At 40.2% G+C, this 134,312-nt stretch overlaps 1 protein-coding gene, 8 non-coding genes and 1 pseudogene across 9 annotated transcripts; 6 read left to right on the top strand and 4 right to left on the bottom strand.

The window, feature by feature from the left end:
• The first annotated feature begins 19,130 nt into the window (after positions 1-19,130).
• LOC120262415 (GDSL esterase/lipase At3g26430) lies at positions 19,131-23,561 on the top strand. The gene is made up of 5 exons (XM_039270518.1): positions 19,131-19,443; positions 22,248-22,457; positions 22,549-22,718; positions 22,799-23,069; positions 23,155-23,561. The coding sequence occupies exons 1-5, from the start codon at positions 19,170-19,172 to the stop codon at positions 23,418-23,420; spliced, it is 1,191 nt and encodes a 396-aa protein (XP_039126452.1). The 5' UTR covers positions 19,131-19,169; the 3' UTR covers positions 23,421-23,561.
• Positions 23,562-41,916: 18,355 nt separating this feature from the next.
• Positions 41,917-42,022, top strand: LOC120262549. The gene has a single exon (XR_005536818.1). It is a non-coding gene; the product is annotated as a small nucleolar RNA R71 (small nucleolar RNA).
• Positions 42,023-46,459: 4,437 nt separating this feature from the next.
• On the bottom strand, positions 46,460-46,566 carry LOC120262708. Its single transcript, XR_005536964.1, has one exon. It is a non-coding gene; the product is annotated as a small nucleolar RNA R71 (small nucleolar RNA).
• Positions 46,567-62,531: 15,965 nt separating this feature from the next.
• On the bottom strand, positions 62,532-65,542 carry LOC120260020 (annotated as a pseudogene).
• Positions 65,543-73,518: 7,976 nt separating this feature from the next.
• On the bottom strand, positions 73,519-73,624 carry LOC120262607. Its single transcript, XR_005536871.1, has one exon. It is a non-coding gene; the product is annotated as a small nucleolar RNA R71 (small nucleolar RNA).
• Positions 73,625-92,837: 19,213 nt separating this feature from the next.
• LOC120262543 lies at positions 92,838-92,944 on the top strand. The gene has a single exon (XR_005536812.1). It is a non-coding gene; the product is annotated as a small nucleolar RNA R71 (small nucleolar RNA).
• Positions 92,945-111,654: 18,710 nt separating this feature from the next.
• LOC120262614 lies at positions 111,655-111,761 on the top strand. Its single transcript, XR_005536878.1, has one exon. It is a non-coding gene; the product is annotated as a small nucleolar RNA R71 (small nucleolar RNA).
• An 11,440-nt stretch (positions 111,762-123,201) lies between these two features.
• LOC120262617 lies at positions 123,202-123,307 on the top strand. Its single transcript, XR_005536881.1, has one exon. It is a non-coding gene; the product is annotated as a small nucleolar RNA R71 (small nucleolar RNA).
• A 2,106-nt stretch (positions 123,308-125,413) lies between these two features.
• Positions 125,414-125,520, bottom strand: LOC120262564. Its single transcript, XR_005536831.1, has one exon. It is a non-coding gene; the product is annotated as a small nucleolar RNA R71 (small nucleolar RNA).
• A 4,568-nt stretch (positions 125,521-130,088) lies between these two features.
• On the top strand, positions 130,089-130,195 carry LOC120262738. The gene has a single exon (XR_005536991.1). It is a non-coding gene; the product is annotated as a small nucleolar RNA R71 (small nucleolar RNA).
• The last annotated feature ends 4,117 nt before the right edge of the window (positions 130,196-134,312 follow it).

Below are 134,312 nucleotides of genomic sequence, written 5' to 3'. Positions count from 1 at the left end.
CCATGGTCGGGCTCTACATGGTGTGTGGCTAGTCCACACAGCCGTGTGGGCTGAATAGAACCCTCTAGCACACCCACACAGCCGTGTGGCTAGCCCACATGGCTGTGTGTCTCTCTGAAATTGCCTTGTTCATGTTGAATTGATTTTTCTTTGTTATCTTCATGCAGGAATGGAACCAAGGACCAAAACGATGGCCCAGAAATATTCTTGCCAGGCTCGGAAACCATCCCCACCATCGGAATTAGAGTTCACTGTTCCCGAACATCAGCATAGACTCAATCATCTACAAAGGCTAAAATTTGGATAGACTCGCATCATTGACTAGAGGGCACACGAGGAGATTGACCTGGCTGACGAAGTTCGAGAGCTTATTGTTGTGGGAGGATGGAATTTCCACACGCCCGTGTAGATTTTCTGGGAGATTTTCCAGTCCACATGGGTGTGAGGGAGCCTGTGTGAAGTCCCAATTTCTGATTATAAAAGGCTGCTTTGCCCAATTTTAGGTTAACTTTTTAACTGCTTTGAAGAGGCAAGGTGGCTGGGGTTTGAAAGAGAGGTCTTTGCGACTTTGGGGACATTTCTTCACCAACATTGATCGATTCCTTCATTGTCATGGCATCAAGGAAGCCATTGGTGACCTTAGCTTCAGAGAGGATTCCATCAGGATGTATTCATTCATTACTTGTTGTGTAACTTGCTCCATGGAGAACTAAATCCTAGAGGGTATTTGGGTATGAGACCCTAGGTTTCTATTTTGTATTGATTTACATTGTGTTTTCTTTTAATCCGAGTTTAGTTGAGTTTTAATCTTGATTTCTTAAAGCTTGATTGCCTTATTAATTTTATGGTTGATTGGTTTGCTTGATTTGTTCACCTTAGTGAGAGTGGGGACTACATTAGGGTTTGAATCTCCAAAGTTGAAGAGGGTTGAGAGGGTGAGCCTTATGATAGTGGAGTGTTCTCTTTCCCCTCTGATTGATGTATCACATCTCCATTTTCCTAAGCTCTAAGCAACAATATCTGGTGAGGTATTGAGAGAAGTCTCCACCGGGACCTTATTGGGGGTTAGGGACTTTTTACCTAGAGGTAGGGTTAGGTCTACTCTTAGAAATTGGATACATCGTTTGAAATCCCTAGAGTGCTATGTAGTCATATGTGGTGTGAGGTGTTGAGAGAATTCTCTACCGGGACGTCGTAGGGGACTAGAATCGGTAACCTGAAAGCAGGGAGTGATTTACCTTTGGATTACCAAGACTTAATTAACTCGGTTTAGGAACACTTTGTAAATCTTGCACTTATTGTTTGAATCTTAGGGAGAGCATTGACTTAATACCTCATTTCCATGGTCATGTGATATTGTTACATGGTCATGTGAGCTTCACAACCCGATGAACACATACACCCATGAGTTAGGCTTCACCAAACGAAGAATGAGGAGTTCAGGGGAGTCCTATTTTAATTGCATTCCCACACACATTATGCTTCCATTGTTATTATTTTTATTGTGCTTGCATGCATACATTGAGGACAATGTACATCTTAAGTGTGGGGGAGGGTTCACCTTATACATGACTTTTTACTTGTGTTTTTCATGAGCATGCTCTTGTTGCCAATGAAGGTTCACCTTAGAGTTAAGAGTTTAATTCTTAGTTTTTTTGGAGGTTAGAAACATGGATTTTTATCATGCTATAGTTTTCATCCAATTTTTATTGAATATTTTTTTCTCCGATTGCTCTTTGTGCACTTTTTCTCGCTCATTAGACCTATGAAGACTCTAGTTCATTATGTTTGGGACTTTAGTGTGCTAGTTTTTATTTAAAAAAAAATTCCAAAAAATTTAAAAAAAAAAAAAGAATTGGAAATTGTTTGTACATAGGGGGTGGAAAGAGCTACCACCCATGAAGTATGTAGCTACTCTCATAAGTCGGATACTTGTTATGCCCTAATGAGAGAAAGAGCTATCTCATGGGATGTGTGGAAGCTACCATCCTTGGTAGAAAGAGCTACCACCTCGAAAGTGTAAAAGCCACTCGGGAGGCATCTTGGGAAAGGGCTACCTTAGAGGTTGTGTGGAGCTACTACCTATTCTTTCTGTTTATAAATAAGTCTCATGTTAATAAGAATTTGGTAGTGGACATAGTGTTGAAATGAGTTGAGTTTTTTTCACACACACACGCATTCGGATTTTTATCACATTCATTTTTTTGATTGGATTGTTTGCTAGAGCATTGATTGTTTTTGTCTAGTGTTTGATTCTCTCCATGACTGTAGAATTTTTATTCTTGTACTCATTTGGTGAACCTAAGGCCAAGCACTTCTCTTTTCTTTCCATAGGTATAATGTTTAATTTTGCTTGAGGACAAACAAAGACTTAAGTGTGGGGGAGTTTGATAAGTGCTTGAGTAGATATATTTTTATATATGTTTTACATGCATTGAGCATCATTTTTACTGTGGTTTATGTCTCATATTGTGTATTTGGTGTTCTTTTATGCATATAGGTTGTGAATGCCTTGAAGAGTAAAAAGGAAGCAAAGATGGGCTATAAAGACATAATGTTGGGAGTTCTTGTTCAATTCAAGGACCAAGACACGAGAGGAGTTTATAAACGTGGAGATGTGTGCCATCTTCCAAGAAGATTCAAGTCAATTCACTAGTTGGAAGGGCGCAAAGGCAGCTACATCTTCATGTTTCTTCTCTTTGTAAAGATTGCAAGACCTCTCAAAGATACATCGATGAAGAAAAGTTTTATAGCCTACCACATGGACGTGTGCCCGGACATGTGGCCTCAAGAGAAGAGTGATTGGACCGCGTTTTGTAAAAAGTATTGTAGCAAAATTACTGTAGCAGTACTGTATCAAAATTATTGTTCACGCGCCTGCGTGAAAATTTCTGTAGCCCACTCGGCCGCGTGGAAAATCCACACGGGCGCGTGAGGGCACGTGACAGGCGCGATCTAAGGCCTATAAATAGCCGTTTTGCCCTATTCTTTCTCATCTTTTGTGCGGCTCTTGAGGGTTGAGACGGCTAGGGTTTGGAGAGGAGGTCTTTGCGGCTTTGGAGGCGCTTCGTCACCAACTTCGATCGATTCCCCCTCCGTCATAGCATCAAGGAAGCCACCGGTGAACCTAGCTTCGGAGTGGGTCTTTCAAGACGTCGAAGCTCTCCATCAAGGCCATCAGTTCATATATAAGGGGGTTTATTTCTATGGTTTTAATGTACTTTCATTCATTGATGGTGTGTTTTGTATGTTGCTCCATGGAGAGCTAAAACTCTAGAGGGTATTTGGGCTTGTGAACCCTAGGATTCTCATCTTTTGTGGATTTGCTTAGTGTTTCTATTTAATTCGAGTTTGATTAAGTTTTAATCTTGTATTCTCATTGCTTGCTTGTTTAATTAATCCTTGTGGTTGATTGGATTTGCATGATTTGTTACTTTGATGTGAGAGAGATCTCCATTAGAGTTAGAACTTCAAGGTTAAAGAGGGTTGAGAGGGTGAGTCATGAGATAGTGGAGTGTCCCATCTCCCTTCCGATTGAGTGTATTCTATCTCCGTTCCTTAAGCTCTATGCAACCATATTTGGTGTGAGGTGTGAGATTGAGAGATTTCTCCGCCCGGGACCTTGTAGGTGGTTAGGATCCTTCGCGGGAATTAGGGGTTGGATCAATCTTTAGGAATCGAGATACAACCCTTGGAATCCCTAGAGTGCTTTGCGATCATATGTGGTGTGAGGTGTTGAGATTGAGCGATTTCTCCACGGGGCCTCGTGGGGGACTAGTATCGGTGATCGGGAGGCCGGTTCCGATTATATTTGGATTTCAGCGACTTAACTTACTCATCATAGAAACACTTTGCTTATTCGAGTACCTAATACCGAATCCTAGGGGAGCATTGCCCGAATACCCCACTTTTACTGATTGAGATCTCCATCCATTTTACCCTTGCATATTTGTCTCCGGTATTCATTTCTTCGCACATTAGATCACCACACCTTTCCATTTATCATTAGGTTAGAAAGCAGAGAAGAAGTTAGTACTAGTAGCCCTGTTTCCTGTGGATTCTACTACCCACTCACCGGGGTAATTATTACTTCGACACCCATGCACTTGCGGTTTACACGAATATTCGGACACGTGTCAGATACCTATAGTTGTGATTGCAAAACTTGACATGCATGATACCCATAGTTGTTGACACACCCCTTGCGCCTATGTAGAGCAAGTGCATGGGTTGTTAAAGTAATAAAATACCTTGGTGAGTGGGTAGTCGAATCCACAAGGAATAAATGCTCAGAAACATGAAGTGTTGCTATTTAGCTATAGTGAAAACCAATTTGTAATTTTTGATTCAAAAGATTAATGCAAATAAAGATAGAGGAGAAATGAGAAAGCAAGACAAATAAAGAGAGGTAATCGATGGTAAAATGGGGTACTTAGACAATGCTTACCCTAGGACTATTGTTTCAAGTGCAAAACTAATCTTATGCCTCTTAGTTGAAATTTAATGAGTCATAGAGATCCAAAGATGAACGGTCCCAAACCTAAGGTTAACCGTGACTATCCTTCTACACTATGCCCCGACGAAAAGGGATACTCTCAACACCTCACACTGTATGGACTGCTTGAGTTTTTAGGGACTCCAAGTGATAAACCCTATTCCCTAATTAAGATCTAACCCTTTGGTCCAGGCAACAAATCCATAATCACAATTAAGCCCCAGCACTAAGGATAACTCAACACTTCACTCTGTTACTTATGCAACTAAGCCCCAGTGGAGAAGGTCTCTTAGCACTACACTCTATCATGATCGCAAAGAACTCTTGGAACATGAAGGTAGAATAAGACAAGGTCCCCTTGCGTATATCCCGCAAGTGCACGGGTTTGTCGAAGTAATAATCCCGGGTGAGCGGGGTCGAATCCACAGGGAGTAGGGAGTAAAGACACTTAATTCGATTCTTAGCTATGTGGAGTATCAACAATGATAAGTGTGATAATGATTTAATTCTCAACAATTAAAAGCAACAAGTAAGAGAGCAAAAGTAAGGAGGAGGCAAGGCAATCGATAAAGATGGAGTACTCGGATGATGCTTCACCTAGGAAAAATCGTTTCAAGTTCAAGAACTCTCTATTATGCTTCCTAATCAATGCAATGGTGAGTCGTGGAGATCCTTACATACATAGTCCCAAATCTAAGGTCAACTATGCCTAACTCTATTCATGTCCCGGAGGAGAGATTAAATAACCTCTCAACCTCGCACTCGAATAAAGTTGCAATGTGCTCTAAGGATTCCAAGTGATAAATCGATTCCTAATTATAGACCTAACCCTTTGGTCCTGGTGGAAGGTCCCTAGCCACAATTAAGCCCTAGATACTAAGATCCCCTCAACGCTTCACTCCATTGCACGCGCAACTAGGCCCCAGCGGAGGTTCATCCCTTAGACCATTCACTCTATTATGGCCGCAAAGAACTCAAGGAACGGAGGTAGAATCTATCACGTCGGAGGGGAAAGGGGACGCTCCTGTACCTCTCGACTCACCCTCTCAATCCTCTCCAACCTAGCTTTGTCTAACGCTCGTGGTGTGTCACTCACTCACAAGGTTACCAACAAGAACTCTCAACCCTAGTGTCACTCAAAATTTAGTGCAAGCAATACAAGAGATAACCCCCTTATGAACCGTGTCGATGGTCTTCAAGAGCCATATCGTCTTCTCCAAAGACTCCTCTATCAAGCCTAGGGCACACCCTGCCGAACCAAAGCCGTCAGAAGCTCCCCCAATAACTCTCCTACAAAGGAAATCGATGTTGAATACAGTAGAAACGCTCCAAAATCTCAGTAAAAACCTCTCTAAACCCTAGCCGCGCTCTCCCCAAAAGATACGGCAAAGATAGCAAGAAGATCCCCAAATTAAACTCTTGAAGCAGTCTTTAAAGGGCTGAAATCAGGCATCCACACGCCCTTGTGGAAATTCCATATAGGCGTGTGAATTTCCATGCTTCTCATTTCCTATACACTGTAAACAGTAATTTTACTTCAGTGATTTGCTACAGCAACTACTACAGTACTTTTCGACTTCATTTTCTTTATCGAAGCCGCATGATTGAGCACACATCCATGAGGTAGATCATGTCACATCTTGCTTTCAAACACATTGATGAAGCTCTTGACAATATTACACAAGTCAGAGCATATGAGCATAACTGCTTTTATGCCCCTCCAATTCATATATTCACTTGCACATTTGGAGGTTGGCACACACCCACATGCCGGTGAACACAACTTGTGTCTTGATCTTTGTTCGGTACAAGTGATTTCTCAAAAATTGCATCCATGATATATTTTTACTTCTTTTTTTTTCCAAACTTGTCTCCACAACCCTAAATGCACAAAAGAACACAAATACACATGAATGAGCCACAAAATCTGATTAAAGTAATGCTCAATGTAAGAAAAGTGTACTCAGTAATACTTATACACAAGCACTTATAAGTTGTGATTGCAAACCTTGAAGTATTTGAATGCTGTAGATGTAACATTGATTCTAGAGCACACATAGGAGCTATAGGATGTACCTGATAGTCATTATAGAGGAGCCAATAAATGTTTCTCTGGGGGATTAGTCTGGGGCGCTGCTCTATCTTTGTGTTTCTCACCTAGTTTATTTCCAGCCCTATTTTGTCATCCTTTCCCCTATTAGGTTCCTTGTTATCTTTTTTACTCAAATCTTTCATCATGCTAGATATTAGAAGAGAAATTAGTACTGAGAGTCCCAGTCCCTATGGATCAATAACCCTACTCTTCGAGGTACCACTTTATTACTTCATATGACCAGTGCACTTGCGAAGCGTATATCAACCCTACAAATCAAGTTATCGGTGGCTCCCCAAAAACTATCCTTGGATGGAATCTATGAAGGTTGATGGAGAAACACCCTCTCGATGTACAAAGAACTCCTTTCCAAACCCTAGCCACTCTCTCCTCTAAAACTTGTGCAAAAATATATCTAAAAATAATTTGAGCGCCTTTTAACAACTAAAAATTGGGGCTTCATAAGGCCTCCCACAACATCCATCCCTTGCGGTTTTAGAAAGAAATCTCACTTTTTAACCTGTATATACGAGGGCCATATCCAACTAAAAATCTCTTTTAAATCACCCTGTATAGCTTTAGCGCTATTCACATAAGTAACACTAGGTTATAAAGTTACATCTATGACTTTGAAAATCCATGAGATTAACATTGAATTACACATAGCCCATAGTATTGCTTCAAACTGATCATCATTTGGTTTACTGATGGTGCCATCTATGAACCCCAATCTAATTTTAGCCTTCAAGGAATTTCTCATTGCCTTTTGTGATGTTTCATAGTTGTTTTCTTTCAGAATACAACAACTAATGACAACACCTAGATTATTTAATAGATGATGGTAATATGGAGAAGTCACATCAACCAAATTCTTAGGATTATTTTAGCCACCTCTGTCACTCATCGTTCTCTTGATATTCGATTTCTAGTTTTAGGAAGTTATAGGCTTCACAGCTTTAGTACCATGATAAGAATAAAATAAGGGAAAAGATAATTGTTTTTCCTTATTTTTTATAGAACTTACAACCTCACATATATAGGAGGGTATGCTCTTCTAATTTAATACAATTTTGCCTAAATGTATTCAACTACTAAATATATACAGATGCAATATATATTGATCATTTACCAAAAATATACACAACTACCAAATATAGATTGATATAGAAAAGATATGCTAATATTATGCCAATAAGGTTGGTGCTACTATGTAGCAATTTGGCACCTCTACCTAGCAATAGGCGAAATGGCACCACTACACCTAACTATTGGATAGTTCTTACTTAGCGATTCGGTATAATGGCACCACTAGGCTGAACTGCTCGGTAGGAATACCCAGCAGTTCATCGTAATAGCACCAATAAGTAGTGATGCTAACCCTCTTGATAATGACATTGATACGTTGTGTTTTTCTCATTCATGATCATGATCATCTTCATCATCATCTTCTTCTTCTTATCCTCCCCCCTCATCCTCCTTAGTCACATCTCTTTATTCTATTATCATTTACCACCATGACCACCACTTTTATCCATCACAGTTACCGTCACTACCACTCTTATCCACCACCGCTGCCACCACTATCACCACCACCATTACCACTATGATCCATCACTGCTACCACCACCACCACCACCAATCTCATACATTAGCATTGTTACTTGTAATGCCACCACAACTACCATCACAGTATGATCCATCATCATCATTACTTGTAATGGCAACACCACCACTTTCTTCTTATTCTTCTCCTTACATTATAGGAGCCTAAAGTGTTATAGTTCAACATTTAATGCATCTCATTATCCCACCACCACCACTATCTTCTCTTGTTCTTCTACTCGCATTAGAGGAACACAAAGTGTTATATTTCAATATTTAATGCATCTCATTATCCCATTATTCAAATAATAAAAAGGACATAGGTAACAATGTAATTTTCTCCATGCATGTACTACTTATCATCCTTTTTGAAAAACAATTTAAAAAGTAAGTCTTCAAGGCCATTTGTGAATTTAGATGGACTTTAAGATCAACTGCAAACTTGGGAGAGCTTTGTAGGTCTTTTTCTCTATTTTAGTTACTTTTAGTTGTCCTTATCATTATTATTTATATCCAAAGGTTGTCAGATCCAGACCAGTCCAGTCGGTTCAACCAGAAAAATCGGGACCGGCCATGTGACCACTCCAGGCATGCCCTTTTAAATCGGGTGTAAAGAAACCAGGTATTAACTCAATGACCCGGGCGGTTTGACCGTGAACCTGCCGGTTTACAAGGAAATCCGTTGACCTGGCCTAACCAGTTAAAAAATAAATAATAAAAAAACGAAGGCAGTGAACCGCAGTGAGAAAAAATGAGGGCGGTGATGAAAAAAAATGGCGGAGAAGCAAGAGGAAGTCACATTGGGTGGAAGGGAGGGCGGCTGTTAGAGGAGATGCAAGAGCAATGGCGAGAGGGAGATGCAAGGGAGACAGAAAGATGGGGAGAGAGAAAGAGAGAGCATTTTTGAATTTTGTTTTTTATTTTTGTGAATATGGAGGTTAAGGTTGGAGTCTTGGGACTTAGATTAGGTTTTTTTTTAAAAAAAATATTTTATTTTTTAAAAACTCAATATATATAAAACTAAAATTTTAAACATATAAATTGATTATATTTGAGATATTTTAAAAATAACAAGAAGGATATAAAATTAAAATATTTAACTCATTATGTTTTATAATTATTAAAATATAATTTATATTATTTTTATCGTTATTAATTATTATAATATTTTTTTAATATTTTTATTATTGGTCCCGGTTCAACCCTAGTTCTATCCGGTCGAACCCATTGACTATTAACCCCTGGGCTTAGGTCAATGCTTAGGCCGGGTTTAAAATCCTTGTTTATATCTAGTAGTTATGAAATAATATCAAAGTTTTGTTATTGTTTTACAATGGTTTATTGTTTTTTATTTTTATTTTTATTTTTATCTTTTTTAACAAGTTCATCAACATTTAACTTTTGAAACTTTTTAAATACATGGCTCATAAAAAAAATTCTTTATAGAACATAATAAAATTACACGTGTCATGTAATAATTAATAGACCTTTACGTATCCACATGACCAAAATAAAATTTAATTTATTTTTAAAATATAATTTTATTTTATCCTATCTGTGTCATAAAAGGAAAAAAAGTGAATATATATTCACTTTTTTTGTAGTGTATTGTGAGAAAGTTTGAGTTATTTCTGAAGCAGGCACACACAAATCCAAGGTTTCGAAGACATATGCATGAAAATACTTGTGTACAAATATAAGCATTTTTCCACAATTTGTTTTTTCAAAAATATATCTTGATATTTAATATTTAAATTTTTAAAAATTCTTAAGTATATAAATGGCGTTTTCAATAAATTGGGTCTGAGCAATAATGTCTTCAAATTTCTTCCAAACAATTCTCTTTGTAAGCAACATAAAATGACATATATTATGCATTGTGGCATCGCAACTTTCTACGAAATGACATATATTACGCATTGTGACATGGCAACTTTCTATGTTTCAAATCCATGATAAAGTAAAAGGCAACCTGGTGTCATATATATGTTTAATGGTTGTCATCCGTAAGTGTGGCAGACGGGGCACATATATCTGTTTAGTTACCTTAGGCAGTCATTGATGTTAGGTTTTATCAAACTTAATTACGACATCTATGTCATATATTATATGCGGAAGTAGGATCATTTACCTCCAGCCATAGCAATTTGTTGAAGACGACGAGAGCCTTGAGTCCACGCTTGAACTAACAAGAGACTCTTCCAATCTATCCCGTCCTCTCCCACTGATGGAGCTAGGTATTTTCAAGAACGATAGATTGGGGACCCCTGGTGCTGTCTATATATAATCCTTTCCATCAAAGGATTAACTCAACTCAAAGGTTTGAGTTAGATCACAATTCAAAGTGCCAATTAGAGTTAAATTAAGATTCCACCAGATAAGTTATGGACCACTTTATTTAGTCTGAATATTAATTTGAATCAATATCATCACGAAGTTGAATTTAAAATAGAACTCAAACTAACATTCTCCCACTTGGTCCAACTTTATCAAGGTGTCTTAATATCCATTCACATTAACCTATATATCAGTATGTTCTACATCTAAGAAATAAATCACACGAATCATGGCGGTAAGTCATCATTATAACCAAGTATTACCTTCCATGCATTACGATGCAATCTCTCTCTTTAATGCAAAACCTATATATGGCATTTTATCATAATGAATAAGCCAGATGCTTATTCGGGTCCAACACACGCAAAATAATAATGCATAAACTTAATAATTGTCATTCTCAAACTTAATGTATACGCTTAAAGAGAAGACAAGTAAATAAATAAATAAATGTTTAAGAGTTCAATACTAAAGTGATACTAATTGTTCATAGAGAAGAACCAAGTCCCATATGTTCAACATGATCTCTAAACAACTTCGGCGCGATTCCTTTTGTCAAAGGATCCGCAATCATCAACTCTGTGCTAATGTGTTGAATGGTTACTTCACCGGCATTCACGCGTTCCTTTAGTGCCAAATACTTGATGTCGATGTGTTTACTTCGACTACCACTCTTATTATTCTTAGAGAAAAACACAGCAGGAGAATTATCACAATACATCCTTAATGGCTTAGATATAGAATCAATGATTCTAAGCCCTGATATAAAACTCCTCAACCAAATACCCTGGGAACTCGCCTCGAAACATGAACAAACTCGGCTTCCATAGTGGAAGTAGCAACCAAAGTCTGTTTTGCATTCCTCCATGAGATAGCACCACTGGCCAACATGAAAATGTAACCGGATGTTGATCTCCGATTGTCAAGACAGCCAGCATAATCTGAATCTGAGTATCCAATGACCTCCAAGTTATCTGATCTTCTGTATGTAAGCTTGTACTCTTTTGTACCCTGAAGGTACCTCATTACTTTCTTTGCAGCTTTCCAGTGGTAAATCCCTGGATTACTTTGATATCTTCCCAACATCCCCACAGCATATGTAATGTCTGGTCTCGTACAGACCTGAGCATACATAAGACTTTCTAACGGCTGAAGCATACGGGATGTTTTCCATCTGTTCCTTTTCCAAGTTATTTTTAGGACACTAGTCCAAATTAAACTTGTCACCTCTCACAATAGGTGCAACACTAGGTGAACAATTTTCCATCCGGAATCTCTCAAGAATTTTATTAACATAGGCTTCCTGAGACAAACCCAAAACACCATGGGATCTGTCTCTATGTATCTTAATGCCAATGACATAAGATGCCTCACCCATATCTTTCATATCAAAATTCTTAGAGAGAAATCGTTTCACTTCATGCAACATACCCTTATCATTGGTTGCAAGCAAAATATCATCAACATATAGGACTAAATAGCAAAACTTACTCCCACTGTCTTTATAGTATATGCATTGATCCTTAATGTTCTCAACAAAACCGAATGATGAGACAACATCATGGAACTTCAAATACCACTGTCGAGATGCTTGTTTAAGTCCGTATATGGATTTCTTAAGCTTGCAAACCAAGCTTTCACCTTTACTAGAGAAGAATCCTTCAGGTTGTTTCATAAACACCTCTTCATCTAGATCTCCATTAAGGAAAGCCATTTTCACATCCATCTGATGTAATTTCAAGTCAAAATGAACAACTAATACCATTATAATACGAAACAAGTCCTTTTTCGAAACTGGAGAAAAAGTCTCATTATAGTCGATGCCCTCTTTCTGAGTAAATCCTTTAGCAACCAATCTAGCCTTGTAACGCTCAATGTTGCCTAGCGAGTCTTTCTTTGTCTTGTAGACCCACTTACACCCAATGGCTTTCGCCTCTTTAGGCAACTTGACTAGATCCCAAAACCATTATGTGCCATGGATTCCATCTCATCCTTCATAGTATCATACCACAACTTAGAATTACTACAACTAATAGCTTGTGAAAACGTTTTAGGGTCATCAGCGGCTCCATAATCATAGTCAGATTCTTGTAAATACACAACATAATCACTAGATATTGTCGATTTCTTAATTCTAGTCGACCTTCTTAATGCCACATCATTATCTTCTTGATGAAGTTGTTGCTCAATAACTTCAAATTGATGTTGTGGGACTTGATCAACTGGATCAGCAGGATGTGGTTCTTCCATGATTGTCATTTCAATGTCTCCTAAATCTTGATGGTTGTCATGTGAAACAATCAATCTTTGATTAGTGTCCGGAGTTTCTTCATGATCTTCTTGAAGACCAAAGTCTAGAAGTTGATCACTCCCACTAATCAAATCATTCTCAAGAAACTTGGCATTTCTTGATTCCACAATTCGAGTGTTATATGATGGACAATAAAACTTATAACCCTTGGACTTTTTGGCACAACCAATGAAATAACCGCTAACAGTCCTTGGGTCCAACTTTCTCTCATGTGGATTAAACACTCTTATTTCAGCTAGACAACCCCAAACACGCATATGTTGCAAACTCAGTTTCCAACCTTTGAATAATTCAAATGGAGTTTTAGAAACTGGCTTGGTTGGAACACGGTTTAATATATACGTTGTTGTTTTAAGAGCCTCAATCCACATAGATCGAGGAAGTTTGGAGTTGCTAAGCATACTCCTAACCATATCCATTAAAGTGTGGTTTCTTCTTTCAGCTACACCATTTTGATCTGGTGAGCCAGGCATAGTATATTGGGCCACAATACCATGCTCTTCTAGAAACCTCACAAATGGACCTGGTGCTTGTCCATCCTCTGTGTACCTACCATAATATTCTCCACCTCTATCTGATCTCACGATCTTTATTTGCTTACCGCATTGTTTCTCCACTTCAGCTTTAAAGATCTTGAAAGCATCTAATGTTTCACTCTTATTATCAAGCAAGTAGAGATACATAAAGCGTGAATAATCATCTATGAAAGAGAGGAAGTATCTCTGACCATACGAGTCCATCTCTAGACTACAAATGTCTGTATGCATGATCTCTAATAAGCATGAACTCTTCCTAGCACCTTTCTTAGATTTGTTGGTTTGCTTGCCCTTTATGCAATCCACACAAGTTTGAACGTCGGTAAAATCAAGAGAGTCAAGGATTATATCATTCACCAACTTCTCAATTCTCTTTATGGAGATATGTCCTAATCTCCGGTGCCATAACATAGAAGATTTATCATTCAAAACACTACGTTTAATACCAACATTTACTTGATCATGCAACACATTATAAGAAACATTACTTTGTAAATAAATTCGAAAAAGACCATCACACAATGCACCATTCCCAACAAGTGAAGAATTATAAAACAAACGAAAATATGTTTCATAAAACTTAAAGGAATATCTTAATGGTACAAGTTGTGAAACTGAAATTAAATTTCTAGAAAAACTAGGAATATAAAAGGTCTTTTCCAAATTTAGAACAAAGCACTGAATCTAAAACTAATCTGCATGTCCCGACTGCCTCCACATGTGAACGAATCTTATTCCCTGAATAAATAAACTGTTCACTCTTTGTCGGTGTCCTTCGGCTTAAGAAGCCCTGCAAGGCATTAGAAATATGGATTGTAGTACCAGAATCAATCCACCAAGTGTTATGACAAACATCAACCATATTAGATTCATAACAAACAAAAGAAATTTTAGTACCTTTCTTCTCAAGAAGAATCTTGAGTTTCGGATAATCCTTCTTCATGTGCCCTTTCTTCTTACAAAAGAAGAACTTGGACACCTTCTCGATCTGAACAGGTGATTTGTCTTTATCCTTTTTCAGGTTGGTTCGTCCTCTCTTCTTACCTCGAGAAGCCATATGTGCACTTTCACTCTTTTCGAATAACAACCTTTCCTCCTCTTGAACACACATGGTCAAAAGCTCATTAATAGACCATTTATCTTTATGTGTGTTATACGAGATTTTGAAAGCGTTATACTGATGTGGAAGAGAGTGCAAGATAAAGTGCACAAGGTAAGCGTCTGAAAAATCAATTTGCTCTAAAGCCTTAAGTTGAGCCGCTAAATCTCTTATTCTCATGATATGCTCTCGCACACCTTTAACACTTGTGAGCTTCATGGATAATAATTAGGTCATGAGAGTGCTAGCAAGAGGCTTATCTGAAGATTCAAATTGATCATCAATTGCCTTCAGCAAATCTCTTACATTTGCACAATCTGGGATTGAACCACGGATACTAGCAGATATACGTGTCTTAATGTACATCATGCTCAAGCGATTAGATCGCTCCCACCGTTCATACAAGGCAATTGCACCAGGAGTGCTATTGTCTGTCGGCACAGATGTTCATCCTTCATTATAGCATAGTCAAAATCCATGCATCCCAACTGGAGGAGAATTAACTCCTTCCAATCTTTATAATTATCACCCCTTAACATGGGAACATGACACTTTTCATCAAAAGTATATGATTGCATAGCTACAATAAATAAATAACATACATATCAATCATAATATTGAAGGTAATAAAACAAGTTGGTATGCTTACTAATGCAAGCCATACCGAAAAGAGAAAAAAAATATGAACCAATTTGTTATCACAATCTGCCTGTGGGCAAGAATATAAAAACAAAATAGATTCATAACCATTTATAAAACTAATGGATAATTAAAATTCCTTAATACCTGTGGGCCACTTAAGAAATAAAAATTAACCATTCTTTCATCCTGATTAATTACATAAATATAATAAAATCCCTGTGGGGCAAAATCATTACATTAAACATAATTAATCACAACTTGCCACCTGATAAAACTAATAAATAATTAAAATTACTTAATACCTGTGGGCGTCTTAAGTAATAAAAATTATTCATTATTTTATCCTAATTAATTATAGTAAATATAATAAAAACTCTGTGGGGCAAAATTATTATACCAATCATAATTAATTACAATTTATGCCAATTAACCTAGATGTGTCCATCACACTCATAATGTGTAAATTACATTTTTTTAAAAATAAAATCATGAACATTGTGGCTATTCCATAATTTAATAAAATTCATTCGATCACATGACATATCAACCATATACATGAACAAATTTAATGTTTAATAATTAATTATACAAATTATAATTAATGGTATGAATTATTCATACAAAGAAAACATGAAATTTAAATAAATAACTAAACAGGGTTCTACATGCAAAAATACATTAAAGTAAAACGATTTTTGCAAAAACACCCATTAATCTATTTTATTCAAATTATCATTCAAATTAATGAATCAATGAAATAAAATAATTAAATCTAATGTTAGGGGAAAAACAAAAATAAAACTAGAAACCCTAACTTTTCCCCATGGGTAGCCGTCACCGGCCGGACTGCCGCCGGCCAGCCGGCTGACACTGGGCAGCCAGACCGCCTGGCCACACCCGCCGCCAGGCCTGCTTGCGCAGCCTGTGCCCCTACGCGCGCGGGCGCGACCTGCGCTCATGCACGTGCGAGTAGGTCACGCGCTCGCCCTGCGCGCGACCTGAGCCTGCGCCTGCGGGCAGGTTGCCCGTGCATCCTAGAACCTACGCGCGCCCAGGGAAAGCGCGCACAGCCCAGCCCAGTGCTCGCGCATGCCTGGCCCATGCGCGGTCCAAAAACCTTGTTTACACATCTTATTTAAATTAGGTTCAGTTTTGGGCCTAATACCCTTTGTTTTTTAAACCTTAAATTATCATAATATGTTTTATTATAAAACATGCGTAAATATCATGGGATTTAAATTCATGCAAACCCTAATTCATGCATGTTATTTCTAAAAATATATACATGCTTTGAATTTATCATGCTAGGCGGAGGTCTAAAACCTGGCTCTGATGCCAACTGTTAGGTTTTATCAAACTTAATTACGACATCTATGTCATATATTATATGCGGAAGCAGGATCACTTACCTCCCGCCATAGCAATTTGTTGAAGACGACGAGAGCCTTGAGTCCACGCTTGAACTAACCAGAGACTCTTCCAATCTATCCCGTCCTCTCCCACTGATGGAGCTAGGTATTTTCAAGAACGATAGATTGGGGACCCCTGGTTCTATCTATATATAATCCTTTCCATCAAAGGATTAACTCAACTCAAAGGTTTGAGTTAGATCACAATTCAAAGTGCCAATTAGAGTTAAATTATGATTCCACCAGATAAGTTATGGACCACTTTATTTATTCTGAATATTAATTTGAATCAATATCATCACGAAGTTGAATTCAGAATAGAACTCAAACTAACAATTGATATATATGGAAAATGGGTAGAGGGTGTAATTATTTATAGTTACACTGGTAAAACAGATGAGTTTCTCTTGTAAAACAAGTTGGTACGTGGGTTATTACAATATAATATAAATATATATGATAAATTATTATATATAAAACTTAAAGATACCTCCATGAGAATGAATAATTTGTAAAAACTACAAATTATATAAGCTCTTAAGTAAATGCTTTGTCATCAGCATATAAATAACAAGCTTGTCAGACCCGGCCCGGGCAATGACTCGGCTAAGCCCAGGGGTCAGGGGTTAATGGGTTCAACCGGGTCGAACCGGGGTTGAACCGGGGTCAATAATTAAATATAAAAAAAATATTATAATAATTAATAATAAGCAAATATAATATTAAATCCATAATTATATTATAAAAACCTACTCAAATTTGATATTTAAATTGATAAATGACCTTATATACAATAGAGTTTTTTAATTTGGTCATTTATTTTTACATTTTTTAAATATTTACAAATTTAATATATTAATATATAATTATCAAACTTCTCTCGGTGTTATTTATTTATTTATTTGTTTATTGGTTAATTTTGTTAAAATAAATAAGAAATTTAATTCACTAATTCTTACATCTCAATTGAGTTTTTATTTTGTTTTAAATTTTCTTATATTTTTTATTTAATTAGAATACTTTAATTTTATATTTTTATAATAAAATTACACTCATTTATTGTTTTATTTTATTAATAAATTAAATTTTTAGAAAGTATTTACATAATACATTAATATATTTTATTTTTAAATGTTAATTTTTGTTGGTATATATATATTGTAATTATATTTATTGATTATAAATTATAAATTAATATTAATAAATATACACGATTTTGTGGTTTTTAATGAGAAAATAATAATAAATTATTAAATATTGTAAAAAAAATTAAACATTGTGACCCGATTGACCCGGCCGGGTCAACCGGTTCCCGGTTGAACCGCCCGGGTCACCAGGTTAATACCGGGTTTTTTAATACCCGGGTCAATGGGGTATACCCGGGCCGGTCACATGGCCGGTTCCCGGTTTTTCCGGTTGAACCGGCCGGGCCGGTCCGGGTCTGACAACATTGATAAATAAGCACTGAAGTACATATTTAATTTTAAAAAAGCCATTTTCAATGGCAACTTTATAGAAATTTACTTAATTAAAGGTGAGTTGATAACTATTTATTTATACATTTTCATTTTTTAAGATAATTTTCAAATAAACATATCCTATAAAAATGAACTTATAAAGAAAAAAATTGCACACAAACATATATACCTATATGTGGTAGATTAGTGCTTGCTTACCCAAAAAAGTATTGATACAAGAAATTTATATACTAATACTTGTAAGAATACCAATAAATCCTACTATAGGTAGCCCACATGATGCTAGAACAATCATCAAATAGGTTTTGACTTTTTTTTTTAACACTAGGCGGTAAGCACTGTCATTTAAGGTTAATAGTCATAGACGTATACTAATGTGGAGTACATCCGCATACTCAATAATATCGTGCCCTCACCTTTTGTAGATTTTAATCCCAGGTTTTTCTCAAACGAGATCTTTACACAAAAAACTCGGTACCAATAGGCTAAGAGGCCGTTGGTGCTTCGACTTTCCTAACTAGTGTATTGGGCTTGATTATATTTTTTTCATGTAATTAATATTTTCAAAAATGCATGTCGGTCACTTGCAATTAATCATGCCAATTTTGGACATCAAATTTTAACCTTATGAAGAACCTATCCATATATATTTGAGTTCCATAATAATGTTTTGCGCTGCATAGTCAGAACAATTTTGTGCAATTTTTATTTTGTTATAATATTTATTTCTAAAATGGATAAAGGGAAAATTATAGGTATTCAAAGAGAAAGGTAAATATTTTTTTATCCATTGAAGCATAAATAATTTTAATCATAGCATACACAATCAGTAGGCGTGAGTCCATGACTCCTAGTCATAAAAGCACCAATATAACCCGTATTTTTTTTTCATTGGCAGATTCTAATTCATAGCTGTGCTGCGTGCAATTTAATTATAGATCTTGTCCGGATGTTGAAGTGTATATAAAATACAAGATATAAAGGCTGAATAATCAAATAATTGAAGGCCAAACATGCAAGTCCCACAAGTCACGTGAAGTTAAGATTGCAAACCCCAATGCATGGCCCACAAAAGCTGCTGACTGACGCATGCGTACCCGTTTTCTTACAAAACTCCATTCCATTCACTCAAACCCTCATCTCCGTTCATTGCCCTACACTTATTTCAATGGCTTTCTATTGTTTGTCAATGGCTTCCCATTGTTTGTCTAAGCTCACAGGCTCAGTGTTATTTCTAGTAGTGTTACTCTTCTTTGAGGTCCCCGTCTCATTCTCCGGGCCTCCGTGTGACTTCCCGGCCATCTTCAACTTTGGTGACTCCAACTCTGACACCGGCGGGTTGTCAGCCGCCTTTGGGCCTGCTCCACCTCCCAACGGGGAGACTTTCTTTGGCGCTCCTGCCGGGAGATACTCAGATGGTCGCCTCATCATCGACTTCATCGGTATGCTCTTTTACTACAACGAAAAATCTAGATTAAAAAAATAATAATAATTCTGTTTCTAAATTAAGTTCATTTTAGAATCAAATTTGACATAAAATTTTTCTGTTTTAATATAACTTGTGCTTTTCCATTCATTTTTCATTTTGGATTAGTTTTGTGATCGATAATGAATGAAATATGAGAAATGATAAACAAGCAGGAGAGTTAAATTAAGAATGGTAAATGTTCAAACACAATTATTAAACTGAACACTTATTTATTTATTTATTTATTTTATATGGCTTATCTAGAACATTGGCATTGAGGGGTTTTAATGCACTCTTGTTCACTGTGTTTTTGAGGTGGTAGATTTTTTGTTTTATTATTTTCATAGTATTCATTATAATTTTGTACTTGTCATTATGTGATTTTCATCAAAATGTGATATATATGGGGATAATAGGCAAATTACATCTTGCAAATATCTCATAAATTATTTTAATTTTTTTTTTAGTTTAAAGAATAATTTGTGAGATATGAACTTGATAAAATATTCTATCATATCATCCTATTTTCAGTTTTAAATTCTATATCAATTATACACGAATAAATTAATTTGTTTCAGTTCGTATATTTTATATATTTAATATTTTAAAAATATAAACACAGCTAAAATAAAACAATAAACTAAAAATATATTCATATAGAAAGTCTGCTCTTTATGTCTTTTGTGATGATAGGATGCTAACTTTATTTGAATGAGGTTTTGGAGCACAAGAAAGAATAATGTTTCTATTGGTCAGGGGACGTTTATAGAATAACTCTGCTTAGACGAAATGATTTGGGATAATAAAATCTAGGAAAATTATGAAAAACATCCAATTGGTAGCCTATGTATGTAGAGTGGGTCACATTAGAATGTGATCAACAATTAAGTGAAATGTGCCATTTCGAGATAATAAAAGCAAGGAACATTATGAAAAGCATCCAATTGGTACCCTATGTAGAGGAGTGGTGATCCCACGGACTCGGTTCCGTGGGACGTGGGATCACCACAGCCCCACGATTTGTAAAAGTAATGATGTTATTTATATTTTAAAATATGTTCAAGGGCAATTAAGTAAATAAAACAAAAACAAACCTTATCACCAATCTTCTCATCATACTTCAAAATCAAATAAACAGAAACAAAAGGCGGACGAAAACCTCCGTTCACCTCCGTTTCTCGGCTGCTTCAACTGATGGCCGGCCTTCCATTTCTTGGCTGCTTCAACTGAAGAGAGATGTTCGGATGAAGAAAAAGGGTAAACAATAGACTGATGAGAAGATGATGACGAAAGTGATGGGGAAAAGAAATTGTGAGCAATTTACTTAATTGCCCTTGAACATATTTTAAAATATAAATAACTGATCATTACTTTTACAAATCGTGGGGCTGTGGTGATCCCACGTCTCGGTTCCACCGAGAATCCCACGGAACTGAGTCCGTGGGATCACCACTCCTATGTAGAGTGGGGCACATTAGAATGTGATTAACAACTATGTGAAATATGCCATTAAAATTTCACTAGCAAATGCCAAACTGGAGCCTTCAATCCACATCATATCATTAAAGTATTGCCCCACTAAAATATTGAGGGGTATTTAGTTGCAAGGAATGAAATGGAGAGAAACAAAAGATGAATGAAAACGAGGGAAAATAAAAAAAGTATGAGAATGAAAACTCTGTTTGGTTAGAAAAATTGGAAAAGTAGTTCATTGGGAATGAATAAAAGTGAATAAAAAAATAATATAACAAATGACTATTATGGCTTTTTATACAAATGAATATTATATATAATCAGTTGTTTTAAATGTAATTATTTTTTAAAATATTAAATATTTAAATTAATTAATTATCAAAAATTAATATTTTATTTTAATATCTCACACGCAATACTACTGGGTGATCACTAAATTTTTGTTAATATTATTAATTAGCTATTAATTAGTTATAATAAATAACTAATTTTATTTTTTTAAAAAAAAAATTGGAATAAATAAAGATATTAGTTTAGTAAACTCCTTTCTAATTTAAATAAAATATTAATAAAATATTAAATATAGATAATAATATAAAACATGTGATGGTTGGTGAGAAAAAAATATAAAGTAAAGGGTAAAATAGTGATTTTATATGTTAGGAATCAGCAATCTTTTGGTATTTTGGAGTGTGAATTCTCCATATGTACAAATTGATTCATCCCCCATGCCTTTCCCATGCCTCCTCTAATACCATTGATGTACACCAAACAAAGGTATATATAAATTTTAGAATGACACTGATTCCATTGCTGGCAAACAAACACCCCCTAGATACCTACGACATCTTAGCTAGCGAAATGGCAAACCAACTCCTATCTTACAAGTGTTGTTCTTACAACGTAACTTTAAATAAAAGATCTTAACTTCAGGTAAACCTATGTATAATTTAAAAATTGTAACTTGAGTTTTATAATAAATTTATATTGACATATATACTAACGAGAAAAATACATAATTGTATTATTAATAAACTGTCATGAAAGTAAATTTCTCTTCTATATATATTTGAGAACACATTTATATATATATATATATATACATGCATTTATTGTGTTTTAAAAACAAAAAAATAATTTACCCTCATTCTTATTTAATTGTGGTAGCTAGTTAGATAATGGGAGATGAGGCTAAAACTATTTTTGTCAGCAAATATGTATATTAGTTGATATATTTTGAAGATAAGGGAATGTGTAAATGATTTTTATAGAAGTTTTCCTTTTTCTTATGTGGCATTTCTTCAGCTCAGAGTCTTGGATTGCCTTATCTCAATGCATACCTTGACTCTGTTGGCACTAATTTCTCACATGGAACCAATTTTGCCACTGCCGGATCAACAATCAGGAGACAGAATACAACATTGTTTCAAGGTGGTTTTAGCCCCTTTTCATTAGATGTACAATCTTGGCAGTTCTCTCAGTTTAAAGCTCGTTCCCGTAAGGCATATGATAAAGGCATGTGCTATCTTTTCTCTTTCAACATAATTGTATCTTGAAATTAAGCTTCGATGCAACTTCATTATGTGCTAACTTTCAAATGTTTTAGGTGGAGTGTATAAGGATTTGCTACCCCTAGAGGACTACTTCTCTCGAGCTTTGTACACCTTTGATATTGGGCAGAATGATCTCACTGCAGGCTACTTCCAAGGCATGACAACTCAAGAAGTTAAAACCTACATACCCGATGTTCTTGATAAGTTTACAATAGTTATCAAGGTATGCATGCATGACAAACTGAAATGGTACATACATTGTCAATTGAATATAGTGATATTTATGAAATGTTGTCAATGCAGAGTGTCTATGGAGAAGGTGGGAGGTTCTTCTGGATCCACAACACAGGTCCATTCGGTTGCCTTCCATATGTACTAGATCGTATCCCTCTTACTGCTGCTCAAATTGATCGGGCTGGTTGTGGTGTACCTTTCAATGAGGTTGCTCAGCTTTTCAATGCAAAGCTCAAAGAAACAGTTGCTTGGCTAAGGAAGGAGCTTCCCCTTGCAACATTTACCTATGTTGATGTCTACTCAGTCAAGTACTCGGTCATAAGTCAACCCACCAAGCATGGTAAGGTTCAATTTCTCATCGTGCCGGTATAAATTTTTTGGTTCGTAAAGAGTTGATTAGTGATTATTATCAAAATAATACTTAGGTTTTGAGCACCCTCTAGTGGCTTGCTGTGGACATGGTGGGAAGTATAACTATAACATGCATGTTGGCTGTGGCGGAAAGATTAAAGTGAATGGTACAGAGGTTTTGCTTGGAAAGTCATGTGAGAAACCTTTGTCACGGATCAATTGGGATGGAGTGCATTACACCGAGGCCGGAAACAAATATGTATTTGATCAGATTTCAAATGGAAAATTCTCTGATCCACCGATCCCATTAAGAATGGCATGCCATAAGCTAGTGAGGTGAACTTCAAGCTATATGTGGTTCTTATCTTCACTTTGTGAGTAAGGCCAGCAGCATGATAATTGCCATAATAAGTGCGTTTTTATGTGCTTGAATAAAAAAACGCATATAACATTTATTAATCTAAATTTTTACTTTTGGTCAGATAACCATTTCTTGTCATGCACCGGTTGTGGATGTATATTGCTATGCATCATCATAATAGTCCTTCTCCTGCTTGTTGCATAAAACAAACTTGGCTGTTCTTCCTCATGCTTGCTCATTCTGAAGAGTTTAGTAGAATTTTTTTATTTTTTTTTTATTTTTAAAAAATTCATGAGGTAAGCAACAATAAAAAAACAAAAAAAATCATAAACGCAATCCTGCTTTCATGATCGAATCTTTGAGGGATTAAATTTTTGATAGGTTACTAAGTTTTGGACTTGTTTCTTTAAGGTTACCAAGTTTCAATTTGGATCAAAATGGTTACTAAAATTTGATTTCATTTCTCCGGCCGGTGACCCGCGAGTAACCACATTCATCAAGCTGACGTGTCTACCGAAAAAACACAGTCAGCCTGATGAGGCCACATCACCAGGATGCCACATCAGCCATTTGGCCACGTCACCAAGATAACCCTAACCCTAACCCTAACTCATTGAATCCCCCCAAATGCGAGAGGCCGCCGCCTTCTCTTCTCCCATCGTTTCATCTTCGAAACCCTTAGATTCTCAAATCTCTTCTTCCATCTTGTGTTCTCCCATCATTTCATCTTTGAAACGTTCTCATATCTCTTTTTCTCCCTTCTACAACCCTTAGATTCTTCTCCCATCTTGTGTTCTTCTCTCATACTAGGGCAACCTCGTGAACTCGGGCAACATCGTGAGCTAGGCCTACCACCACCCTCTTCGGGAAAATTTTCCTGTGAGTTTTACTCCACCGCTCTTATCCCATCTCTTCTTCTTCCATACTTGCAACTGCTGACATCCTATTCTCTTAACCTGCGCAGCTACATGAGCAACAAGTGTAGGGTTTGTTTATATTTTCTTTGGCAGGTAAGGAAGTGCAACGACGACTTGTAAGGGATGTCGATTGATTGGGAGGTTCGGCTTCCTCGAGGAGAAGCACCCGAATATTGTAAGAGTGTTTTTATTTACTGATTTATTTTTAGTATGGAAACCGTATACTTTCAAGGTTTCTACCATCTTGAGTTTGATGATTTAAACTTTGTTATTTTACATTTGTGTTTGATTTGAATTTAGGAGTGTTTTATTTCTAAATAATAATAAATTCCAAAACTTGTTTGTTTCTGTAAAAAATGATATTTATTATTAATAATAATAATATTAAATATGCAAGTATATTCTTAGAGCAAGAAGTTGAAATTTTTGGTTTCCATGAGTGATGGTTTCTTTTGGTGTTACTGCATTGCATGTTTCCTTTTTGTTGCCAATTATTCTTTGTTTGGCTTTTTGTTGTTTTATTTTATTTATTTATTTATTATTGTTATATTTCATTGTTTATACGGTTGACCTGTGTTAGTTGACAAGAACTTGTGTGTCCTAGGCTGAAGAAATTATTAGAATTCATTTGACTGGAAGAAAGAGTGTGTAGGAATATGATGTGGCTTTTAAGGGTTGTGACTTGGGAATTTAGGATGGTTGTACTTAAAGGCACTTAGATGGATATGTACAAGAGTTGATGTCCTTGTGAAGTGGTTACTAACTTATTATATCCATTTAAGTTAAACTGTACAATTTTATAGTCAAATGATAATTGTTTCAGCAAACTAAATTATTGTTCCTGCTTCTTAGAATGGACTAAAAATGAGACTCCAGCTGGCATGCCTTATCTATTATCATGGATTAGTTATTATCAGAATGTGCATTTAGTACTCAATTCTAATTCATTTTAAGCACATCATCAGCACATCATCATATTTCTAGGTTGTAAAGATGCCATAACAAATATCCATAATCTAACCTTTATCTTGTGCATAATGATATGATAGAAATGCTTTTATAATGAGTTTTTTGTTCTTATTGGAGAACATGGAATGTGGATTTTATTTAATTGTGTATGTGATCTTGTATTTTAATTTTGGTATGTTATGTGGATTTATCTTGTATACAATTGTGTTATTGAATTTTATGTTTTGTTAATTTTGGTATGTTATGTGGTTCTATTCATTTATCAGATTTTAATTTTATAATGAGTATTCTGTTCTTGTAGAAGAATATGGATTGCGAATTTATTTTAATTGTGTATGTGTCCTTGCATTTTAATTTTGGTATGTTATGCAGTTCTGTTCATTTATCTTCTATGTTTTGTTAATTTATTCATTGTTGGTAAATGATATTTTGAACGAGGGTTTATAGTTCATATAAAGTCACTGGTTCGACTTGCCATTGGTTTTGAGGCCTGGCCTGTTCCAGTAACTTCATACCTTTTGTATAGAGAGCATTGCACTTTGATTTGGAGAACACGAAACCTAAGTTCTTATGTGAAAACACCTTGAATTTTATGTTTGCAGGGATTTCTGATTTTTCTCTTACATAAGAAGTTTTCTACTCTTATTCAAGCATATGAAATTAGGGTTTCTATTTTAATTGTGTATGTGTTGTTGTTTAATTTAAATTTGCACTGCCATTAGTTAATTGTGTTTTCTCTTCCATATAACTTGAAGGTTTCATATTTTAATTTTATAATGAGTTTTCTGTTCTTGTAGAAGAATATGTATTTATGATTTTTTCCTCTTATAAGTAATTTTGTACTCTTGTTCAACAATATGAAATTAGAGTTTCTGATTTAATTGTGTATGTGTTGTTGTTTAATTTAAATTTGCACTGCCATTAGTTAATTGTGATTACCCTTCCATATACCTTGAAGGTTTCATATGTTAATTTTCTAATGAGTTTTCTATTCTTATTGAAGAATATGTATTTCTGATTTTTTTTCTCTTATAAGTAATTTTGTACTCTTGTTCAACAATATGAAATTAGGGTTTCTGATTTAATTGTGTATGTGTTGTTGTTTAATTTAAATTTTCACTGCCATTAGTTAATTGTGTTTACCCTTCCAGTATACCTTGAAGGTTTCAGATATGTCATTTCTAATGAGTTTTCTATTCTTATTGAAGAATATGGATTTCTGATTTTTTCTCTTATAAGTAATTTTGTACTCTTGTTCAACAATATGAAATTAGGGTTTCTGATTTTTCTTTTATAATGAGTTTTATGTTTGATAGGTTGGTTGGATTTTAATTGTGTTGTTAAATCTGTTAGGTCTCCTGAATGTAGTTACTGCTATATAGTTTATAAAAAAAAATAAATAAATAACATTGTGCTTTAGTATGTCGGACTTTAGTATGTAGGTTAGAACTCATCCCTTTTATTAGGTAGAGGTCAAGAACCTAAGTTCTTATTTGTTGGATTCAATTTCAGTACCATAATCAGAATTATTTACAATTCAGATGCATTGCATGATCAACGGTATAAAGAGGATGGCAGGGTATGTAGACTTTGTGTGTGCAGATCAAATATCAAAGATTGAAATCCTGAGCATGGCCAAACAGTTGAAAATAGATGTGGAAAATTGTAGCATATGGTGGTTGGATACAAGTACTGGTAATGGAAGTTTTAAGGAAATTGTAACAGACTTGAATGCTCTTACAATGGCCATGTCTGTGGATTGCATAAAAAATCATGATGTCCACATAGATGTAGTGGATAAAGGGGGGATTCCTAGTGCAGACTGGTGTGGTGCAAGTGATGTTGGTGGTGCAATCTATTCTGGTGATGAAGATGATCAAGATACTGAAGAAGAAGACTTAGAGGAGATGTTGACAGGGAGAGCAACTAACAGGAAAAAGGATTGTGAAGAAGTTGAGATTGATGATTCAGATTATACCTTTTATGAAAGCTCAGATGATGATGCAGTTGGAATAAATGCATGTCTACAGCTATAGTAATTGTGCATGAACAACAACTAGAAATGGGATCTGACTATGCAAATCTATCTGACTATGCAAGCTCTTATGATCTACAATCGTGCTCATCAACTGATTCAGAAGGAGTTAAACCTGCAATGCCAAAATATTCAGAGTTTAATGAGGAAACTGACATGAGAAACCCTCACTTCAAGATAGGCATGAAATTCAGGAATTTCAAACAATTCAAAGAGGCTATAAAAAAATTATGGGATTAAGAACAGATATGTCATGAACTTCAGACCCAACACAAAAACTAGATGCAAGGCTTACTGTGCAAAAGGTTGCCCTTTCTACCTGTGGGCCTCTCTAATGCCAAATGATGGGATAACAGTTCAAATAAAATCAGGGGTTTTGAATCATGAATGTGGAAGAGAACATAAGAACAGACATGTGAATGCTAGTTGGATAGCGAAAACATACATGGAGCAATTCAGAAGTGACCCTACATGGAAGCTGGCTGGGATTATACAGGCTGTGAAAACCAACCAGGGGGTTCAAATAGCAAGATTGACAGCATATAGAGCCAAATGTATTGCCTTGAGGTATTTATATGGTCACTTAAACTAGGATATAAGTTAACTAGGTATGGAAAAAACTGGTTATTAGTCATCTTAACTCATTTGTTCATTGGTGTATGTTTTCATGTGTAAATTAGGGAAATAGATAGTGATGAGAAAACACAGATGCTCAGTCTATATGATTATAGATTAGAGCTTCTTCGGACCCATCCTGGCTCAACAATTAAGTTCAGATGTGAGCAGGGAATGTTTGAGGCTATGCATGTGTGTTTGTCACCTCTTAGGAGTCGGTTTTTGGCAGGTTGTAGGAGAATTATCTCTGTAGATGGGTGTTTTTTGAAAGGGTTATATGGGGGCCAGCTATTGACTGCAGTAAGTATAGATGCTAACAACTCCATTTACCCTGTTGCTTGGTCTGTGGTGAATAAAGAAAATAGGGAAAATTGGGTGGTGTTCTTGCAGCTATTATCAGAAGACCTAATGATCACAGATAGTGAACACTGGGCCTTCATGAGTGATCGACAGAAGGTATGTATAGATACTTAATAACTCCTGTATTTTTTTGCCTACTGGTTTGATAATCTTGATACTTAATAATTTGTGCATGTCTTGCTTACTGAAAAAATGCTTTATATGTTCTTTTGTTTTCTTTTGTTATGGGGATGGTGTGCCCAAATTAGGGTTTAATTAATGCAATAGATGAGTTGTTTCCTGATAGTGAGCACAGGTTTTGTGTTAGGCACATCCACACCAACTATAGGAAAAACTTTAGGGGGAAGGCTCTTAAAGATCAACTATGGAGATTTGCAAAGGCCACTTACCTAGCTGCATTTGAAAAAGAAATGAATATTCTATCTAGGATGTCTCAAGGAGCCTTTGATTACTTGAAAAAAATAGGTCCAAAACATTGGTCTAGGGCACACTTCCATGAGAAATTTAAATGTGATATGTTATTGAACAATTTATGTGAGTGCTTTAATGGCCAAATTCTCGAGGCAAGAACAAAAGGAATAGTGAGCCTGAATGAGATGATCAGAACCCAACTGATGAGTAGGATACAAAAGAGGAGGGATGCTGCAAAGAATTGGAAATCCACCCATTGCCCTAGAATTTTAAAAAAGTTAGAGAAATACAAGCAAATGAGCTCTTTTTATACTACAACTTGGTCAGGGGGGGCTAAGTATCAAGTTTTAGGACCCGAGGGGCAGTTTGTTGTTGATAAAGTTGAGAGAAGTTGTTCCTGTAGGGTATGGCAGCTCAATGGTGTGCCTTGCAGTCATGCAGTATCAGTGATATATCACAACATGGATAAACCAGAAAATTTCCTCCATGAGTGTTACAGTGTCAATATATATCTAGATACTTATGGGCACACCATAAACCCCACACACAGCAGGGAATCCTGGCCCAAAAGTGAACAACAACCCATGATACCACCTCTGCCTGTGAACAAGAAGAGAGGAAGGAAGACATTATTAAGGAGGAGGACAGATGATGAAGACAACAATGGGTTCAATAAGGGAAAGGTGGCCAACAAAGGGAGCAAAGTTACTTGTGGGGTCTGTGGAGCAAAAGGTCATAACAGAAGATACCATGGTAAACAGGTATAGGCTTTGTTTATATTTAATACTGCTTTGGTTTCATTTGTATGTCATCTTCTGTGTGTTTTTCTAAGTGTGAATTGATTTAATGGTAGGGTAATATGGATAGTTCAGAGATAGGTAGCCATCAACATAAACAACCGGATGGTAATGTGAATGTTGACATACAAGTCCAAGTAGATCCACAGGTATTTCGTTGTGCCATTTAATGTATGTGTTCATCATTATTGGCATACATTATCCACTGAAAATTTTCTTCTTACACTGCTTAAACTATAGGGCCATCAAGAACAAATGCAACAAACTAAAGATGGTGAACCAAATGATTACCTCCAAGACAAAATAAGACACCAGGTAATTTATTGAGAAATATAGTATATGATAAATATTTAAGCACTACTAACAACTTGGGTTATTGTGAATAAGATCTAGTGTATTTGTATTAGGTTCATTATCCAAGCCAATGTACAGAGGTAGAGGAGAGCACACGACATGAAGAAATCCCCCAGGAACCTATGTCACAAGTTAGTGTCATTGAATTCTGCAGAGTCTACTTACACCCTTGCATATATTCTTATTGTTCCCTCTCAATGGCAGTTAATCTACACGCCTGAAGAAATTCTCCCTGGCAACACAATTCCTAAATGTGGGAATTTGCTGAGGAGGACAAAACTAGGCATAAGGAGGGGGGCTAATTACAATAACTCACAAGGAGCAGATAAAAGCACCACTGAACAAAGAAGGGAACATGTGAACAAAACTGGAGGAAAAGGTAAAAAATATGATGACAAGGCAAAGGAGGGGGATGCTGGCAAAAGAAGAAGGGTATGGCTTCCCCCAGGAATTTGACTGTTTGGCTTCAATCTTTGTAATATTGTGTGGAATGAATGTTTTGGTTTTTGTGTAGTATGTCTGCTATGTCTGGCTTCAGGAATTTGCTGATACAACTAAACATGGCATTGCGTAGTATGTGTGATTGTTACAGTCACTAATATAAATTTATTGTTATAAATTTACAGTCAATAATGTAAATTTTTTGTTAGTCACTAATGTAAATTCATTGTTATAATTCAAGTAAAACATATTATTGTGTAGTATGTGTGCCATTTAATGTATCTGTTTATCATAAACCACAGGTCCAAGTATATCCACAGGCATTTTGTTGTGCCATTTAATGAAATGTTTTGGTTGCATTCACTGGCTGCACTATATGCATGTTTCCATTGTTATAGATTGCACATACAGCTATTTTAATAAACACTGCTATATCTTATACATAAAACTATGACAACATTGCGCATATGTGACAACATTGAGCTTGATGCCGATTTCTGGTAATCAGGAGCCCAATATAGAAGAAACATAGAAGTGGAGGAAGGATAGGAGGAGGAGAGGAGAAGGATAGGAGGAGCAGAGGAGAGATGAGAGAAGGGAGCCAGGAGATTTCAAGGAAATGATGACCAAAAGATGCCATTCTTCTCATTATTCATTCTCTTATATTGTTGGTTTTGAGAATCTATTAAATTGAACTAATCCTCCAACTTGGCATATCAACAAACACCTGATATGAAAGACACTATCCCCCATTGTAATACTGTTCTTATAACTACAATTACTGAAAAATTACAAACACTCATTCCATACTACCAATTCACACTGAATTACATCTCACATAATACAATCTTTGAATTATAGCTCTCTTTGGCATTCCCTCAAGCAGCTTGCATGCTATAAAATAATAGGTATATTTATAAATCCACCAAATAACCACAAAAAACCACAAAAAAATACTGTAGTTGTAGAAGAACAATTAATATACTAAAATAAAAAAAAAATCCTACAACCCAGCAATCCTCTCTTACAGTTAACAATTATATCAATTCAAATGAGAAATAAACATAAATAATAAACCACCAAAATTATGTTGCTCCATTTTGCAATTTTTGTTTAAAAAAAAAAAAAATTTAAAACACCCTAGCCCTAAAGCTTCAATCGGAGCTCCATTATCTTCTAATGACACCATTGATTCACTTGTTAACATTGTCGGAGTGGACCCATTGTGCTCTCGGATTTTCTGTTCATGTTTGAGCTAGGGTGAACAATGAAGAAGTTGGAGCTCAATTCATTATCGGGGTCGTGCTCCCTGTTCATATTGGAGCTAGGGTAAACAATGGGGGGAAGAAGAAGATGCTGATTTGGCACAAATAACCTTACGTGGCCAAATGGCTGATGTGGCATCCTGGTGATGTGGCCTCATCAGGCTGACTGTGTTTTTTCGATAGACACATCAGCTTGATGAATGTGGTTACTCGCGGGTCACCTGCCGGAGAAATGATATCAAATTTTAGTAACAATTTTGATCCAAATTGAAACTTGGTAACCTTAAAGAAACAAGTCCAAAACTTAGTAACCTATCAAAAATTTAATCCCCTCTTTGAGCCAACAAATTAAAGCAACTCCATGCCTTGATGGAATAATGAGAGCTGGGTTGTGTCATGCAAAATTAGCTAGGCTATCCGCCACAACATTGAGATTCTGACGTATGACATCCACTCATGCCATAGAAAACAGGCGCAACTTTGGTCTAATCTGATCAAGTATTGGACTAAGGCGCCATGAGAGTCTTCTATCTTCATTGTAAATGCATTTTCTTTTTTTTTTTTCTTTTTTTGGAAAGGAGCTCTAGTAGCTATTTATTCAGTAAATAAAAAAGAAAAACTAAGTTAGAAGACAAGAAAGCAAAAACAAACTGCAAACAAGCCTAAACAAGGGCCGGACTAAGAAAGAAAAGAAAGAAAAATAAAATTACGAGTGAATCCCATTCATATGCAATTGCTTCATTAACCAGCGTGGGAGATCCCTTCCATGATGAAAGAGTGTAAGGACATGAATATTGGCACCATGCATAGCCAGGCTAGCATCAGCTTTCATCCATGTTTTGGGAATAATATGGAGGTGCGGCTTTCCCAAGTTAGGTAATCAGCTATACTAGTAATTGACACACCCCTTGCGTCCGCAAGTGCACAGATTTGTCAAAGTAATAAATCCCATGTGAGTGGGTATTGTATACATAGGGAGGAGGGAATAAAAACACCAAGATAGCTACTTAACCAAGCAAAGATGAAACAATGATTGTGTTGATAAGATGTAATGTAGACAAAAATAAAAGAAATAAGAAAGAGGCACAAATAAGTGATTAGAAAGGCAATCGATATGAAGTGGGATATTCGGATATTGTTCTGCATAGGATTATCCCTTCAAGTGCAAAACCACCTTTTATTCTTCCTAACTAATACTCAATAAGTTGTGGACATCCTAAGATACACGGTCCCAAACCTAAGGTCAACCGTGACTAACTCTATACTATGCCCTGGAGTAAAAATCGATCAGTCTCAACACCTCACACTGTGCAAAGTTGCTAGACGCTCTAGGGATTCCAAGTTTTAAACCCTATTCCTATATGTAGAACTAACCTTTTGGTCCAGGCGAAAGACCCCTAGTCACAATAAATTAAGCCCCAGATACCAAAGATTACTTTAACGCTACACTCTGTTGCTCTCGCAACTAAGCCCCAGCGGAGGTCCTCTCTTAGTACTTCACTCTATTGTGACCTCAAAGAACTCTAGAAAATGGAGGTAGGATAAATCACACCGGAGGGGAAAGGGGACGCTCCGCTACCTCTCAATTCACACTCTCGACCCTCTCCAATCTAGCTTTTTCTAACCCTCGTGGTGTGTCACTCACTCATAAGAATTACCAATGTGAACTCTCAATCCTAGTGTCACTATAACGGAGAAATCATTCAACAAGCATTCAAGATTGGAACTCAATTAAAACATCAATTAAAGAAATCATAATAAAAGGTTAATGAAACAAATACATTCTAGGGTTCACAAATCCAAGTACCCACTAGAGGTTTAGCTCTCCATGGAGCAAGATACAATCAATAGTAAAATCAAAAGTAAAAACAAGTAATCCTTAGGAAAACCCCCTCGGTAGTCATGTCGATGGTATTGTGGAGTAGCCTCGTCCTTTCCAAAGGTCCCCTCATCAAGCTTAGGGCACACCTCGCCGGATCAGTGCTGATGAAAGCTCCCCCAATAGCTATCTTCCAAGAGAAACGCGGTATCGAAGTTGTAGAACAACTCCAAAAGCCTTTCCAATACCTCTCTAAACCCTAACCGCTAGCCTCTCAAGAGTTGGAGAAAAGATGAAAAAAATGATGCTGAGATTGGGCTGAATCGTGGCTTTAAATAAGCTGGAATCGGGCATCCACACGACCCTATGGATTTTCCATACGCCCCTTTGGAAATTCCACAAGGGCGTGTGGATTCTTTGGAATTCTGATTTTTTGTGGGCTGTAAACAGTAACTGCTACATTAATTACTACAGTACAGGCCAAAAACACTCCCGATTCACACTTTTCATGGTGGCAACATAAACGGGCACATGTTTATGCCATAGATCGCGTCGCTTCTTCAATAAAAAGCCTCATTGGTGAAGATCTTGATATCATTGCTCAAGTCGGGATATGCAAATGTGACTGTCTTCGTGCCCCTCCAACTTATTGTAATTGCTTGAATATATGGAGGTTGACACACATTCTCTTATCTTTGAGCCCAACTTATGTCTTCACATTTGTTTCTTCTAAGATTTCATCAAATAGTGCATTCACGATCTACATTGGCTTCTTTCTTACATATTTGGCTCCACAATCCTACATGTACCAAAGTAACACAAATACACATGTATTAGTGCTAAAACCTGATAAATGTAATGTGCAACGTATGAAAAGAATACTTCGTATTACTAATACACAAGCACTTATCAAACTCCCCCACACTTAAGCTTTTGCTTGTCCCCAAGCAAAAATAAATCATTGAACCATAGAAGAAGGAAATAATGAAAGTGCTTGGCCTTAGGTTCACCAAAGCATGCAAAAAGAGCATTCTATAAGTAAGGGGAAATTTCAACACTAAATATGAAAAATCAATGCTCTAGCTTAAACTTGAATCAAAAAGGACAACAAACCCGAAATCGTGCAAGAGTGTGTAAACTCACTCAATTCAACCCAAAGTATACTCCTCAAAGGGATTTATTTATCTACAAAACACAATAAAATAAAGGAATGGTAGTAGCTTCACACATCCTCTAAGGTAGCCCTTTCCAAAGTGGCCACTAAGGTGGCTTCCACACTTTCGAGGTGGTAGCTCTTTCTACTAGAGTAGTAGCTTTCACTCATCCCATGAGATAGCTCTTTCTTCCATTAGGGCATAATTAGTATCTGACTTATGAGAGTAGCTTCATATTTCATAGGCGGTAACTCTTTCCACCCCCAATGCACACAAACAAGTACAAATTTTTTCTCTTTTTCTCTTTTATTTTTTTTTAAATTTGTTTATTTTAATTTTAATTTTAATTTTATTTTAATTTTTTTTTCAATAACGAAACAAGAAACAAAACTAATTAGTCCCTTAAACATCGAACTTTAGTTTCCAAAAGAGTTTAATGAGTGAGATGTGCAACAAGTGTCAATCGGGCAAAAATTCCTAGAAATTCAAGTAAAAACTAGAGCATAAAAACATTCATTGTTAAAACTTCACCTAGACTCAAGAATACAATCGTTGCAACTAAGGTGCACCACCATTGGCTATGTAAGCATGTATGTCCAGTTAAAACTTATGTAAAGGACATGTGCAATGTAACTCCCCCCACACTTAAGTTATACATTACCCTCAATGTACACATGCAAGCTCATTACAAAATATAACAATCAAGAATATATATGGAAGAGGCAATCGAAACAATATTCCCCTGACTCCCAGTGTTGCATTTGATGGAGCTAAATCATTGGGAGTGAAGTTCCAACGGGTTGTGAAGCACACACGGCCAAGTGTAAAACACCTTGGCCGTGTCCATGACTAGTTTTCAATTCCCATACTGACAAGACCATCTGCACGCATACACAAGGGGATTCAGTGAAGCTCAATAAACAAAAACAACTCGAGTATATAAAAGATAGAGCAATGGAATACAACTCGAGATAAAATAAAAGATAAACTCAGAAGAAAAATCCTTTATGAGTGTACAAGTCCAAAATAGCAATACTAAAATAAAATACGAAAAACATAAAAGAAATAAAAGAAAAGACGCATCAAGCGTCAGTGTCATCTGGTGTCGGCTCTGCTGCTGCTGGTGCAAAATCAAATAGTGCAGGTGGAGATAGCAATGGTGATGATGGCGGAGCCTAAGGGGTCCTCGATCTCATAGCAAACGGTGAAGTCACGTCACGCTCAAGTAGTTGCTGTAATATATCAAGACGCGCCATCATCTCTATATGGTTCACAGCCTGTGTAGTGCGCACCTCAGCCAAGTCACTCTACAATACTTCCACTACACTATCGACCCTCTCAAAGTGATCATGGGCTCGAGGTGGTGAAAAGATCTACACTGGAGGTGGCTCTCGTGCTGCAGGTGGTGCATCAGTCTCAATCTACTTGGGCTGAGGTATGGAAGCCTGCTGTGACCCCTCGTCTGTATCAGTTTCTCTCCCTGCTATCTCTGGGTCAGGCACAATCAATACATTCACTCCCGGCCCATACCTACGCAACATAACCATATGTCTGATCGTCTCTATACCCAAGAGGGTAAGTATGATTGCCTTCTCGGCCCTTCTAATAGCATCTAATAGGCCCATACCCATGATAAGCCTCATAATGTAGGGTCCAGAGTAGAGGGAACTGATCCTGGCATACTATCCCTGAGGTCTCAGATACTCTGCCACGACATGTCCTAAGTGAATCAGCTCACTTTGCACCATGGAGTACAGATATAACAACTCCTGCCTCCTCAAAACTCCAGTGCTGTTCCCGTGATCATTCACTGATATGCTCAAAACAACATGCATGTATCTGTAACTCAGCCTAGATAGGTAAGTCGTCTTTGACACCCCTGTCTCATACTGACCATGGCCACATAATACTCGATAAGCGCACTAAGGAGTCAAGCTACCTGGATAATCTGTAGGAAGCTGCTCGTACTCCTCTGTGGCAGTGAATTCGTCATCATAGAGCCCCAATCGAGTCAAAAACTGAGTGATGCTCATACTGTAATGATGCTTGAATACTCTAAACTGTATGGTATCACCACTGTTAAAACTGGAGTACGATCTATCAAACTCAAATGATGCGAGTACTTCCAGTGTTGGCAAACAAATAATAGGGTCACGAATAGATAACAGTTTGCACTAACTGCCTATAGCTAGCATCTCCTCAAGCTCATTTGCTATGTTGTCGGTTATCTGTATCTCTCGCACAATGTCCAAATCCGGGAACTGCATCTGACCAAACTTAAGCTTGGACAAATGCTCAAACCGAGCCTGGTGCTCGGGAATAACAAATTCTATATGCTCAGGCTTAGGGTAGTGCTCTCGGGGGTACTTGCCAGTGGCTTTCTTTGTTCTGGGGGGCATACTTGCAAGTATCGAAAAGAAAATGATCAAATTCATTCATAAAACAATACTGCAAGGATCTACACGGTCGTGTGGAAATTCCACACGACCGTGTGGATCCACATGGCTTGAAAGCCGCACGCTCCTTGTGCTCAAATTCCACAAATATACCTCCAAATCGCTTTTAAACTTGCTCTAAACAAATGTCAGCACTTTTTTGTATAAAAACGAGGCACATTCACCTGTTTAATCAAAGGAGATCAAAGAAAATTGAGTAGTGGCAAAGGCAAGAGGAAAGAGAGGGTTTACCGACAAGATATCTTTAAAAATCTTTAAATTGGCCATAAAACTCAAATGAAACTTCTCTAAACCCACAGTTGAAGGTCGGGAGCATAAGCAAGAGTGTTTTCTGAGGGTTTTAGAGTCTGTAAATAGAGATACCTCGATCGATTTATAAAGAAGAACGTAGCCCTCTGCTTTCTGCACATCCACACGAGATATCCACAGGGCCCGACACACGCCCCTGTGTGCTCTCAGGAAAACAACTCAATGCTTCTGAACACACCCACACGGCCGTGTTAAAATTTTCCACGCCCGTGTGCCCAATCCACAGGGGTAGATGCACGCCCCTGTGGCTTCTCTGTCCAACCGAGAAAACTCTCTAAGTATAACACACGCCTGTGCGGAAATTCCACACAAGCGTGGACCTTCACAGGCCCAGCTTACAGGGGTACCCACACCCCCTTATGTATTCTCAGGATGGAGGAGAGCTCTTCTGTAGAGATCCACGGCCATGTGAAAATTCCACACGGCCGTGCGTTTTCTCCGGATGACTTAGAAAGAACTGCAGGCTCTACAGAAAATCCTTGAACATGTAAATACACTCAGAGCTTGTCTTATCATGCGAAATATTCCAGGGAAATTCACGAAAAACTTGCTCAAACGACCAATAACACCACTATACACATTGTAAGCACACGAAAACACTAAATAATCCACAAGAAAATCACAGCAAAAGCATTGAAAAAGATCTATACACCAACACTCAAAGCCTTATTCATGCAAAAAGTAAATAAAAACTAGAAAAACAATAAAGACTTGGGTTTCCTCCCAAGAAGCGCTTGTTTAACGTCATTTAGCTTGACGTACCTTGTCTTACCTCACGGAGGCTCATAGATGAATGTTTCCCTCTTACCCATGACTTGGAAGCATGATGAACATAGTCTTTTGAAGGTAGAGGAAGAGTTATCAAGCTTATTACCACATGAGGGTTCGTCACCATTGTTCCGTTCTTGTGCATCCCCAATAGACTGGGGCATTTCTTGTGATGTCTCCTTGCTTGCTTCATCTTCTGGAGCACCTTCTTCACAATCCCCAGGGTAGATGGTACTTTCTTCTCTAGACCAAGTATCATTACTTCTTCCTCCTTCACTTCTTAGTCTAGCAACCTCTCGTATGGGCCCGGATTCAACATTTCCTGAAAAATTCATCGATTAGCTCATCAATAGTGTCAAGAAAGTAGAGAGTATCATCAAAGTCAAAAGAATGTCACATAGCTTCGACGAGGCATTAGGTCAATTTGTCGTCGCCCACCCTCAGTGTCAACTCTCCACCATCCATGTCGATCAGTGCCTTGGAAAGTGCGGAAGAATTGCCTCCTAAGTATCAAAGGAACATCCGCATTCTCATCGATGTCCAATACTACTGACAAAGTTCCCTTGCGTATATCCCGCAAGTGCACGGGTTTGTTGAAGTAATAATCCCGGGTGAGAGGGTATCGAATCCAGAGGGAGTAGGGAATAAAAATACTTAATTCGATTCTTAGCTATGTAAAAGATCAATGATAATGAGTGTGACAATGATTCAATTCTCAACAGTAAAAGCAACAAGTGAGAGAGCAAAAGTACAGAAGGGGGTAAGACAATCGATAAAGATGGGGTACCCGGATAATGCTCCACCTAGGATAATTGTTTCAAGTGCAAGAACCCTCTATTATGCTTCCTAATCAATGCAATGGTGAGTCATGGAAATCCTTAATTACATAGTCCCAAATATAAGGTTAACTATGCCTAACTCTATACATGTACCGGAGGAGAAATCGAACAATCTCAACACCTCGCACTCGCATAGAGTTGCAAAGAGCTCTAGGGATTCCAAGTGATAAATCTCTTCCTAATTATAGACCTAACCTTTTGGTCCAGGTGGAAGGTCCCTAACCATAATTGAGCCCTAGATACTAAGATCACCTCTACGCTTCACTCCGTTGCACGCGCAAGTAAGCCCCAGCGGAAGTTCATCCGTTAGACCATTCACTCTATTATGGCCGCAAAGAATTCGAGGAACGGAGGTAGAATCTATCATGCCGGAGGGGAAAGGGGACTCTCCTGTATCTCTCGACTCACCCTCTCAACCCTCTCCAACCTAGCTTTGTCTAACGCTCATGGTGTGTCACTCACTCACAAGGTTACCAACAAGAACTCTCAACCCTAGTGTCACTCTAGGGGAAATGTTCATACAATCAAGCATTCAAGGTTGGAACTCACAATAAACATCAATTTATTGAAAGCATAATAAAAAGGTTCAAAGAAACAAATACATCCTAGGGTTCACGATACCCGAGTACCCACTAGGGGTTTAGCTCTCCATGGAGCTAAGTACAATCAAAGAAATAGAATGTAAAAGCAATGAATCCATAAAGAAACCTCCTCGATAGTCGTGTCGATGGTCTTGTGGAAAGTCCTCTACTCGTCGTCCAAGGATTCCCTCGTCCTGTATAGGATATGCCTCGACGCAAGCTCCCCTACCAACCTTCTTCCTAAGGAATGACGATATCGGAGCCGTAGAACATCTCCAAAACCTTGTCCAATATCCCTCGAAACCCTAGCCGAAGCCCTCTCAAAAGTTGGGGAAAAGATGGAGAAAAGAATACCAAAATCGGGGCTAAATCGATTTTAAATAGGGCTGGAATCGGGTGACTACATGGGCATGGATTCTCCATGCACCTGTGCGGAATTTCCACACTAGCGTGGATAATTTCCACACGCCCGTGTGGATTCTCTGTTTCTCTGGTCTCTCGGCCAGCTGTGAGCAGTGCTGCTACAGTATATGCTACAATGTTACTACAGTGCTCTGCTACAGTATCGACCTGAATAGCTTCCAAATTCCATACTTCATCGGGGTAACGCAAACGAGTACATGTTCACGTCGTGGATCACTTGCTTCTTCAATGATGTACACGTTAGTGGAGCTCTTGTTCTATGTGCATAAGTCAGAATGCTCGAATGTGACTGCCTTTGTGCCCCTCCAAATGGATGTGCCCACTCGAATACGAGGAGATTGGCACACACTCTAGCATCTCACACCTGACCTATGTCTTCGCGTTTGAACCTTAGCAAGATTTCCTCCAAAATTGGTGCATTATGATCCACATTGGCCTATTTCCTTCATACTCAGCCTCACAACCCTACCCGCATAAAAGTAACATAAAAACACACATATTAGTGTAAAAACCCAAGAAAAGTAATGCTCAACATAAGGAATAAACGCTTCGCATTCGTATCGCAGAAGCACTTATCAACTACGAAGTCTATAGGAAATATATAATTGTCAACTTTGACAAGCACATCTTCAATGATGCCCCTCAGATGTCTCACTTTCGGTCTGCCAATTGTAATGTCATCCGAGTGGGCCTAGGCTCTCCCAAGCATATCTTCTAAAAAAAAGAATATGGCATGGCGTTGATACTAGCCCTGAATCCGCCAATGCCATTTCTTCACCCAAATTGCCAATGTTGTACAGGATGATGAAGCTTCCGGGGTCTTTCTTCTTGTTATTCATATTCTTTTACAACACCGCCGAACAAGAGGCATCTTGGATCATCGATGCACTCTCTTCCAACTTCCTCATATTGGTCAAAAGATCTTTTAAGAACTTAGCATACCATGGTATTTGAGACAACGCCTCCACAAAAAGAATGTTATGTGTGCAATTGCTTGAATAGACCCAAGAACTTATTGTATTGCTCATCATTTTGTTCGTTCTTCAATCTTGAAGGATAAGTGATTCTTGGCTTGTAAGGTGGGGGTGCCACCTCCTTCTCCTTGTTTGCTCTTTCCTCAACCTCTACTATCTCGGGTGCTTCAACATTTGTCTTCTCACTTCGAAACCTACCCTCGACCTCACGACCACTTCTCAAAGTGATCACCTTCACATGTTCTCTTGGATTGGTCTCAGTATTACTCGGCAAGCTTCCTTGTGGTCTCTCCAATAGAGACTTCGCAATTTGCCCCACTTGATTCTCTAAATTGTACAATGAAGTGGTGTGGTTGCGAAGTGTAGCCTCGACCGATTGAAACAGTAGTATCCGATGATTGCACAAATCTGGTCAAGGCTTTCTCTAAGTCGGTCATCCAGGTCTCCAAGCTTGAAACTCTATTCTTCATGTTTGGGGCTTGTTATTGTTGAAAACCATGTGGTGCTATGGCCTTTTGCTGCCCTTGGTTACTCCATGAGAAATTATGGTGGTTCCTCCACCATAGGTTGTAGGTTATACTATAAGGATTACCTTGTACTCTTCCCGAAATTGCCCACAAAGTCTACTTGTTCAGTCGGAGCTGAAGTAGCAATCGAAATAGGACAATCAGACGGCATATGTGAACCCCCACAACCATCACAACTAGTGATAGCGGCCACCTCCGGTGAAGTCAATGTATCCAATTTCTTATTCAATGGCTCTACTTGGGCTGCCAAAGATGTAACCGTATCGATCTCATGGAGTCCACCCACTTTCTTCCTTTCCCTTGTATTCCATTAGTAACTATTCATGGTCATTTCTCCTATCAACTATCGTGCTTCATCATGGGTCTTGGTTCCCATTGTACCTCTTGCGGTGGCATCTAGAAGTTGTCTTGTACTTGAATTCAATCCGTTGTAAAAAGTTTGAATGATTATCCATTCGGGAAATCCGTGTTGTGGACACTTCCGCAAGAGATCCTTGAATCGCTCCCACGTCTCAAGCAAGGATTCAATCTCCATCTGAACAAATGACGATATCTCATTATGAAACTTTACCGACTTTCCCGGAGGGAAGTATCTTGCATGGAAAGCTTTGACCATCTCATTCCAAGTTGGGATGGATGCTTTTGGCAAGGAATGAAGCCACTACTTGGCTCTTCCTTTGAGAGAGAATAGGAAAGAGCTCAATTTGATAGCATCATCTGAAACTCTGTTGATCTTCAGCATATTACAAACTTCCAAGAAGTTTTCGATGTGATTGTTTGGATCCTCATCGGCCAAACCATTGAACTGAGCTGACTGCTCAATCATTTGGATGAATGCCGGCTTTAGCTCAAAATTTGGAGCTAGTAATCAGGGGATCACACAATACTAGATTGTGTGCCCAAAACTGAGGGTCTAGTTTAGTCAGAAAGTGTTCTCTGTTGTTCATTCTGCTCTGCCATATTGTCTGACCCTTCAACTTCTATTTTAGCTTGATTAGACAGTTCTAGCACAGGTTCTTTGCCCCTTCTTCTTAGTATATGTTCAAGTTCAGGATCACCTTCAATGAATATCGAAGGTTTTCCCTCGGGTTATAACCTGGAGCTGAATAAAAAAAAATAAAACAAATCAGAACGATGATAGCATAAGGAGATGTGAAATAGAATGAATGAATGAATAGCTAAGATAGAAAAGTGTAAAGTATCTCTAAACGCCTACTCCCAGGCAAAGGTGCCAAAAACTTGACACACCCTTTGCATGTGACCCGCAAGTGCACGGGTTTGTTGAAGTAATAAATGTTAGGTGAGTGGGTATTGTATCCACAGAGAGTAGGGAATAAAAACACCAAGATTGCTACTTAACCAAGCAAAGATGAAACAATGATTATGTTGATAAGATGTAATGTAGACAAAAATAAAAGAAATAAGAAAGAGAGACACAAATAATTGAGAGGAAAAGAAGTCGATATGAAGTGGGATACTCGGATATTGTTCCATATAGGATTATCCCTTTAAGTGCAAAGCCAACTATTATGCTTCCTAACTAATGCTCAATGAGTCCTGGGCATCCTAAGATATACGGTCCCAAACTTAAGGTCAATCGTGACTAACTCTATACTATACCCCGGTGGAGAAATCCATCAGTCTCAACACCTCATACTGTGTAAAGTTGCAAGATGCTCTAGGGATTCCAAGTAATAAACCCTATTCCTGTATGTAGACCTAACTCTTTAGTCCAGGCTAAAGGCCCTTAGTCACAATTAAGCCCCAGATACTAAGGATTACCTCAACGCTTTACTCTGTTGCTTGCGCAACTAAGCCCCAGCATGGTTTCTCTCTTAATAATTCACTCTATTGTGACCGCAAAAAACTCTAGAAAATGGAGGTAGGATAAATCACACTGGAGGGGGATGAGGATGCTCTGCTACCTCTCGACTCACCCTCTCCAATCTAGCTTTGTCTAATCCTCATGGTGTGTCACTTATTCACAAGGATTACCAATGTGAACTCTCAACCCCAGTATCACTCTGATAAATGCTTGTGTATTAGTAATACGAAGTATTCTTTTCTTATGATGAGCATTACTGTTATCAGGTTTTAGCACTAATACATGTGTATTTGTGATACTTTCGTACATTTAGGTTTGTGAAACTAAGTATTAAGAAAATAAGCCCAAGTAGATCGTGAATGCACTATTTGGTGGAATCTTGGAAGGAACAAACGCAAAAAGACAAGTTAGGTTCGAAGATACGTGAATGTGTGCCAATCTCCATGTATTCAAGCAATTACAATGAGTTGGAGGGACATGAAATCAGTCGCATTTGCGTATCCTGATTTATTCATTGATAGCAAGATCTTCACGAATGAGGCTTTTTATTGAAGAAGCGTCACGATCTTTGCTATGAGCTCATCCCGAGAGGACACAGGGGTGTGGACTTGCCCCTGTGAGCGACCTTTTGACGGTCACACGCCCGTGGGTAATTTCTGTATGGACGTGTGTCTTCCTGCAGAGACTTAGAGATTTTTTCCGAGAAGACACAGGGGCCAAGCCTCGCCCCTGTGGATGACCCTGTGATAACCACACGGGCGTGAATACACAGGGGGGTGTGGGTGCCCATGTGAACTGGCCCTGTGAATGTCCAGTGATAAGTGCTTGTGTGATATTAATGCGAAGCATTCTTTCCTTATGTTGAGCATTACATTTCTCGGGTTTTTACACTAATATGTGTGTTTTTATGTTACTTTTATGCAGGTAGGGTTGTGAGGCCGAGTATGAAGGAAAGAAGCCAATGTGGATCATAATGCACCGATTTTGGAGGAAATCTTGCTAAGGTTCAAACGCGAAGACATAGGTCGGGTGCGAGATGCTAGGGTGTGTACCAACCTCCTCGTATTTGAGTTAGTAAAACCATTTGGAGGGGTAGAAGGGCAGTCACACTCAAGCATTCCGACTTATGCACATAGAACAAGATCTGCACCAATTTGTCAATCATTAAAGAAGCAAGTGATCCACGACGTGAACGTGTGCCCGTTTGCATTACCCTGATGAAAGCATGGATTCGGGAAGCTATTCAGGCCGGACACTGCAGCAGAACACTGTAGTAGTACTGTTCACAGTCGGCCGAGAAAACAGGAATTCAGAGAGAGGGCTTCGGCTAGGGTTTTGAGGGGTATTGGCTAAGGTTTTGGAGAGGTTCTATGGCTCCGACATCATCATTCCTTAGGAAGAAGGTTGGTAGGGGAGCTTCTGTCAGGGCGTATCCTATACTGGTTGAGGGAATCCTTGGACGACGAGTAGAGGACTTTCCACAAGACCATCGACACGACCATCGAGGGGGTTTCATTATGGATTCATTGCTTTTACATTCTATTTCTTTTATTGTACTTAGCTCTATGGAGAGCTAAACCCCTAGTGGGTACTTGGGTATTTGTGAACCCTAGGATGTATCTGTTTCATTGAATCTCTTTATTATGCTTTCAATTAGTTGATGTTTATTGTGAGTTCCAACCTTGAATGCTTGATTGTATGAACATTTCCCTTAGAGTGACACTAGGGGTGAGAGTTCTTGTTGGTAACCTTGTGAGTGAGTGACACACCACGAGCGTTAGACAAAGCTAGGTTGGAGAGGGTTGAGAGGGTGAGTCAAGAGGTACAGGGGCATCCCCTTTCCCCTCCGACGTGATAGATTCTACCTCCGTTCCTCGAGTTCTTTGCTACCATAATCGAGTGAATGGTCTAAGGGATGACCCTCCGCTGGGGCTTAGTTGCGCGTGCAACGGAGTGAAGCATTGAGGTGATCTTAGTATCTAGGGCTTAATTGTGGTTAGGGACCTTCCACCTGGACCAAAGGGTTAGGTCTATAATTAGGAAGAAATTTATCACTTGGATTCCCTAGAGCTCTTTGTAACTCTATTCGGGTGCGAGGTTGAGAGGTTATCTAATCTGTCCTCCGGGACATGTATAGAGTTAGCCATAGTTGACCTTAGATTTGGGACTATGTAATTAAGGATTTCCACGACTCACCATTGCATCGATTAGGAAGCATAATAGAGGGTTCTTGCACATGAAACAATTATTCTAGGCGGAGCATTATCTGAGTACCCCATCTTTATCGATTGCCTTACCTCCTCCTTTACTCGTGCTTTCTTACCCGTTGTTTTTCCTTTTGAGAATTGAATCATTGTCACACTTATCACTACTGATCTTTCACATAGCTAAGAGGCGGATTAAGTGTTTTTATTCCCTACTCCCTGTGGATTCGATACCTGCTCATCCGGGATTATTACTTCGACAAACTCGTGCACTTGCGGGATATACACAAGGGGACCTTGTCAAGTTTTTGGCGCCATTGCCGGGGAGTAGGCATTTAGAGATACTTTGCACTTTGTTTTCTTAGCTATTTCACCATACATTCTGTTTCATATCTTCTTATTCCATCATCGTTCTGATTTCTTTTTCTTTCTTTTTGGGTGCAGCTCTAGGTTATGACCCGAGGGAATCCCTTAATATTGATTGAAGGAGATCCTGAGCTTGAACGTACACTTAGAAGAAAAGGGAAAGAGCCTGTGCAAGAACAGTCTAATTTAGTTGATTTGGTAGTGGAAGGATCTGAAAACATGGCAGAACAGAATGAGCAACAGAGGACATTATCTGATTATGCCAGATCTTCAGTGTTGGGGACACAATCGAGTATTGTGCGTCCCTCGATTACAGCTCAGAACTTTGAGTTGAAGCCGACATTCATCCACATGTTGCAGCAATCCGCACAGTTCAACGGTTTGGCCGATGAGGATCCAAACAGTCATATAGAGAGTTTTCTCGAGTTGTGTGATATGCTGAAGATAAACGGAGTGACGGATGATGCCATCAAGTTGAGAGCCTTCCTATTTTCCCTAAAGGGGAGAGCGTAGCAGTGGCTACACTCATTACCTAGAGCATCGATTACCACATGGCAGGAGATGGTAGAAGCTTTTCTTGCCCGTTATTTCCCTCCCAAAAAATCTGCAAAGCTTAGGAATGAGATCTCATCCTTTGTTCAGTTTGAATTGGAGTCTCTATTTGAGACATGGGAAAGTTTCAAGGAGCTCCTGAGAAAGTGCCCGCAACACGGATTCCCGGAATGGATGATTGTTCAGACCTTTTACAATGGTTTGAACCCGAGTACAAGGCAACTCTTGGATGCGGCAGCAGGAGGTACCTTAGGTAGCAAGACCCCTGATGGGGCTCATCAGTTAATTGAAAGAAATGGGGTTAAACAGCTACCAATGGAATGCTAGGGAGAAGGAAAAAGTGGCCAGTCTCCATGAAATAGATGCGGTAACTTCATTGGCAGCTCAAGTGGAGAATTTGAGTAAGAAGTTAGATCTTCTAACTTCAAATAGGTGGCGGGCCGTGACTAATTGCACCGGGTGGTGGAGGACATGCTCCCTCCGATTGCCCGATCTCTATCGGTGATGTTTCTTCGGGGGAAAATGTTGATTTTGTAGGTAATGGCATGAGACCTCAAGGAAACCATATAGCAATACCTACAATTCGGGTTGAAAGAATCATCCCAATTTCTCATGGAGTAATCAGGGTCCACAAAAGGCCATGGGGCCACTGGGTTTCCAACAACAACAACAAGCACCTCAGGTGAAAAACAGAGTCTCAGGTTTGGAAACCTGAATGAATGACTTAGAGAAGCACTTGACTAGATTTGTGCAATCTTCAAATACAAGGTTTGAATCAGTTGAGGCTACATTTCGCAACCACACCGCCTCTTTGCATAACCTTGAAAATCAGGTGGGGCAAATTGAGAAGTCTCTTTCTGAAAGGCCACATGGAAGCTTGCCGTGCAATACAGAGACCAACCCTAGAGAGCATGTGAAGGCGATCACTTTGAGAAGTGGTCGTGAGGTTGAAGGTAGGCTTCCGAGTGAGAAGCCAAAAGAATAGGCACCTGAGATTATAGAGGTGGAAGAGGGAACAAGCAAAGAGAAAGAGGTGGCACCCACCTTTCAAGCCAAGAATCCCTTATCCCTCTAAATTGAAAAATGAGCAAGGGGATGAACAGTACAAGAAGTTCTTGAGTTTCTTCAAGCAACTCCACATTAATATTCCTTTTATTGAGGTATTGGCCCAAATGCCTAAGTATGCGAAGTTCTTGAAAGATTTGTTAACTAACAAGAGGAAATTGGAGGAAAGTGCTTCAGTAATTTTAGATGCTTCATGCTCGGTGGTATTGCAAAAGAACATGCCGAACAAGAAGAAAGACCCGGGAAGCTTCATCATTACGTGTAATATTGGCAATCTAGGTGAGGAAATGGCATTGGCGGACTCAGGGGCTAGTATCAATGTCATGCCATACACTTTCTATCAAAAGCTAGGCTTGGGCGAGCCTAGGCCTACTCGGATGACTTTGCAACTAGCGGACCGAACAGTACGACATCCGAGAGGCATCATTGAAGACGTGCTTGTCAAGGTGGACAAGTATATTTTTCTGGTTGACTTTGTAGTGCTAGACGTCGATGAGGATGCGGATGTACCTTTGATACTTGGGGGACCGTTCTTGCGGACTTCCAAGGCATTGATTGACATGGACAACGGAGAGATCACATTGAGAGTTGGAGATGACAAGCTCATATACCGCCTTGCTGAAGCCATGCGGCATTCTCTTGATTTCGATGATACTTTATACTTTCTAGACACTACTGATGAGATTGTTGATGAATACATGCAAGAAATGTTCAATCTGGATCCGTATGAAGGTTTGTTCTACCAAGAGGAGGATTATGAAGAAGTAATGATGCTTGGTGCAACGGAAGAAGTACAATCTACCCCGGGGATCTTGGAGAAGGTGCTCCAAAAAATGAAGAGGGCTAGGAGACGTACGTGAACCGAAGAAGTTGGACGAATCATTGTTAGGTGGTCCGAAGCCCGATAATTCACCTTCTACCCTCAATAGACTTTGTACATCATGCTTTCAAGCCATGGGTAAGAGGGCAACTTTCATTCATGAACCCCCGTGAGGTAAGACAAGGTACGTCAAGCTTAGTGACGTTAAACAAGCGCTTCTTAGGAGGCAACCCAAGTGTTTATTGTTTTTCTTAGTTGAATAATGTACTGTTTTGCATGAATAAATTGTGGAGTGTTGGTGTCTTGATTTTTAGATGCTTGTGTTGTGATTTCATTGTGGGTTTTTAAAGTCATCGTGTGTTTTCATGTGGAATTGGCGAAGTTTGGTCATTTGAGTTCTATTTCATATTTTTCACTGGTAAAATTTGCATAATAGGGCAGTCTCTGAGTGTGTAAACATGTTCAGAGATTTTCTGCAGAGCATGCAGGTTTTTCTAAGAAATCCAGTGAAAACGCATGGGTGTGTGGAATTTCCACACGCCCGTGTATATGTATTGCGAGCTCATCTAGAGAAAGCACATGGGCGTGCGGCTGTCCCTGTGAACGACCATGCGACTATCACACGCTCGTGGGTAATTTCTGCACGGGCGTGTGAATTCCTGTAGAGTTGGGCGGATTATCCCGAGAGCACACAGGGGCGTGGACTCGCCCCTGTGGGCGACCTTGTGAACCACACACGGGCGTAGGTAATTTCCACACGCCCGTGTGAAATTCTGTAGAGGAGTTCTCTCCATCACGAGAAAACACAGGAGCGTGTGGCTGCCCCTGTGAGTTGGGCATGTGAGTGTCCAAGCTCGTGCGGAATTTCCGCACGGGCGTGTAGAACACTTGGCAATTTTCTCGGATGTTCAGGGAAGCCACAGGGGCGTGCAACTGCCAATGTGGGTCAGGTGCACGGGCCTGGGTATTTTCTGCACGGCCATGCGAGAGTAGTCAGAGTCGAAGGAGTGTTTTCCCGAGAGCGCACAAGGTGTGTGTACGCCCTTGCGGCTCTCTTGTAATGAGGTGCACGGGCGTGTGCAATTTCCACACGCCCGTGTGGATGCACAGAACGCCAAGGGGCGTGAGTTCTTTTCAAAGAAGACTAGTTTCTCTCCCTCTTCACGTCCTCTATTCGTCTGAAAACATTCTCACATCATTCTCCGACTTCATAGCACCGATTTGGTAGGATTTTTGTGAGTTTTTCCGGCCGGTTCTTCATTTTCTCATCCCATCTCGTCGGTAAGCCCTATTTATCATTTTCTTTGCCAATTCTTGGTTTTCATCGATTAATTTAGTCAAAAATGCTTCGCCTCTTCAATTCAAAAGATTATTTGTGTTTTAGAGCGAAGTAGAAATGATTTCACGGTGCGTTGTTGGATTTTTAAGGCGCGGCCGTGCGGGTTTCACGCCCCATGGATCCACACGGGTGTGTGACAATTAAAGAGCCAGCCATCTGAGAGCTCGCACTGGAGGTATTATCATCATTTGAGTTTGATAGATCCTATGCGAGCTTCCACACTGTTGACACTATTCAGTTTAGAGTATTTGGACAACACCATAGTTTAGAGTATTTGACCTTAGATTTGGGACTATGTAATTAAGGATTTCCACGACTCACTATTGCATTGATTAGAAAGCATAATAGAGGGTTCTGGCACTTGAAATGATTATCCTAGGCGGAGCATTATCCGGGTAGCCCATCTTTATCGATTGCCTTACCTCCTTCTTTACTTTTGCTCTCTTACTTGTTGTTTTTATTGTTGAGAATTGAATCATTTTCACACTTATCACTATTGATTTTTCACATAGCTAAGAATCAAATTAAGAGTTTTTATCCCCTACTCCCTGTGGATTCGATACCCGCTCATCCGGGATTATTACTTCGACAAACCCGTGCACTTGCGGGATATACGCAAGGGAACCTTGTCATATTCAAGGATATCCATGACTCATTAAGCATCAAGTAGGAGACGTAATTGTTGGTCTTGCACTTGAAGCATTAGTCCTAAGGGGAGCATTGTCCAAGTACCCCACTTCTATCAATTGCCTTTCCTCTCACTTATTTGTGCCTCTTGTTCTTGTTTCTTTTATTTCTGTTTTCATTACATTTCATCAACATAATTATTGTTCATCTTCACTTGGTTAAGTAGCAATATTAGTATTTTTATTTGATACTCCCTACGGATACGATACCCCACTCACCTGGGATTATTACTTTGACAAACCCGTGCATTTGCGGGTAACACGCAAGGGGCGTTGTCACACTCTAAGAGAGAAATCATTCAATAAGCTTTCAAGATTGGAACTCAATTAAAACATCAATTAAGGAAAGCATAATAAAAGGTTAATGAAACAAATACATCCAAGGGTTCACAAATCCAAGTACCCAGCAGGGGTTTAGCTCTCCATGAAGCAAGATACAATCAATAGTAAAATCAAAAGTAAAAACAAGTAATCCATTGGAAATTCCCCTTGGTAGTCGTGTTGATGGTCTTATGCAGTAGCCTCATCCTCTCCAAAGGTCCCCTCATCAAGCCTAGGACACACCTCACCGGATCGGCGATGATGAAAGCTCCCCCAATAGCTATCTTCCAAGAGAAACGCAGTGTAGAAGCCATAGAACCACTCTAAAAGCCTTGCCAATACCTCTCTAAACCCTAGCCATAAACCACTCTAGAGTCGGAGAAAAGATGGAAAAAAAAGATGCTGAAATCGGGCTGAATCACGGCGTTAAATAGGCTGGAATCGGGCATCCACACGGCCCTGTGGAATTTCCACATGCCCTTTTGAAAATTCCATATGGGCTTGTGGATTCTCTGGAATTCTGATTTTTCGTCGGGCAGTGAACAGTAACTGCTACAGTAATTACTATAGTGATTTGCTACTGTACCTACTACAGTACTCGCCAAAAAAACTCCTGATTCACACTTTTCTTTGAGGCAACATAAACGGGCACACGTTTATGCTATAGATCGCGTCGCTTCTTCAATAAAAAGTCTCATTAGTGAAGATCTTGATATCATTGCACAAGTCGGGATACGCAAATGTGACTGTCTTCGTGCCCCTCCAACTCATTGTAATTACTTGAATACATGGAGGTTGGCACACATTCTCGTATCTTTGAGCCCAACTTGTGTCTTCGCATTTGTTTCTTCCATTATTTCATCAAATAGTGCATTCACGATCTACATTGGCTTCTTTCTTACATATTTGGCTCCACAACCATACATGCACCAAAGTAACACAATTACACATGTATTAGTGCTAAAACCTGATAAAAGTAATGCTTAATGCAAGAAAAGAATACTTCATATTACTAATACACAAGCACTTATTAGTAATAAATGGATCCAATAGCCAAGATGGTTGGGAATTTCCAATCTTGATAGCATTATGCAGATCAGCACTGGCGATGAAAATGTTTTTGATCTGAACATCCAAGTCCTGCAAGCTCCCCAATGTAGCAATGGGTACCAAAGCATCATCTTCAAAATCCAATTCAACTTGGTTACTACAGCATCCAGCACAGAGAAATTGCAAGTTAGAGTTTATACTGTACCCAGCACTATAGACGGCGTTCTCATGTTTCCCTATAGCAGCAACAAAAAGGAAATGACTATCAAAGATGGTAAAATTGTTAAGAAATAAGTGCTTTGAAATTTGAAAAGAGGAGACATTGGAATACTCCCTAACGTGGGCACTTGCTCTGATAGATATAAGATTGAAATATGGAGCCTCGCACCTAGAGATTAAGTTACATATGGCTTTCCATATCAACCAAGTGGCAGAGGCTATCACTAACTGAGCAAACATATCAAAATCAGTATGTGTCGGGTTGAGCCAATTTCCAGAAGTAAAACCATCAAGGAGAAGCATTCGCTTGCTAATGACCAAGCTAATCAAATTCCAAATGGTTTGGGCTTTAGGATATTTGTTGAAGAAATGTTCAGTAGTTTCATAACCGAGATTGCATAAGCCACAAAGTATTTGAGGACCTAGATTAATCCTATAAAGATAATCATGAGTTTTGATACCATTATGAAGGAGTAGACAAAGAAAATGTTTGGGCCGAGGTGCAATTTTGAGGCGCCAAATATTTCCCATACCATCCCAAGGATCCCAAAGGCCTTCAGATTGATTAAAATGAGAGTACACCATCGAATAGAGTTTGTTTTTCCTGGATTTAGGATACCACACCCATCTGTTATCATAATTGATACAAATTTTGTCATCAGTAAGATAATCAAAGTTTAGAGAGTCACTAAAGGCTTCATGCAAAAAATTGATGTTCTAAGAGCTACACAAAATGAGGTCAGATAAATGAAATAGATCAGCATTCATCTCCATATTAACGTAAGTCGGGATAAAAGCTTGAGGAACCTCAAAATACCAGGGGTCCTTCATGAAATCAGTGTGAGCAGCATGAACATGATGCAACCAGAGATGAGGCTTAATAACATTAGCATTATTGCATAAACCTCTGTCAAACCATGACTAATAGCCTGGGATAGAATCAGTCCAAAAATTAACTTTGCCATACTTATTATAAAGGATATCCATCCAAATGGCATCATGATGATTGAGATACCCAAGCACATTTTTCGCCATCAAAGAAGTTTTGGAAATACCCAATTCTGGATAGATAAACCCCCCTCAATATGATTAAGCGTACTATCTGTCCAATTAACTAAGTTCATTCCTTTTCTATTGCCATCCTTAGACCAGAAGAAAGATCTAGCATCCTTAATTATGCCATCCAAAATTGTATCAGGAACAAGATAAATAGACAGGTAATACATAGGAGTAGACATAATGGCTTAATTAATGAGATTTGTTTTACCAGCCATGGAAATTCTAAAATGCTTCCAAAGAGATAAGGTTTTCTCAATTTTAACAAGCATATTAGGAAAATTGGAGGGAGCTTAGTGTTTAGGAGAAATTAAAATTCCTAAGTAAGTCAATAGGAAGGAACCAGGATTAAAACTAAGAATGTTGCAAATACTCCTTCCCAATCTGCAATTGAATCTAGAAGGAAAATATATTTCAGATTTGATTTTATTAGCACGTTGACTAGTAAACCACTCATAAATAGAAAAACACAGGTTAATATTACGATCATATTTCCTGGTCGCCTGAGTAATGAGAATCAAGTCGTCTGCGTACATGAGATGATTGAAATTGGTTCTAAGAGAGGGGTTAAATCTAGGAATCATTTGATTTCTCATAGCAAAGTTCAAAAGAGCAGTCAAATTTTGAGCAACTAGGATAAAAAGATAAGAAGACAAAGGATCTCCCTGTTGAGGACCTCTGGAGGAATTGATCCAAGAGGTGGTTTGTTTGTTTATTAAAAAAAAAAGGAAGCAGAACTAATGCAAGCTTGAATCCAAGAGATCCATCTACTAGAAAAATTCATCTGATAAAGGGCGGTAAGAATTGCATTCCAACTCAGAGTATAATAAGCTTTTTCAATATCTAACTTAACTAACATCCTATGGGATTTTTGAAGTCTCTATCCATTGTGTGAAGCACTTCTTGTAAGGCAATAATATTATCAAAGGAACTGTGATCAGAAACAAAGTGATAATATTTGCGACCAATAATCAGAGGTAACGCACTCTTAAGCTGATTAGGTAAGATTTTAGAAATAATTTTGTAACATACATTACAAAGAGAAATAGGCCGAAAATCAGAAACAAGCTTAGGATTAGATGTTTTAGGACTGAAAGTGATAAAAGTCAAACCCCAAGCTTTAGGAATGATAGAATTATCAAGAAAATGTTTGATAGACTCAAAGAGGGAGTTCCTAATATCATTCCAAAAAAATGATAAAATTCAGAATTCAAGCCATTTGGACTAGGTCTCTTACCTAAGGGAGGATCTGAAGAGCATGAAAAACTTCCTTTTTAGAAACCTTACTAACGAAATGATCACAATCGTCAGGAGAGAGCAAAGGGAGATCATTTGAAAGAGCCTGAAAAACATCTAAAACAGAGTTATCTGAAGATACATTCCAAAGATTTAAAAAGAAATCACAAAAAACTTTCTCAATATCTTTATTATCTGTGAAACAATTGCCGTTAGAATTAGTGATAAGAGAAATGGAGCTATGATGATTATGTAAAAAGATAGAGTTATGAAAAAAACTAGTATTCTGATCACCGCATTGAACCCACATGAGTCTAGCTCGTTGAGCCCACTTAATTGAGTTCTGCCTTTGAAGAGCTGAAAGGTTATTATAAAGCAAAGGAAGATCTCTAGAAGAGTCGACATTAGAATCATTCAAAGCTTCAAGGGCCTCAGCTTCAATAATCTCCAGCTCAAGCCTGTTAAGATTGGTCTCAATAGAAGTCAAACCATTGTTTTTTCAAGAAATAAGCTTAAATCTAGCATGAGCAATGAGGTGAGTGAAGGCATGCATTGGATTAGAGTGAGGTTTGAAGTTCCAAACTTCTCTAACTACGGAATGATAGGCGATATACTCTAACTAAAAATTATCAAAATGGGAAAATTTTCTTTTTGTGAAAATTACGGGGAGTAACTGTGAGAAGAAGGGGAGCATGATCTGAGAAAATATGCGGAAGATGCTTAGTAAAGTATGAATAAAAAAAAGTAGAGCAGTAGGAGTTAAGCAAGCACCTATCAAGGCGAGCCCACTTCCTAGTTGTTCCAACTTGGTTATTGCACCAAGTAAATTAGGACTCGGTGAAATTAACTTCCAATAGGTTATTCGAGATGATGAAGTCAGAGAAATTCTGAGCCTTACGATGATAATAACTTTAAGAACCACCTTTAATCTCATGTAAAGAAACAATAATGTTGAAATCACCGATAAGAACCAGGGAAGGTTAAGGGAAGCCATACTTGATAACTCTTTCCAGACATAACATTGATCATGGAGTCGAATAGGGCTATAAACTGTAGAGAGGATCCAAGACTCATTTTTATCATTAGTAACAACAAGATGCAAAACATACCTTGATTTGGTTAAAGAAATGACCTTACCCAAATGTTTTTGCCAAGTAACAATGATACCACCTGAGAAACCATCAGCTACAATAGTAGCCCAGGCCCATTTAACTCCTAGTTTAGATCAAATTTTGCTGATTCTATCATTATCAACATGAGTTTCCACCAAACAAAAGATGATCGGATTGATTTTTCTGATCATGTATTTGCTTCGAGAGGTGGTATCCTGACTAGAAACCCTCCTACAATTCCAGTACACAAGCTTAATAAGATTAGTAAACATAATAAATCTAAGGATTAAAGAACAAGCACAAAGAGTAGACATCCTGAGAAGGCAGATCATAATCAAACAAATAAACTCGATATAAAAGAATATCCTTAGGAGGAAGAGCAAGGCCCCTGGGCATCATTGCATCCTTGATCAAGCCTCCCCTTCTTATGAGATGTTAACATGGATTGAGGAACCCGAGCAATAAGAGCTTTTTTCCGCAACCTAGTTTGGTATTGGTCCAAAGTCATGGAGTCTTCAGGTTCATCTGGATCATCATATTCAAACATGTCACTATCTTCTTCATCAGAGCCCTCCTCTCTGGATTCACTCATCACATGATCATAGTTCTCCAACTGTGGAGAGGGGTTCAAAACTCCAGCCACTTGCTCAACGGCTAAAGCATGCGTAAAGATAGAAAAGCCAGCATTGGAACCTTTACCTTGATCATCAGAGATCCTAAGAATAAGGGATAGAGCCAAGTTCTGATAGGTCTTCTTCAACTTTTCCTTGGGACTTAAAGCAAAATTGGAACTGAGGCCGAGAGCTGGTGTGCAAAGAAAGCCAACACCTTGTGACGAGAGGAGCCACGTCCGTTGAGATTTCCACATATTGGAAAGAGGAAGGGTTCACATCACCATTAGCACATGTCGTCTTACTAGTAATGGGATCCGTGAGTTGGGTGCGCTCTCTAGTGTGGCCGCCCCTACCTCTGAAGAAACAACCACCATGTGGCGATCATGTGGGCCCAGAGTACATGATGTCTTTGGTTTTTCCATATGCTTATCATGCATCTCCCTGCAGATTGGAGACAACGGGCCACTCTCTCACTCCATTTAGGGGAGCCATAGTTGTCTTGACCTCTAGCCCTTGCCGGTCATTGAGAATCTGACAAGGGGATGGCGAAGTACGACTTTGTTCCACTGAACTCCTATATGGCTGCAAGAGTTCGACCCGTGTCCGGCCATCCCAAAAATGTAACAGAACGTAGGAAGCTTCTCGTAAAGAATGATGACAAACACCCGATGTTCGTCATCACCGATCCAAAACCCTTGCTTAAGGGGTTTTGGCCAAATCAATATCCACACAAATGCGAGCAAATTTTGACCTAGAAAGAGAGAAAGTGAAATCATCAATCTTAAGCAAGCGCCCTAAAGAAGCAGAGATAGTTCCAGAGACTCCCCATCCCAGAACACCACTGGGAGGTTGTGAAGTTGCACCCAAATGACAGTAGTGGAGAGCTTAGCGAAAGCGGATTCATCGTAAATGTTTTGAACCAGACTCCGACAGCATACAAACACATTAATGGTTCATTCCCTTATAAAAAGACTGTTTTGCCTTTATAAAAAAATAAAAAAATTAAAACATTAATATATTAATAAATAATTATAAAATTTAAAATATTAAATAAAATTTTATTGTACGAGACCAAAAATATTTTATTTAGTTCAACTAATAATCATAATATAAAGATTAATTTAATTAATTGAAAAAATTAAGTACGGAATGAAATTAATAGTTATTTTAAATTAATTTTTAATTAAACATTAAACAATAATAATAAAATAAATATTTAATTAATAATAATTATTATTTGAAATAAATATCGTTTCTTTATGCAAGGGGTAAAAGGGTAATTTTAGCACAACTCTATTTTTTATATTTCCCCTTTCCCAATAAATTAACTCTCCAAGGAACACCTTTTTCATTACCATCCCCTACGCATTCCTCCCCCTTCCCCCCTCCCTTTTCATTAGTGCATCCTCCTCATTCCCATTACGGTTATCCAAATGCATATTTAGTATCACATCCGTAAAATGCATGATTGTCATAGCTAAATTAGCCACTCCAGTTATTTTCTCATTATTTATAGTTCTACTTTAGTCATAATTCTATTTAGGTTGTATGAAAGATTTGCACATAGAGATTTCAATTATAGCCTATAACGTCCTAAACCCGGCTTGCCAGACCCGACGCTCCAATAAATGGCCACACACCCATAATGTATAACACGCTAGGAATGTAAACCTCCAAAAACCTATTTCAGAATAGAAAATACAATCTAACAAAAATACAAATTCCAGATATCAAGATACAGGAGAATTTGAAATGTACAAGATTTTTAAAATACAAGTTTACAGTTTACAGTATAGATAAAAATAAAAACTTAAACTACACCTGGGGTAGGCCTGCTACTTGTTTACTCTGGCTAACCTATTATACTTCTAATTAGGAAAAAAAATTAATAACTCCTACGATTGCAATGAGGGTGATGGATTTCTCAATTTAGGGTCGAAGCACAAATTAGGAACATCTCTATAGTTGGAGGGGTACAAAATATCCGATGGTCACTGATAAGTGCTTGTGTATAAGTAATACAAAGTATTCTTTTCTTACATTGAGCATCACTTTTATCAAATTTTATCTCTTATGCATGTGTATTTGTGTTCTTTTGTGCATTCAAGGTTGGGTAGATAATTTTGGAAGAAAGGAAGCAAAAGTTGATCATGGACGTGATTGTTGATGAAGTTCTTGGATTGAACAAATGTGAAGACACAAGTTATGCTCAAAGACATGTGGGTGTGTGCCAACCTCCATTGTGCTCAAGAGAATATACAAAGTGGAGAGGGCACAAAAGCCGGCACAGTCATTTGTTCAGACTTGTGTAATACTAGCAAGAGCTTCGTCAATGTGGTTTCATTGAAGACGCGATGCAATCTACTGCATGGATGTCCATTCATGTGGCCTCGATGAAAATAGTGGAATCGAGAGCATTTCGGTGAAATACTGTAGCATTTTACTGTAGCAAATCATTGTAGGAAAATCACTATAGCAGTTACTGTTCATAGCTCGCATAAAACTGATTTATGGAAATCCACACCCCCATGTGGATGCTCGATTACTGCCCCTATAAATACCGCGTTTTGAGAGTTATTAAAGGATCTTTTCCCCATCTTTTGCGCACCTTGGGAGGTACTTGCGGCTGCGGGTTTGCAGAGGCTTTGGCTAGGTCTTCGGAGAGGTTCTACGGCCTTTGAGATCGTGTTCCTTTGGAGGAGAGTTATTGGGGGATCTTTCATCGGCATTGATTTGGCAAGGTGTGCCCTAGGCTTGACAAAGGAACCTTTGGAGAAGATGAGGCAGCTCCACAAGACCATCGATGCAAAGTACATGGGGGTTTTATCTATGGATTGCATGTTTTTACTTTCGATTTCATTGTTGATTATATATTGTTCCATGGAGAGCTAAACCCCTAGTGGGAGCTTGGACTTGTAAATCCTAGGATGATTTTGTTTCATTGACTCTTATTATGTTTCTTTAATTGATGTTTTAATTGAGTTCCAACATTGAATGCTTGTTGAATTGATTTTCCCTTAGAGTGACACTAGAGTAGAGAATCTTTATTGGTAATCTTTGTGAATGAGTGACACTTCATTAGGAATAGACAAAGATAGGTTGGAGAGGGTTGAGAGGGTGACTCGAGAGGTAGCAGAACGTCCTCTTTCCCATCTGGTATGATTTATCCTACCTCCACGTTCCAAGAGTTCTTTGCTGTCATGATAGAGTGAAGTGGTAAGAGACAAACTTCACTGTGGTTTAGTTATGCGAGCAATAGAGTAAAGTGTTGAAGTAATTCTTAGTGCTGGGGCTTAATTATAATTAGGGGTCTTTCGCCTGGACCAAAGGGTTAGATCTATATTATGGAATAGGGTTTCTCACTTGGAGTCCCTAGAGCTTTAAAAAACCTTACACAGTGTGATGCATCAAGAGTATTCTTTTTCGCCGGGGCATAGTGTAGGGTTAGTCACGGTTGACCCTAGGTTTGGGACCGTGCATATTAGGATTTTCATGACTCATTATACATTAGTTAGGAGATATAATGATTAGTCTTGCACTTGAAACAATAGTCCTAGGGTGAGCAATGTCCGGCTACCCTATCTTCTATCCATTACCTCTCCCTATTCCTATTGCGCTTTCTTTTCTTTTCTTTATTTTCATTTGCATTTGATATTGTTCATACAACTCCTCAATCATTTTCACTATAGTTTCCGAGCACTATTCCCTTGTGGATACGAGTACCCACTCACCAAGGTAATTTATTACTTTGACAATTTGCGCACTTGTGGTACACACATGCAAGGGGTGTGAGTCACTGGCGTACTCGTATATGTATCCCTTCCAAGCATGGTGTGTCCAATACAATGGCGATGATCACGCAATCTAGTATAACCTAGAAATTGATACACAAACGTTCTTATGCATATCAAAACATCAAAGTACACCAAGCATGGATCACAAACATACCAAATACGATAAATAAGTCAAAGCACACAATCTACACAAGTTCACCCCCAAGGTTTACCTACATACGATGACCTTGGGGGTTAGTTGTCCATACCCACAAAATACATAATCAAGTACATGAAAATAAGTAAACAAAGCATGACAAACTCCCTCAAAGATCGGAGGGCGAATGATGCTTGAAATTCCTTGTAGAAGAGACTTCCCCCGTCATTTACAACCCTATAGAATGTACCTTAGGAGTAGTGATAAGTGCTTGTGTGATATGAATGCAAAGCGTTCATTCCTTATGTTGAGCATCCCTTTTCTCAGTTTTTTACATTAATATGTGTGTTTTTATGTTACTTTTTTGCAGGTAGGGTTGTGAGGCCGAGTATGAAGGAAATGGGCCAATGTGGATCATAATGCACCTATTTTGGAGGAGATCTTGCTAAGGTTCAAACGTGAAGACATAGGACAGGTGTGAGATGCTAGAGTGTGTAACAACCTCCTCGTATTCGAGTGAGGGCATCCATTTGGAGGGGCACAAAGGCAGGCACACTCGAGCATTCCATCTTATGCATACAAGAACAAGAACCCCACCAACATATATATCATTGAAGAAGCAAGTAATTCACGACGTGAATGTGTGCCCGTTTGCGTTACCCTGATGAAAGTATGGAATTGGGAAGTTATTCAGGACGAAGACTGTAGCAGAGCACTGTAGTGAGTACTGTGGCAGCACTGTTCACAGCCAGCCGAGAAATCAGAGAAATAGAGAATCCACACGGGCGTGTGGAAATTATCCACGCCCGTGTGGAAATTCCGCACGGGCGCATGTAGCGTCCACGACCGTGGAGTTGCCCTATTCTAGCCTTATTTAAAGCCGATTCAGCCCCGATTTTGGTATTCTTTTCTCCATCTTTTCCCCAACTTGTGAGAAGGCTTTGGCTAGGGTTTTGAGGGGTATTGGCCAAGGTTTTGGAGAGGTTCTACGACTCCGACATCATGATTCCATTAGGAAGAAGGTTGGCAGGGGAGCTTCGATCGAGGCGTATCCTATACCGGACGAAGGAATCCTTGGACGACGAGTAGAGGACTTTCCACAAGACCATCGACACGACCATCGAGGGGGTTTCTTTATGGATTCATTGCTTTTACATTTGATTTCTTTAATTGTACTTAGCTCCATGGAGAGCTAAACCCCTAGTGGGTACTTGGGTGATTGTGAACCCTAGGATGTATTCGTTTCATTGAACTTCTTTATTATGCTTTCAATAAATTGATGTTTATTGTGAGTTCCAACCTTGAATGCTTGATTGTATGAACATTTCCCCTAGAGTGACACTAGGGTTGAGAGTTCTTGTTGGTAACCTTGTGAGTGAGTGACACACCACGAGCGTTAGACAAAGCTAGGTTGGAGAGAGTTGAGAGGATGAGTCGAGAGGTACAGGAGCGTCCCCTTTCCCCTCCGACGTGATAGATTCTACCTCCGTTCCTCGAGTTCTTTGCGGCCATAATAGAGTGAAATGGTCTAAGAGATGAACCTCCGTTGGGAGCCTAGTTGCGCTTGAAATGGAGTGAAGCGTTGAGGTGATCTTAGTATCTAGGGCTTAATTGTGGCTAGGGACCTTCCACCTGGACCAAAAGGGTTAGGTCTAAATCTAGAAAGAGATTTATCACTTGGAATCCCTAGAGCTCATTGCAACTCTATGTGTTGTGTTGAGATTGTTCGATTTTTCCTCCGGGACATGTATAGAGTTAGGCATAGTTGACCTTAGATTTGGGACTAGTATGTAAGGATTTCCACGACTCACCATTGCATTGATTAGGAAGCATAATAGAGAGTTCTTGCACTTGAAGCGATTATCCTAGGTGAAGCATCATTCGAGTACCCCATCTTTATCGATTGCCTTGCCTCCTCCTTACTTTTGCTCTCTTACTTGTTTCTTTTAATTTCTGAGAATTGAATCATTACCACACTTATCATTGTTGATACTCCACGTAGCTAAGAATCGAATTAAGTGGTTTTACTCCCTACTCCATGTGGATTCGAACCTGCTCACCCGGGATTATTACTTCGACAAACCCGTGCACTTGCGGGATATAAGCAAGGGGATCTTGTCAACCTCTCAAACCAGACTTGTGGAGGACCCGAAGAGCGCGGCGAAGATGACAAACAGAACTAGGAAACACCCGAAGACCGGGGGAGGAGTCATGTAAACCTCCTCCTTCAAGTCCTCATGAAGAAAAACATTCTTCACATCAAGCTGATGAAGAAGCCAACCAGAATAACCGCAATAGCAAAATAAGTGCGCACAATATGTATGTGGGCTATTGGGGCAAAAGTCTCCTCGTAGTCATGATCGTACTCTTGCTGAAAGCCACGAGCAACCAAAAGCGCTTTATAGCATTCGATTGACCCGTTAGAATGAGTTTTTGTCTGGTAGATCTAGTGATAGGTGATGGGAACAACATAAGAAGGAAGGGCAACGCGATCCCATGTGTGAGTCTGAGTCAAGACATCAAGCTTCTTTGCCATGCCAGACTGCCACTCATGTGTTTGAGCAGCTTTTTTGTAGGTACCTGGCTTAAAGACATCTGGAATGCTGGTACTAGCAGAAGCATAACAGATTGGGGGATGTAAAGTAGAGTGATCGTGTAAAGAACAAGTGTAGGAAAGTACCTCAGGAGCCGAATCGGTAGTAGAAGATGCTAGACTCATGCACACTAATGAATTTTGTCACCTTTAGGCCAAAGTGTTCAACCCAAACCTGTCCCCGTTCCATACCAGGACAAGCAAAAACTGATGTGAAAGGCAGGAAAGCCCCTTTGGATTAGGCAGAGTTCAATTTGGTTAAAAAGCTTAAGATCTATGAAGTTATAGACATATAATTTGCGTTTGAGAACCACCACAATGTGATCTCACCTTAGTTTCACACCACAATCATATCTGAATGCAAATTCCCCAATGCATCAACTTTGATGATCATCCCAGATCATAACTTTATTTGGAGGATATTGTAGATTAGCACCACCACCAACATTCAGCAAATTATTACAGCGAAATAACATCTCAACTATTCTAAAGACACCATTTTTCAAGTCCCTTCTAAAGGTTTCATTAAAAGGGTTGCAATTATAGATCTAGAATCCATGACTCGTGGCAGCAGAAAAGCATCCATAGTCCTGATTCCAAGAAACTGATAGAAGTTCTGTTTGTTCTGCAATATTAACATCTGATTCAGGCTGACCAAAGGCAACAGATGTTATCTATGAAGGTGTAGATTCCAGTGACTTGAGTCTCATTGGTGGATGTACTCCACAGGATGTTGATACAGTTGAGTCATGATTAGGGATATAGCTATCAACAGTTACTAAATCCAATCCAATGTCATTATTTAGTGAATCTAGTTTACTTGATTGTCTGTTTTACACAAACCAAAAGATAAAGAGCATGATCAGTAGCAAGAAACCCATAATTGAAGCAAGGGATCAAATTCCACAACGCGAGTCAAGGGGTAAATGCAATGGCCTCGGATCTGGAGGAATTTTGCGGATCTCATGCGTCTTCAAGAGGTGCGCAGAGGAGTGGACAAAGCTAAAATCTATAACATTTCTCTCTTTCCAACTGTCCAGTGGCTGGTAGCTTTGAGTGATAAAGGCACCGTGCACCTATTCTATCTTCAAGTTTGTATTTCAGGGGAGGATGCATCCACCTAGACTACATCTAGTCAAGCTCCCCGCATGGTTCATCAAAATTCTTCAACATCTCTTGGTGCTCTTATATCTCCAAACATGGGTGCCAATGCCAGGTCTAATACCATGATAGAGAAATAGAGACAAAGTGGAACACATCCTCATAGATTGAACAACCAACATGTGTAACTCTTTGGGTCTACATATAGAAATGGACAAGTATACATATACATCGATATATATACAATCTAATAACACAACAAAAAATCATGTAACAGTTGCCACACTTGTAGTATGCATCATACTAATAGATTTTCCTTGTTTCTTTAAACATGTACTGAGATGTTTCTCTAAAGAGTGACAAAACTTGATATGTACTTTGTCTTAATTTACCTATGGAATCTAAATCTAACACAAACAAACATTTAATATGAAATATTTGGAACCATTTTAATTTTTCCAGTTTGTATCATCGTGATCAATACTTGCTCATGTTTGGAGTTATTTTTTATTTTAAGATTTGATTTTGACCTCTTCTTACTTTCAAGAGTTTAAACATCTAAATCATCAATAAAATTTTTGTTGGGATCTTATCACTCTAACAAGGGAATTATCATGCAAAAAACACATGCCAAAACGCAGTGGATAACAAAACTTTTAATAGCAGGTAAACATGATAAAACCCTAGTGCATACCAGAACTAGGATTAAATTCAAGATAAAAAGATAATTAAAAGTTATACCTTTCTTTTGATGACGATTCTCAACGCACCCTTGTTTCCCCAAAATCAAAAGGGATTGCATCGTGACTCCCCACTACTATCACGTACACACGAACGGCTCTTGGAATCAAGCAGGTATGTTAGTACCTCAAGAAAAAACACTTGTTTCTTAGTTAGAATATCAAGGACCTGAGATTCAAAAGAAAAGGGGCTGTAGGCGCGGCGACGGTGGGTTCCAGGAGTGGGATCTGATGGCCGTGAGCAAGGGAGAAGAATGTGGGTGGCGGCTAGGGTTTCTTAAGAGACAATGTCTTAATCACTCTAGTTTTTATCTCTCTCTCATATTCACATTAGGGTTAGACCAACTATTTATATTGGAAACCCAAAACCCTAATTTACAAAAAGAAACCCTTCACTCCTAATCAAATTAGGAATCTCTTCTTTACTTGATTAATTAAACCATTTTAATTAACCAAATCGATTAGATTGGATCAACACTTAATAAGACCCAACCCGAATAAGGTATTATCGCCACCTAATTTTGGTTTTTCACCAAAACCCTAAATAGGTGGTCCAACAAGTAACAAATACTGAACCTTCATCAAGGCATTCTTAGTGTACGATCTTGTAGGTCCATTTAACATTGGCAATGACCTTAAATAATTTTAACGCTCATAAATCATAATTATTCTCTAGCAAGATAATACGATTACCCAATATTAAATGAAGGTCAATTTCAAGAATTAACGGAACCTATCACAACCTCATACAATCCTTTGCCACTGAATATCTTAATTAGCCTAAGGCATGGAGTGAGTCACCCTTACGTTAATGCTAATTAATTTCTTGATCTCTTAGTGAACTGACTACGTCAAGTAAATGATAACTCTTACAATTTCCCTTGGGTATGGCCATGCACTACTCGGCCTCACTAATCAAGTGCCCGGTGATATTCACTCTCTCTACATAGTGGGGCAATTTTCTTCACTTTATTCATGTCTCTCAGCATGAACCCCGACATGTCCAAACATACCCATAGTTGCCACTTAGTTACGAATGATGTTAGGTGTAAGTTAAAGCATGTAAGGATTCATCCGAGGTCCATAGTGATTTCAGGTCGAAGGATTCGAGTACCAGAATTGCTTAAGAAAAACACGTATGAATTCACAACAATGTAGTGTTCTCAAGAGCAAATTGATCCAGGTACATTGTTCCCTAACATGTATCAATGTCCTTTGATTGATATCCCATATCATCTGACCTGTAAAACAAGGCCATCTCACAGAAGACATACTAGTCTTAATTTATTTTCATTCCCATGAAAATAATCGACTAGGGACATTTAGAATATTGTTATAGTTTATGCTTCAAGGTTTTATTATCTGAATCACGCATTTGGTAACTTGAGTAGAACCAATATTCAAGGATATTTTATCTTATTAACTATGCATAGAAATAATAATAGTTAAAATGATTTCTCTGAATAATTATCCAAATAATGAGAGTTCATACAATGTATTGGGGCTAGGGCTTACACTAATAATCTCCCACTAGAACTAGTCCTAATTAGGCATAACTCTAAAACTAAAAGACCTAACATGACGATCATGTTTTGGACTAACCAACTGCTTGGTCAAAGGATCACCTACATTGTTTTCTGCAGTAATCTTGCAAAGTTTCACATCTCCTTTATCGACAATCTCCCAAATGAGATGGAATCTCCTGAGTATGTGTTTGGATTTCTGGTATGACCGGGAGCTCCTTGGCCTGTGCTATGGCCCTGTTATTGCCATAAAAGAGGTTTACTGGATCTAGGATGCTTGGGATAACTCCTAATACAGTAAGGAAAACTGCCTCCTTAGCAGCATCTGATGTAGCTATATACTTAGACTCTGTGGTAGAATCAGTGATGGTTTCCTGTTTTGAGCTCTTCCATCTTACAACACCTTCATTTCAAGCAAAACACATAACCAGATTGTGATTTACTATTGTCGACATTGGTTTGAAATGTAGCATCAGTGTAACCCTATTATACCGAGCTCATTCTCACCACCGAACACTAAGAAGTAATCTTTAGTCCTTCGCAAGTACTTAAGAATACTCTTGACAGCAGACCAATGGTGTTCCCCTGGATCTTGTTGGAATCTACTAATTATGCTTAGTGCATGTGCGACATCCAGCCTAGTACATTGCATGACATACATGATAGATCCTATAATAGACACGTAAGGGATCTTACTCATGTGTTCCCTTTGTTTTTTAGTCTGAGGACAATCCCTTTTACTTAGAACAACTCCTTGAGACATGGGTAAAAATCCTTTCTTGGAGTTATACATACTGAACCATTTCAGTATCGTATCTGTGTACTTTCTTATCTTAGTCCCAAAAGCTATTGTAATCTATCCCTATAGATCTTTATACCTAGTATAATCTTAGCTTTACCTAAGTCCTTCATTGAGAAACACTTCCCTAACCATTGCTTAACATTTAACAATGTCGGGATGTCATTTCCAATAAGTATGATGTTATCAACATATAACACAAGGAAAACAACTACGCTCCCACTAACCTTCTTGTAAACACAAGGCTTATCCTCATTTTTGAGAAAGGCAAACCCTTTGACTACCTCATCAAACCAGAGGTTCCAACATCAGGATGTTTGCTTGAGTCCATAAATGGACCTTAGTAGCTTGCACACCTTGTTAAGGTTGTTTTGATCGACCAAACCCTTAGGCTATGTCATGTACACATCCTGAAGCCATTTTAACATCCATTTGCCATATCTCAAAGTCATAATATGCTGCTATGGCAAGAAGAATCTGAATGGATTTGAGCATGACTACTGGTGAAAAGGTTTCGTCATAATCAATACCATGAGTCTGTCTGAAACCTTTCGCCACTAGTCTATCTTTGAAGGTGTTATCAGTCGTACATTTGAAAATTCATTTATGCTCAATAATCTTAGCAACTTCCGGTGGATCAACCAAAGTCGATGCGTGGTATACATTGATTGCATTTCAGATTTTATAGCCCCAAGCCATTTATCCGAATTAGAACTCTCAATTACCACTCGGTAGGTAATGGGATCATCCTGATCCACTAGCTCTAATCTTTGATTGTCAGCAATGAGAAAACCATATTTCTTAAGCTCGTGACGAATACTACTAGACCTTCTTGGTTCTTGTGTAATGGGTTCAGGTTCCACAACTCTTTGTGAATCCATTTCCATTTCTAAACTATCCTCTACAGGAATTTATGATACTTGAACCTCCTCAAGTTGGAATCCACTCCCTGTTCTTCTTGAGAAGAAACTCATTCTCCAAGAAAACAGCATTCTGAGCAACAAACACTTTGTTCTCATTAGGGTTATAGAAATAGTATCCCTTAGTCTCCTTGGGATACCCCACAAATAGGCATTTACCGGTCTTAGATGCAAGCTTGTCTAATGTTAACCTTTTAACATGTGACTTACAATCCCAAATTCATAGAAAAGTCATATTAGGCTTTTGCCCAGTGTATATCTTATATGGTGTCTTTTCAACTGCCTTAGTTGGAGTTCTATTTAGTAGAAATGTTGTAGTCTCAAGGGCATATCCCCAAAAGGATATTGGAAGACCAGCTTGAATCATCATTGATCGAACCATATCCAATAAAGTCTGATTCCTCCTTTTTGATGCACCATTCCACTGAGATGTTCTAGGAGGAGTGAGTTGTGAAACTATTCCACACTCTCTCAAATAATGATCAAACACTTGGCTTAAGTATTCACCACCTCGATCTGATAGAATGGCTTTAATACTTTTGCCAAGTTGGTTTTGTACTTCATTCTTAAACTCCTTGAATTTCGCAAAAGTCTCAGACTTATGCTTTATAAATAGACATAACCATATCTTCTGAAGTCATCTGTGAAAGTAATGAAGTACTCAAAACCACCTCTAGCATGTGTACTTAATGTCCATATACATCAGAATGTATTAGTCCCAATAAATCACCTGTCCTTTTACCTTGTTTGTTAAAAGGTCTTTTAGTCATTTTACCATGGAGACAAGATTCGTATGTCTCAAATGATTCAAAATCAAATGAGTCAAGAACTCCATCCCTATGAAGTTAATAAGTGCTTGTGTATTAGTAATACGAAGTATTCTTTTCTTACGATGACTATTTCTTTTCTCAGATTTTATTGCTAATATATGTGTTTTTGTGTTCTTTTGTGCATGTAGGGTTGTGGAGCCAAATGTAGAGGAAGGAAGCCAAAGTATATTGCGATTGCACTTTATTGATGGAATCTTGGAGTGAACAAACATGAAGAAAAATGTTGTGCTCGAAAATACGTGAATGTGTGCCAACCTCCATGCGCTCAAGCAATTACATGGTTTGAAAGGGCACAAAGGCAGTCACATTTCCGTATTCCGACTTGTGCAGTGCTAGCAAGATCTTTATCAATGTTATCCCTTATTAAAGAAACGACGCGATCTATGGCATAGATGTGTGCCCATTTATGTTGCCTCGATGAAAAATGTGGATTTGGGAGTGTTTTTGAGGGAGTACTATAGTAGGTTAATGTAGCAAATCATAGAAGAAATTCACTGTAGTAGTTACTGTTCACAGGACGCAGAAAATCAGATTACTGCAAATTTATACGGGTGTGTGGAAATTAAACACCCCTGTGTGGTTATAAAGCCGCGACTTTGTACTGATTTGGGAATCCTTTTTTTTCATCATTTCCAAAACTTTGGAGAGGCCTGCGGCTAGCGTTTAGAGGGGTTTTGGCAAAGTTTTTGGAGTGGTTCTATGGCCATCGATACCGTATTCCTTTAGAAGAGAGTTATTGGGGGAGCTTTCGTCGACACCTATCCGGCGACGTGTGCCCTAGGCTTGATAAGGGAACTTTGAAGAGGACTAAGGTACTCCACAAGACCAGCGACACGAATACAATGGGGGTTTTACTTATGGATTGTATTTTTTACTTTCAATTTCATTATTGATTGTATCTTGCTCCATGGAGAACTAAACCCCTACTGGGTACTTGGACTTGTAAACCCTAGGATGTTATTATTTCATTGATCTTTTTTATGCTTTTCTTAATTGATATCTTTAATTTAGTTCCAATCTTGAATGCTTGTTGAATCATTTCTCCCTTAGAGTGACACTAAAGGTTGAGAGTCTACATTGGTAGTCCTTGTGAGTGAGTGACACACATGAGGGTTAGGCAAAGCAAAATTGGAGAGGATTGAGAGGGCGAGTCGAGAAGTAGCAGAGCGTCCTCTTTCCCCTTTGTTGTGATTAATCCTACCTCCATGTTCCAAGAGTTCTTTGCGGTCACAATAGAGTGAAGTGCTAAGAAAGGAACTTCGTTGGGGCTTAGTTGCATGAGCAACAGAGTGAACCGTTGAAGTAATCCTTAGTGCTGGGGCTTAATTATGACTAGGGGTCTTTCGCCTGGACAAAAGGATTAGACCTATATTAGGGAATAGGGTTTATCACATCGAATTCCTAGAGCTTCTTGCAACTGTACACAATGTGAAATGTTGAGACTGATTGATTTCTCCACTGGGGCATTATGTAGAGTTAGTCACGGTTGACCTTAGGTTTGGGACTGTGTATTTTAGGATTTCCACAACTCATTAAGCATCAGTTAGGAGACATAATAGTTGGTCTTGCACATGAAGCAATAATCCTATGGGGAGCAATGTACTAGTGCCCCACTTTCTATCGATTGCCTTTCCTCTCACATTATTGCGCCTCTCTTTCTTATTTTCTTTAGTTCTTTTCATATTGATTTTGTTCACACCATTATCGATTCATTTACACTTTAGTTAAATAGCAGTCTTTGTGTTTCTGATAACTATTCCCTGTGGATTCGACTACCCATTCACTGGGTATTATTACTTCGACAAACCCATGCACTTATGGGTCACACGTAATGGGTGTGTAAGAAGTCTTGAGATGTGTTTCACGTTTATGTGACCCAAATGACAATGCTGGAAATGTGAAGAGTTCGACTCGTTCAACTTAACCCTTTTAGTATCTATGTTATAGATGGACTTGTGGTTTTTAAAGTCTAGGATGTAAAGCCCATTACTAAGCATAACATTGCCATATAGAATGTCCTCATGAAAAATGGAAATAACATTATTCTTAATAATGAAGTTATAATCATCATTATCCAGACAAGAAACTGAAATAATGTTTCTACTCATAGTAGGGACATAATAACAATTTATGAAATTAGAAACAAGTCCAGAAGGCAAAGTTAATGGATACTCTCCTATCTTTATTACAACAACCCTTACTCCATTCCCTACTCTTAGGTCAACTTCGCCATTAGTCAAATGTCTCCCATTTTTGAGTCCCTGCACATTTGAACAAATGTGATGACTACATCCGGTATCCAATACCCATGATATAGAAATAGAGAGATTGACTTCTATCATATAGACACCTGAAGTATAGGGCTTATCTCCCTTCTTTAACTCTTCCAAGTAGAGTGGACAAATTCTCTTCTAATGACTATCTTCATTGCAGTGAAAACACATACCCTCCTTCTGAGGTTTGGGCTTAGGTTTATTAGCCTTCTTACCTTTGGAATAAGGTCCAACCTTCTCCTTTGGCTTGGACTTTGCTTTAGCCTTCCACTTTCCTCCTTTTCCTTTGTCCTTTTGTACCATAAGCACTGGTAAGGACCCTATGATAAGGTCCACCGCAAGTTTCTTTCGGATCGGCGCATTAAGTTTCTCGAACATATCAATATGCCCCTTCATCTTGAGTAAATAGGCACTTACGGAAGTACCCTGAGCCATCCTATAGGAGGTCAACACTTTTGTGGTCATGAACCTTTCAAGCCTAGCTTGTTCTAGGAATATTTCCTTAAGATGCACCGTAATAACATAAGCCTCCATATCCACAAACTGCTTTTGCAATTCTGGACTCATGGTGGCCAGAATGAGGCAGGTAACATCATTAGAGTCATTCTTTGACTTGTTGAAATACCTCTTTAACAACAGCTGTAGTATTCATTGCCGGTGCTTCAGGCAATGGTTTCTTAATGGATTCCAATTTTCGTTCTTTCCTAAGAACAATTGATAAGTGTCTAAATGTAGGTGTTTTCATATATATATCGTATGCACTTTGCATGTATTTTGTGAGATTTGATGCCCGTTTCCCGCTTAATCGTCTATTATTTTGCTTTGTAGGGCATATGGAAGCCATGGAGAACAAGAAGATATCATTTTGGCAAAAAGAGAAGAAAAGCAGAATTTCATACTACCCCCATACTACCCGATGTATGGGGGCAGTATCTGTATGTGAGCGGATTGATTTGGTGTTACGTCCGATTTCCATACTACCCGAGTATCACGGGGGCCGTATGGAGGCCGTATGCACCCCGTATGGAACGCGAATCTAGGGTTTTCAGAGTGCTATCGACCCCCATACGACCCCTATACGGCCCGTATGCCTCGGGGGTATATATACTCACTTTTAGGGCTGATTAAAGGACTTTTTGTCTGGCCGACTTTTTGGGAGATCATTTGGGAGATTTTGGGCGACCTTGGGGAGGAGAAGAAGGGCAAGAAAGCTAGAAGATCATTCAAGCCCAAGGTCCAAGGCTCTCAAGGCAAGAAGGCAACATCATTCAAAGGGGAGATCGATCACGACTTGAAGGAAGGAGAACGCGGCTAGAGGAAGCGTCATTCGGCATTCCTTTGGCGGGGGAAGCGTCATTTGGCATATTCTCGCCTCATCCTTCACCATTTCATCTAGGGAGTGTCATACTATGTCTTTGTTTCATGTTTTTGCTTGATTGTATGCTTTGTTATGAGATGATGACACACTAGACCCCCAAGGCCACGGGTGTTGGTGAACCTTGGGGGGTTTTATCATGTATTTTTGGATGATTACTTGTTAATTCTATGCTTGGGTATTTTTTTGAGATCTAATCCATTGTTTTTCATGCTAAGTGTTACACCAAGGAGAAATCCGTAGCTCTTTTTATGAATGATGCATGTAGATGTGACTTGCTCGCATGTATTAGGTCATGAATGGATTAGAAGGGGATACTTGTATCATCACGCGAGAAATTGGGTGTTTGGTAGCCCTCCATGTAGGTTTAATCCGAAGAAGAGTAGGTTTATTCCTAAGCGAGATTTCCTTGTACTTAATGCAATCGTAGGAATGTAGATTTGGAAGAAATTCCTATCTATGTTCAGTATGGGATTAGGGTTCAATCGCCGAGAAATTGGGGTTGTTCTAATCTTGGAATCTCATGGTCCAATTTACCCTTTGCATCTTTAAATCATCATCCATGTTGCATGATAACCCCTCAAGGGGATCCACATCCATAGGCCTTTGCACTTCATTGATTCTCTTGCTTGCTTATTGCTTGTTCTCTCTAATTTGCTAGCAAATCTTGTGTTTAGTTTTATTTGTATTTAGTAGAGTAAAATCCATCACTTAAGATCTTAGGCTAGATAATAGCTCGAGAAGGAGTAATAGGAGATCCTTAGCCCCGTGGAATACGATCCTCGTGTCTTTGCACGAGGTATTATAGCGATCCCGTACACTTGCGGGAAGCGATCAAGTTTTTAGGCGCCGTTGCGGGGACATTAAGGAATTCTAGGAAACTTTTTAGATTATTACTCTAGCCATTTCATTCTTTACTCATTTGTTGTTTTTTTCTTTTTCCCTTGATCTTAACTCTCTATCATTTTTTTCTTGGTTGTGCAAGGTACTGCATGCATGACACGGTCGAATCCGTCGCCTTTGATTACACGGATAGTGAAATTGAAAAGAACTTTGCGTCGGAGATTGAGAGAAGTTGGTGAAGGGTCGGGTACCAGAACATCGAAATTGAGGATAGAGTGTCTACAATCATGGCCGAGAACGAGCGTACTTTATCCGAATATGAGAGACCCCAATTCACGGGTGATGAGTTCGGTGTTCAAGCACCGTCGAGTGGCATCCAACAACTTTGAAATTAAAAGCAAGTACAATCGGCATGATCCAAAAATTCAGTCCAATTCAATGGTCTTGCCCATGAGGATGTGCATGACCACCTTTCCCGGTTCCTCCAAATTTGCTCTACATTCAAGATCAATGGGGTGTCGGACGATGCTATCCGTTTGAGACTATTTCCATTCAGTTTGAGAGATGGAGCTTATCGTTGGCTTACCTCATTGTCTCCGGGATCTATTAAAACATGGAAGGACATGGTGGAGAAGTTCCTTGGAAGATATTTTTCCGCAAGCAAAGCGGCGAAGTTGAGGCAAGAAATTTCAGCCTTTAAACAAGGGAGTCCGAAACATTGTTTGAAGCTTATGAGAGATTCAAGGATCTCCTTAGAAGGTGCCCCCACCATGGTTTTGCTTCATGGATGCGAGTACAAATCATTTACAATGGGCTAAATTATGCTACTCGCCAACTCATTGATGCCACGGCGGGCGGTTCCCTTAGCAACAAGTACCCCGATGAGGCCGAGCAATTACTTGAGTCAATGGCAAGCAATGAATCACATTGGGCCTCAAGGGGACCTTCACAAAAGACTGCTGGGCTTTATGAAGTAAGTAGTGATAATGCCTTAGCCGCAAAGGTTGACGTGTTGACTCAAAAGATTGATCTTCTTATGGGCAGTGGCTCAAGACCCGAATCGGTGCTAAGTTGTAGTACTTGCGGTGGTGGGCACGGTGCAGCCCAATGTCCGATTGCTAGCTCGTCTGTTGCATCTGTTGAGAATGTGGACTACATTGGGGGGCAACGCAATCAAGGGAACCCATATAGTTCAACTTACAATCCGGGTTGGAAGAACCACCCAAATTTTTCATGGAACCAAGGCCAACAACAACAAAGAGGTGCACCACCTCAAGGATCTCAATTTTCAACAACCCGGCCATTGAGAAGAAGTTTTCCACTGAAGAGATCCTTGCCAAGTTCATGCTCAGTACCAATGACAGGTTCAATAATCTAACTAGTAGCATGGATGCACAATTTGGCAAGGTGAATGCTCAACTCACTCAGCACGCCGAACAGTTTAGTGAGATAGGTTCTATTTTGAGAAACCTCCAAGCTTCGGTGAAGTCACTTGAGCATCGAGTAGGGGAACTCACGAAGGCAAATTCTGAACGTCCCCTAGGGTGTCTTCCGAGTAACACGGAAGAAAATCCAAGGGAGCACTTAAAGGCCATTGCTCTTAGAAGCGGGAGGCGAGTGGAGACAAGGGTCGAAGTTGACCCGAGTGTCAGGAAAAATGGGGTAGCCTCCGGGGAAGACCCCAAGCTAGTTGAAGAAAATAGTGAAGACAAAAATCTGGGCATAAATGACAAGTTCCAACAACAAGGACCACCAAAATCATCCGAGTACAAGCCTCCGATCCCCTATCCAACAAGATTGAAGCATGACAAGGAGGATGTTCACTTCAGAAAATTCATCAACATCTTCAAACAACTTCATTTGAACATCCCGATAGTTGAAGCGTTGACTCAAATGCCGAAATATGCCAAGTTTCTAAAGGAGCTCCTCACAAATAAGAGAAAGTTGGAAGAAGAAGGCACGATTGCACTTATGGGGAATTGCTCGGCTATTCTAGAAAAGAAGCTCCCACAAAAGTTGAAAGATCCGGGTAGTTTCATTATTCCATGCATGCTTGAAGGTGGAGTCCAAGAGAATGCTCTAGCGGACTCGGGGGCTAGCATAAACGTCATGCCCCTACACCATGTATTTGAAACTTGGCTTGGATGAATTAAGGCCCACGAGGATGACTTTACAGTTGGCAGATTGATCAACAAGAAAACCTCATGGGATTGTCGAAGATGTGATTGTGCGAGTGGATAAATTTGTTTTTCCGGTGGACTTTGTTATCATGGACATAGATGAAGATGTGGAGATACCACTAATTCTTGGCCGACCATTCCTCGAGCACCTCGGGTGCCTTAATTGACTGAAAGGAGGGAAGTTGGCGTTAAGAGTCGGGAGAAGAGGAAGTGGTGTACACTTTTGCCAGCTGCCATGAAACATTCTTTAGATCATGATGACACACTTTATTTCGTTGATGAGACCCGATAGGTTGATTTCTGATTGTGTGCAGGAGGTGCTCTCTTTAAATCCTTTGGATGAATATTTGGGGGAGTTGGAGAACGAAGAAGAAGAAGAACCTCATCGTCATCCTCCAATTCACAATTTGAAGCCACCAAAAGAGGGGGTATCCTGTACTAATGCTAAAGAAAAAGAAAAAAAAGAATCATTTATGAAGAAAATGTGGAGGGAGATCCATGGGAGAAAAAAGAAAGGTAACAAGCTTCATCCTCCCACATCTCAAGGAGGAAAGGTAAATTTTTCACCCCTCTCCACTCATGAACAATTCGAGGTATTTTCAATGTTGTCATTCAATCTACCGGGAAGAAGCAACACTACAAGGGAAACCGGGGGTGGCTTCAAATTGTTTGAACCCCCATGAGGTAAGGAACAAGGTACGTCAGGCTCGTGACGTTAAACAAGCACTTCTTGGGAGGCAACCCAAGCATTCGGGGGAATTTGTTTGCATTTTCCGTATTTTTAGTTCTTAGTTCATTTCAATTTTCGTATTTCTTAGAGTTGTGTGTTTTTAAATAAGTTCATGCTCATACATTTGGCACATTGCTCTCATCATTTTTATTGTGGTATATTTGTGCAACCTCTTGAGACACACATGTGTAGGTGTTAATTTATGTGCTAGATCGCCATTTTATTCATTTTAGTCGTTTTTGGGAGAAGTCGTCAAGCTTTCTTTTTCATTTTTACATCATTTGAGGCAGGTTTTCATGGTTTTGATTGGCCTTTAAAGGTTTACGGCCATACTGGGTAGTATGGAGGCCGTCTAAGCTGACCACAGAGCCGATCCGGATGGATCTGTGCTCACTTAGACGGCCCCCATACGGCCCCGTATGGGGGCCGTCCAAGTCAGCTGGGTGTCCTGGCCGAGGGGAGTTGCTCACTCAGACGGCCCCCATACGGCCCAGTATGGGGGCCGTATGGTGGCGGGGTTTCCCCCTTTAAGGCCTCTCATTCTCTCTCTCTCTTCCACCTCTCATTTCTCTTCAACTCCACCGAAATTGTCTCTCCTTTCTCTCTCGATTCTTGGCCGAATCTCTTCATTTTTCTTCCAAAAACTTCTTCCAATCCATTGGAGACTTCGATCTAGTGATCTTCCCCGAGTTTAAAGCTTGTTTTCTCAAGGTTTCGTCGGTATGTTTTTTTTCAATGCCCTAGTTTTATTCTTTCCATTTTTTGGGCATTCTTGAGACTTTTGCATGGAATTTCTTTAGAAATTTGCTTGGTTTGGATGATGTGAATGTTGTGAATGAATTTTCATTCAAATTTATGTACAAATTTTTCGATTCCATGATTATAGGGGAGACTCTTGCCGTGTGAATAGTGACCATACGGCCCCCATACGGCCGTATGGTCCCAAAAACCCAATTTTTCATTAGTCTCCTCTATCTCTACCATTTTATTTTGAGTTATCTTGTATCCCTTTGAGCTTGATCAAAGTTTTTATTCATTGTAGGGATGCCTAACACTAAAAGGCTCGCCTCCAAGCGCCCAAGAACTACCGAACCATCCTCTACACCCGATGAACCCGTCTTCAAATTGTCCCACCATCGAGAGAGATATGATAGATTGAAGACAAAACCATTCGGGACTTTGTGCTATCTTGATTGGGAACTTGTGGACAACCTTGGGTTTGCAAGTCAAGTACGGGATTGGCTCTCACGCAATTGTTGGGATAAACTCTTTGCCATTAACGAGCCAACCTTCCGTCAATTAACCTTGGAGGTCTTGAGTACATTTGAGGCGCGACAAGATGGAGAATCCGTGCGGAATAAGAAGATTGTCACCATCCGTTTTCAAGCTTTTGGAAGGAAGCGCACTATGCATCATTTGGACTTTGCCAAGTACTTGGGGATATATGATGATGATTTTATCAAATCCATGCCCGGCAAACGTCTTGAGCTTGATTTCCCGAGTGAGGTGGGTAGGAGCAACTATTGGGCGACTTTGGCGGGTGAAGATACGACCCGAAAGGCCTCACGCATGATCGATCCGGCACATAGATTCATTCATGCCTTGATTGCCCGCTCTCTTTGGGGCCGGACCGATAGCAAGGGGGTGGTCACCCAATCCGATATCTTTACGATGTATGGCATCTTTGAGAGGTGCCCTACTCACCTTGGCAACCTTGTCGCTGATGCATTCCTTCACCAGGGCTCGTATACTCGATTGGGAGCTATCTTTATTGGGCCCTATGTGACCAGATTGATCCGTGGCATGGGTTTGTTTGAGCAGACGCGAGGTATGACTATTGTAGGAGGTACGACACCCCTCGGGAAGGCACACATACGGGCGATTGGCTTGGTGGTTGCTGAGCGCATGAGGGGCAGGCCCCCCACGGCACCAAGCCACCGGTGAGTCCGATCGGCGACCCAACAGAGCACACGAGTCGAGCCCCGAGGGCGCACTGTTGCTACCCCGGTACTACTTCATTACCCCGACTTCAACATGAGACCCGAGGGGATTGAGGGAGAGATCTGGGGCGTGCGTCGAGAGCGGCACGAGATCCGTGACCCGGCTTTCACTGGGTCCTTGAGGGACGGCATCGACTCGAGGCATATTTTTCACCGCTTTCATTACCTCATACTATGGTTACGCCTCGCATACTCCTTTCCGCCACCATGCCACCACCACCCAAAGCACCGGATTGTGATGAGTAGCGGCTCGTTTGAGCATGGACACTTTTTTTATCTACTTTACTTTATTTTTGTTATGTTTTTATGTTTGTGTTTTGTTGAGTTGGCATGGATCTCTTCCTCCCAACTCTTGGTGTTGAACTTTATTCGGTTTTCATCTATGTATTTTGTTGACTTTTCCCTAGTCCCTCCCTTGTGTTTGTATTTGTGAATTTTTGTGGAATGATGATGTCCCCTTTTTGCCTCGCAGGGCATTGTGGGAATTTGGTGAGCTTTCCTAGTTTTAATGGAGGTCGAACAAGACGTGTATTGCTCACCACACCTTTTGTCGAGTCGCACGTCACGACGAACACAAGATAAACCGGGGAAGTTCTGTTTTTCACCCTCCTCTATTATTATTTGCATTGGCCCTTCTTGCATGTTTTTCATGATTAGTGTATATTGAGGGCAATGTACAACACTAAGTGTGGGGGTGGGTGCATTTCATGTATTAGGACCATTGTTTACATGCTAGTGTTACCTATGATGGCATTGTTCATTCTTGTAAGATTCTTTTAGCTTGGACTAATGATGGATGTGAGTTACTTGTTTTTATGCTTTATTGAATCCTGTTTCACCCCATAGTATTGTCTTGTGCACTGAATTTTTTGTCGATGCCCTGGGAATAGCCAATGTGACTACTCTAACTCTCTTGTATGCTTAACACACTACTTTGAGTACTTGGCCTTAGAACACTAAGTTCTATCCTTCAATGTTTTTCTTAAGAACTTCTAAGTCTTGTTGAGCTAATCCGAGTTTTTGTGGCATGTAGTGTACTCGAAGATGTGATCTAGGGTGAGGTGAAAGTGAAAAATATGAGTCTATGTCGAGTATTCCTCTGCTAATGAAGCATGAATGTGTCTATGTAGACTGTAATCGAGTAGTTCGGTGGCTCTTGTGCCTAACCAGCATATGCATCCTCTAGAAAGATTTTAAAATGATTTTGATGCAGTCTACGTTAGTCGGACTCGGGAAAAAAATGTTGAATATTGAGTTGAAAATAAAAACCCTAGTGATCTTTTTGAGTACCTACCAAAGGTTTTTGAAAAGAAAAAAAGGATTTAGTTTCAATCTATAGAATTAGAAGGATCTTACTTGGCCATTGAAGTAGCACTTAGTAGTTTAAGACTTAGTATTCTTTGTATGTGGAGTGATTAGCATCTAGAGTCTGATCTGATTGAAGTCCTTGAGCTAGACCGGATCGAGGGCAAATGAGATAAAGGATTCACTTACAGCACATACATATTAGGGGTGAGACAGGATATTTTTATTATGCTTAATGACTATAACTGAACATCTATGTTTCATTATCCTTTGCTTTTGGAATCTTATATTTGCTTGAGCTAGAGGTATTGCATTTAGCCACTTCTCAGTCTCTTTGTTTTTCATGAGTTGTTTGCTTGGGGACAAGCAACGCTTAAGTGTGGGGATGTTTGATAAGTGTCTAAATGTAGGTGTTTTCATATATATATCATATGCACTTTGCATGTATTTTGTGAGATTTGATGCCCGTTTCCCGCTTAATCGTCTATTATTTGCTTTGTAGGGCATATGGAAGCCATGGAGAACAAGAAGATATCATTTTGGCAAAAAGAGAAGAAAACAGGAATTTCATACTACCCTCATACTACCCAGTATGGGGGCCGTATGCACTGTAGCAGCGGATTGATTTGGTGTTCTGTCCAGATTTCCATACTACCGAGTATATAGGGCCGTATGGAGGCCGTATGCACCCCGTATGGAACGCGAATCTAGGGTTTTCAAGTGCTATACGACCCCCAGTCACGACCCCTATACTGCCCGTATGCCTCGGGGGTATATATACTCACTTTTAGGGCTGATTAAAGGACTTTTTGCTGGCCGACTTTTTGGGAGATCATTTGGGAGATTTTTGGGCGACCTTTGGGGAGGAGAAGAAGGGCAAGAAAGCTAGAAGATCATTCAAGCCCAAGGTCCAAGGCTCTCAAGGCAAGAAGGCAACATCATTCAAAGGGGAGATCGATCACGACTTGAAGGAAGGAGAACATGCGGCTAGAGGAAGCGTCATTCGGCATTCCTTTGGCGGGGAAGCGTCATTTGGCATATTCTCGCCTCATCCTTCACCATTTCATCTAGGGAGTGTCATACTATGTCTTTGTTTCATGTTTTGCTTGATTGTATGCTTTGTTATGAGATGATGACACACTAGACCCCCAAGGCCACCGGGTGTTGGTGAACCTTGGAGGGGTTTTATCATGTATTTTTGGATGATTACTTGTTAATTCTATGCTTGGGTATTTTTTTGAGATCTAATCCATTGTTTTTCATGCTAAGTGTTACACCAAGGAGAAATCCGTAGCTCTTTTTATGAATGATGCATGTAGATGTGACTTGCTCGCATGTATTAGGTCATGAATGGATTAGAAGGGGGATACTTGTATCATCACGCCGAGAAATTGGGTGTTTGGTAGCCCTCCATGTAGGTTTAATCCGAAGAAGAGTAGGTTTATTCCTAAGCGAGATTTCCTTGTACTTAATGCAATCGTAGGGAATGTAGATTTGGAAGAAATTCCTATCTATGTTCGTATGGGATTAGGGTTCAATCGCCGAGAAATTGGGGTTGTTCTAATCTTGGAATCTCATGGTCCAATTTACCCTTGCATCTTTAAATCATCATCCATGTTGCATGATAACCCCTCAAGGGGATCCACATCCATAGGCCTTTGCAGTTCATTGATTCTCTTGCTTGCTTATTGCTTGTTCTATCTAATTTGCTAGCAAATCTTGTGTTTAGTTTTATTTGTATTTAGTAGAGTAAAATCCATCACTTAAGATCTTAGGCTAGATAATAGCTCGAGAAGGAGTAATAGGAGATCCTTAGCCCCGTGGAATACGATCCTCGTGTCTTTGCACGAGGTATTACTTGGCGATCCCGTACACTTGCGTGGAAGCGATCAACAATTCTCAAGTTTCGAAACCAATCATGGAAATTAATTCCATTGATCTGTCCTTCTCAAGGACAAATCGTAATGAAAAATTTTGTGGATTTCCATTAATGGTTATCATTATGATCTACACAGAATTAAAAGCAAGATTCAGGTATGAGGTATATAAAATTTTTTCCAATAATTACGAATTAATATCCCAATGTAAATAATTTGTTGTTAGTGATTTATTAAGGGCCAAGATCCATATTCACTTCATCTTGGTCAAGCTGAGCTTGTACACCCAAGACTATGTTATTTAGGTAGGAACTCTTTACAATCACATCACATGTGATTCTTGGATATAATTGGGTTAACATTTCGATGCCTTGATAAGTTTTGAGTAAGAGAAGGCATTTTCATGACTTACTATTGTTGGGATTAATTACGGCTTACATGGAAATATTGGAATTCCATTCATCCAAAACATATGTAAGGAATAAATAAAAATAAAAAATAAGTGTGACATTCACGGGCCAAAAAATCCTAAGCCTAGTGACTATCTTTGGCAGGTTCCCCTTCTGGTTGTGCCACAATGAGCTCTCCCACCAACCATTGGGGCTCCGTATTCATCAAGTTGTCTTGTCTTTAATTTTTATACAATATAAACAAAACTAATGATGACACGCAGGTCGTACACAAAAATATAATGACTCACATACCATATAAAAATAAACAACACGCAAGCCATTTAAATAGCAAAGGCCCATGAATGCACAAACCAACATTCATCTCACGCATATTAAATAAACCAAGCAAGAAAGACATGTAATCCGAATTTTATTTAACTTTTAATTTAAACCATACAGGAATTTTGTGTTTAGGTTTTAAGAACTAACCCAATGATGGGCTTGGGTGTTAACCCAAATGATCAAACCCTTTGATCTATTTTATTAAATGAAAAGTTCTTAAAAACCCTAAAACTCACTATTAGTTGATTTGTGCTATCAATCAAACTAATTAATTCCTTACATAGAATTTTAATGTTTAAGACATAACAATTATACCAAAAACAATAAAACAATCATACTAAAAGAGCAGATATATATATGTATATACGGCACATACCAAAATAAGCCTAACAAAACAATTTTAAAAACTTATAAATTGACGTATGACCTAAAATATATACCAATAACAGATTTTGAAATCCTAATCAAATCAAGATTTGCAAATAGGAAATAAAATCTTTCTAAAAATAAGTATGATCAAATATTTCCTAATCATATTAGGAAATATTAACTAGTTAATCGGATTAACAAAATTAACAGAATGTAGATCTATGATCCAATTCTATTAGCATGCAATGCCAATCTAAATAACATTATGAATAGATCTAACATCTAATCCTATGGGCATGCAAAACCTGGCTCTGGTACCACTGTTGGGATTTTATCACTCTGATAAAATCTTAGCGCATGCGAGAACTAGGATTAATTTCTAGATAAATAGATAATTAAAAGTTATACCTTTCTTTTGATGATGATTCTCAATGCACCATTGTTTCCCCGCAATCAAAAGGGACTGCAAATCGTGACTCCCCTCTACTATCATGTAAACACGAATGCCTCTAGGAATCAAGCAGGCATGCTAGTACCTTAAGAAACAACACTTGTTTCTTGTTTTGAATAGGAAGCACCCGAGATTCAAGAGAAAAGGGGCTGTAGGCGTGGCTGCCGCAGGTTCCAGCAGCGGGATCCGACGGCGGTGACCAAGGGAGAAGAGTGGGTGGCGGCTAGGGTTTCTTAAGAGACAATCTCTCAAACACTCTATCTTTTTTTTTCTCTCTCTTATCTTCACATTAGGGTTAGACCATCTATTTATATTGGAAACCCAAAACCCTAATTTATGAAAAAACCCTTCACTCCTAATCAAATTAGGAATCTCTTCTTTATTTGATTAATTAAACCATTTTAATTAACCAAATCAATTAGATTGGATCAAAACTTAATAAGACCCAACTCGAATAAGCTATTCGCTCCACCTAATTTTGGGTTTTCACCAAAACCCTAAATAGGTGGTCCAATAAGTAACAAATACTAGTCCTTGATCCTAGCATTGTTAGTGTACGATTCTGTAGGTCCATTTAACATTGGCAATGAGCTTAAACAATTTTAACGCTCATAAATGATAATTATTCTCTAGCAAGATAATACGATTACCCAATATTAAATGAAGGTCAATTTCGAGAATTAACGGAACCTATCGCAATCTTATACAATCCTTTGCCACTAAATATCTTAATTAGCATAAGGCATGGGACGAGTCACCCTTATTTTTATGCTAATTAAGTTCTAGATCTCTTAGTGAACTGAGTAGGTCAAGTAAATGATAACTCTTATCATTACCCTTGGGTGTGGCCACACACTACTTAGTCTCACTAATCAAGTAGCCGGTGATACTCACTCTCTCTGCAGAGAGGGACAATCCCTTCACTTCACTCATGTCTCTCAGCATGAATCGCGACATGCCCAAAAATACCCATACTTACCACTCAGTTACGAATGACGTTAGGCATAAGTTAAACCATGTAAGGATTCGTCCAAGATCCATAGTGATTTCAAGTCGAAAGATTTGAGTACAAGAATTTCTTGAGAAAAAGACTTGTGACTTTACAACCATGTAGTGTTCTCAAGATTAAATCGATCCAGGTACACTATTCCCTAACATATATATATATGTCCATTGATTAATGTCCCATATCCTATGACCTATAAAACAAGGCCAACTTACGAAAGACATACTAGTCTTAATTTATTTTATTCCCATGAAAATAATTGACTAGGGACATTTAGAATATTGTTCTAGTTTATGCTTCAAGGTTTTACTATCCGAATCACGCATTTAATAACTTGAGCAGAACCAATGTTCAAGGATATTTTATCTTATTAACTATGCACAAAATTAATAATAGATAAAATGATGCCTCATAATAATTATGCAAATAATAAGAGTTCATACAATATATTGGGGCTAGGGCTTACACTTACAATGTTTGCTAATAATCCTTAAGGAGAACATAATCCTTAGATGGTAGATGATCACTAGTAAAGTATCATCCTTATTAAAGTTTTGTTAGTTTGTTTGGAACCTAAGATTATTAGTGATTCAGGCAATGGCAGAAAGATAGATAGCAAAAAACAACTCAATTAAGCTGAAGACAAGATGAAAGGAGTCCACAAAAGAAATGGACTAGGTGGAAATCATTTCATGGGTGGTAGAGTCAGGACTTCAAAGGGGCATTTTCTAAACAATTTTGATCTGGTTCTCCTTGATGCCCCATGTTCTGCTCTTGGTTTAAGACCTCGATTATTTGTTGGGAAGCCAACAATTTCTGCAAAGATAGAATAAACTTTCTCTACTTCATCTGATTTCTTTTTCCATTGAATTTACAGTTTTATGTAAATCTTGTCTTTTGATACCTTCATCTTCTAAATTGCCTTCATATACTTTTCGGAAAGCGAGATATTATTTGTTTTATGATGCTAAGTTATATGCTCCTTATAATTGTATTTATAGATTTAACTTTATTATGTGTACAATAATAATAATGTGACATTATGTCAATCACAATAATTACTATGCACAAAATAAGTCCGAATATCAAACTATAGAACTGATGATCAATAAAAGAAAAATCAACTCATCCAATAGATGGTTTATACCATATAAAATGACTAGTTGATTATATGGAATATTAAATTATCCAAAGTCTCTGGGGATACAAAATCCTAGAGTCCCAAGGGATATGATAGATAGTTTATGCTAGGGAGTTGTGCTTCTACTATTAATATTGGGAAGTAGATTCTTAAGGGCATTTCAGTCAACTAGGGTCATCATAAATCTCACTTCTTGGATTTTCCTGTTTGGTAAAAATTGTTCATACTTTGTTTGTACTCTCTCCTGTATTTTTTCTGATCAGACAAGAGTACAAGCATTGCAACTAAGGTGAACCGCCATTAGCTATGTGAGCATGTATATCAATTAAGAACAATAAAACGGATGTGTGCACTATGAAACTCCACCCCCCACACATAAGTTGTACATTGTCCCCAATGTACACATGCAACCTCACTCTTAATGTATATCAATGAAGAATATATGTGGGAGAAGCAATCAAAACAATACTCCCTTGACTCCTAGTGTCGCAATTGATGGAGATAAGTCCTTGGGAGTAATGTTCCAACGGGTTGTGAAGCTCACACGGTCAAGTGCCAAAGCACTTTGGTCGTGCCCATGACAAAGTCTCAATTCCCAAATGACAAGACCATCTGTACGCATACACGAGGGGGTTCAGTGAAGCTCACTAAAACAAAAAATAACTTGAGTATACAAAAGATAGAGCAATGAATACAACTCGAGACAACAAAATGAAACTAAACTCAGAAGGACAATCTTTTCTGAGTATACAAATCCAAAATAAAATGCAGAAAGTAAAATACGAAAAATAAGAACAAAGAAGGTAAAGACGCCTCAAGTGTCAGTGTCAATAGCTAGTTCATCTGTTTCCGCTGCTGGCGAAGATGACGCTGGTGCTGCAAAATAAATGAAGATTGGCAAAGAAAAGAGAAAGAGAAGCTTACCGACAAAATGAGAATGAAAAACTAAAAAACAGCCTGAAAACTCAATTAACAACCCTCTAAAACGATGGTGAGAGGTCAGGAGACAGTAAGAATGTGTTCTCAAAATGTTTGATGGTGAAAAGATGAAGGAAACTGAAAAGGTTTTAAAAAAAACATGCGGTTCTAGCATTTCTGTACATCCACACGGGCGTGTGGAAATTACCCACGCCCGTGTTCCAGACCCACAGGGGCATACGCACGCCCTGTGGACTCTCCATGCAACCAAGAAAATTCTCTAAGTAACACACGAGCGTGGATATTCACAGGCCCAACTCACAGGGGCAAACACACGCCCCTGTGTCTTCTCGCGATGGAGAGAGCTCCTCTGTAGAGATTCGCACGGGTGTGCGGAAATTACCCACGCCCGTGAGATTTTCACAAGGTCGCCCACAGGGGCGAGTTCACGCCCTTGTGTGCTCTCGGGCTAATCTGCCAAACTCTGGAGGACCTCAAACGCCCGTGCGGAAATTACCCACGGGCATGCGAAAATTGCATGGTTGTTCACAGGGGCAGCCGCACACCCTGTGCCTTTTCTGGATGAGCTCACAATAAAAAGTCATGGGCGTGCGAAAATTCCACATGCCCGTGCGTTTTCTCGGAATGCCTTAGAAAATTCTGCAGGCTCTGCAGAAAATATCTAAACATGTTTACACACTCAGAGCTTGCCCTAATATGCAAGTTTTACCAGAGAAAAACATGAGAAATAGCTCAAACGACCAAAACTTTACCAAAACACATGAAGGCACAAGATTACATCAACAGTGCACAAGAAAAGGATAGCAATGACATATAAGAATCAAAACACCAACACTCAAGCTCTTATTCATGCAAACACTAAACTAGACACTAGAAAATAGTAAAGACTTGGGTTGCCTCCCAAGAAGCGCTTGTTTTACGTCATTAAGCTTGATGTACCTCTTCTTTACCTTATGGAGGCTTGAAAAGAGTATGTTCCTCCCGACTAGACATTGCATAGCTACTTCCCTTAAACCAAAAATCTGCTTGCCGGGGTGGAATATTTGTTAGAGAGTCCAACCATCTTACCTTTGGCCTCCAAGGAATCAATTTGGCTTGGGAATTGTCCAAGCTTAGCACAGGTGGGTCATTGGATGGCTTCAATCTCCTACCCACGTCTTCTTCCAAACACAAAATCTCTTCCTTGCAATTTATAAATTGATCAATCCCAAATGGAGATGCGTGTTCCATTACCTTAGGGGTTGCTTCTTCTTCAATTTCAACTTGAAAACAATCTGTCTTCGCCAACTCTCCTTGCATCGTTTCTTGCTCACAAACATACTGTCCACTCAAACAATCATCATATTGAATGAACGGTTCTTCTTGTATCCTCTCGATCTTGATAACATCATACTCGTTCCGTCCCACTTCTTCATTGTCATTCACTACCACATCTTCTCTACAAGGAACTTGACTTGCTTGCTCAAATACTTGTTGTTCCTTGGAGAGTGTGTCAAGTATCCCTCCTAATTGATACTCAAGGTTTTTATAGGAGGCTTCATGACATCTTCGTGTGGTCTCCATATTTTGGACGCAGACATCGGATGCTTCAATAAAGTTAGCTAATACTCTTTTTAACTGAAGTGCATCCTCGCCGAGTATCTCACCCTTTTGACATTCCTCTTGAGGTGCCTCCTAATGTTGTTCACCATTATTCCATAATAAGTTTGGGTAGCCCACTTTAATTGGATGATATGCATTTTAACATGCAATGTTTTATTGTCGTGAAGTAACAATTCTATCAACTTTTCTACTGAGAGCTTCGACCTAAAAATATAGAGCAACAACTGGGTCAATCATCATTTAAAATCCTTGCAAGAAAAAGTAAAACATAACAAAAGAAAACAAATGAGAATGATGGAAGAATAGGAAAGTGTGAAATAGAATGAATGATAAATAGCTAAGAAAATGAAGTGCAAAGTATCTCTAAACGCCTAATCCCCGGCAACGGCGCCAAAAACTTGACAAGATCCCGTTGCGTATATCCCGCAAGAGCACGGGTTTGTCGAAGTAATAATCCCGGATGAGTGAGTATCAAATCCATAGGGAGTAAGGAATAAAAACACTTAATCCGCTTCTTAGATATGTGAAAGATCAATAGTGATAAGTGTGACAATGATTCAATTCTCAAAAGTAAAATCAATAAGTAAGAGAGCACGAGTAAAAGAGGAGATAAGGCAATCGATAAAGATGGGGTACTCAGATAATGCTCCACCTAGGATAATTGTTTCAAGTGCAAGAACCCTCTATTATGCTTCCTAATCAATGCAATGGTGAGTCCTGGAAATCCTTAATTACATATTCCAAATCTAAGGTCAACTATACCTAACTCTATACACGTCCCGGAGGAGAGATTAGATAACCTCTCAACCTCGCACTCGAATAGAGTTGCAAAGAGCTCTAGGGATTCCAAGTGATAAATCTCTTTCTAATTATAGACCTAACCCTTTGGTCTAGGTGGAAGGTCCCTAACCATAATTAAGCCCTAGATACTAAGATCACCTCAACGCTTCACTCCGTTGCACGTGCAACTAAGCCCCAGCGGAGGGTCATCCCTTAGACCATTCACTCTATTATGGCCGCAAAGAACTCGAGGAACGGAGGTAGAATCTATCACGTCGGAGGGGAAAGGGGACGCTCCTGTACCTCTCGACTCACCCTCTCAACCCTCTCTAACCTAGCTTTGTCTAACGCTCATGGTGTGTCACTCACTCACAAGGTTACCAACAAGAACTCTCAACCCTAGTTTCACTCTAGGGGAAATGTTCATACAATCAAGCATTAAAGGTTGGAACTCACAATGAACATCAATTAATTGAAAGCATAATAAAGAGATTCAATGAAACAAATCATCCTAGGGTTCACAAATACCCAAGTACCCACTAGGGGTTTAGCTCTCCATGGAGCTAAGTACAATCAAAGAAATAGAATATAAAAGCAATGAATCCATAGAAAACCCCCTCGATGGTCGTGTCGATAGTCTTGTGGAAAGTCCTCTACTCGTCGTCCAAGGATTTCCTCGTCCGGTATAGGATACGCCTCAAAGGAAGCTCCCCTACTAACCTTCTTCCTAAGGAATGACGATGTCAGAGCCATAGAACCTCTCCCAAAACCTTGGCCAATACCCCTCAAAACCCTAGCCGAAGCCCTCTCTCAAGTTGGGGAAAAGATGGAGAAAAGAATGCTGAAATAAGGGCTGAATCGGCTTTAAATATAGCTGGAATCGGGCAACCACATGGGCTTGTGGATTTTACACACGCCCATGTGGAATTTCCACACGGGCGTGTATAATTTCCACATGCCCATGTGGATTCTCTGAATTCCTGCTTTCTCGGCCAGCTGTAAACAGTAACTTCTACAGTGCTTGCTACAGTGATTACTACAGTCTGCCAGAAATACTCCCGAATCCACTTTTCATCGAGGTAACATAAACGGGCACACGTTTATGTCGTGGATCGCTTTGCTCATTCAATGACGGGCAAGTTGATTGAGATCTTGTTCTGTGTGCATAAGTCGGAATGCTTGAGTGAGACTGCCCTTGTGCCCCTCCAAATGGTTGTGCTAACTCAAATACGGTGGAGGTTGGCACACACTCTAGCATCTCGCACCCGACTCATATCTTTGAGTTTGAACTTTAGCAAGATTTCCTGGAAAATCGGTGCATTGTGATCCACATTGGCTTCTTTCCTTCATAATTGGTTTCACAACCCAACCTCCATAAAAGTAACATAAAAACACACACATTAGTGTAAAAACCCGAGAAAAGTAATGCTCAACATAAGGAAAGAATGCTTCGCATTCATATCGCACAAGCACTTATCACATACACAAAAGAACACAAATACACATGAATAAGCGATAAAATTTGATAAAAGCAATGCTCAATGTAAGAAAAGAATACTTTGTATTACTTGTACAGAAGCACTTATCAGTTTTTCTCTTCGCAATTCAATATATTGCGACCGTGAAGAACTCTTTGAACATGGAGATAGGATAAATCACGCCGAAATGGAAAGGGGACATTCCACTACCTCTCGATTCACCATCTTAACCCTCTTCAATCTCACTAAGTCTAACCCTAATGAAGTTGTCACCTCTTCAAAGGGTTACCTAGATAGATTCTCAACTCTAAGTTCACTCTAAGGGAAAATAAAATCAATAACTACACAAGATTGAAACTCAATTAAAGCATCAATTAAAAGAAACATAATAAGAGTCAATGGAATAAAATCATCGTAGGGTTTACAAATCGAAGCACCCACTAGTGGTTCAACTCTCCATGGAGTACTATAAAGTCGAAGATGAAATCAAAAGTAAGTGCAAGTAACCCATAGAGATAACCCCATTGTCATCTGTGTCGATGGTCTTGAGGAGCCGCCTCGTCTTCTCCAAGGACTCCTTTTTCAAGCCTAGGGCATAACTCGCCGAATCGATGTTGATGAAAGCTCCATCAATAGCTCTCCTCCAAAAGAAATCGATGTCGAATGCCATAGAACCACTCTTAAATCCCAACAAAAACCTATCCAAACCCTAGCCACGATCTCCCCAAAAGATTGGCAAAAGATAGGAAGAAGATCCCCAAAAAAATTTCTCAAAGCAGTATTTATAGGGTTAGTCACGGTTGACCTTAAGTTTGGGACAGTGTGTCTTAGGATCTCCATGACTCAGTTAGGATACATAATGATTGGTCTTGGACTTGAAACAATAGTCCTAGGGTTGAGCAATGTCTGGGTGCCCCATTTTCTATCAATTGCCTCTCCCATTATTCAATTGTGTCTCTTTCTTCTTTACCTTATTTCTATTTGCACTAATATTATCCACACCACTCTTATATCATCTTTACTATAGTTAAATAGCAATTCTTGTGCTTCTGAGCAATATTCCTTATGGATACGACTACCCACTCACTAAGGTACTTTATTACTTCGACAACCCATACACTTGCGTTACACACACGCAAGGAGTGTATCACGCTTGAATCTATGATATCAAGGGAATCAATCCATCTTTTTCTACTCATGAGATCCTTATGGCAGACAATCATAAGCCCACAGTGATACCCCAATGAAGACTTAGCCCTAACATAAAAGTGGTAGTACGGAACTCCTTGACGCAGGCATTAGCTACCCTGACTTCGACAGTCCATGGGTGAGTCCAGTACAAGTGGAGCCCAAGAAGGGGGGATGACGGTATTCACCAATGAGAAAAACAAACTTGTTCCTACCAGAACTGTCACAGGTTGGAGAGTTTGCATAGACTACTGACACGTCTGTATATGCGTGTAAACCGCAAGTGCACTGGGTGTTGAAGTAATAATTCCAGATGAGTGGGTATCGTATCCACAGAGAATAGGGAATATGACACTTAAGTGGTTTTTTTAACTAATGTGGAAGATGAATAGTGATAAGTGTAACAAAATATGAAATAACAAAAATAAAAGCAACAAGATAGAGAGCGCAAGTAAAGGAGAAGGTAAGGCAATGGATGAAGATGGGGTACTCGGATATTTATCCACCTAGGACAATCGTTTCAAGTGCAAGAACCCTCTATTATACTTCCTAATTAATGCAATAATGACTCGTGGAAATCCTTAATTATATGATCCTAAATCTAAGATCAACCGTGCCTAACTCTATACATGTCCCGGAGGAGAGATTGAATAACCTCTCAACCTTGCGCTCGCATAGAATTGCAATGAGCTCTAGGGATTCCAAGTGATAAACCCTATTCCTTTGTATAGACCTAACCCTTTGGTCCAAGCGGAAGATCCCTAGACACAATTAAGCCCTAGGTGCTAAAATCACTTCAACGCTTCACTCCATTGCACTCGTAACTATTCCCCAACGGAAGGTCATCCCTTAGCCTATTCACTCTACTATGGCCGTAAAGAAATCTTGGAACGTGGAGGTAGGATAGATCACACCGGAGGGGAAAGGGGACTCTCCGCTACCTCTCGACTAACCCTCTCAACCCTCTCCAATCTAGCTTTGTCTAACTCTCATAGTGTGTCACTCACTCACAAGAGTTAGCAATAAGAACTCTCAACCCTAGTGTCACTCTAGGGGAGTATTCATACAATCAAGTCTCCAAGATTGGAACTCACAATGAACATTAATTAATTGAAAGCATAATAAAGAGATTTAATAAAGCAAATACATCCTAGGGTTCACAAATACCCAAGTACCCACTAGTGGTTTAGCTCTCCATGGAGCTAGATACAATCAATGAAATCGAATGTAAAAACAATGCATCCATAAAAAATCCCCTCGATTGTCGTGGCGATGGTCTTGGTCATTCTTCAATGTAGAGGGATAAGGGATTCTTGGCTTGAAAGGTGGGGGTGCCATCTCCTTCCCTTTTCTTGCTCCTTCCTTGACCTCTATAACCTCGGGTGCGTGTTCATTTGGCTTTTTACTCGGAAGCTTACCCTCAACCTCACAACCACTTCTCAAAGTGATCGCCTTCACATGCTCTCTAGGGTTGGTCTCGGTGTTACTTGGCAAGCTTCCTTGTGGCCTTTCAGATCAGGACTTCGCAATCTGCCCTACTTGATTTTCAAGATTATGCAAAGAGACGGTATGGTTGCGAAGTGTAGTCACAACTAATTGGAACCTTATATCAGCTGATTGCACAAACCTAGTTAAGGCTTTCTCCAAATCATTCATTCGGGTCTCCAAATCTGAAACTTTATTTTCCATATTTAGGGGCTTGCTGTTGTTGTTGGAAACCCGGTGGCTCCATGGCCTTTTGTGGTCCTTGGTTGCTCCACGAGAAATTGGGATGACTCTTCTAACCCGGATTGTAGGTGTTGCTATATGGGTTTCCTTGATACCTCATATCATTACCTACAAAATTGACATTCTCAACTGAAGATGTATCATCAATAGAGATCGAGCAATCAGAGGGAGCATGTCTTCCACCACACCCAGTGCAAGTAGTCATGGTCGCCACTCTATTCAAAGTTAGGAGATCTAACTTCTTACTCAATGATTACAATTGATCCACCAATGAGGTTACTGCATCTATCTCATGGAGACCGGCCACCTTTTTCTTCTCCTTAGCATTCCATAGGTAGTTATTTAACTCCATTTCTTCAATTAATTGATGAGCCTCACCGGGGGTCTTGATACCTAAGGTACCTCCTACTATTGCATCCAGGAGTTGCCTTGTACTCGGATTCAGACTGTTATAAAAGGTTTGAACAATCATCCACTCCAGGAATCCATGTTGTGGGCACTTTCTCAGGAGCCCCTTGAACCTTTCCCATGTCTCAAATAGAGACTCCAATTCCAATTGTACAAAGGATGAGATCTCATTCCTAAGCTTTGCAGATCTTCTTCAATCAATATCGAAGGGTTCCCTCGGGTCATAACCTAGAGGTACACCAAAAGAAAGAAAATAAAATCAAAACGATGATAGAAAAGAATATATGAAATAGAATGAATGAATAGCTAAGAAAATAAAGTGCAAAGTATCTATAAACACCTACTCCCTGGCAACGGTGCGAAAAACTTGACACGTCCATATATGCATGTAAACCTCAAGTGTACGGGTGTCGAAATAATAATCCTAGATGAGTGGGTATTGTATTCACGAGAGTAGGGAATAAAGACACTTAAGTTGTTTCTTAACTAATGTGGAAGATGAATAGTGATATGTGTGACAAGGTTCAATTCTCAAAGTAAAAACAAAAAGAAAGAGAGCACAAGTAAAGGAGAAGGTAAGGCAATCGATAAAGATGGGGTACCCTAAAAATTGATCCGCCTAGGACAATCGTTTCAAGTGCAAGAACCCTCTATTATACTTTCTAATCGATGCAACAATGAGTCATGGAAATCCTTAATTACATGATCCTAAATCTAAGGTTGATAAGTGCTTGTGCGATAAGAATACGAAGTGTTCTTTCCTTGTGTTGAGCATTACTTTTCTTGGGGTTTAACACTAATATGTGTGTATTTATGTTACTTTCATGCAGGTAGGGTTGTGAGGCCGAATATGAGAGAAAGAAGCCAATGTGGGTTGTAATGCACCAATTTGGAGGAAATCTTGCTAAGGTTCAAACGTGAAGACATAGGTTAGGTTCGAGATGCGGGAATGTGTGCCAACCTCCTCGTATTCTAGTTAGCACAACTATTTGGAGGGGCACAAGGGCAGTCACATTCAAGCATTCCGACTTGTGCATATAGAACAAGATCTCCTTCAACATGTCCGTTATTGAAGAAGTAAAGCGATCCACGACGTAAACGTGTGCCCATTTGCATTACCTCGATGAAAGCATGGATTCGGGAGTATTTCGGGATAGTACTGTAGCAGAGTACTGTAGCAAGAAAATTATACTAGCACTGTTCATAGCCGGCCGAGAAAACATGAAAACAGAGAATTCACACGAGCGTGTGAAAATTCCACACGCCCGTGTGAAAAATCCATAGGGACACTCACACGAGTGTGTGAAATCCCGATTCCAGCCCTTTAAAGGCCAATTTCACCACCGATTTCAAAATTCTTTTCTCCATCATTTCCCCAACTTGAGAGAGGGCTGCGGCTAGGGTTTTGAGAGGTATTAGCTAGGGCTTTGGAAAGGTTCTACGGCTCCTACATCGCGCACCATTTGGAAGAAGGTTAGAGGGAGAGCTTTCGTCAGCACCGATCCGGCGAGGTGTATCCTAGGACGGACAAAAGGACCCTTGCGATGAGTAGAGGACTCTCCACAAGACCATTGCCATGACTAACAAGGGTATTTCTATGGATGCTTTATTTTTACATTCGATTTCATTGATTGTATCTAGCTCCATGGAGAGCTAAACCCCTATTGGGTACATGGATATTTGAGAACGCTAGGATGTATTGTTTTACTGAATCTATTTATTATGTTTTCAATTAATTGATGTTTATTGTGAGTTCCAATCTTGTATGCTTGATTGTATGAATACTCCCCTAGAGTGACACTAGGGTTGAGAGTTCTTCTTGGTAACTCTTGTGAGTGAGTGACACACCATGAGAGTTAGACAAAACTAGATTGGAGAGGATTGAGAGGGTGAGTTAAGAGGTAGCGCAGCATCCCCTTTCCCCTCCGGTGTGATCTATCCTACCTCCACATTCCAAGAGTTCTTTGCGGCCATAGTAGAGTGAATTGTCTAAGGGATGACCTTCCGCTGGGGCTTAGTTGCGAGTGTAACAGAGTGAAGCGTTGAAGTGATTTTAGCATCTAGGGCTTAATTGTGGCTAGGGATTTTTCACCTGGACCAAAGGGTGAGGTCTATACATAGGAATAGGGTTTATCATTTGGGATCCCTATAGCTCATTGCAATTCTGTACGAGTGTGAGGTGTTGAGATTGTTTGATTTCTCCTTCGTGACATGTATAGACTTAGGTATGATTGACCTTAGATTTGGGACTACGCAATTAATGATTTCCATGACTCATTATTGCATTAATTAGGAAGCATAATAGAGGTTTCTTGCACTTGAAATGATTGTCCTTGCCGGAACAACATCCGGGTACGGCATCTTTATCGATTGCCTTACCTTCTCCTTTACTTGTGCTCTCTTTCTTGGATTTTTTACTTTTGAGAATTGAACCTTGTCATACATATCACTATTTATCTTCCACATTAGTTAAGAAACAACTTAAGTGTCTTTATTACCTACTCTCTGTGGATACGATACCCACTCATCTGGGATTATTACTTCGACACCCGTGCACATGCGGTTTATATGCATATACGGACGTGTTAAAGGTCAACCATGCCTAACTCTATATATTTTTCGGAGGAGAGATTGAATAACCTCTCAACCTCGCACTCACATAGAATTGTAATGAGCTCTAGGAATTCCAAGTGATAAACCCTATTCCTATTTATAGACCTAACCCTTTGGTCCAGGTGGAAGATCCCTTGCCACAATTAAGCCCTAGGTTCTAAAATCACTTCAGCGCTTCACTCCGTTGCACTCGCAACTAAGCCCTAGCGGAAGGTCATCCTTTAGCCCATTCACTCTACTATGGCTGCATAGAACTCTTGGAATATGGATGAAGGATAGATCACACCTGGAGGGGAAAGGTGACACTCCGCTACCTCTCGACTCACCCTCTCAACCCTCTCCAATCTAGCTTTCTCTAACTCTCATGGTGTGTCACTCACTCACAAGAGTTACCAACAAGAACTTCAACCCTAGTATCACTCTAGGGTTGTATTCATATAATCAAGCCTCCAAGATTGGAACTCGCAATAATCATCAATTAATTGAAAGAATAATAAAGAGATTCAATAAAACGAATACATCCTAGGGTTCACAAATACCCAAGTACCCACTAGGGGTTTAGCTCTCCATGGAGCTAGATATAATCAATGAAATCAAATGTAAAAACAAAGCATCCATAAAAAAAACCCCTCGATAGTCTTGGCGATGGTCTTGTGGAGAGTCCTTTACTCGTCGCGAGGGTCCCTTTGTCTGGCCTAGGATGCACCTCACCAGATCGGTGCAGACGAAAGCTCTCCCACTAAACTTCTTCCAAATGGTGCGCGATGTTGGAGCCATAGAACCTCTCCAAAGCCCTAGCCAATACCTCTCAAAATCCTAGCTGCCGCCCTCTCTCAAGTTGGCGAAATGATGGAGAAATGAATGCTGAAATCTGCTTTTAAAGGGCTAGAATCGAGAATCCACACGCCCATTTGGGCGCCCCTGTTGATTTTTCACATGTCATTGTGGAATTCTTTCATCGAGGTAATGCAAACGGGCACACATTTACATCGTGGATCGCCTTGCTTCTTTAATAACGGATATGTTGGTAGAGATCTTGTTCTATATGCACAAGTCGGAATGTGACTGCCCTTATGCCCCTCCAAATAGTTGTGCTAACTCGAGTACGAGGAGGTTGGCACACATTCCTGCATCTAGAACCCAACCTATGTCTTCCCATTTTAACATTAGCAAGATTTCCTCCAAATTAGTGCATTATGACCAACATTGGCTTCTTTCTCTCATAATCGGCCTCACAACTTTACCTGCATGAAAGTAACATAGATACACCCATATTAGCGTTAAAACCCGAGAAAAGTAATTCTCAACACTAGGAAAGAACGCTTGGCATTCTTATCGCACAAGCACTTATCAACTACCGGAAGCTCAATGATGCTATAAGGAAGGACCATTTTCCCCAATCCTTCATTGATAAGATGCTTGAACGACTAGTAGGGCACTCATATTACTATTTCTTAGATGGGCTCTCTAGTTACTCTGAGATTCCTAATACCCCAAAAAATTAAGAGAAGACCACCTTTACTTGTCCTTATGACATGTTCACCTATCATTATATGCCCTTTGGGCTATGTAATGCACCGGCTACTTTTTAGAGGTGTATGATGGCCATCTTTGAAAATATGGTAGAAGTCATTATGGAGGTGTTTATGGATAACTTCTTGATCTTTGGTAACTTGTTCAATTTGTACCTCAAAAATTAAGAAAAAGTCCTGGCCTGGTGCTAACTTGTTCATTATAGGAGACTAATTTCATTCTCAGTTGGGAGAAATGTCACATTATGGTCAAAGAGGGCATAGTGCTCAGGCACAAGATTTAACAAAAAAGGATTGAAGTAGATAAGCCAAAGGTTGCCATCATTGAAAAACTACCCGCTCTTAATTCAATGAACAGCTATCATAAGCTTCTTGGGACATGCTGGGTTCTATTGGAGATTCGTCATGAACTTCTCTTCAATTTCTCGACCATTGACGAAGCTTCTTGAAAAAGATGTCCCTTTTGAGTTTAATGAAGACTGCATGAATGATTTTCTCAGCATGAAGAAAAAGCTTATGGAGGCACCGATCATAGTTTCCACATATTGGAATTTGCTCTTTGAATTAATGTGTGATGCAAGTGATTATGTAGTTGGGGAAGTACTTTGGCAATGACGAGATAACCATTTCCATCCTTTGTACTACATGAGCAAGACTTTGAATGATGCCTAGGAAAACTACACTACCCTAAGAAGGAACTAGTCGCGGTGGTCTTTGTATTTGATAAATTTTGGTCATACTTGGTACATTCTAAGTTGGTTGTATATACAGATCATTCTGCATTGAAATACTTGTTGAACAAATCAGATGCCAAGCCTTGACTAATCCATTAGATCCTTATGCTCCAATAGTTTGATTTAGAAATAAAGGACAAAAAAGGGACGGAGAATTTAGATGCAAACCACCTACCGTGCCATAAGGGGCCTCATGAAGATGTTTTGGAAGGGGCGGAGAAATAAATGATGCTTTCCCTGGAGAGCAACTGTATAGCATTTGGGTAGTAAGGGAAGAAGAAACCCCATGGTTCACTGACTTTACAAATTATTTGGCAGCAAAAACCTTCCCAAAGTGGCTCACCTATCAATAGAGAAAGAAGTTTTTCATTGACCTGAAGTACTATATCTGGGAAGAATCCTATCTTTCAAGATATTTTCTAATCAAGTCGTTAAAAGATGTGTTTCACGAGGGAAGGGGCATGACATTTTGAGACACTGCCATTCAGGTCTGACTATGGGCCATTACAGTAGAAATAGGACAACTAAAAAGATTCTAGATGTAGAGTTCTATTGGCCTTCTATGTTCCAAAACGGCCAGACATTTGTTCAACATTGTGAAAGTGTCAATGGGCCGGTAATATTTCAAAAAGGGAACAGATGCCACAAGCCTAGAAACAAGTATGTGATGTGTCTGACATGAGTGGGATTCACTTCATGGGTCCATTCCCAAGTTCTCATGGCAATAAACTCATTCTACTAGTAGTTGACTATGTTTCCAAATGGGTGTAAGCTTAAGAATTTCCTTCTTGTGATGCCAGAGTCATGGTGAAATTTCTAAAAAAATTGTTCTCCCGGTTTGGTCCACCAAGGATGATCATAAGTAACCGAGTCACTCATTTCCATAACTCCCAGTTCGAAAAAGTCATAAAATATTAATGAGTTTCTTACCGGATTTCAACCCCATATCATCCTCAAACAAGCGGTCAAGTTGAAGTGTTAAACCAGGAATTGAAGTGAATCTTGGAGAAAACAGTGAACTATTACTAGGCAGATTAGTTAGATGATACACTCTGGACTTAAAGAACGGCCTACAAAATGCATATCAGGGCAACACCTTATGGATTGGTCTATGGGAACACCTATCATTTACCTGTTGTATTGGAACACAGAGCCTACTAGGCTGTTAAATATTTGAATTTTGATCCTCACCTAACTGGCCAAAAAAGAAAGCTCCAATTGAATGAGTTAGATAAACGACAAGCTATGTGTATGAGAACTCTGTGCATTACAAAGCAAAACTGAAAGAGTACCATGATCAACACATTAAGCAAACCAAGAATTTCCAAAAAGGGGATTAAGTCCTACTTTTTAATTCCAAGCTGAAACTCTTTCTAGGAAAGTTCAAGTCAAGGTGGCTGATAAGTGTTTGTGTACTAAGAATACGAAGTATTCTTTTCTTATGATGAGCATTACTTTCATTAGATTTTATCGTTAATACGTGTGTTCTTGTGTTCTTTTGCGTATATAAGGTTATGGAGCTAAATTGCGAATGCATTATATAGTGCTCGAAGACATATGTGTGTGTGCCAACCTCCATTATGCCTGATGGAATATGTAAATTGGAGGGGCACAAAGGCAGTCACACTTATGTGTTCCGACTTGTGTAATGATAGCAAGATCTTCATTAATGTTATCCCTTACTAAAGAAGCGAAGCTATCTATGGCATAGACGTGTGCCCGTTTATATTGCCTCGATGAAAAGTGTGGATTCGGGAGTGTTACTATAGCAATTAATGTTCACAGGCCATAGAAAATCAGGTTCCTGCGGATTCACACGGAAGTGTGGAAATTCAACACCCCCCTGTGGATTCGCGATTCCTACACTTTATAAAAGCCGCGACTTATACCAATTTGGGAATCCTCTTTTCCATCTTTTCTCCATCTCTTCCCTAACTTTGGAGAGGCCTGCGGCTAGGATTTAGAGATGCTTGGGCAACGTTTTTGGAGTGGTTCTACGGCCTTCCACACGGCGTTTTACCGGAAGATAGTTATTGGGAGAGCTTTCAATGGCATCGATTTGGCGAGGTGTGCCCTAGGCTTGACAAGGGAACCTTTAAAGAGGCTGTGGCTACTCCACAAGACCATCGACACGATTACCAAGGGGGTTTTATTCATGGATTGCATCTCTTTACTTTTGACTTCATTATTGATAGTATTTTGCTACATGGAGAGCTAAACCCTTAGTGGGTGCTTGGACTTGTAAACCCTAGGATGATATTGTTTCTTTAAACTTTTATTATGCTTTCCATAATTGATGTTTTTAATTGAGTTCCAATCTTGAATGGTTGTTGTGTTGATTTTCCCTTAGAATGACACTGCGGTTGAGAATCCATCTTGGTAATCCTCGTGGATGATTGACACACCATGAGTGTTAGACAATGCTAGATTGGAGAGGGTTTAGAGGGTGAGTCGAGAGGTAGCACAGCATCCCTATTCCCCTTGAGTATGATTTACCCTACCTCCACGTTCCAAGAGTTCTTTACAGTCATAATAGAGTGAAGTGATAAGAGACGAACTCCGCTAGGCCTTAGTTGCGTGAGCAACAGAGTGAAGCGTTGAAGTAATCCTTAGTATCTGGGCTTAATTATGATTAGGGATCTTTCACCTAGACCAAATGGTTAGTTACATGACCGAATATACGTGTAAATCACAAGTGCACGGGTGTCGAAGTAATAATACCCCGGTGAGAGGTTAGTCGAATCCACAGGGACTAGTGCTTAGAACCACCAAGATTGCCATTTAACTAGAATGAAAATATGTTGAAAGTGATGTGAAAACAAACACAATGCAAATGAAAATAAGAAAAGATAAAGGCAGCGCAAGTAAAAGATAGGGGAGGCAATCGATGATAAATGGGGTACCCGGATATTGTTCTGCCTAGGACAATCATTTCAAGTGCAAAACCCCTATTATGCTTTCTAACTAATACATTAATGAGTCATGGAGATCCTTTAATACATGGTCCCAAATCTAAGGTCAACCATGTCTAACTTTATACATGTCCCGGAGAAGAAATTGAATAACCTCTCAACCTCGTACTCGTATAGAATTGCAATGAGTTCTAGGTATTCCAAGTGATAAACCCTAGTCCTATGTATAGACCTAACCCTTTGGTCTAGGTGGAAGGTCCCTAACCACAATTAAACCCTAGCTGCTAAAATCACTTCAACACTTCTCTCCTTTGCACTCGTAACTAAGCCCCAGTGGAAGGTCATCCCTTAGCCCATTCACTCTACTATGGCCGCAAAGAACTCTTGGAACGTGGATGTAGGATAGATCACACTGGAGGAGAAAGAGGATGCTCCGCTACCTCTCGACTCACCCTCTCAACCCTCTCCAATCTAGCTTTGTCTAACTCTCATGGTGTGTCACTCACTCACAAGAGTTACCAACAAGAACTCTCAACCCTAGTGTCACTGTAGGGGAGTATTCAAACAATCAAGCCTACAAGATTGGAACTCACAATAAACATCAATTAAATGAAAGCAAAATAAAGAGATTCAATGAAATGAATACATCCTAAGGTTCACAAATACCCAAGTACCGACTAGGGGTTTAGCTCTCCATGGAGCAAAATACAATAGATAATGAAATCAAAAGTAAAGAGATGCAATCCATGAATGAAAACCCCCTTGTGTTTGTGTCGAATGTCTTGTGGATCGGCCGCGTCTTCTTCAAAGGTCCCCTCTTCAAACCTAGGGCACACCTCGCCGGATTAGTGCCGACGAAAGCTCCCCAAATAGCTCCCTTCCGAAGGAAACTCAGTGTCAAAGGCAGTTAAACCTCTCCAAAGCCTTGCCAAAGCCTCTCCAAACCCTAGCCGTCGGTGCCTCCAAACCCTAGTCGTCGTCGATCCAACATATATTAGCACTTAAACCTGATAAAAGTAATGCTTATTGTAAAGAAAGAACACTTCGCATTCTTATCACATAAGAACTTATCAGTTAGATCTATATTAAGGAATAGGGTTTATCACTTGGAATCCCTAGAGCCTAAAGCAACCTAGCACAGTGTGATTTATCGAGAGTAAGAGATTTCTTCACTAGGGTGTAGTGTAGGGTTAGTCATGGTTGACCTTAAGTTTTGGGACCGTGTGTTTAAGGATCTCCACAACTCATCAGACATCAGTTAGAAGGTATAATGATTTGTATTACACTTGGAACAATAGTCCTAGGGGGAGCAATGTCTGAGTAACCCACTTTCTATCGATTGCCTTTCCTCTCATTCTATTGCTCATCTTTTTCTTATTTTCTTTAGTTCTTTTTATATTAATTTTGTTCACACCACTATTGATTCATCTTCACGTTAGTTAAATAGCAATCTTTGTGTTTATGATCACTATTCCATGTGGATTCGACTACCCACTCACCGGGGTATTATTACTTTGACAAATCTGTACACTTGCGGGTCACACATAAGGGGTGTCTCAAGTTTTAGAAACCGTTACCAGGGAATAGGCATTTTTGAAAAACTTTACACTTTGCTATTTTAGCTATTCATTATTTATTCTATTTCATATATTCTTATCCTTCCATCTTTCTGATTTGTTTTTATTTCTTTAGTTGTAGCTCCAGGTTATGACCCGAGGAAACCTTTCGACATTGGTTGAAGTAAATCTAGACATTAAACGAAGAATTCATAGAAGTGGGTAAAGAACCTGTACAAGAATAGTCTAATCAAGCTAAGATAGAAGGTGAAGGGTCAGAAAATATGGCAGAACAAAAGGAGTAGCAGAGGATACTCTCAGATTATACCATGACAATGCCCCTTGCGTATGTCCCGCAAGTGCACGGGTTTGTCGAAGTAATAAAATCCCAAGTGAGTGGGTATCATATCCACAGGGAGTAGGGAGTAAAAATACTTAAATTGTTGTTTAATTAAACGAAATATAAATAGTGATTTGTGTGACAAGATGTAATGCAAACAAAAGTAAAAGAGACAAAAGAGAGAGCACAAGTAAAGGAGAGGTAAGGCAATCGATATAAATGGGGTACTCGGATATTGATCCGCCTAGGACAATTGTTTCAAGTGCAAAAACTTTCTATTATGCTTCTTAACTAATACATTAATGAGTCATGGAGATCCTTTAATACATGGTTCCAAATCAAAGGTCAACCATGCCTAACCCTATACATGTCCCGGAGAAGAAATTAAACAATCTCTCAACCTTGCACTCGTATAGAATTGTAATGATTTCTATGGATTCCACGTGATAAATCCACTTTCTATATGTAGACCTAAACCCTTTGGTCCAGGCCGAAGGTCCTTGGCCACAATTAAGCCCTAGGTGCTAAAATCACTTCAACCCTTCACTACTATGACCACAAAGAACTCGAGTAATTGGAGGTAGAATAAATCACACCGGAGGGGAAAGGGACACTCCGCTGCCTCTTGACTCACCATCTCAATCCTCTCCAATCTAGCTTTGTCTAACTCTCGTGGTGTGTCACTCACTCACAAAGGTTACCAACAAGAACTCTCAACCCTAGTGTCACTCTAAGGGAGTATTCATACAATCAATGCATTCAAGATTGTAGCTCAATAAAAACATCAATTAATGAAAGAATAACAACAAAGTTCAATGAAATGAATACATCCTAGGGTTCACAATCCAAGAACCCACTTGGGGGTTTAGCTCTCCATGTTGCTAATTAAAATCAATGAAATCAAATGTAAAAGCAATAAATCCATAGAAAACCCCCTCAATAGTCATGATGATGGTCTTGTGGAGAGTCTTCTACACGTCCAAAGGTCCTTTTTTCTGGTGTAGGATACACCTCGCCGAATCGGTGCCAACAAAAACTCTCCCACTAACCTTCTTCCAAATGGAGTGTGATGTCAGAGCCATAGAACCTCTCCTAATCCCTAGCCAATATCTCTCAAAACCCTAGCCGCAGTCCCTCTCTCAAGTTGGGGAAAAGATGGAGAAAAGAATGTTGAAAAAAGGGCTGGAATCAGGAATCCACACGCCCCTGTGAATATTCCACACGGGCTTGTGGAATTAACACAGGGGCGTGTGGAATTTCCACACGCCCGTGTGGCCTCTCTGACCAACTCCTTCTTCGGCATGCTATGAACAGTACCAGCTATAGTATTTTTATACAATGTTGCTATAGTACCATGCTAAAATCAATGCTCTACATAAAAACTTAAATAAAAAAGGACAAAAAACCCAAAATCACGTAAGTATCTGAACTTACTCAAGTCAACCCAAAGTATACTCCTGACAAGTTCCCATTGCTTATATCCCGCAAGTGCACGGGTTTGTCGAAAGTAATAATCCCGGATGAGCGGGTATCGTATCCACAGGGAGTAGGGAATAAAAACACTTAATTCGCTTCTTCGCTATGTGAAAGATGAATAGTGATATATGTGACAATGATTCAATTCTCAAAAGTAAAAACAACAAGTAAGAGAGCACAAGTAAAGGAGAAGGTAAGGCAATCGACAAAGATGGGGTACCAGGATATTGCTCCGCCTAGGACAATCGTTTAAAGTGCAAGAACCCTCTATTATGCTTCCTAATTAATGCAACAGTGAGTCATGGAAATCCTTAATTACATAGTCCCAAATCTAAGGTCAACCATGGCTAACTATATACATGTCCTGGAGGAGAGATTGGATAACCGATCAACCTTGCACTCGCATAGAATTGCAATGAGCTCTAGGGATTCCAAGTGATAAATCACTTCCTAATTATAGACCAAACACTTTGGTCCAGGTGGAAGGTCGCTAACCACAATTAAGCCCTAGATACTAAGATCACTTCCACTCTTCACTCGATTGCACCCGCAACTAAGCCCCAGCGGAAGGTCATCCCTTAGACCATTCACTCTATTATGGGCGCAAAGAACTCAAGGAACGGAGGTAGAATATAACACATCGGAGGGGAAAGGGGACGCTCCTGTACCTCCCGACTCACCCTCTTAAACCTCTCCAACCTAGCTTTGTCTAACACTCATGTTGTATCACTCACTCACAAGGTTACCAACAAGAACTCTCAACCCTAGTGTCACTCTAGGGGAGTATTCAAACAATCAAGCATTCAAGGTTGGAACTCACAATGAACATCAATTAATTGAAAGCATAATAAAGAGATTCAATGAAACGAATACATTCATAGGGTTCACAAATACCCAAGTACCCTCTTGGGGATTAGCTCTCCATGGAGCTAATTACAATCAAAGAAATAGAATGTAAAAGCAATGAATCCATAGAAAACCCCTTCGATAGTTGTGTCGATGGTCTTGTGGAGAGTCCTCTACTCATCGCAAAGGGTCCTTTGTCTGGCCTAGGATACACCTCGCCAGATCAGTGCCGATGAAAGCTCTCCCAATAACCTTCTTCCAAACGACGCTCGATGTTGGAGCCGTAGAACCTCTCCAAAACCCTAGCCAATACCTCTCAAAACCCTAGTCGAAGCCCTCTCTCAAGTAGGGGAAAAGATCGAGAAAAAATGCTGAAATCGGGGCTGAATCGGCTTTAAATAGGGCTGAAATCGGGGATCCACACACCCTTATGGACGCCCCTGTAGATTTTTCACACGTGCGTGTGGAAATTCTACATGGCCGTGTGGATTCTCTGTTCTGCAGTTTTCTCGGCCGGCTGATGAATAGTGCTACCATAGTACTTTGCTACAGTGTTGTTACAGTCTCTGCTACAATCCGGCCTAAAATACTTCCCGAATCCATACTTCCATCAAGGTAATACAAACAGACACACGTTCCCGTCGTGGATCGCTTAGCTTCTTCAATGATGGAAAAGTTGGTGGAGATCTTGTTCTATGTGCATAAGTCGGAATGCTTGAGTATGACTCCCCTTGTGCCCCTCTAAATGGTTGTACTAACTCAAATACGAGGAGGTTGACACATACTTTAGCATCTCACACCCGACCTATGTCTTCGCATTTGAACCTCAGCAAAATTTCCTCCAAAATCGGTGCATTATGATCCACATTGGCTTCTTTCCTTCATAATCGGCCTCACAAGCCTACCTGCATAAAAGTAACATAAAAACACACATATTAGTGTAAAAACCTGAGAAAGGTAATGCTTAACATAAGGAAATAATGCTTTGCATTCATATCACACAAGCACTTATCAAACTCCTCCACACTTAAGCTTTTGCTTGTCCTCAAGCAAAAATTAAACATTCTGTGCATAGATAAAGGAAATATTGGAAGTACTTGGCCTTAGGTTCACCAAAGTATACAAAGAGAGAAGTCTACAAGTAAGGGAAAAATTTCAACACAAAACATGAAAAATCGAAGCTCTAGCTAAAAACTTGAATCAAAAAGGACAACAAACCCAAGTATAAGGGACTTATTTATCTACAACAAGAAAGCAACACCAATTTCAAGGATGGTAGTAGCTTCACACATTCTCTAAGGTATCCCCTTTCTAAGCAGCCGCTTCACACTTTCGAGGTGGTAGCTCTTTCTACCGGAGTGGTAGTTTTCACTCATCCTATGAGATAGCTCTTTCTCTCATTAGGGCATAAATAGTATCCGACTTATGAGAGTAGCTTCATACTTCATAGGTGGTAGCTCTTTCCACCCAAAATGCCAAATAAACAAGAAAAACTATTTTGTTCCTTCTTTTCTTTTTTCTTTTTAAGAATTTAACACAAGAAACAAATATAACTAGTCCCTTTAACATTGAACATGAGTTTCCAAAAGTGTTTAAAGAGTGAGTAGTGCAACGAGTGTAAATCGGGCAAAAATTCCTAGAAATTCAAATAAAACTAAAGCATGAAGACATTCAATGTTGAAAATTCTTCTAAACTCAAGAATGCAATCAATGCAACTAAGGTAAACCTCCATTGGCTATGTGAGCATGCATATCAATCAAGAACAATAGAAAAGATGTGTGCACTATGAAACTCCCCCTCACACTTAAGTTGTACATTGTCCCCAATGTACACATGCAAGCTCACTCATAATGTATATCAATCAAGAATATATGTGGGAGAAGCAATAAAAAAAACACTCCCCTGATTCCTAGTGTCACATTTGATGAAGCTAACTCCTTGGGAGAAGTGTTCCAATGGGTTGTGAAGCTTACACGGCCAAGTGCCGAAGCACTTTGGCCGTGCCCAAGACAAAGTCTCAATTCCCAAGATGACAAGACCATCTACACGCATACACGAGGTTCAGTGAAGCTCAATAAAAACAAAATAACTCGAGTATATAAAAGATAGAACAACGAATACAACTAGAGATGCAAAATGAAAATAAACTCAGAAGGAGAGTCCTTTGTTAGTGAACAAGTCCAAAATAAAGTGCATAGAAGTAAAGAAATGGAAATAAAATCAAATGTCGGTGTCGCGCTCTGGGTCCTCTATTGCTGGTGGTGGTGAGGAAGTACATGGTAGGTCCACCTGTGCTGGTATAGGTGATGAGGAAAATGCTGGAGGAGCTGAGGGGGTCTGAGGAGACCTCGGTCCCAAGACAAATGATGAGGCGACGTCTCGCTCTAAGATCTGCTGTAGTGTATCGAAACTTGCCATGAACTCTATGTACTGAGCAACCTGCACAGCCCTAATCTCAACAATCTCTGTACGAGCCTCAGCTAACTCTGTCCATATCACCCCCACAGCACTCTCGAGCCTCTCAAACCGATCATGGGCTCTAGATGGTGAAAACATAAATCGCCCTGGGGGTACGTCCTCTGCCACTGGAGGTGCCTTGGTCTCCATCGGTGCTGGCTAATGCTCGGGGGCAGGCTGAGAAGCCTCAGCATCATCTCCCTCATCCTCAGCTGTCTCTGGAGCTTGTAGCACCAAAGCATAAACCCCAATCCGAACCTTGCGGATCATGCCCATCAATCTCATTTTCTCTAGGCTTAGGGGAGCAGGTATACTCGTCTTCTCGACCCCGCGAAATGTGTCCAATAGACCCATACCCAGCACTAATCTCGTAATGTAGGGGCCCGAGAAGATCGCTGCCAATCTAGCTAAGTGCCCCTGGTGTCTAATATACTCAGCGATGATGTGTCCTAGGTGAATCGGCACACGCTGCATCATTGAGTATAGGTACAGAAGCTCCTGCCGGCTCAGCACACCCGTGCTATCACCACGGCTATTCACCAACCTGCTCATGAGGGCATGTAGATATTGGTATGCAGGTCGGGAAAGGCGCGTGGCCTTAGACACTCCCAGCTCATACTGGCTCTGACCACATAGTGCTCGATAAGCTCTCTGCGGGGTCAAAGCTCTAGGATAATCTGTCAGTAATTGAGAATACTCCTTAGTGTCTGTGAACGCCTCCTCATATAAGCTAAGCAAAACTGAAAATTGAGTGATGCTCAAACTATGGTGATGTCCAAGTGCTCTGAACTGAATGGCATCGAGGCTATCTAAACTCGCGTAAGATCTCTTAAACTCGAACGATGCTAGAACCTTCAATGCAAGCTCTCGAATGGCTGGCTCTCTAATCGTCATAAACTTCCTCCAACCACCTACTGAAACGAGATCCTCGACCTCGTCTACAAACTCATCTCCCTACTGTAGATCTCTCAATATCCTCGTATTAAGGAATCGAGTCTGACCAAACCGCAGTCTCGACAAATGCTCAAAACAAGCTTTGTGCTCTAGAATAGTAAAACTCACGCTCTCAGGCTCGGACGGTGACTCACGCGGCCGCTTATCAGCTTGCTTCTTCGATCGAGGGGCCATAATCTGCAAAATTTAAAAGTAGATCGATCAAACAAGTAAATTAACCAATGCTGCTAAAATCCACACAGTTGTGCAGAATTTCCGCACGCCCGTGTGGATCCACGGGGCGTGAAAAACGCACGGCCGCGCCTCAAAAATCCAAAAACACAATGAACAATTACTTCTAACTCCGTTCTAAACATAAATCATCATTCTAATTGAAGAAACGAAGAATTATCAACTAGATTCACTGATGAAAATCATGAATTGACGAAGAAAATCAAGAATAGGGCTTACCGACGAGTTGAGATGAGAGAATTTAGATTCGGCCGGAAAACCTCATGAAAATCCTACCAAATCGGCGCAAGAGGTCAGGGAATGATGTCCGAGTTCTCTCAGACGAATGGAGGATGTGAAGAAGAAGAGAAACGGCTATTCTTTAAAAGTCATTGCGCCTCTTGGTGTTATGTACATATGCACAGGCGTGTGGAAATTACCAACACCCGTGCGCCTCCTTAAAAAGGCCGCATAGGGGGCAGGTGCATGCCACTTTGCGTTCTCGGGGAAAACATCCACTGACTCTAAACATTCTTGCACGGGCGTGCAGAAAATACCCACGCCGGTGCGCCCGACCCATAGGGGCAGCCGCACGTCCCTGTGGCTTCTCTAGACATCCGAGAAAATTCCTAAGTGTTCCGCACGCCCGTGCGGAAATGCCGCACGAGCGTGGCCATTCACAGGTCCAATTCACGGGGTAAAAATGCCCATGTGCCTTTCGGGATGGAGAGAGCTCCTCTGCAGAGATTCGCACGGGCGTGCAAAAATTTTCCACGCCCGTGCGAAGTTCACAAGGTCGCCCACTGGGACGAGTTCATGCCCCTGTGCACTCTCGGGATAATCTGCCAAACTCTGCAGGAAATCACACGCCCGTGCGGAAATTACCCACAGGCGTGTGATATTCGCATGGGTCGTTCACAGGGGCAGCCGCACGCCCCGGCGGCATCTCTGAATGAGCTCGCAGTGCAAATCCACGGGCGTGCGGAAATACCACTCGCCCATGCATTTTCCCTGGATGCCTTAGAAAAACCTGGCGGCTCTGTAGAAAATTTCTGAACATGTTTGCACACTCAGAGCCTGGCCTATTATGCAAGTTTTACCAGTGAAAAACATGAAATAAAGCTCAAACGACTCAACTTCACCAAATCCAAATGAAAACACACGATGAATCCTCAAATCCTAAAATAAAATCATAGCACAAGCATCTAAAAATCAAGACACCAACACTCAACAATTTATTCATGTAAACACTACATTATTCGACTAAGAAAAATAGGAAACACTTGGGTTGCCTCGCAAGAAGTGCTAGTGTAACGTCACTAAGCTTGACGTACCTTGTCCTACCTCACTGGGGCTCATAGATGAATGTTGCCCTCTTACCCATGACTTGGAAGCATGATGAGCACAATCTCATGAAGGTAGAGGGTGTGTTATCCGGCTTGGGGCCACCTAGCAATGATTCATCCAACTTCTTCGGTTCACGTACATCTCCAACAGCCTTGGAGCTTTTCCGGTGGCGTCTCCTAGCCCTCTTTATTTTCCAGAGCACCTTCTTCAAGATCCCTGGGGTAGATGGTACTTCTTCTGTCGAACCAAGTAGCATTACTTCTTCATAATCCTCCTCTTGGTCGAACAAACCCTCGTATGGGTCCGGATTGAACATTTCCTGTATGTATTCATCAACAATTTCATCAGTAGTGTCTAGAAAGTATAAAGTATCATCAAAATCAAGAGAATGCCACATGGCTTCAGCAAGGCGGTATGTGAGATTGTCATCTCCAACTCTCAAAGTTAGCTCCCCACCATCCATGTCAATGAATGCCTTGGAAGTCTGCAAGAACGACCTCCCAAGTATGAAGGGTACATCCGCATCCTCATCGATGTCTAGCACCACAAAGTCTATAGGAAATATATACTTGTCCACCTTGACAAGTACATCTTCAATGATGCCCCTCGGATGTCTCACCGTTCGGTCCTCCAATTGCAAAGTCATCCGAGTGGGCCTAGGCTCACCCAATCCTAACTTTCGAAAGAAGGTGTATGGCATGACGTTGATGCTTACCCTTGAGTCTGCCAATGCCATTTCTTTACCCATATTGCCAATGCTACACGGAATGATGAAGCTTCCCGGGTCTTTATTCTTGTTCGGCATGTTCCTTTGCAACACCGCCGAGCATAAAGCATCTAGAATCACCGAAGCACTCTCTTCCAACTTCATCTTGTTGGTTAACAAGTCTTTCAAGAACTTCGCATACTTAGGCATTTGGGCCAATGCCTCAATAAAAGGAATATTGATGTGGAGTTGCTTGAACAAACTCAAGAACTTCTTGTATTATTCATCCCCTTGGTCATTTTTCAATCTAGAGGGATAAGGGATTCTTAGCTTGAAAGGTGGGGGTGCCACCTCCTTCTCTTTGTTTGTTCCTTCTTCTACCTCTATAACCTCGAGTGCGTGTTCTTTTGGCATCTCACACACCTCACGACCACTTCTCATTGTGATCACCCTCACTTGCTCTCTAGGGTTGGTCTCTGTATTGCTCGGCAAGCTTCCATGTGACCTTTCAGAATGAGACTTTGCAATTTTCCCCACGTCATTTTCAAGGTTATGTAAAGAGGCGGTGTGGTTGCGAAGTGTGGCCTCAACTGATTCAAACCTTGTATTTGCAGATTGCACAAATCTAGTCAAGGCCTTCTCTAAATCATTTATTCGGGTTTCCAAACCTGAAACTCTTTTTTCCACATGCGGGGCATGTTGTTGTGGTTGGAAACCCGGTGGCCCCATGACCTTTGGTGGACCCTGATTGCTCCATGAGAAGCAGGGATGATTCTTCCAACCCGTATTGTGGGTATTGCTATATGGGTTTCCTTGAGGTCTCATGCCATTACCTACAAAATCAACGTTCTCCACCAAAGATACATCACCAATAGAGATCGGGCAATTAGAGGGAGCATGTCCTCCACCACACCTGTTGCAATTCGTCACGGTCGCTACTCTATTTGAAGTTAGAAGATCTAATTTCTTACTCAAAGTTTACACTTGAGCCGCCAATGAAGTTACTACATCTATCTCATGGAGACCGCGCACCTTTTTCTTCTCCCTAGCATTCCATTGGTAGCTGTTTAACCCCATTTCTTCAATTAACTGACGGGCCTCATCGGGGGTCTTGCAACCTAAGGTACCTCCTGCTATCGCATCCAAGAGTTGCCTTGTACTCGGGTTTAAACCGTTATAAAAGGTCTGAACAATCATCCACTCTAGAAATCCATGTTGCGGGCACTTTCTCAGGAGCTCCTTGAACCTTTCCCATGTCTCAAATAGAGACTCCAATTCGAACTGAATAAAGGATGAGATCTCATTCCTAAGCTTCGCAGATTTTCTGGGAGGAAAATAACGTGCAAGAAAAACTTCTACCATCTTCTCCCATGTGGTAATTGATGCTCTAGGTAATAAGTGTAGTCAGTGCTTCGCTCTCCCTTTTAGGGAAAATGAGACGGCTCTCAAGTTGATGGCATCATCTGGTCACCCTGTTTATCATCAGCATATCACATACCTCAAGAAAAGTCTCTATATGACTATTTGGATCCTCATCGGCCAAACCATTGAACTGTACGGATTGCTGTAACATGTGGATGAATGCCGGTTTCAACTCAAAGTTTTGAGGTGTAATCGGGAGACACACAATACTCGAATTTATCCCTAATACTGAAGGTTTGGCATATTCAGATAATGTTCATTGTTGCTCATTCTGTTCTGCCATGTTTTCAGATTCTTCCACTTCCAAATCAGCTAGATTAGACTGTTCTTGCACAGGCTCTTTCCCTTTTCTTCTAAGTGTACGTTCAAGCTCGTGATCTTCTTAAATCAATATTGAGGGGTTCCCTCGGGTCATAACCTAGAGCAGCACCCAAAAAGAAAGAAAAAGAAATCAGAATGATGATAGAATAAGAAGATATAAAATAGAATATATGGTGAAATAGTTAAGAAAACAAAGTGCAAAGTATCTCTAAACACCTACTACCCGGCAACGGCGCCAAAAATTGGACATGGTCTCCTTGCTTATATCCCGCAAGTACACGGGTTTGTCGAAGTAATAATCCCGAATGAGCGGGTATCGTATCCACAGGGAGTAGGGAATAAAAACACTTAATTCGCTTCTTAGCTATGTCAAAGATGAATAGTGATATATGAGACAATGATTCAATTCTCAAAAGTAAAAATAACAAGTAAGAGAGCACAAGTAAAGGAGAACGTTAAGCAATCGATAAAGATGGGGTACCCGGATATTGTTCCACCTAGGACAATCATTTCAAGTGCAATAACCCTCTATTATGCTTCCTAATTAATGCAATAGTGAGTTATGGAAATCCTTAATTACATAGTCCCAAATCTAAGGTCAACCATTCCTAACTCTATACATGTCCCGGAGGAGAGATTGGGTAACCTCTCAACCTCGCACTCGCATAGAATTGCAATGAGCTCTAGGGATTCCAAGTGATAAATCACTTCCTAATTATAGACCTAACACTTTTGTCCAGGTGGAAGGTCCCTAACCACAATTAAGCCGTAGATACTAAGATCACTTCCACTCTTTACTCGATTGCACTCGCAACTAAGCCCCAGCGGAAAGTCATCCCTTGGACCATTCAGTCTATTATGGCCGCAAAGAACTCAAGGAATGAAGGTAGAATATAACACATCGGAGGGGAAAGGGGACGCTCTTGTACCTCTCGACTCACCCTCTCAACCCTCTCCAACCTAACTTTCTCTAACACTCGTGGTGTGTCACTCACTCACAAGGCTACCAATAAGAAGTCTCAACCCTATTGTCACTCTAAGGGAATATTCAAACAATCAAGCATTTAACGTTGGAACTCACAATAAACATCAATTAATTGAAAGCATAATAAAGAGATTCAATGAAACGAATACATCCTAGGGTTCACAAATACCCAAATACCCACTAGGGGTTTAGCTCTCCATGGAGCTAATTACAATCAAAGAAATAGAATGTAAAAATAATGAATCCATAGAAAACCCCTTCGATAGTCTTGTCGATGGTCTTGTGAAGAGTCCTCTACTCGTCGCAAAAGTTCCTTTGTTCGGCCTAGGATACACCTCGCCAGATCGGTGCCAACGAAAGCTCTCCCAATAACCTTCTTCCAAATGATGCACAATGTTGAAGCCGTAGAACCTCTCTAAAGCCATAGCCAATACCTCTCAAAACCCTAGCGAAGACCTATCTCAAGTCGTGGAAAAGATCGAGAAAAGAATGCTGAAATCTGGGCTGAATCGGCTTTAAATAGGGCTGGAATCGGGGATCCACACGCCCCTTTGGCTTTTTCACACGGGCGTGTGGAAATTCCACACGCCCGTGTGGATTCTCTGTTCTGCTATTTTCTCGGCCGGCTGATGAACAGTGCCTGCTACAGCCGGCTGAGAAACCAGAGAAACAGAGAAACATTGTTCACAGCCGGCCGAGAAACCAGAGAAACAGAGAATCCACACGGGCATGGGGAAATTATCCACGCCCTTGTGGAAATTCCGCACGGGCGCGTGGAGCATACACGCCCGTGTATTCGCCCGATTCTAGCCCTATTTAAAGCCGATTCAGCCACGATTTTGGTATTCTTTTTTCTCCATCTTTTACCCAACTTGAGAGAGGGCTTCGGCTAGGGTTTCGAGGGCTATTGGCCAAGGTTTTGGAGAGGTGCTACGGCTCCGACATTGTCATTCCTTAGGAAAAAGGTTGGTAGGGGAGCTTCCGGACGAGGGAATCCTTGCACGACGAGTAGAGGACTCTCCACAAGACCATCGACACGACTATCGAGGGGGTTTCTTTATGGATTCATTGCTTTTACATTCTATTTCATTGATTGTACTTAGCTCCATGGAGAGCTAAACCCCTAGTGGGTACTCGGGTATTGTGAACCCTAGAATGTATTTGTTTCTTTGAACCTATTTATTATGCTTTCAATAAATTGATGTTTATTGTGAGTTCCAACCTTGAATGCTTGATTTTATGAACATTTCCCCTAGAGTGACACTAGGGTTTAGAGTTCTTGTTGGTAACCTTGTGAGTGAGTGACACACCACGAGCGTTAGACAAATCTAGGTTGGAGAGGGTTGAGATGGTGAGTCGAGAGGTACAGGAGTGTCCCCTTTTCCCTCTAGCGTGATAGATTCTACCTCCGTTCCTCGAGTTCTTTGCAGCTATAATAGAGTGAATGGTCTAAGGGATGAACTTCCGCTTGTGCTTAGTTGGGCGTGCAACGGAGTGAAGCGTTGAGGTGATCTTAGTATCTAGGGCTCAATTGTGGTTAGGGACCTTCCACCTGGACCAAAGGGTTAGGTCTATATTAAGGAAGAGATTTATCACTTGGAATCCCTGGAGCTCATTGCAACTCTATGTGAGTGCGAGGTGTTGAGATTGTTCGATTTCTCCTCCGGGACATGTATAGAGTTAGGCATAGTTGACCTTAGATTTGGGACTATGTAATTAAGGATGTCCATGACTCACCATTGCATTGATTAGGAAGTATAATAGAGGGTTCTTGCATTTGAAACAATTATCCTAGGTGGAGCATTATCCGGGTACCCCATCTTTATCGATTGCCTTACCCCCCTTCTTTACTTTTGCTATCTTTCTTATTGCTTTTACTGTTGAGAATTGAATAATTGTCACACTCATTATCATTGATCTTTTACATAGCTAATAATCGAATTGAGTATTTTTATTCCCTACTCCCTGTGGATTCGATACCCGCTCACCCGGGATTATTATTTCGACAAACCCGTGCACTTGCGGGATATACGCAAGGGGACCTTGTCAATCTTCTATAGTATCCGGCCTAAAATACTTCCCGAATCCATACTTCCATCGAGGTAACACAAATGGGCACACGTTCACGTCGTGGATCGCTTTGCTTCTTTAATGATGGAAAAGTTGGTGGAGATCTTGTTCTATATGCATAAGTCAGAATGCTTGATTATGACTGCCCTTGTGCCCCTCCAAATGGTTGTACTAACTCAAATACGATGAGGTTGGCACACACTCTAGCATCTCACACCCGACCTATGTCTTCGCATTTGAACCATAGCAAGATTTCCTCAAAAATTGGTGCATTATGATCCACATTGGCTTCTTTCCTTCATAATCGGCCTCACAACCCTACCTGCATAAAAGTAACATAAAAACACACATATTAGTGTAAAAACTTGAGAAAGGTAATGCTTAACACAAGGAAAAAATGCTTCGCATTTATATATCACAAGCACTTATCAACTCCTCAAAGTTCTACGCATAAGGGACTTATTTATCTTCAAAAGGTAACAAAAATTGAGAAAGGGTAGTAGCTTCCCATATCCTCTAAGGCAGCCCTTTCCAAAGCTGCTGCTAAGATGGCTTTCACACTTTCGAGGTGGTAGCTCTTTCTACCAGAGTGACAGCTTTCACACATCCCATGAGATAGCTCTTTCTCTCATTAGGGCATAACTAGTATCCGACTTATGAGAGTAGCTTCGTACATCATAGGTGGTAGCTCTTTCCACCTAACATGCACAACTAAACAATAAAACAATTTTTTTTTCTTTTTTAGCAAAATAACATAAGAAACAAAACTAAAACTAGTCAATTTAACATCAAACTTGAGTTTCCAGAAGAGTTTAAAGAGTGAGTAGTGCACAAGTGTCAATCGGGCAAAAATTTTTAAAAAGTCAATCAAGAACTAGAGCTTGAGAACATTCAATGTTAAAAATTCTTCTATACTCAAGAATACAATCATTGAAACTAAGGTGAACCGCCATTGGCTATATGAGCATGTATAACAATCAAAACTAATATAAAAGATATGTGCACTATGGAACTCCCCCCAAACTTAAGTTGTACATTGTCCCCAATGTACATATGCAACCTCACTCATGATGTATATAAATTGAGAATAAATGCGGGAGAAGCAATCAAAACAATACTCCCCAGACTCCTAGTGTTCCATCTGATGGAGCTAATTCGTTGGGAGTGGTGTTCCAACGGGTTATGAAGCACACACGACCAAATGGCGAAGCACCTTGGTCGTGTCTATGACATGTTCTCAATTACCATGATGACAAGACCATCTGCACGCATACATGAGGGGGTTCAGTAAAGCTCAATAAAACAAAAACAGCTCGAGTAAATAAAAGATAGAGAAATGAATACAACTCGAAGTAACAAAACGAAAACAAACTCATAAGGAAAGTCCTTTCTGAGTATACAAGTCCATAATGAAATCAAAATAAAGAGATGAAAATGAAATCAAGTGTCGGTGCCACGCTCTGGCTCCTCTGCTGGATAGTCGAATGGCGCTAGTGGATCTGGTGAGGATAATGTAGGAGGTGCCTGAGAGGTGTGGGGTTATAGCACAAACGGTGAGGCAACATCTCTCTGGTGGATTTGTTGTAGAACATCGAAACTTTGCATGAACTCTGCGAACTGTGTGGCCTGCATCGCATGAACCTCTATTGTCTCTACTAATGCCTCAACAATCTCAGTCCGTATCACCCCCACAACACTCTCGAGCCTCTCAAAACGATCATGGGCTTGAGATGGTGAGAACATGCGTACTGGCGGTGGATCCTCTGCCGCAAGAGGTGCGTCGGTCCCCATCGGTGTCGGATGAGGCTCCAAAGCAGGTTGAGAAGCCTCGACATCGTCTCCGTCCACCTCAACTATCTCCAGGGCAGGAATAATCAGAGCATATACTCCTGACTGAACTCTCCATACGATTCCCATCAATTTTTCTCCATGCCCAGGGGAGCAGGTATAATAACCTTCTCGGCCTTTCTGATCGCATCGAGTAAACCCATACTGACGATTAGGGTAGGAATAATCAGAGCATATACTCCTGACTGAACTCTCCATACGATCCCCATCAATTTTAGTGTCTCCATGCCCAGGGGAGCAGGTATAGTAACCTTCTCGGTCCCCTCTGATCGCGTCGAGTAAACCCATACTAACGATTAGTCTCATGATATAGGGGCTCGAGAAAATCATTCCAAGTCTGGCATACTACCCCTGATGTTGAATATGGTCTTCAGAGATATGCCCTAAATGTATCGGTGTGTGCCGCACCATAGAGTACAAAGATAAAAGCTCCTATCAGCTATGCACACCAGTACTGTCACCTTGCCCACTCACTGACCTACTCAGAACAATGCAAATGTATCTTTAACTAGGGCGGGAGAGGCAAGTGGCCTTCAAAACCCTAGGCTCATGCTACCCATATCCACACAGTACTATGTATGCACGCTGCGGAGTCAAACTCCCAGGATAATCTTTGGACAGCTGCTCATACTCCTTTGTCTCTGTATAACCCGATTCATATAACTCCATCAAGATCGGAAACTGAGTCAGGCTTAAACTATGATGCTGTCCGAGTGGCTCTAAATTGAATGGCAGCGACATTGCTCGAAAGCGTAGATGCAGTGATCGAACTCGAATGAGGCTAGCACCTTGAGTGTCGGTCTGGCGGATGGCGGGATCTACGATCGATAGTAAAGTGTCCCCGACTGCCAATCGCGAAAGCATGTCCTCGATCTCATCCGCCATACCCTCCGCAGCTGAATCTCCACAGGTGTGCTCACATCGTGAAATCTGGTCTGACTAAATCTGAGCCTAGTCAGCAGCTCAAACCTCACCTAAAGCTTGGGAATTGTAAAACTCATGCTCTCAGCCTCGGGAGATGGTTCACGCAGCCATTTATTAGCTTGCTTCTTTGACGGAAATGCCATAACTAGCAAAATTTGAAAGAAACTCGATTAAACAAGTTAATTGAGTAATTCTATAGAAATTCGCACGGTCGTGTGGAATTTCTGCATGCTCGTGTAGATCCACAGGGCGTGAACAAACGCACGGCCGCGCCACAAAAATCCAATAATACACTTTTAAATTCTTTCTAACTTCGTTCTAAACATGTATAATCATTCTAATTATAGAAACAAAGCATGATTGACTAGTTTCATCGATGAAAATCAAGAATTGACGAAGATAAACAAAGATAAGGGCTTACAGATGAGTTGAGATGAAAAACTTTGAATTATCCGGAACACAAAGAAAAAATCCATCCAAATTGGCAATACGAAATCGGGAAAAAGTGTGAATGTGCTTGCAGATGAATGGGAAGTGTGAAAATGAGAAGAAATGATGATCCTTTTAAAAGGACTCGCGCCTCTTGGCATTCTGTACATCCGCAAAGCCGTGCGAAAATTACGAACGCCCGTGCACCTCCATAGGAGAGCTTCACAGGGGCTGATGTACGCCCTGTGCGCTGTCGGGAATAACCCTCACTGCCTTTAAATGCTTTTGCATGGGCTTGTAGAAAATACCCATGCCTGTGCGCCCGACCCACAGGGGCAGCCGCACGTCCCTGTGACTTCTCTGTCCAACCGGAAAGAATCACTAAGTGTTTCTCACGCCCGTGTGGAAATTTCGCACGGGCGTGGACATTGACATACCCAACTCACAGGGGCAGCCGCACGCTCCTGTGTCATCTCAGGATGGAGAAAGCTCATTTGCAAAGATCCGCACAGGTGTACAGAAAATTCCCATGTCCGTACATTTTTCACAAGGGCGAGTCCATGCCCTTGTGTGCTCTCGGGATAATTTGCCAAGCCTCTGCAGGAAAACACACGCCCATGTGGAAGTTACATGATAAGTGCTTGAGTGAACATGTTTTTATGCATGTTTTACATACATTAAGCATCATATTTTATACGGTTTATGTCTCATTTCGTGTATTGGGTGTTCTTTTATGCATATAGGTTGTGAAGGCATTGGGATTTCAAAAGGGAGCGAAGATAGGCTATCATGGCATAATATTGGGAGTTCTTGTACAAATCAAGTTGGAAGACACAAGAGGAGTTCGTGTATGAGGAGATGTGTGCCAACTTCCATAGTTTTTGCAAGCCAAGTTATTAATGGAAGGGCACAAAGGCAGCCATGTCTCCACATTCCTCCTCTTTGTAAAGATTTCAAGACCTTTCAAGACGCATTGATGAAGGAAAAGCCGTATAGCCTACCATATGATCGTGTGCCCGATCGTGTGGCCTTAAGAGGAGAATGTTTATCATCGTGTAGCAAAAGTATTATAGAAGAATTACTGTAGCAGAATTACTATTCACTCGCCCGCGCGGAAATTCCTGCGACGCGTGACATCGCAGCACGTGCGTGGGAGGGCACGTGACGAGCGCATTGTGAGTTTATAAATACACCTTTTGGCCGATTCTAAAGGGACTTTTTGCGGAGCTTTGAGCATAGACATTGAGAGAAGGCGGCTGGGGTTTTGAGGAGAAGGTCTTCGCCGATTGATAGGGAGTTCTTCACCAACTTTGATAGATTCCTTCGATGTCATAGCATTTTTTGGGGAGCCATTGGCGACCTAGCTTGGGAGAGGAATCCTTCAAGACGATAGAACTACCAATCAAGGCCAATCCGCGCATGGTCGAGGGGGTTTTCTCTATGGGTTTTATTGCTTTTCATTGTATTCATTATTGTTTTTGTAACTAGGCCCATGGAGGGCTAAACCCTAGTGGGTATTTGGGCATGTGAACCCTAAGATTTATATTTTTTTGGATTGATTCTCTTAATGTTTCTAGTTAATCCGAGTTGTCTTGAGTTTTAATCTTGTGATTTAATTGCTTGCTAGTGTTGTTAATCGTTGTGGTTGATTTACATTGCATGATTTAATACTTTAATGTGAGATGTCTCAATTAGAGTTAGATTTCCAAGATGAAAGAGGGTTGAGATGGTGAGCCTTGAGATGGAGGAGTGTCCCCTTTCCCTTTCGATTGAGTGTTTCCTATCTCCGTATTCCATATTCTCTTTGCAACCATATTTGGTGTGAGGCGTGAGATTGCTCGATTTCTCCGCCGGGACCTTGTAGGGGGTTAGGATCCTTCGCCGGGAATTAGGGTTGGATCTACATTTAGGAATCGGTTTCACTCTTAGGTTTCCTTAGAGCATATTACGGTCATATGGGGTGTGAAGTGTTGAGATTGGTTGATTTCTCCACGGGACCTTGTAGGGGACTAGTGCCTTTTTGCTTGGAGACAAGGATTGGTTATCGTTGGACTACCTCGACTCATTAGACTCGATTCTAGAGCATTTAGTGAATCTTGAGCTTTAAAGAAGATCTTAGGGGGATTATTGCCCGAATACCTCATCCTTAGTGATTGAGACTCTTCTACTTTATTTCTTGCATACTTGTTTGCTTTGCTTGCAATTAGTTCACTTCATTATATTCATTAATTCCGACTAGATAATTGAGAAGTGGTTATTACTAGTACTTCCGTTCCCTGTGGATTCGACTACCCGACTCACCGGGTAATTATTACTTCGACACCCGTGCACTTGCGGTTTACACACGCATATTCGGACGTGTCATTACACACGGGCGTGTGAAAATTGCAAGGGCGCTCACAGGGGTGAGCCCACGCCTCTGTGCCTTCTCTGGATGAGCTCGCAATAAAACAGCACGGGCCTGCGGAAATTCCATATGCACGTGCATTTTCTCTAGATGATATAGAAAACTCTGTAGGCTCAGTAGAAATTTCCTGAACATGTGTACACATTCAGAGCTTGCCTTTTTATGCAAAATACACCAGTGAAAAACACTAAAAAGAAGCTCAAGCGACTTAAACTTTGCCAAATCCTCATGAAAAAACATGATGACATTAAAATACACAATACAATATACAATAGAAGCATCTAAAAATCAAGACACCAACACCCAACAAGTTATTCATGCAAAAACTAAACTAACAACTAAGAAAAAGAAAAAGTAAACACTTGGATTGCCTCCCAAGAAGCGCTTGTTTTACGTCACTAAGCTTGACATACCTCGTCCTTACCTCACGGGGGATCATATATGAATGTTGCCCTCTTACCCATGGCTTGAAAGCATGACGAGCAAAGTTTCTTGATGATAGAGGGAGAGTTATCGGGCTTGGGACCACCTAGCAATGGTTCATCCAACTTGGTCTGTTCACGCACATCTCCAACAGCCTTGGAGCATTTCTGTTGGCGTCTCCTCACCCTCTTCATCTTCCGAAGCACCTTCTTCAGGATCCCCAGAGTACATGGTACTTCTTCCATCGAGCCAAGCATCATTACTTCTTCATTTTCCTCCTTTTGGTCGAACAAGCCCTCGTAGGGGTCCGGATTGAATATTTCCTACATATATTCATCAACAATCTCATCATTAGTGTCTAGAAAATACAAAGTATCATTGAAATCTAGAGAATGCTGCATGGCTTTAGCAAGGCGGTATGTGAGCTTGTCATCTCCAACTCTCAAAGTTAGCTCCCCACCATCCATGTCAATCAATGCCTTGGAAGTCCGCAAGAACAACCTCCCAAGTATCAAGGGTACATCCGCATCCTCATCGACGTCTAGCACCACAAAATCTATATGAAATATGTACTTGTCGACCTTAACAAGCACATCTTCGATGATACCCCTCGGATGTCTCACCGTTCTGTCCACCAATTGCAAAGTCATCCGAGTCGGCCTAGGCTCGCCCAAGCCTAGCTTCTGAAAGAAGGTGTATGGCATGACGTTGATATTGGCCCTTAAGTTTGCCAATGCGATTTCTTTACCAAAATTGCCAATGTTGCATGAAATGATGAAGCTTCTTGGGTCTTTCCTTTTGTTCGGCATGTTCTTTTGCAAAATCGCTGAGCAAGAAGCATCTAAGATCACTACAACACTCTCCTTTAACTTCCTCTTGTTAGTCAACAAGTCCTTCATGAATTTTGCATACTTAGGCATTTGAGACAATGCCTCAACAAAAGGAATGTTGATGTGGAGTTGCTTTAACAAACTCAGGAACTTCTTGTATTGTTCATCTTCTTGGTTATTCTTCAACCTAGAGGGATAGGGGATTCTTTGCTTGAAAGGTAGTGGTGCCACCTCCTTTTCTTTGCTTGTTTCCTCTTCAACCTCTATGACCTTGAGTGCGTGTTCATTGGGCTGCTCACTCGAAAACCTACCTTCAACATCACGACCACTTCTCAAAGTGATCGCCTTCACATGCTCTCTAGGATTGGTCTCGGTATTGCTTGGCAAGCTTCCTTGTGATCTCTTAGATAGAGACTTCGCAATTTGCCCCACTTAATTCTCAAGGTTGTGAAAAGAAGCGGTGTGGTTGTGAAATGTAGCCTCAATTGATTGAAAACTTGTAGCCAATGATTGCACAAATCTAGTCAAGGCCTTCTCCAAATTGGTCATTGGTCTCCAAATCGGAGACTTCGGTTCTCCGTGTTTGGGGCTTGTTGTTATTGGAATCGGTGGCCCCATGGCCTTTTGTGGAACTTGGTTACTCCACGAGAAATTGGGATGATTTTTTTCCAACTGGATTGTAGGTCTTGCTATATGGATTCCCTTGATTCCTCATCGCGTACCCACAAAATCAACATTCTCAGCGAAGATGCATCACCAATAGAGATCAGGCAATCGGAAGGAGCATGTCCTATACCACACCCGTTGCAATTCGTCACGGCCGCTACTCTATTTGAAGTTAGGAGATCTAATTTCTTACTCAAAGTTTACACTTGAGCCGCCAATGAAGTTACTGCATCTATCTCTTCGAGACCGCCCACCTTTTTCTTCTCCCTAGCATTCCATTGGTAGCTGTTTAACCCCATTTCTTCAATTAACTGATGGGCCTCATCGGGGGTCTTGCTACCTAAGGTACCTCCTGCTGTCGCATCCAAGAGTTGCCTTGTACTCGGGTTCAAACCGTTATAAAAAGTCTGAACAATCATCCACTCTAGAAATCCATGTTACGGGCACTTTCTCAGGAGCTCCTTGAACCTTTCCCACATCTCAAATAGAGACTCCAATTCTGATTGTACAAAGGACGAGATCTCATTCCTAAGCTATGCAGATTTTCTGGGAGGGAAATAACGGGCAAGAAAAGCTTCTACCATCTCCTCCCATGTGCTAATTGATACTCTAGGTAATGAGTGTAGCCACTGCTTCACTCAACCCTTTAAAGAAAATAGGAAGGCTCTCAACTTGATGGAATCATCCGTCACCCTGTTTATCTTGAGCATATCATGCACCTCGAGAAAGTTCTCTATATGACTATTTGGATCCTCATCGGCCAAACCATTGAACTATGCAGATTGCTGCAACCTATGGATGAATGACGGCTTCAGCTCGAAGTTTTGAGCTATAATCGGTGGAAGGAAAATACTCGATTGTGTCCCAATCTTTGAAAATGCGGTATAATCGGATAATGTCCTCTGTTGTTCATTTTGTTCCGCCATATTATCCGACCCTTAAACTTCCAAATCAACCATATTAGACTATTCTTACACAGGTTCTTTCCCTTTTGTTTTAAATGTACGTTCGAGCTCGGGATCTCCTTCAATGAATACAGAGGGTTTCCTTCGGGTTATGAACTTGGAGCTGTACCAAAAGAAAGAAAACAAATCAGAACGATGATAGAAAATAAGATTGAAATAGAATGAATAAATGAATAGCTAAGAAAACAAAGTGCAAAGTATCTCTAAACGCCTATTCCCCGGCAACGACGCCAGAAACTTGATAACGCCCCTTGCATATGTCCCGCAAGTGCATGGGTTTGTTGAAGTAATAAAATCCCAGTTGAGTGGGTATCATATCCACAGGGAGTAGGGAGTAAAATACTTAAATTGCTTCTTAACTAAGTGAAATATGAATAGTGATTTATATGACAAGATGTAATTTAAACCAACATAAAAGAGACAAAAGAGAGAACACAAGTAAAGGAGATGTAAGGCAATTGATATAAATGGGATACTCGGATATTGATCCGCCTAGGACAATCGGCTATGGGGGTAGTATGAAATTCCTGTTTTCTTCTCTTTTCGCCCAAATGATATCTTCTTGTTCTCCATGGCTTCCTTATGCTCTACAAAACAAATAGTAGATGATTAAGCATAAAACGGGCATCAAACCTCACAAAATACACGCAAAGTGAATATGATATATACATGAAAACATCTACATTTAGACACTTATCAGCTCTCAAAATCCTAGCCGCAGCCCTCTCTCAAGTTGGAGAAAAGATGGAGAAAAGAATCTTTGAAATCAGTAGAAATCTGCTTTTAAAGAGTGGAATCGGGGAATCCACATGCCCACGTGGATATTCCACGAGCTTGTGAAATTAACACACGGGCTGTGGAATTTCCACATGCACTGTAATGGCTTCTCTATTACGAAACACTCCCAAAAACCATGCTTTCATCGAGGTAACATAAAAGGGCGCTCATTTACAACATAGATCGCTTTGCTTCTTCAATGAACGGCTGCGTTGGTGGATATCTTGTTACACATGCACATGCCGGAATACTTAGAATGTGACTGCCTTTGTGTCCCTCCAACTCATTGTGCTAGCTTGAATACAAGGAGGTTGGCACACATTCTAGCATCTTAAACCCAACTTATATCTTCGCGTTTGAACCTTCTCAAGATTTCATCCAAATAGTGCACTCACGATCTACATTGTCTTCTTTTTCTAAGATTCGGCTTCACAACCCTATATGCATGAAAGTAATATAACTACACACATATTAGTGTTAAAACCCAATAAAAGTAATGCTCATCATAAGAAAAGAACACTTCGCATTCTTATCACACAAGCACTTATCATGCCAGACCCTCAGTTTTGGGCACACAGTCTTGTTTTGTGCGACCACTGATTACGGCTCAGAATTTTTAGCTAAAGCCGGCATTCATCCACATGTTATAGCAGTACACATAGTTTAATGGGTTGGCCGATGAGGATTCAAACAATCACAAAGAGAATTTCTTGGAAGTGTGCGGCATGCTCAAGATCAATATTGTTACGGATAATGCCATCAAATTGAGAGCCTTCCCATTTTCTTTGAAGGGGAGAGCGAAGCAATGGCTACGTTTATTACCTAGAGCATTGATTATTACATGGGAGGAGATGGTAGAAGCTTTTCTTACCTGATATTTTCCACCCGGAAAATCTGCAAAGCTTAGGAATGAAATATCCTCCTTCATGCAAACGGAATTGGAGTCTTTATTTGAGATATAGGAGAGATTTAAGGAGCTCATGTGGAAATGTCCTTAACATGGGTTTCCTGAGTGGATGATTATTCAGACTTTTTAAAATGGGTTGAACCCTAGCACAAGGTAGTTACTTGATGTGCAGCAGGAGATAGCATATGTAGCAAGACCCCCGAAGTAGCACGAGAATTGATTGAAGAAATGGGTTTGAATAGCTACCAATGGAATGCAAGAGAGAAGAAGAAAGTGGTCGATCTCCATGAGATTGATGCGGTTATATCGTTGGCGGCCTAAGTTGAGCCATTGAGTAAGAAGTTAGACAGTCTAACTTCTCCTAGATTGGTGGCTGTGATGAATTATAATGGATGTGAAGGAGGCCATGCTCCATCTGATTTTCTGATAGCTATTGGTGGTAGATCCTCCATGGAACAAGTTGGTTTTATAGGTAATGCGATGAGGGTCCAAGGATATACATATAGCAATACCTACAATCCGGGTTGGAGAAGCCATCTGAACTTTTCTTGGCATAATCAAGGGCAATAAAAGGCCACAGCATGACTGGGTTTCCAACAACAATAAAGAATCCCGAACAGGGAGAATCGAGTTTCAAGCTTGGAGACCTGAATGACTGATCTAGAGAAAGCTTTGACTATATTTGTTCAATCATCGGATACAAGATTTCAGTGGGTCAAAGCTACACTTCACAACCACACCGCTTCATTGCACAATCTAGAAAATCAAGTGGGGCAAATTGCGAAGTCCCTATCGAAGAGACCTCAAGGGAGTTTACCTAGAAACACTGAAACCAATAAGAGAGAACATGTGAAGGCGATCACTTTGAGAAGTGGCCGTGAGGTTGAGGTTAGGCTTCCAAGTGAGAAAACCAATGTTAAAGCACCTGAGGTCGTGGAGGTTCAGGAGAGAACTAACAAGAAGAAGGTGGTGGCACCCCCACCGTACAAGCCAAGAATCCCTTACCCTTCAAGATTGAGGAACAACCAAAATGATAAACAATACAAAAAGTTCTTGGTGCTATTGAAGCAATTGCACATCAACATTCCTTTGTGGAAGCGTTCTTAGATGCCTCTTGTTTAGCAGTTTTGCAAAAGAATATGCCGAAGAAGAAGAAAGACCCCGGAAGCTTCATTATTCTGTGCAACATTGGTAATATGGGTAAAGAGATGGCATTGGAAGATTCAGGGGAAAGTATCAATGTCATGCCATACTCATTCTTTCATAAGCTAGGCTTGGGAGAGCCTAGGCCCACTCGGATGACACTTCAATTGGCTGACCGAACTGTTAGACATCCGAGGGCCATTGTTGAAGACGTACATGTGAAGGTTGACAAGTACATATTTCTTGTAGACTTTGTAGTGTTGGACGTCGATTAAGATGTAGATGTTCCTTTGACCAACAAGAGGAAGTTGGAGGACAGTGCATCGGTGATCTTATATGCCTCTTGTTCAGCAGTTTTGCAAAAGAATATGACAAACAAGAAGAAAGACCTCGGAAGCTTCATCATCCCGTGAAACATTGGTAATATGGGTGAAGAGATGGCATTGGCGGATTCATGGGCCAGTATCAACATCATGCTATACTTGTTCTTTTAGTAGCTAAGCTTGGGAGAGCCTAGGCGCACTTGGATGACACTTTAATTAGTGGACCAAACAGTTAGACATTCGAGGGGCATTATCGAAGACATACTTGTGAAGGTTGACAAGTACATATTTCCTGTGGACTTTGTTGTGTTGGATGTTGATGAGAAAGTAGATGTTCCTTTGATACTTGGGAGGCTATTCTTGCACTTCCAAGGTACTTATCGACATGGACGGTGGGGAGTTGACACTATGGTTTGGCGATGACAAGTTGACATACTACCTCGCTGAAGCCATGCGATATTCTCCTGACTTTTATAATATCCTTTAATTTTTGACACTAATGATGAACTAATAGATGAATATGTGTAGGAAATGATGAATCCCGACCCATATGAAGGGCTGCTAGACCAAGAAGTGGAAAATGAAGAAGTCTTGATGCTCAGTCTAAAGGAAAAGGGTACCATCTACCCCGGGGATAATGAACAAGGTGCTCTGACAAATGAAGCGAGCAAGGAGATGCCACAAGAAACACCCCAACGCTAATGGGGAAATACAAGAATGAAGTGAGGGTGACAAACTCTCATGTGTTAACATTCTCGATAACTCCTCCTCTACCCTCAAAAGATTATGTTCATCATGCTTTCAGGTTATGGGTAAGAGGGAAACCTTCATCTATGAGCCCCCATAAGGTAAGGAGAGGTAAGTCAAGCTTAGTGACATTACACAAATGCTTCTTGGGAGACAACCCAAGTCTTTACTAATTTTCTACGTTTTTAGTTTAGAACTTGCATGAATAAGGCATTGAGTGTTGGTGTCTTGATTCTTACATGCAAATTGCCATGTTTTTATTGTGGACCGTTGGTGTCTTCATTTGCTTACTTTTGTGTGGTGAAGTATCATGGTCATTTAAGCATGTTTTTTATGTTTCTCTAGTTACTTGTGCATATGTAGGCAGGCTTTGAATGAGTGTATTTATTTAGTATTCTTCTGCAAAGCCTACAAATTGTTCTAAGTCATCCAAAAAAAACACTCGGCCATGTGGAAATTCCACACAGGCATGTGTTTTCATTCAGACCTCATCCCGAGAGGACATAGGGGCGTGTGTCTGCCCCTGTGAATGACCTTGTGATAGTGACAAGGTCCCCTTGCGTATATCCCGCAAGTGCACGGGTTTGTCGAAGTAATAATCCCGGATGAGGGGGTATCGAATCCACAGACAGTAGGGAATAAAAACACTTAATCCGCTTCTTAGCTATGTGAAAGATCAGTAGTGATAAGTGTGACAATAATTCAATTCCCAAAAGTAAAAACAGTCTTGGGGCGTTTTCGGTGGCGTCTTCGAGCCCTCTTCATTTTTTGGAGCACCTTCTAAAAGATTCCCGGGGTAGATGTTTCCTCTCCAGTCGAACCAAGCATCAGCACTTCTTCATTGCTTTCCTCTTGGTCAAACAAACCTTTATACGAGTCCGGGTTGAACATTTCCTGTATATATTCATCAACAATCTCATCAGTAATGTCTAGAAAATACAAAGTGTTGTTAAAATCGAGAGAATGCCGCATGGCTTCAGCAAGGCGGTAAGTGAGCTTATCGTCTCCGACTCTCAATGTGAGCTCTCCGCCGTCCATGTCAATCAATGCTTTGGAAGTCCGCAAGAACGGTCTCCCAAGTATCAAGGGTACCTCTGCATCCTCATCGACATCTAGCACTACAAAGTCAACCGGAAAAATATACTTGTCCACCTTGACAAGCACGTCTTCAATGATGCCTCTCGGATGTCGTATCGTTCGGTCCGCCAATTGTAAAGTCATCCGAGTAGGCCTAGGCTCACCCAAACCTAGCTTTTGGAAAAAAGTGTATGGCATGACATTGATACTCGCTCCTGAATCCGCCAATGCCATTTCCTCACCTAAGTTGCCGATGTTACACGGGATAATGAAGCTTCCCGGGTCCTTCTTCTTGTTTGGCATGTTCTTTTGTAACGTCACCGAACATGAAGCATCAAGCACCACTGAAGCACTCTCCTCCAATTTCCTCTTGTTGGTCAATAGATCTTTAAGGAACTTCGCATACTTAGGCATTTCAGCCAAAGCCTCAACAAAAGGAATGTTGATGTGGAGTTGCTTGAATCTAGAGGGATAAGGGATTCTTGGCTTGAAAGGTGGGGGTGCCACCTCTTTCTCCTTGCTTGTTCCCTTGTCAACCCCTACGACCTCGGGTGCGTGTTCTTTCGGCTTCTCACTTGGAAGCCTCCCTTCAACCTAATGACCGCTTCTCAAAGCGATCACCTTCACATGTTCTCTCGGGTTGGTTTCCGTGTTGCTTGGTAAACTCCCATATGGCCTTTTGGAAAGAGATTTCGCAATTTGCCCCACTTGATTTTCAAGGTTATGCAACGAGGCGGTGTGATTGCGAAGTGTAGCCTCGACTGATTCAAACCTTGTATTTGCCGATTGAACAAATCTAGCCAAGTGCTTCTCCAAATCCTTCATTCGGGTTTCCAAGCGTAAATTCGCTTTTTCCACTTGAGGGGCTTGTTGTTGTTGTTGGAACCCCGATGGCACCATGGTCTTCTGTGGTCCTTGATTACTCCATGAAAAGTTGGGATGATTCTTCCAACCTGAATTGTAGGTGTTGCTGTATGGATTCCCTTGAGGTCTCATTCCATTACCTACAAAGTCGACATTCTCAACTGAAGAAACATCACCAATGACGATTGGGCAATCGGAGGGAGCATGTCCTCCACCACAACCAGTGCAATTGATTACAGCCGCAACGCTATTCGAAGCTATAAGATCTAGCTTCTTACTCAAACTCTCCACTTGGGCCGCCAATGAAGTTACCGCATCAATTTCATGGAGACCGGCCATCTTTTTCTTCTCCCTCGCATTCCACTGGTAGCTATTTAACCCCATTTCCTCAATCAATTGATGAGCTCGTCAGGGGTCTTGCTACCTAAGGTACCTCCTGCCGCCACATCCAAGAGTTGTCTTGTACCTGCATTCAACCCATTATAGAAGGTTTGAACAATCATCCACTCCAGAAATCCGTGTTGCGGACACTTGCGCAGGAGTTCCTCGAATCGTTCCCATGTCTCAAATAGAGACTCCAATTCCAATTGCATAAAGGATGAGATCTCATTCCTAAGCTTGGCTAATTTTTCGGGAGGGAAATAACATGCTAGAAAAGCTTCTACCATCTCCTCCCATGTAGTGATTGATGCCCTAGGCAATGAGTGTAGCCACTGCTTTGCTTTCCCCTTTAAGGAAAATGGGAAGGCTCTCAATTTGATGGCATCATCCATCACACCATTGATCTTCAGCATGTCGCACACCTCGAGGAAGCTCTCTATGTGACTGTTTGGATCCTCATCGGCCAACCCTTTGAATTGTGCTGACTGCTGTAGCATATGGATGAATGCCGGCTTTAGCTCAAAATTCTGAGCTGTAATTGGGGGACGCACAATACTCGATTGTGTCCCCAACATTGAAGGTCTGGCATAATCGGATAGTGTTCGTTGTTGCTCATTCTATTCTGCCATGTTCTCAGATCCTTCTACTTCCAAATCAGCTCGATTAGGTTGTTCTTGTACAGGTTCTTTCCCTTTCCTTCGAAGTGTATGTTCAAGCTCAGGGTCTTCTTCAATCAATATTGATGGATTCCCTCGGGTCATAACCTGAAGCTGTACCAAAAGAAAAAGAAAAAGAAAATCAGAAAAATGATAGAAAAAGAAGATATGGAATAGAATGTGCGGTGAAATAGCTAAGAAAACAAAGTGCAAAGTGTCTCTAAATGGCGCCAATAACTTGACAAGGTCCCCTTACTTATATCCCGCAAGTGTACGGGCTTGTTGAAGTAATAATCCCGGGTGAGCGGGGTCGAATCCACAGGGAGTAGGGAGTAAAAATACTTAATTTGATTCTTAGCTATGTGGAATATCAATAGTGATAAGTGTGAAATTGATTCAATTCTCAACATTAAAAACAACAAGTGAAAGAGCAAAAGTAAGAAGAGGGTAAGGCAATCGATAAAGAATGGGGTACCCGGATAATGCTTCACTTAGGATGATTGCTTCAAGTCCAAGAACTCTCTATTATGCTTCCTAATCAATGCAATGGTGAGTCGTGGAAATCCTTACATACATAGTCCCAAATCTAAGGTCAACTATGCCTAACTCTATACATGTCCCGGAGGAGAAATCGAGCAATCTACCTCGCACTCGCATAGAGTTGCAATGAGCTCTAGGGATTCCAAGTGATAAATCTCTTCCTAAATATAGACCTACCCCTTTGGTCCAGGTGGAAGGTCCCTAGCCATAATTAAGCCCTAGATACTAAGATCCTCTCAACGCTTCACTCCATTGCACGCGTAACTAGGCCCCAGCGGAGGTTCATCCCTTAGACCATTCACTCGATTATGGCCGCAAAGAACTCGAGGAACAGAGGTAGAATCTATCACATCGGAGGGGAAAGGGGACGCTCCTGTACCTCTCGACTCACCCTCTCAACCCTCTGCAACCTAGCTTTGTCTAACGCTAGTGGTGTGTCACTCACTCACAAGGTTAACAACAAGAACTCTCAACCCTAGTGTTACTCTAGTGGAAATGTTCATACAATCAAGCATTCAAGGTTGGAACTCACAATAAACATCAATTTATTGAAAGCATAATAAAGAAGTTCAATGAAACGAATACATCCTAGGGTTCACAATCATCCAAGTACCCACTAGGGCTTTAGCTCTCCATGGTGCTTAGTACAATCAAAGAAATCGAATGTAAAAGCAATGAATCCATAAAGAAACCCCCTCGATGGTCGTGTTGATGGTCTTGTGGAGAGTCCTCTACTCGTCGTCCAAGGATTCCTTCATCCGGTATAGGATACGCCTCGATGGAAGCTCCCCTACCAATCTTCTTCCTAATGGAATCATGATGTCGGAGCCATAGAACCTCTCCAAAACCTTGGCCAATACCCCTTGAAACCCTAGCCGAAGCTCTCTCACAAGTTGGAGAAAAGATGGAGAACAGAATACCAAAATCGGGGTTGAATCGGCTTTAAATAGGGCTGGAATCGGGCAACTCCACGGGCGTGGACGATACACGCACCCGTGCGGAATTTCCACATGGGCGTGGATAATTTCCACATGCCAGTGTGGATTCTCTGTTTCTCTGATTTCTCGGCCGGCTGTGAACAGTGTTGCTACAGTGCTCTGCTACAGTCTTCGTCCTGATTAACTTCCCAATTTCTTGAGGATAGAGGGTGTACTCTCGGGCTTTGGACCACATAGCAATGGTTCGTCCAACTTCCTTGGCTCATGAACGTCTCAAACAATCTTGGAGCATTTTCGGTGGCGTCTCCGAGCCCTCTTCATTTTCCGAGCACCTTCTTCAAGATCCCGGGGTAGATGTTTCCTCTCCAGTCGAGACCAAGCATCATTACTTCTTCATTGCTCTCCTCTTGGTTTGAACAATCCTTCATACGGATCCTGAGTTTGAACATTTCCTACATATATTCATCAATAATTTCATCGATGAGTGTCTAGAAAGTATAGAGTATCATCAAAATCGAGAGAATGCCGCATGGCTTCAGCAAGGCGGTATGTGAGCTTATCATCTCCAACTCTCAAAGTGAGCTCCCCGCCGTCCATGTTAATCAATGCTTTGGAAGTCCACAAGAACGGTCTCCCAAGTATCAAAGTTACATCTGCATCCTCATCGACATCTAGCAGTACAAAGTCAACCGAAAAAATGTACTTGTCCACCTTGACAAGCACGTCTTCAATGATGCCTCTCGGATGTCGTACCGTTCAGTCCGCTAATTATAAAGTCATCCAAGTAGGCCTAGGCTCACCCAAGCCTAGCTTTTGGAAGAAAGTATATGGCATGACGTTGATGCTCGCACCTGAATCCGCCAATGCCATTTCCTCACCTAAGTTGCCGATGTTACATGGAATGATGAAGCTTCCCGGGTCTTTCTTCTTGTTCGGCATGTTCTTTTGCAACACCACCGAGCATGAAGCATCTAGCACCACTGAAGCACTCTCCTCCAATTTCCTCTTGTTCGTCAATAGGTCTTTCAGGAACTTCGCATACTTAGGCATTTGAGCCAATGCCTCAACAAAAGGAATGTTGATGTGGAGTTGCTTGAACAAACTAAAGTAGTTCTTATATTGTTCATCCCCTTGGTCATTCTTCAATCTAGAGGGATAAGGGATTCTTGGCTTGAAAGGTGGGGTTGCCACCTCTTTCTCTTTGTTTTCTCCCTTCTCAACCTCTACAACCTCGGGTGCGTGTTTGATAAGTGCTTGTGCGATATGGATGCGAAGCATTCATTCCTTATGTTGAGCATTACTTTTCTCAGGTTTTTACATTAATATGTGTGTTTTTATGTTACTTTTATGCAGGTAGGGTTGTGAGGCCGAGTATGAAGGAAATAGGCCAATGTGGATCATAATGCACCAATTTTGGAGGAGATCTTGCTAAGGTTCAAACGCGAAGACGTAGGGTGTGTGGAAATCTGAGAAACAGAGAATCCACACAGGCGTGTGGAAATTATCCACGCCCGTGTGGAAATTCCACAAGGGTGTGTGACATCATACACGCCCATGCAGTCGCCCGATTCCAGCCCTATTTAAAGTCGATTTCAGCGCCGATTTTGGTATTCTTTTCTCCATCTTTTCCCCAACTTGTGAGAGGACTTCGGCTAGGGTTTCGAGGGGTATTGGCCAAGTTTTTGGAGAAGTTCTATGGCTCCGACATCATGATTCCATTAGGAAGAAGGTTGGTAGGGAGCTTCGATTGAGGCGTATCCTATACCGGACGAAGGAATCTTTGGACGACGAGTAGAGGACTCTCCACAAGACCATCGACACGACCATCGAGGGGGTTTCTTTATGGATTCATTGCTTTTACATTCAATTTCTTTGATTGTATTAAGCTCCATGGAGAGCTAAAGCCCTAGTGGGTACTTGGATGATTGTGAACCCTAGGATGTATTCGTTTCATTGAACTTCTTTATTATGCTTTCAATAAATTGATGTTTATTGTGAGTTCCAACCTTGAATGCTTGATTGTATGAACATTTCTCCTAGAGTGACACTAGGGTTAAGAGTTCTTGTTGGTAACCTTGTGAGTGAGTGACACACCACGAGCGTTAGACAAAGCTAGGTTGGAGAGGGTTGAGAGGGTAAGTCGAGAGGTACAGGAGCGTCCCCTTTCCCCTTCGGCGTGATAGATTCTACCTCCGTTCCTTGAGTTCTTTGCGGCCATAATA

This window comes from Dioscorea cayenensis, chromosome 5 (genome assembly GCF_009730915.1).
Source record: "Dioscorea cayenensis subsp. rotundata cultivar TDr96_F1 chromosome 5, TDr96_F1_v2_PseudoChromosome.rev07_lg8_w22 25.fasta, whole genome shotgun sequence".
Taxonomy (NCBI): Eukaryota; Viridiplantae; Streptophyta; class Magnoliopsida; order Dioscoreales; family Dioscoreaceae; genus Dioscorea; species Dioscorea cayenensis.
The sequence above is the reverse complement of the archived record's forward strand: the minus strand, read 5'-3'. Positions and strand labels throughout refer to the sequence as shown.

What these genes read in the sequence shown, in the direction of transcription:
- LOC120262415 (XM_039270518.1), top strand. Translation starts at nt 19,170, where the DNA reads ATGGCTTTCTATTGTTTGTCAATGGCTTCCCATTGTTTGTCTAAGCTC. An exon ending in CCTCATCATCGACTTCATCG is followed by an intron (nt 19,444 to 22,247) that starts GTATGCTCTTTT and finishes GCATTTCTTCAG; the next exon opens with CTCAGAGTCTTGGATTGCCT. An exon ending in CCGTAAGGCATATGATAAAG is followed by an intron (nt 22,458 to 22,548) that starts GCATGTGCTATC and finishes CAAATGTTTTAG; the next exon opens with GTGGAGTGTATAAGGATTTG.